Raw genomic sequence first — 144,179 nt, 5'->3', positions numbered from 1 at the left:
AGACTTTTTCTGAGTTCTCATCCTGTCAGTTCCACTTGTTCCTTCTAGTTTCTACATATTCTTAATAAGTCAAAAAAAAAGCAGGAGGACAGGAACCTGATCTGCATTGAAGAGTGAGGCTTTTGGGATGCAAGTGCAATTTAAAAAAATACCTCCAACATTTGCATTTAAAAGAATATGCTGAATTTAACTTACTTTGTATGTTTTAGTAGTAGTGTATAGCTATGAGATCAACAATTATAGTTCCTTGGCATCACCATAAAATATCATATATAAACATTACTATACTTCGGCAGTTCCTTTGTCAGACTTATTCTCAAGGTCTCAGCTTCAGCTAACATAGTCATGCACAGTGCCAGGGGGGAATAGCTGCTGCCTTTATTGCAGGGAAGTATCTTAAAATTCCAAGTGTCTTGGCTTAAAACTAGATAATTGGAGCATAAGTACAGAAGGATAGAAGTGTGTGTGTGTGTGTTTCCATATTTTCACAATGTGCAAATATGTTGGCAGTGATGCTAGCAGCACAGGTGTAGCTGATGGTTTAGCACAACATTAGGGACAAATTCACTTGAAATCAGCAAAGGGAATGAGAAAGCAGATGCTGCACCTGTTAAATGAGCATTGTCTGTAGCTGGGTAAGTTGAGAATTCTTCAGAAATTAGTTGTGTTGCTTGAAGGAGCATCCTTTGAGAATGGGAACAATGAAAATTTATTGTGTTGTAGTATTTAACAATCATGTCTTGTCAATTCACTACCCAAATTATTGCCCTAAGTAGGCAGTCTCCACTTTGGCTGAGGGAATTATCTGGAGACAGAGTGAGATGGGGTAACTAGGATTGATACCCTATGTATTCCAGAATAGTCCTGAGTGAAAACTCTCAAATGAGTGGGCAGTTGTATAATTAAAATTGGTTTTATTAAAGAATTAAATAATAAAAAAGAAGAAATATATCTTAAGCAATGAGCATACACACACAAAGCATACGAGAGCTTATTAAGTGAAAAAAAAGGAAGCTGGGTAGGGTTGCAGAGATGGGAGATAGTTGCCAGTCTTGAAGGGATGTTCAGGGAGAGCAATGCTGAAAAGGAAAACAACCAGTGTTCCCAGAAGCAAAGGAAAGAGCCCACCCCCAAGTGGGGATGCATGCATCGATCCGAGACACAAAGACTGAATGGCCAAAGGAACAGTATTTATACATTGAAATTTGTCTTGAGGTGGTATGAAGTAAGCTGGCAGGAAAGCCAGAGATAAAGAATGTATTGCTTTTCTGCAGTTCCAACAAAAAGATAAGAGAGATTTGATGAGTGGTCAGGAGCCAAGTGAATGCTTGGACTGTTCTCTTGAATACTAATTGATTGCTGGGATAGGTGCAGATAGGAGAAGTAATGGTATGCTTCAAGTCTGTTTGAATCACCTTAGGGTGATACGATGGGGATTAGCTAGCCTCTTTATCCAGTCAGCCACACTTAAGGGCTAGGCGAAAAGTTCAGCCATCAACCACTTTCCTGCCCAGGATCCAAGATGGATCCCAAAACCCTTTGCGAAGCATCCATATTATGGAAAGCAGTGTCTTGCTCTGATGCTCTGATCCCCTGCTTTCATGGTACCTCTTAGTTGAAGGAGGGGTCTGTCTGCTTACAATGTGGGCTGCATTCCAACATAAGACAGTTTGCTTATGGTTTCTTACATAAAATATGGCTGTGCGAAAATTATGGCTGTGCAAATAGAACTATTTTATATGCCAGAAGGTTGTTGCTCTAGTACACAAAGGGCTTTTTGAGAACAGCTATAACTAAATGTGAAACATTTCTTTCTTTCTTTTTTTTGGTTAGCAGAGTGTTGTTCCTTGGTCACAATTCTACTATTGACTTTGAAAATTGTTTCTTCAGTGTGAACTGAAATTGTCTACTGCTTAGTTTGAAAATTTATAAATGGAATATACTAATTAAAAACATGGTTTTACATTCTGTGTGTAATAGAAATTGTATTTATACAAGGATAGTTTTATTGTGCTTGTTTTTGTTTAAGCTAAATTTTCTGTGGCAAAACGTGGTACTTGTGAAATGACCCAGTTTGTCTACTTGTAATGAGAATGTCTTTTTAGCTCATTTTTAAAGAAACATTATTAACCTGTTGCTGCCCCCATATTTTATATGAAGGATGTACTACAGTTTATTTGCTATAAATACTAATTTCTGGAAAATAAGTTCTGCAGAGAAAAAATGTGAAACAGTGTAAAAAATGTGTAAGATTGAAACATATAGTAGCTTTTGTTCCTGGAAACATTATGGAACTAAACACAATGGTTGCATTCTCCTTTTGTACTATGTAAAATGGTGCAAACTAGCTCATCCTTTAAAAGGTAAGAAGAATTGATGAGGAATCCCTTAAATGTAAAGACAAACCAACAAATACAAACAATTAAGAAACAATTTGATATTCTGAATAAGGAACAAATAGCAAGGCAATTAAATTTCATAAAACAAAGAGAATTTGCTCAAGGAAATAAGCCTGGGAAGTGGCTAACAGCCAGAATTAAAAAACAAAACAAAACAGGCTTGTTACAAACATTACAGAACAAGGAAAGATTATAACTGACAGTAAAGGAATTTTTAACAACCTTTTAGGATATTATGCCGGATTATACAAAAAAACCCCTATAAATGATGAAAAATTAATAACATTTAAAAAAACATTAAAAAAATTAAGAGAAATAGACATAGTTGATTTGAATTAAAAAATTCAGATGGATGAAATTTATGAGGCAATTGAAAATTTAAAGACAAATAAAGCTCCTGGACCAGATGGATTTAGTGCCACTTTTTATAAATCTTTCCAACAATTTAAAAAGGTAAAGGCAGTCTCATCCTTTATAAGGATTTATTATGCTTGCAGTATTGAAGTACTGAAATGTATTTAAAATACAAATGAAAACTTTTAAAAAGGCAAGTCCCTCCAAACAGAAACACCTGGTCTGGTGACATTCATCCTCCTCACTATATGTGTGGAAGACATTGGAGGTGGCGGGGAAGAACCTCTCAATCAGGTTCTTCTTCAGTCAGAGGGGGATGAATCCTCTGGTGAAAGTGGCACGCGGCCATGTGGACAGATCCACCCTCTCTGGGGCACTTGTTGGCATGTGGCTGCCATTTTCCCCCTGCCGTCATAGTGAGGGCGGGCTGGCACAGCGATTAGTGGCATTACGCTGGTGACTGGGAATCCAGACATGTCACTTTGTTGGGAGGCATAAGTCTATTAAACCTCAGAGAGGCTTCTTGGTGGCAGGGAGGCTTTTTCACTTTTCCAGTGTCTTATACTGCTGGGAAGACTCTTTGGAGCTGGTGGCCGGCCATGGTCATGGCACTGCAGCTGGGTGCCCAACTCTTGGTTGGAACTGCCTGCCAGATAAGAAGGGGAGTACTTTTTTAGGAGCCGCGTGGCGTAGTGGTTAAGTGCTTGCACTGCCACTCACACGGTCAGGAGTTCGAGCCCCCTGTGGGTCAGATATCCTGGCAGCTGGCTCATGGCCAACTCAGCCATCCATCCATTTCTTGGTTGGTAAATGAGTACCTAGCTCAAAGCTAGGGAATGAAGAATAGCCGGGAAAGCAATGGCAAACTACCCCACAAAAGAGACTTGCCTATAAAATCACTGCTCACAGTGTTACCCCAGGGTCGAACATGACAGAAGGGGAAATTTTATCTTTTTTACATTTTGGCATCTCATTACTTCAGTGAGAAGCTGTTGGTTAGGGCATTTTATTTATAAAACCAAAAAGGAGAAGTACATTAAATAATGAAATCTCTCACTATTTTCATTAAAAAGTTATTTGTGACAAGCAGAACGCTCCTAAATAAAAATATGATATATGCCATTAAAGGTTAAAATGAATGAAAAATGAAATGAATGAATAAAAATATGAATTACTATGAAATGAACAGATTTTATAAGCATACAAGTACGTTTTTGCCATTGGCTGACAGGGTATTGGAGGTGGTGAGGAAAGGGGCATCACTTGGTAACATCATGATGTCACTTCTGGCTGCATGATTGGAAATGATGTCATTAAATTGTGTAGTTTTATAGGATTCCTATGAAGCTGTATGGCTTTTACCACAGTGTTTGAGGACAGTTCTAGAGCATCCTGTGTTGTGGTGATGTCATATTTAGTTATGCGACTGGAAATGTCTTAATGACATCACAGAATGCCATTTGGGTCTCCGCCTACCTCTATTATGTGAGGTGATGGTTGGTATGTCACACTAGAATGAGGAAGCCTAGGTTCATATCCCCACTTAGCCATGAAATGCCCTGTGTGATCAGGGTCATTCACTCTCTCTCAGTTTAACTCATTTCATTGCAGGAGGTATTGTGGTGAAAAGAGACATGTATTCTGGCATGAGGTTCTTGGAAGAAAAATGCCATAAAATTTAATAAAATGTTGGAAATGAATGTAGTTATTTCACACTGACAAGTAATCTTTTTACCTGTTCTAGACATTTTCCCAGGAATTGATTTGGTTTTATATTTTATCTTTCTTAATATTGAAAAATACTGCTTTTGTACTAAAGCCAAGCTTGGTGTTTTTGGAAGTAAGGTATGTTTGATCTTATGTAGGAAATTGGTTGAAGAAATTGCTCACTCAGGGACCTACTATAGTTAAGTAAAATCATTTCTGGTAATATATTGTGTTTGGAGGAATATAAAAGTAATCATAGAGAAGATGAGAATAACCTTCATGTCTGACTATATTCAAGATGTCAGTTTTGTTGAGAACAGATGTGTGAGGGACAAAAGAATAAGTGAACACCTAGTAATTTGTATGCAAATATAATGGCCATTTTAAAAAATGGGCTTCAAGACATGCAAAATGTTGTATGTCATTATTTGTCCTTTGTTTGCTTTTTTTCTTATGTCAACTTCTATGGTTAAAATATACGGTAATCCCCACTCACCTCCTTGTGAAGTAAGATTTTAGAGCTGCGAAGGGAATAATGAGCACTCCATATTTTTGGTTCTTAGCTTTTTTAAAACTGAAGACGAGTAAACATTAGCATTGTCAAAATGATGAATTGAATGAATTCAGTAATGTGTCATGGAAATAATTCATTTATGTTTCTGATGCTGTGTTTAGATATCATGACAAGGCACAATTGAATTTCAGTCAGACATGAACACAGTTTGTTGCTGTGCTTGCATGTGCCCCTCATTCATGGCTCTTCCCCATTCCCTTAGTTCATGGAACCAGATTGAACACTTCTCGATTAAGTTCCAATTTCTCAAGGCTATTTTCTCATGGGTTTTCCATTTCAGGCTCCAGTGGATACTTGGAATTTCACCCCTGCACTGTGGTGTGTTTTTGCACCTCCAGTGGTTTCTTGGCTTTTCTCTGATCCAGTTCAGATTTTCCAAGTTGGGGCCATATGGCAGCCTTTCCTTATGCCCTTCCTTATGCCCCTTCCCTGCAGCAGCCATTTTTACCATAACTCCAAGGCTTTTTATTATTTTAATTGGCAATAGAATATTTTTCATTGTTATAATAATACTAGCGGGGCCCGGCCACGCGTTGCTGTGGCATTTGTCCTTCTCATCACAGTCTGCAACCACACAGATGTCCATGCAGGTCCAATGATCTGCAGCATAGCCTTTTGGAGTGGTCAAATGGAATCCCTCTTCCCCTTTTCAATTCACATTGTTATATGGTGGTGTCTTGTTTTTTTAGTATAAGGTAACCCTTCCCATTCCACAACGGAACTGTCCAGAGTGCGAATCCCGCTGTCCATGAGGCTGGTTGACACGCATAGTCCTGGCTTGGGTAAGGCAGAACTGGGACAAGGAGGCTATCCCAGTCAGGCAGCAGAAGCAGGGTGGTGAGGCGCTCAGATAGAGGTCAGCTCCCTGGGTTCTTAAGGGCCCCGTTCAAAAGAAGCGGAGCCGGTAGTGTTGGTTCGCCCTCACCCCACGGATTTTCTTAGAATAAAAAGACAAGCTGGAAATTACAGCTAGTCCTTAAAGGGACCCCAGTACTATCACACATATTCCCCAGCTGCACTGGTTGCCAGTTGAATTCCTGATCAGGTTCAAAGTGTTGGTGTTGACCTTTAAAGTCCTGAGTGGTCTGGGACCATTGTATCTATGGGACCACATTGCCCAGTACTACCCCAAGAGAGCCTTATGTTTTTCCACTAGCAACCTCCTGGAAGTCCCTGGCCCAAAGATCAGCCAACTGGCCACAGCTAGGATCAGGGCTTTTTTGACCCTGTCCCTGACTTGTGGGACTCTCTACACTTTGTAACCACAACTGCAGTTCCTGCCAAAGGTCTTTATTGCCTGGGACTGCTCCTGCGAAGACTCGGGGTAATGCCCCCTAGCCTGTAACCTTGCTGAGTGGGGCCTTTCCTTTAGGGCCAGTCTCAACTTTCGTCTGCAACACAGGCTTACATCTGGAGACCCAGAGCTACTGGCATTCTCCTTAGTCCTGTTAATTAGCTTTGAGCCAGAAGCCAGTGCTGGTTCAGGGTCTATTGATTCAGCTGGTGTTTCTCTGTGAGGCTCTATTAATTCTTCCTCAGATGAGCTGTCACCTACAGTAGGAGGGGCCATGACATATAGTTTGCTTCTATAGTCCTTTGGAAATTTCTTTGGGAAACCATATTTGCAGTAGAGCTATATAAGGGAAAAGGAATGTGATCCTAGAGGAAATACTTATCCTTCCAATACAGGAGACTACCCTTATGTTTAATGAGATTTGTGTCTTTGGGAGGTTTATTATGAATGAATTTTACTATTACAGTCAAAGACCAGCGCTTAAAAGTTTCTACATCATTTCATCAATAAAATACCTCTATACAATCTGATGTACCTTCTTCTGATACACAAGTCCATACAATAAAATATAAAGATACATAAAAATAACCTCAAGATTCAATTCCTTAGATGGGCAATCCAAAAATACAATCATAATATCCATGTGCTCAATATCATCACATTCCCATCATGTCTTATTCCCTTATTAATTATGTCCTACTAAAAATATATATACTATAAAATTGTTTTAAATTCCTTTAAATTCATCTCCTTTAAACTCATCTCCGTTTATCATGATAGTCTTAACTATCTACATTATATATATGATAGATTTAGGTTTATTATGACTAAATTTGATACACTTCCAGTTAGAGCATATAATGTCACTGTTCACATTACTTTTAGGTGGGTGATTTGAACTAAGCCAAAATTGTTCAATAACTGTTATATTTGGGGATCAGTTTTAAATTAAATTGCCATTTATGTGCAGCTCTTTAAAATGATTATGAATCTGACTTGCTTTTAGTTCCAGATTTCTTTTCGAAATTTCATGTATGAAGATGAAAATCATATTTGAACATTGTGAATATAGTGCTGAAGGTTCAGCATGTGATCTTTTCCCACTTTAAAAAGAATTTTCAAGCAGTGCCACTTGGAGTGAGAGAGGTTGATATTTGTATAATTTAAAAGTCCTGTTCCATTTTCTGGTCCAAAAATAGATGAGGCGATGCAGCCCTGTTTTTTTATTAGTTAATTACATATAAACTCAATTAATAATAACAATAACAGTAACAATAATAATAAATTGCTGACTGTGTGCATTCTAGAATCTCCTTTCTGTGGTTCTTTTGTAAACTTTTGTTCTGAGTGAAAGCTTTCTCATGATGTTAATATAAAATATTTAGCAAATATTCAGTTTAAACTACTACGAATGGGAAAAGGTTGTTTCTTCAAATAGTAGATTTATTTGCTCTAGGGCAACTGGTATCCTTCCTCCTATGTAGTTTTTCAACGTGCTAAGAGTTTATAATAATGATTCCATTTATTCTTGCCCTGTAGGAGGCACTATTAATTTTACATGTGTACATTGAGAAAACTTGGTTTTCCAAGTTCACAGAAAGGGTTCAGTTTTCAACAGGGATTTGGATGTAAGGGCCATTCCAACACTTTGTTCACTGCATTATGTGAACTACAACACAGTCAAAGGCGAAAAAAAATTAAACTAATTTTTAACAGCAACAGGAATGTACTTTGAAGAACATTCTGATGAAGGGAGTTTTGATACTGAAAAATTCATACCCTGAAAATCTTGTTGGTATCTAAGGTGTTACTGGACTCCAGTCTAGGTTTGCTTCCATCAGATCACTAGAAAGACTAAGGAAAAAATGAAAGGCATTTCTGTTAAATACGGTGGAAGCTTACAGCCCCATCCAAGAGCCAGGTGCTCGACTGTGCTGGGCTGCCAACCCCAAAGAGACTTTCTGGCAACATGGGGAGGCTCAAGAAGTGAAAAATCCTCCCCACTGTCGAGAAGCCTCCCTGAGGCTCAGTAGACTTACGCCACCCAAAAAGTTGACTAAAGTTGGCTCCTCCCCAGCCACAGCCCTCAGCCTGCCTCTGCTACACTGGTTGGGGCGCTGGGGTGCTGGCACCATGTCCCTGCACCAGGGGGTGGGGGTAGGCAAAGGCTGCCATGTGCCAGTGGAAGCACCCTTCTGCCACAGTAAGTGCTTCCACCAGCAGAGTCACACTCCCCTCCCCTCTGGATGGGGCTCATTGTTTGCTGCTAGGGCCTTGCATCATGATGAGTTCTAATGGAGAAGTCATACACAGAGATTCTGCACATTGTTTTCATTGGGTTAGCCTGAAACAACTCTGCATAGGATTGTATTGTAAGCAACAATGTAAGGAATTGGCCAATTCTGGCACATTGCCTACAGTTCTGCTGGAACCTTATCCTGGTCAAGTCAGCTGGGATTAGAATTAGGGGATCAGATTCTATACGCTGTTTCATGTGCACTTCTTTATGTCTTGCTGGCTACTGAAACTACTGCTTTGTTTCAAGGAGAGCAGTTCTGAACTACTCTATGTTTAACAAGCTCAATGTTTCTGTTCGGTGAATGTCTGAACAGCCAGATGGCTGTTTCATTGAATTCAAAAGCAGCATTTCTATTTATTTCAGCAGCAAAAGTTGAAAGATGTTGGATCTTAATTTGAGCTTCATTATATTTAACTTAACGAACATTCATGCTGACAAATTAACATATAAATTAAATGCATATTCAAACTGTAGTTTTTCAGCCAAAATTACTATTCATAATAATCAGAATGAAAAATTGATAATCAGACAGGGAATACTTGTGTGAATAGATTCATCAATCTTATGCATATACAGATGATTAAAACTGCTTGAAAGATCATAGAACTGTTATTTTTTGGTTAGCATCACTTTAAATTAAGAAACTTGATATGCCAGCATTATACAAAAATTATTTTACAGAGTGACATGACCGACTTTAATATTGATTAGAGAACACTTTAAAAACTGGGACAAACTGAATAACCTTTCTCCTCATTTAAAGTGTCAACAAAAATCATACATTGTGGAGTATTTCCTATATATTGATCTACAGCATGAAATCATATGATATAGAAAAAGCTTTACTACATTACATAGCTGATTGTATGAAGTAGCCCTGCTTTTGTTTTCTGTAAAGTAAGTTATTGTTTTTCTGTATTTATGCTTGTTTCCTGGATTTGGGCCTGCTTTTAAGGCTTCTTAGGATGGCAAGGAAGCTGAAATAAACTTGAAAAAACCAACCGCCAAGGTGGTCCATGTGTACATGATCAGGTTGAAGGATGCAACTGACTTGAATCCTGCCCTTTTCTATAACATCACTTCCTAGATGCAGCAGTGACTCAAGAGGAGGAATATTCCTTCTCTTAATTTCTGATGTCTTGGATTCATTTAAAATGGGATGCAGAAGAAGGCATTCTACCTTGGATATTGCTGGGGAATGTTTGGCTTGGAAAGGCTTTGATTAGTGTGACTCGCTGGCTTGAGCCAGCCCTTTAGATTCAACACTTTATTTAGCCTTCCAGATTCTCCACCGGGTTTTGCTTGAATTCCAGTTTCTGGCCTCTATATGCTTTATTGTCTTTGTTTGGTATCACTATACTTGGCATATAGATTGCTATGTCTTCTGTAAAAATATTGTAATCTGATTGTATGCACATTTACTTAGAAGTAAACATCATAATGTTCAGTTGAATTTCTATCAAACAGGCATAGAAGTGCCACGACCTTGGAATCAAACCCCAATCAAAACACACTTACTGCAGACAATTTTATTTCTGAGTAAGTATGTAACAGGTCTGCTGTGGAAAAAAAAGGTTTCTGTGTACGTTTGATCACAAATGGATTTCTGCTCAGTGTGGTGGGATTTATTTTCATGTCAGTATACTTAGGTTACTGCCTCCCAAATTTCTTTTATCTTCTCCTCTCCCTTTGCCATCTTTATGAATTGCTTATTCTTGGCCTCAGTAAATGCTTTCTTCCTGCCTTCTCCCACGTAGCATACCAGTCTCTACCCTGCTCTTCAACTATTTTTCCACCAAGCATGCAGCATATGACAAATGGCCAGTCTTGCTGTTTGTCATGTGAAATGATACAAGAGGGTCAACCCCACCCCGCCCCCACCCCCATCGTAGTATGAGAGAAAAGGGGAAGAGTGGTAGTCACTGCTAGTATCCGTGCTGAGATTGTTTTTTAAACACAGAAACAACTTGCCACAGCGCTATGGCTAGTTCTGAGTTAGATAGCAGCAGAGGAAAAAGAACAACCGGCAACAATTAACCCTTTCATCTAAGACTGGATGGATTCTAGTGGGGTAATTAGGAGGAAGTGATACAAGCTGAGGTATGGGAAAGATAAACAGTAGGAATTCTAGTGAGTGCACTGCAGACTATTTCTGTGAAATGCTCAGAGCCTTTTCCAATACCCAGAGCTCCATACTGTCACCTTCCTGGGACTTCTATCTTTTGCTCATAAACTTCAACCCAGGTTCCTCAGCTCCTTCCCTTCCGTGCCTTTCCCTGCCCATCCTGCCCCCTGCCCCCTGCAAGCCTGAGGAAGCCCAGGGGAGATGAACCCATTCCAGACATGCCCACTGCAACTTTTCGGGGAGGGGGGTGAGGAATATTGAGGGCAATCTTGCCAGTGAGGCTCCAGTCTGTTCCGCTTTCAGTAGCACCCGACTAATAGTTTAATAAAATTGATAACAAGCTATGAATTAAGTTTTGCAAATAGAAGGAAGTTTTGAGTTGTGATTTTAAATCAATACCATTTTAATGGTAAATATCAAAGATATAATCTATTTTGTTTGTTTTTCCCCCTAAATTACCCGGACGTCAGATGGAACCTTTCATAACTAACTAAAAAATGATCCATTCATTTTAATTATAAGGGAAATATAAATTGAGTTTTACCTGTTACTTTATTTGTGGTTTTTTTTGGAGGAACTCTGTTGTGATTTTGCAGCCTGTATCATTCTCTGTGATGCTACATATATCACTGCCCTGACACCTATATTGAGCATCTGTACCTCCCACACAAAGCAATAAGAGTATGGCATCTCTGAAATTAGACCATATATCTTGAGACTTTGTTCTTCAACTAGATGAAATAGCTTTTGTATTCTTAACAAATGATCTATTTTCCAATGATCTAGGCAGAATGCATTTCAGGGCATGAGGAAACAAACAATTTAGACAAAGTTTAGATTTTAAGGAATTTGGTTCATAGTACAGCAGAATACTGTTTTGTTTTAATTATCCTATTAGGGGATGCTGGTGATTTCCTCGTTAAAGATGACCTTTGCATTCAGTGAGTGTTTATATATTCATATAGAGATTGTGTGGGGCATGATGGGAGTTATGAAAATGGATGTGAGCAATACAGGTTAGATCTTCAATAAGCTGTGAAGCACCTGAGAGACAGCATTGGGCAGATTGTTAGCTCATGGACTAACTTTACCTTTTGGAGTTATCATGAGAAAAACATTCTGAGGCAATTAAAGATGCCAATGAAAGAAGCACATAAAGATACCGCTGATTATCTGGTGCTTTTATTTGCCATCCAAATATAATTAAGGAGATTGTCAGTGGTGATTAAGGGTTAGTTGTGTGTGTTAAGTGCCATCAAGTCACTTCTGACTTATGATGACTCTAGGAATTAGTGATCTCCAAACATATTTTAACAGCTTTGCTCAGGACTTGCAAACAAAGGGACATGACTTTCTTTAATGGGTTAATCCAGTGACGTAAGTATAGATTTTTTATGGGGTGGGTTTGGGAGGTGGGAGTATGTCCCCACTCACTCCTCGGGGCATGGCCATGCCTCCCCAAGCCCCACACTTAGTGCTTATAAAAGCAGCTCTCTGGGGACGGCAGATTCCCCTGCCCCGCCCTCACCAGCTGGGCTCCCAGCTGGCAGTCCCTTCTGCCCTTCCCTGCGGGCAGAGACGTAGCTAGAGAAAATAGAGCCTGGTGCAAAATCTGAGTTTTGCGGGGGGGGGGGCATGAGCGGCCGCTGTGTTGCTGGAATCCACCCCCAAACAGCATCACTTTCAATGGTGTTTAAACTAGAGAGCCCAGATTCTCCTTTTAAATACACCTTAAAGGGAGAATCTGGGGTCCCCAGTTAAAACAACATTGAAAGTGATGCTGTTTTGAGGTGGATTCTCCCACACTTTGAAACAGCATCACTTTCAATGTTTAAATTGGGTACCTCAGATTCTCCCTTTAAATCCATGCTGAAGAGGGTCTGGAGAAATTTGGGGAGTGCCTTCTGTCAGGGGTACAATTATTAAGCTAGCATCACCAAACTTTCAGGGTATCTTTAGAAGACTCTCCTGATGATATCACCCAGGTTTGGTGAAGTTTGGTTTGGGGGGTCGAAAATTATGGACCCTCAAATGTAGCCCCCATCTTCTATTAGCTCCCATTGGAAACAATGTGTGATGGGGGCACCCACTTTGGGAGTCCATAACTTTGGACTCCCTGAACCAAACTCCCTGAACCAAATGGTATCATCAGGAGAGTCTCACCAAAAATGCCTGAAATGTTGGTGCTGCTAGCCCCCTACAGGCCAAAAACACACACTAAACAATACAAAAAAGACACAAACGGGGTGGAGCTTCGGACATGTAATGGTGGGGTTTAGCCCAGGAACACTCCCCTTACCTACATCCTTGGGTTAATCCTCTCATGTTTATCTTTTCCTGCTGTTTTCAGCTTTTCCTAGCACATCTGTTGAAAACTAGCAGTAGATAATATATCAGTATCCTGGCTTAGATGGTTGAGGCTAGGCCAATCTCATTAGATATTGAAAGTTAAGGACAGTTGATTCTGGTTAGTACTTGGATGGGAAACCACCAAAGAGGTCTAAGGCTACTATGCAGCGTCAGGCAATGGCAAACCACTTCTGAACTTATCTTGTCTTGAAAATCCCACATAAACCAACTGCTTGCATTTTCTTCTGCCAATACACTTATTTATCTTGCTACATGCCACACACTGTCAGTATTCCTTTTGCAATTAGACTTATCCTGCCAGCCACTGTAGCCTCAGGGTACTGTACTTTTCTACTTGTTGCTTCTAGTTTTGTTACTCAGACCATGTGATGCCTCCAGCACCAGTACAGAATAATGCTTCCTTTTCTGAACATCTGCTTCATTCATTCATTTTGATTCTTGTAGCCTGCTTTTCTTGGGGATGTAGAATGACTTGCAGCATTGTTCTCCCTCCTTCCATTTTATCCTAACAACAACCCTGTGAGGTAACTTAGTCTGAGATTGTCTGACTGCCCCATGGTCAGACAGTGAGGATTCTATGTGTAGATCTCCCAGATCCTAGGCTAGTGGTGGCGAACCTTTGGCACTCCAGATGTTATGGACTATTGGCCATACTGGCAGGGGCTGATGGGAATTGTAGTCCATAGCATCTGGAGTGCCAAAGGTTCGCCACCATGGTCCTAGGCTGACTCTGTAACCACTATACCATACAACCACTATACCATGCTGCCTATCTTTTCCTTATGTGTACTCTGTCTTATTCACTGAAAGAGCTATGCATTTTAGTTGTTTCACTTCAGAGTTCCACCAGCCATTGTGTATACTTTTTGTTCTGATTTTCCATACTCTGTTAGTTTGGTGTTTAAGATGTTAGTTCGGTCAGTTGAGGTACAGCAGTTGAGAAAATGTTATGCTTCCACATTAGAATATGTTCTTGAATGAATATGAGAATTATTGTTCATTTTATGCACTGCCTTTGTCAAAATCATTATTTTGTGTATGATTCGACATAGTACTTTGATACAAGAGCATTTATGCCAAAATGTATTTTTACTTTCAAACTTTCAAATGGATGAGGGGAATAGGGCTAGGTATGCGCTAGGATACAGGCAGAGCATTCTACAATAAAGAAGGTCCAGCATTCTTTATTCTGTAGTGGAGGAAAATACAATCTACTAACATATTTATGTGAAACGGAGAATAGTATTTGATCAGTTGATCTGCTCTTGCATTTATGTTGTTCTGTTGGTTCAAAGGCTGCAATGCTCATCTACTCTAGCATTAAAAACAACCCATTACTGGTTTTGGGTGTAAAGAAAGTAAAAACAGGATTGTTTCCACCCTAAATGCAAATAGAGGCAGTTGGTGTTTCCAGTACACATTGGAGCTGTTTAATATCACTCATCTATTTTTACAAAAATGATAACACAGAACAGGAGTTCTGATAACACAGAACAGGAGCCTGATAACATATGACCAGATGTTTCATAAATAACAAACATTTGTTGGCTAAGCACATAATTTGCAGAGTTTCCTATTTTAATATTAAAAACCAAAGTTTCCCATATAAACTAATATGCTTGCAGTACATTGCCTAGTAAATGTTAGCTTTGCTTTGAACTTCTGTTTGGAAAAATCTGAATATGTCCAAAGAATTTGGCTATTTGCATAAGAATTCTTCCTTGTAATTTGTTTGCACCAGTTTATGTTTATGTTGAATCCATTCATTTTACTGAACAGTCATCTCTTCATTCTTTTGTACAACTAAGTGGCTTAAGAATTAAAGTGAATAGGTAGAAATTAGTTGCTCTGTACCTTAACATCACAAAAGCATTTGTGATATTGCAATAGCTTATTTGATGGTAAGAGTGACTTCAATAAAATGAAACCAGAGCTCTGCTCCTACTCTGTGCTGTGCTTAGATCTGTATTACTACTTCCTTGCAGGTATGTTCTTGTGCCAGGTTGCAAGAAAATGCAATTCAATATACTACAAATAACTAATATTATTTTTGTATGTTTTGCAAAGGAACTGGATTAGATGATGTCTGCTAGTATTGATACTTTGTATGTCAGCTCCGTGAGTATACAGGCCCCATGTGAAGGTAGGAAAGGAATAAAATCTATATGAGTACCTAGAGTAGAAGCTGAAAGAAAAGGAGATGTTTCTGCCAGATTTTATTCTTTTTAAAGCCTCCATGGGAGAAAGAAGAGCTAAGGTTCACCTTCACTATCACAGCTACTAATATTGTAGAGCTGTTTCATCCTGTATGGCTTTGTTAGTTTACTGCTTAGTGTACCACAGTGTCAGAACACATTTTCATCCCTCCACAATCTCAGAAAGTGAAGTGGGGAGTTTTTGTACTTTATCCAAAATAAAGTTCAAGGTGTGAACTACCCCTTTAGATTTAATGTGCCTCAGTGAGATGGATGAGAAATGATAATATATGTTGCCAGCTGCGTGTGCTACTGAATATTGTTTACTTTATTTAAGTACTAAAGTTATAATGACAACGTTATATGACAGGTATTGGCACTGTCATTATCTGCAGTTACCAATGGGACACAAAAAGGCTAAAGTTGAAAGGAATATCTTAGAAATCTACTGGAGGGAGAAATGATGCATCGTTTAAAAATAAGGAGGATCAGTAAAGTTGTTCTTATGGAGTGAAGAAATGTTTTTACAATCAGCAGACTAATTTTATATTTATTCCTCCAATTTTTAATACTGTAATTAAGACTTTGCCTTTTGATTTTTTTTCATTTAATCAAGTTACCAGTTATGGTCTGTCTTAAGTATTGGGAAACATTGGCCATTCCAGTTGGAAGTTGACTAGGGAAGATGACATGCAACAAAAAGTTTAAGTAGTGAAGCAAATAACCTAAATGGAAAAGATTAGATGAAAATTATCCATTTTGAAAATATAGTAAGTTGAGTTGTAAACCCTAGATAAAAAGAGTCTGTAATAGAAACACTGATAAAATTAACTTGTCTTAGCATGGATGACAACTTTATTATAAGAAGACATCCAGCATTGATGCTTCTAATGAACTTGCAATTATCTGTAGATGTATAATTAGTTTAAGAATTAGATAATTAATGCTATGAGATGCTATTTCATGAATTTCACATGCTGAGACCAAGGGCATCTAGAAGGCACTCCTTCAATTTAGATCTCCCCTGGTAATTTGCAGCCTGTCATTACCATCCTTCAAAACTTTCATGTCTTTCTTATTTCTTGCTGTTTTTAAAGTTTTTTAAAAATCACTTCAATTCTCAGTGTAATGAGATAAATTAGGTTATAGAATTTACTACCTGACCTAAAAACATAGGCAACCCCTCCCCACAATAATAATTTCATCCATTAAAACCCCCCATCAGTAGTAATTTTTTTTTTGCATTGTCAAAGGCTTTTCACAGCTGGAATCACTAGAATATTGCCAGTGAATATATGTATTTGACTGCATGGAATGTTGATAGTTTCACAGGTAACATAAATACCATCTTCTTTCTCTGTCTTGACTTTCTTCTTCAGTAGGGTAGAGGTAACACTCTCAAGCACTATGTAGGCAAGAATTCGGTGAGAGTCAACAGATACTCATATTTGGTCCATTTAAGGCTAAAGGTATCATACTGTAGGTAGCTTACTTTTTTCCTGTAATGTGCTCTTTTTCTAGCACATAACAATTGTGGCTACAAGTCTGTGTTTATTGTACAAAGAAAATGTTGTTTTGAGCCATAAGACCTCCAGGGAGGAGGGTACTTGGTTAATCCGGAGGTGGATGGGATGTTTGTCACTAGAAGCTCTCCCGGGTGCATTGTTTCTATGGCCAGTTAGTAATGAGGCTATAAAAATGCAAGAGATGTTAAGTTAATACCAAATAGTTATCCTTTTTGGTATGATGCAATATTAGGGAGAAAGGTAGAATATAAATATATTTTTAAAAATAAAACAGATGGAGGTCCCTAGTAGTAGTAGTAGACCAGGGAACAGATTAATCTGCTGAAGGACAGATTAATAGTAGGTGATTAAGGAAATCACTTTTCAGCTCTTTTCAGCACCAGTTCTCCTTCTGCAAAATGGAGGTATAAATTACCCATGTCTCAGATTAGTTATAAAGAATAATAATAAGTTTTTTGATATACTTTTACACCCTAACAATACACAAAATGGTGATGAAAACCAACGTATTGTTCAGTAATGCTGTCTGTCTGTCTGTCTGTCTGTCTGTCACACACACACACACACACACAAACACACGAAAAATAAAATAAACCTGTTCAATGTTAACTAATGTGAAATTCTTATATTTTACGTTGTGGAGTAAAAAAAGTACAAGAGTTCGAGAGTCGTACATTGCGGTGATACTAAACTAACCAGAGTCTGTAACTATTTTGCTCAATTTGATTTGATTTCTGCTTTTTGATGTTTAGCTTCTCAAAAACATTAGCCGTCTGACCCTTTTAAGCAGCTCTTGTTGAGTTCAGTGAGACTTCCTCCCAAGTTCACAGGACTGAAGCTTAAATTTGATTTGTTTGGAAGAAGCTCATGCAGCAGAAATTGAGCTGCAGGGATAAACACATCTGGAGTATCTTGTGATCAAACAGATTCTGTCATTTTTTGGCAACTTCACAGTAATTGGTACATGCTGTATTCCATGCAAATAGCAGTGAAACACAAAGATAGTGTAGTTCTCTCTGCAGATAAATAAGCTGGCAGAATGACATCAATTCCTAGGCATCTATTTCCCCCTACATCCCTTTTTTCCAGGACATTAACACTGTACTTGAAATAGGTCAGTAAAAATGCTGGAAACTAATATTATTCAAATGAAAGGTCTTTCGCTTCAAAATATCAACTCTTTAAACTGTTTGACTCTTTTTGAGCTGATTCCATTCATATCAATTAATTACACAAAATAAATATTGTAGTATTCCAGTATGGGCTAACATTTTATTTCCACAGATAAAATGTTCACCCATACTGGGAAGTTTCAATATTTGTTTTGTATAGTTAATTCATATGAATGAAATCAATTCAATAAGCATTTTAAAGAGTTGATATTATAAAATGAAAGCCTATTCATCTGAATAGCTTGAATAATATTAGTTAATACTACACCGTTGAGAAAATACAAATTTTCCAGTACACACCTTGAAGCAAGAAAGGCAAGGCAGTTTAACACAATTCAATCTGTTCTGAACATTTTTATTAACAGGAAATAGTTCTCTGCCTATGTCTTTGAAAATCTATTTTAATTGCCTAGATGTTTATAAATAGAAACAACACACTTATTACGTGTAAAAGTATATCAAAACACTTATTTTTATAACTAATCTGAGATGTGGGTAATTTATACCTCCATTTTTCAGAAAAAGAACTGGTGCTGAAAAGTGGTTTACTTGATCACCTACTTCTAAACTGACTACCAGCAGACCATGCAAGGCTGAGCCAACAGTTCAGCAAGAACAACAGAAGAGATGTTTCCCAGAAGCATCCAAGCTGGCTTTACTGGAAACAGAAGGGTGAATTAGGTGAACCTTCACTCTGTTCCAGCAGGGTTCCAACTCAAATGGTATCTTACATATGTGAATAAGCCTTCACAGACATAAAACTATATAATTTTCATATCCACCATTACTACAAATGCAGTGCCTTACCAACAGAGTCAATTATCAACCATGACATGTGTAGTTGGAACCTTCGTCTGTTTTCTTTTAAAACATATATTTATATCCTACCTTTCTCCCTAATATTGCATCATACCAAAAAGGATAGCTATTTGGTATTAACTTAACATCTCTTGCACTTTTATAGCCTCATTACTAACTGGCCATAGAAACAATGCACCCGGGAGAGCTTCTAGTGACAAACATCCCATCCACCTCCGGATTAACCAAGTACCCTCCTCCCTGGAGGTCTTATGGCTCAAAACAACATTTTCTTTGTACAATAAACACAGACTTGTAGCCACAATTGTTATGTGCTAGAAAAAGAGCACATTACAGGAAAAAAGTAAGCTACCTACAGTATGATACCTTTAGCCTTAAATGGACCAAATATGAGTATCTGGTTGACTCTCACCGAATTCTTGCCTACATAGTGCTTGAGAGTGTTACCTCTACCCTACTGAAGAAGAAAGTCAAGACAGAGAAAGAAGATGGTATTTATGTTACCTGTGAAACTATCAACATTCTATGTGGTCAGGTACATATATTCACTGGCATATCTGGAAGAAGCTCTTCCTGGAGTTTCCAGTTTCACTTGTCTAGTAGAGTGATTGTCTCAGTTTCACAGCCAGTCCTTTAGATTTTGTGTGGTTCCTTCGGGTGCCATTGGCCAATTAAGTATTCAGTATTGTTGTTGTTGTTTAGTTTTGTATACCACCCTCCCCCGAAGGGCTTTGGGTGGTGCACAACATATTGATATATAAAGTACAGCACAGTTTAAGACATAAAAATACAATTATAATAACATATATATCGTTCTATTTGGATTAAACAATTAAAAACTCTCATTAAAACACAGGGTGTTTCCCCACTTACCTTTGCTGCCCTTTGCTGCATGCTACTCTCAGCGCGCGGCATCTCTGACGCGCGCTCGGGCGTCCCCATCAAAAGGCGCCATTTTCTCCAGCGCCAGGGATGCCGCGCACTGAGGGGGCGCGAGAGCGGCAGCTGTGTTGTCGCTGCCCCTGTAGTGGGGAGTGCCGGGGGACCCCGCGCTACTTGAGGAGAGTAGCGCGGGGCTTAAGGTAAGTGGGGAAAGGGCCACCGTGTTCCAGTATACCATCTCGTGTCCGACCACTAAAACCCTCCCAAGAGGGGAGTGGTAGGTCCCTCAGATGTTATGGGGACCACCAAAAAAAGGGGGGTGCTGATTATGACCCAATCAGAGAGTATCAAAGAATAGTTCACATATTTAAATCACAAGGAGATATAAATGATGTGGAGAAATTCCTTCCATCCAACAATATACACCAATATTTCGATAACTGTGATTACACTCCATAACTCAAGGACCCAGCAGTGAACTCACAGAAAGGAAGGATTTTAAGGAAGGAGCCCTAAAGTTTCTGGCACAGAGCACTCAAGCTCTTGGTTATACAGAAGTGACAGAGAGAGAACCAGCCCAATTGCTAAAATGTAAGCAATTCCTTGGAGACAGGAAAGAATAGCAAGGTAATTCCCAAGAAATGGGGGAGAAAGACACATTATTTTAACCCGAAACATGGAGAAGAAGCACTCTTCTCCCTAGATAGATTCAGAGTATACAAGATCAGTCTCCTTAGATGGGAACAAGCTATGATGGTCTAAGCTTTACCTGGGGTCTCAATCTTGTCCACACAGCAAGCAGTAATACAGAGAAGTCCCAACCATCATAGTTAAAGTAATGATGAACTATAATCTATTGCAACTTTAAGTAAAGCTAGCCTGTCCTATTTAAACATCATTTAGTTCTGAGTGTACGCTGCAGGTTCCCTAGCTCAGCCTCCACACTTAAACATATCCTTTTTCTTATATTTTGAATGCTCTCAGCCTGATCTTGGGGAGGCGAAGAGGGGAACCAAACTTATTTGGATTTATTATCTAAAATATGTAATGAGAAAGAGCAGTGGGTATGTTCACCATCCCTGGAGCATGACAATCCCTTGGAGCTCAATATTAAAAAAAAAACCACCACAAAATATATCTTGTTCAAAACCACTGGAACATGCTGAAACAAAACCACATGCCATTAAGCAACACTCATTTAGTACCTAACTCAAGCAGGGCTAATTTGTTCCTGTGGTTTTTGACAGTTCAGGCACGGCCCCAGGGTTCTGTGACTCTAGTGCAGCTATGTGGACATGCAAACCTCTAAACTTGTAATCACCTACTGCCAGCTAATAGCCAATACTAATTCTACATTCAAAATAACAGATGCAGATAGATAACGCAAAAATCTGTTTAAACATCGTTTGTGAAAATGAGCTACGTGATAATGAAAAACATTTAATCCAAGTTAAATAAGATAATTTGTATCCATGTGATTCATTTTATCTAAAAATATTAGATAACTTTTTATTGTTGCATTTGCATTTCAATGTTTCTTTGTTTCTTAAAATCATTTTACATGGTCTTAAAAGTATGACGAAGTATATTTTGACATTGATAACATAAGATTTTTTTAATCAGGTAGTGATTTAGAAAGATCTCTCTCAATATCCAAGTGCCTCTGGCAGTAGCACAAGTTGCAAAGCCCAAATAACCTTATTTTCATGTCAACAGCTGAAAATAAGCATCTATTTCCCCTCCCCCACCATCGCAGCCTGCTGCCTTCTGCCTTTTGAGAAAATCCTGTGAACTCATAATGAATACTTCCTCCATACAAAACAACGCAGCTGTATTCATTTATAAAACAAAAACAGCACTGTATACAAATATGCTGTTCTCCGTTCTGGTGTGTTATTAGGCCTGGTAATGTTAAAAATGGAAGGCATGCTGTTTAGGCTATCTAGAAAGGTCAAAAACTTCATGCATTCTTCTCTCATGCATCTCTAAAGGAGTTTCCTTTAATTTCGTTTCTGTCTTAGACCCAGAGTCCTACACAGTACATTACCAGGATGGCATTTTACAGCAAACTAATAAAGGGACATCAGCAATGTGCTTTGTGCCTGAGTTAGCCCTGAGGTGGGAACTAGCTAACAGCCAAAACAAACTTTAGTTAGCAGAACTATTAAACATATATAAGCATGCAACAGTCAGTGAAAACCATGTTCAGGAAGAGTAGATTTACACATTTCCCTCATAAAGTGACAGCACATAAATTATAAAACTCACATAACAAGGTTTTCTTCTTTTATCCATTTAAGTCTGTGGTAACATGGATAAAACTTCTTATGAGCTTTCTTGCATTGTATTAAACGGAAATTACAGTTGTTCTTTATCAACGGCTGTTTCCGCACGGGCAGAATACAGCGACCCAGGGACGCTAAAAACAGCGTTTCTGGGGAGGGGTTTGCACGGCTGCTACCGCTTCATCGCAGCAGCGGTGGCCTCACAACCCCCAAGCGGCACGAAGCCGATGTTTCTGAACCTCGCTCCCTGGGCAAAGTTTTTCAGAAACAGCAGCTTCCAATTGCTGCTGTGCGAATGGTAGCGGCTGGAAGGCGCCATTCCTCCCCTTTCTCGAATGCCTTCCCTTCCCTCCGACCTTCCGGCGCATCGCCCAGGCCTGGGGACATGCCCCCCCCGCCCTGTGACTCCAGGGCTGTCGCGCAGGGCAGGGGGGCATGTCCCCTGGCCTGGGCAACGCACCGGAAGGTCAGACGGAAGGTAAGGTGTTTAGGCGACAGCACAGCCTTCGTGTGCACAGTCCCGGGGGGTGCGTCGGCGTCATGTATACCGACGCACCCCCCGATCATGGCCATGCGGAAACGGCCAACGTGGCAGACAGTTTCTAGAGGATATACCCCTCTATTTTGCTTTCCTTCTTCAATCTATTGCAAAGCGTTAGGGCATCCAGTGTGATATTTATTCTAGAATTCTTTCTGCAACATCTATAGCTTCATGTTCAAACTTAGCAACAACTAGTAGGAGAAACCATCACACTACCAAATAAATTTCTAGACTGATAGCTAAATCAAATGCAGGAAACATCATGTAAATTCATTCCCATCATGGCTGCTTCTACACGGCAACAATTCTGTGTGCAGCTCTCATAGCTCAGTGCAGAAGATGCTCAGTGGCGCATCCACATGGTTTCCCATTTTGTTCCTTGACACAGCTGCCATTGCCACCATTCTTCCCACCCATTCCACCAGAGGGCTTTGGAATTAAAAAAATTGTGATAGCATCAAAACATTATAGTGAAAATGTGGGTTTTTTGTCACCGTCTGTTGCTCCCATTTTATGGTGCTTTATCCTGAGTATGGTTTATTCTGGTTTTATCATTTTATGTATTTTAAAGGATTTTCTTGTTTTATTCTGTTGTTCACTACTCTGAGCCCTTTGAGGGAGGGTGGTTTACAAGTTTAATAAATAATAATGATAATGATGATAATAAAACAACTCCTGATTTTTTAAAACTGGAAAAAGTCCTCTCGTAGTGGGTGTACAGGAGAATGGCAGCTGCACGGTGCTACAGAAAAGAAAACGGCACTGATGTGAATGGGACCTGCGAAAACATGATCATTCTCAGACACATGGAATCCAAACGTTCTCTGTCAGCAGCTGGATACTTGAGCTTGCCAACATTTCCTCCAAAGCATGGATTGACATAGTAGCATGAGTCTGTGGTCTGCCCTTCAGGGCAGTGCCAAGATTTAGATCATGGCCTGGGGTTTACTAAGTCCAGGTTTGCAGTTAAACCGGGATAACCTGGTTCCCACAAAATGGCTGAACCAGTTCCTTTTGTTACATAAAGGTCCTGGAATCTGCTCCCTAGTTTGATAGGCTGGAAGTAAAACCACATCCAGGATTCAGAATGAATGCAAACTCTAATTCACTCAAAAATAGAACCTTTCCCTTCTTGATGGATTTGCCAAAAATTCCCTATCGCTTCAACTGCAACCTTTATGTCATAGAAGAAATATATACCATATAGGCATTATAAATGGTTTTTCCATAGCTACTGGGCCAAAAGATATATCAGGACTTGGTTGTTTGCAATGGAGAGGGAGGTTTGCATCAGCATAGCATATTATCACCACAGAGACAATCCTTCTGCTTCATGGTACAACGACAATCATGCAAGTTTTCTTCACAATTTCTTTGTATTATTGTCTTTGAACAAAGCAGTTTTTAATACTTCTAAAAATTTCAATGTCAAGCTTCTTCTGAAGCATTAATGGGTTTAGTAAACTTTCAGCTAAAAATGAATTTATCACATATATACTCTGGAGAGTATTTCTGTAACTGATGACTCTGATACAAAATTAATAGGATACTGTCCCTTTAAATGCCTAGAGTTTAGTAACAGTCGCAGAGTTGCCAGATCCACGGATCACGCTTCCTGCCGCTGGCTTCTCTCCACCGGATGATATCTCCGCGTCTCGCCTCTTCCTTGCGACCCTCGCGGGCCGACTTCATGCAATAGCTTATAAATCATTACAGTTTATGAACCCCTTACAGTTTGATGGACCAATATTCACTATTATCATGAAGAACATATGAGAAATACAAAACAAATTAAGTAAGAATACAAAGCAAAAACAGACAGCTTTCAACACTTTCATCAGCTATTTCAAATTAGCTTTTTTTGTTCAATTAAATATGGCATTAAGCCCAATGAATTTCAAACAGACAATTTTTGTTATTCTTTTGGTATTAATTACCCTGTAGCTTCAACATGATTTTCATCGTTTCTTACTGCTACCCTGTTTCCCCGAAAATAAGACATCCCCTGAAAATAAGATGTAGTAGAGGTTTTGCTGAAGTGCGAAATATAAGGCATCCCCCGAAAGTAGGATGTAGCAAAGTTTTTGTTTGGAAGCATGCCCGACGAACAGAACACAGAAAAATAAGACATCCTCTGAAAATGACATAGCACATCTTTGGGAGCAAAAATTAATATAAGACACTGTCTTATTTTCAGGAAAACACGGTATATCCATCATGTTGCCCCCCTATCTTTCATGTTATATTCCACAAGTGAATCCACAGCATATATTATTCTGGTCAGTGATGTTGAAAAAGAATGAATTCATCTGAGCAAACAAGATCATTGAAATGCTTACAGCGAGAGTTTTCTTTTAGCAGAATAGAAGAGATCGATTTGCTATCTTATCAGAAAAGAGAACGCAGCAAAGATTAATCAAATATATACTACTCCATGTTTGTATGGTGGCATTCCTCATTCCCTAGATATAGGGATATCAAGTATTTCAATTTCATTGTTAAAAGGAACTTACAAAATTTCAGACATAATGATTGCTAGGAAAATGAGAAGACTCATGTAGATAGTCTACAATATGTGGATCATACTTTTGTGGTTCCTAATCTGGGTGCTGAAATCTTTTTTTTAAAAAAACAGTATTGCCTAGTATTTTGCTGAGAAGACATAAACGAATGTCCTTGTACCACACATAACATCGGTACAAGAATGTTCATCCTTTTTCTCTGTAAGTTCCTTCCCTCATTCTTTTGACTAAAATGTAAGCACTTAAGAATACTTTGTATGAAACAGTGAACTGTAGCATTTTGGCATGTTCTCTAGATTTAGGGATGAACAGAGTCCCAAAAGATAATTTTTGTATTTTTCTTTCTTTTCCATAAGTGCCTGGGAGAAAAATGCCCTTTGGTGCAGAGTAAACAGTGAACATAAGAAAATGTAACACTTTTAAAAAGATGGAGCTCTTCTCTTGGACAAAAAACATCAATATCTTAATGGGTCTACAAACAGTTCCCCCCTCCCTTTAAGTCATCATGTGGCACAGTGATTTTTTTTTGGTACGGCCTGTATGGTGGTTGATGAAATTTCAGATGGCCACATGAGTAACTGTTGGTTATAGTTAGCTTCTGGTGACTTACATGTTAACATCAAAAATGGTTGATCTGCTAGCAGTCTCTGTTAAGGTCAGGGGAATATGTGCATTGATGCTTGGCACTTATATATCACTTTAGTCACTGGAAACTCTTCACATACATTTTTTCCAAGAATTGAGGAGCTTTTCTAAGGTCAATTCCCCACTGGTAGAATTGACCTAGGATTGAACTGGGACCATTAAATTACAGTACCTAGATTCCAGAGTCACTCCCCATGGAAGCTGAGGTCTCATGTTGGAATCGTGCTCAGGGGGCGGGATCACCTTGACATCCTTTGCTCCTTGATCCTGATTGGTTGTTGCTTTAGGGCGGGAACATGAACGTGCATTCTTTTTTGTTTTTTTAATGTAACATTATGGTAAGAAAAGCTATGTCAGATCACAAAGCAGTGCCTTTCCCTACATAGCTGTAGAAACCTTAGCGCTTTATAAACGCGGCGCCTCTATTTTGTATGAATTCGTGGCTTCATATGCAAGAGGAAAAAATAAAAAAGATGCATTTCTACCTGCCGTGAGTCTCCCGTTCTGCGCATGCCCAAGACACTTAGCTATGATTGGCTGACGGCACGAATCACGACAGGTTAGGATTCCCCATGATACCAGCTTCGTCCTGTGTTTGCCCTAGTACAACAGAAAAAGATGTACCTCCCTGGTGGTTTTTAAAATATAATGGGAAGAAGGGGCAGAGCTGGAATAGACATGAGTTGAACACAAGAGCCGTGGGGAGTTTGAGGAAAACTGCAGGGACTATCCTAGGTCGATTCCGCCAGTGGGGAATCGACCTGAGGCACCTACTGAGTTTGTGACAGATAGGAAATGTTCATTGAGAAGTTTCATACTTTAATCTCTCAGCAACTGTACTATACCAGCTCTGAGAGTGCTAGATTATATCAGTTTGATATAACCTAGATTATATCAGTTTGATATATATAGTAAGAAAGCTAGAAAATCTTTAGAAAAGATTAATTCCTGTCCTTTTTACACTTCCCCATAAAATTATGGTCCAGATCAATTCTTTTTTATATTTGGGTAGAGAAGTAAGTGATTTTTTAGCTTTTTGAAAGTCCTTATATTGGCATTTAAGAACACACAAGAGGAAAAAGGAATTGCTGCCAGCTAATTAAAGGGGTGTGCTTACACACACATTGTAAATCTTTGATCGTACTAAAGCATTATGGATTCATAATTATCTTTTGGCTGTTAAATAGAATGCCTGACACAGTTGAAATTTAAAATGTCGTGTTATTGAACCATGGTTTAATCAAAAAGCTACTTCAGACTTCAAATTGTTGATTCATTGTAACTGGAACCATTTAGTCATTTATGCATGGTACTTTTGAATTTGATACTTGCAACAAAATGTATTGATACCCATATTTTCTGTTTTTTTCATAATATAATGGTATCCCAACGAATCCTGGCAGCTAATTCATAAGAGCTGCATCCTAACAGTGCACAAACAGGGGCGGACTTGGAGAGGGAAGGGGTCCAGGAAAGGGGTCCACAGACTTGCCCAGACCCTGACTCCACAAAGAAGGGAGGGAGAAGGAGCCAGCCTGTGGTAGCTCTTCTGGGCCTTGCACAAGGTATGCCCTGGGCCCTATTCCTGGCTCGCCTTATGCATACTCTCTAATTTTAACAGTTTGTTACCACTTCTGAACCAAAAGAGTGGTAACAAAAAGTTTTACTGTGGGATGGGAGAATATTAATACTTTTATTATTCAGAAACATTTTAGTGAAGTATTATAATGAACTTAATTATATTTGCAATTGTATTTAGCATGTAGTTTAAAACTCCGTCTCTCTCATATTGCTGTCTTGGTGAACAAAAGCTTTGTTATTTCTTTTACTGGAAAGTGAGGCTACATCATGACTTAGAAAATTATTCTAAAGGTTGCTTTAAATGGTACAGTGACACCTGTGGAGATTATTACATGTAACTATGCTTTAAGTGCCAAGCTGAACCTTTTAAACCAGCTGTCCCTGTATACCAGTGTAAGTGAAAATGACATTTTAATGCCAGTGGGCAGCCTTATAGAATTTTTTTTCCCTTCAGGGCTTGAGCTAGTATTTGAATTGGCTCTGAATGTGACAATGATAAATGGTGTTACTGTGTGGGGAACCAAACAGATTAATATACAGGGCTGTAATCTTGTTTGAGCTAAATAATAGAACTAAGTTGGGAATTAGTTGTCTGCAAAGGCATTCTGTAGGTTCTTGACCACTAGGTTATATGTCATCACTTTTTCTATATAGCTGTATACTATGCTGTAGTGACTCACTGACCATTACCTTTCCAGGAAACATCTGTTAGAAACCGGGAAATTCAGTAATGGTTTCCTTTATTTCTTTCTGTTTTGTGTGGGTGTAAGAGACAGTGATCCTAGACTTTAGAATGGGAATCCTTGGAAGATAATGTACCTAGCACTTTAGGATTATCCACTGCAATGAGAAAAAAAGTTTAAGTTTACTGATAAGAATCTCACTACTGTTTTTGTCTGTTAGCTGTTTGTATATGTGCTGTTTGGGTATATTAAGTTTCAATCAGCTGTAATTGTATGATTGCACCTAAATGGTTGGGGCCTGCATAATTGTCTGCAAAATTGCTTTTGTAATTGTTTACACTGGCAGTTTACACCTCCAAATTGAAGGTCAGTGACTGAGGGATTTGATAAAGCTGTGGGAGGGGGCAGTACTGGGAGTTAGGGGAGCATAGTAGGTAATGAGGGCAGCTATGTCACTGTGCAAAGGAAAAACTAATTAGTTTTATTGAATTCAGTTGGTTAGTGGAAGTATTTGCAACTTGTTAATCTTCATGATGCAGAATGACTATTAAATCAGTGTCAGTTTCCTGGCTTTTGATGTACAACATAATCAACTGAAATGTTTGAATCAGAAGCTGTACAGTGCAACATCCTCCAAGATGGATGAAATCTCACTAGGACAAAATAAGTGGACAGTTTCAAATTATAAAATGACTGTGTTAGTGCCTGGGTTCATAGCTCTATCTCTGCAGTGCTTTGTGACCTAATTTCTTGTTCTATTTTTTGTATTGGCTGCCTGCAAACCAGAACTGACACAATTTGATTTGTTTTTTAAGAGTTATTGCCATGTATATAATACTGTAACTAGAGAAGCAAATATTTTTCCAAGATTGGGGCTTCTCACATTGAAACTGATTGAAATTAATGTAATGGGTTTAACAATGTAAGCAGGAAAGTAATATATTTTTGTTTGACTCTGTTGCATATTGAAAAGATTCAAAGCTGGGCACAGAAGTAAAGGACACCCAAGGAGTAAGGTCCACAAAGTAGAACTAAATCATGCAAATTTCTTATTTCTCCAGATTCAACTTGAACATTTCCATTTTGATTTTACTTCTCTGACTTAAATCATAAGTCTTAATTGTCATGTCATTTTCTATTTCCTAATGCTGAGGTGATTTTCCCATTAAAATGAATACATTTTCAATGTTGCTTTTGTGTTTTGATTGTATGTACCTGAACTATAATGTTAAAAAAGTATCAAGATGGTGTCAAATACCAGCTATGAAAATGAATGAAAAAAGGCTCACTACTAAGTAGTACAAAAAAAATCCAGAAGAAAGGGCATATTGGTATATCCCTACTATGAATAGTCAACACAAACTGAATTAATGGAAAGTGTTTCTAAAGTGGAGTGACACTGTGCTGTATGTTGGAAGAACTCCACAGCATCCATACAATATTTGAAGTGTGTACTTTGTCATTTCTGGCCAGAACATAACTCAAGCCACTGAAAAGCAGTCAGTGGCACATGACCTTTTGCAACTTATCCAGAATTATTGGAAACACATACTTTGAACATGAATGTATATGTTTTATGAGAAACTGTATACGTGAAAAGCTTCTGTACTGGCTTCTGTGAAATAACTTCTAATTACTTTTTGAACTCTACTCAGGAGACAGTGAATAATATTATAAAAGAAGACACTGAATTACTCCTTGATTAATATTAGAAATGCTATCTCTAAGTAGTTGCTAGTTATGAATACAAGTAGTTGCTAGTTATGAATACAACAGATCTCCTACCCAGTTTTCACTTACTGTATATTTACTATTAGTACTACTTTCTATATTGTTGTCCAATATACATGAATACAGTTGTAACAAAATCATGGCTTCTCCTAATCTCTGAATGTTATACATAGGCTGCGTTTACCCAGTGGCAATTTTGGCATTTTTCTTTGTATGTTAGATCCTCATTTGTATCACAAACTACATGTGAAACTATCTATGTTATACAATAGGCTGATCATGCAGCATGGGTGGTTGAGAACATAGTTCCAGTCTGTTGTTGGGAATATGAAACTAGTTTTGGTCCTTAGATTTAGGCTATTCTGTACTCTCGCCTTGAATTGGTCAATATTATATGCATTGGGGAGGTGATGCTGGAATTGGGCTCCCACACTCTTGCTCTACTGTCTCCCCAACTTCTACATAATCAAGATATTTGTATGGTCTATTGCTCTATGGTAAAGATTGCCTGTATAAGTGATGTGGTAAATGTGTAGAGGCAAGGTGTGGGGCCAAGAGTATCCGCCCCCATGTGTTCTCTTTTACTTGGAATAAAAAGCTAGACCAGGATTTCAGGTGAAATACATTCAGATAAATATACTCAAGTTTACTGTCAATTATTGCCTCATACAATAGGAGCAAAAGAACTTAAATTTCTTAACTGGTACCATCTATCTTGGAGGCCTTAAAGCAAAAGGTAGAAGATACTACTTCTTCCACTTTCTTACAAGTACTCCATTTCAGCCTTGACTCCTGTTGTACATGTGCTTATTCCACATCAGAAGCGTAGCTAGGAAAATGGAGCCTGGTGCAAAATCTGAGTTTTGCACACACCCTCATGGGTGGCCGCTGTGATGCTGGAATCCACCCTCAAACAGCATCACTTTCAATGGTGTTCAAACTAGGGAGCCCAGATTCTCCTTTTAAATCCAACTTAAAGGGAGAATCTGGGGTCCTCAGTTAAAACAACATTGAAAGTGATACTGTTTTGGGGTGGATTCTGTCCCACCCTGAAACAGCATCACTTTCAATGTTGTTTTAACTGGGGACTTCAGATTCTCCCTTTAAATCCATGCCAAAGGCGGTGGATTTAAAAGGAGAATCTGGGGAAATTTGGGGGGCGCCTGCTGTCAGGGGTGCAATTGTTAAGCTAGCAGCACCAAAATTTTCGGCTAACTTTAGGAAACTCTCCTGATGATACCCCCCAGGTTTGGTGAAGTTTGGTCCGGGGGGGTCCAAAGTCATGGATCCTCAACGGTGTAGCCTCCATCTCCTATTAGCTCCAATTGGAAACAATGGAGTTCATAATTTTGGACCCCCTAAACCAAACCTCACCTAACTTGGGTGGTATCATCAGGAGAGTCTCCCAAAAAATCTTTGAAATTTTGGTGCTGCAGGCCAAAAACTGTAAAAAAAACACTAAAAAAATACAAATACAAACCTAAATTTTTTGCACGCCCCCCAGGAGCGCACCTGATGCGATGCGCGCACACACACTGCCCCTCGGGTAGCTAACGTCTCTGTTCCACATTGAGCATTCTTTACAAAAATATTTCACCTAAGGCATAAGAGATAAAGATTTGCATGTAAAATATAGGAGATAAGTATAATCAGTGTGAAATGATATTTTTAAAAGTAGAACTAATTTTTTTCTTTTTTCCTTTTCCCCTTACAGCCTATAGCATCTTCTATCACTAGGTGAGTACATTGCATAATTTAACTATTAGTCATCCGCCATTAAAAATATATATATTGCTTGTTTTTAAAGAAACCTTATATGAAGCTAATGGCTTGAGACTGTATTTAGTGTTGCCATCATATATTTAATTTTGTATGTTAGTACTGCAATGATATGTTTAATTTTGTAGGATAGAAGGTGCAGAGATCATTCTGAATTACGTTACACTTTGGTTCCGGTGTGACTGCTCAAATATTTTCATTAACTTAGTCTTGAAAAGAAGGTGTTGGCTTGGCTTCAAAACATGAATTTGATGTCTATTAGGAAGCATGGTGTCAGATAACCATGCTTGATCATAACTGGGCTGCTGGTGGAAGAAATGATGGGAAAGGATTATTGAAAATTATGATATCCACAGAACTGTGCCACTTTTATTGCCATTGCATTTCTTGCATGAATTACTTAAAACTGTACATGGTTCAGAAGGAGACAGAATTGCTAAAATGAAATTTTTAAAGCCTTTCTGTGTTGGTATTTCAGGTAGTACCCAGGCTTCTTAAGGGCAAGTTTATTATTATTATTATTATTATTATTATTATTATTATTATTATTATTATTATTATTATTATTATTATTATTATTATTATTATTATTATTATTATTTTTTAAAATGCATGCAAAAGAAGAGAATTTTTTTCTTGGTGATGCACATATGACTGAAGAAATAAATTGTGGTCAAGGATCTATATGCTGAAGGTATAAATTGCCTTACTCATTTTAAATCAATGCTCTGTATATATTTTCACTTCAGTGATACATTTGGAATCACAGACTTATGGCTCTTTGTTTATAACAAAGCAGAAGCATGATATATATAGTACAGTGATAAAAATATTGATGAAGCTGTTAGAGGCAGCATACAGGAAGTTAGTATATATAGTAAATATAGTATAGTATATATAGTTAGTATATATAGAATAGTTAGTAAATATAATATAGTTAATAAATATAGTATAGATACACTCATTCTAGGATCAGTGGGAAAGGGTGGTGCGTTTTGTGTACATTTCATTCCTTGTAACAAACAAGTGTTGTTTCTTCAATATTCACAGGTCAGTTTTTGTCACCTGAGAGATAGAGAAAAAAACTAAATTGAGAATAAAACACACATGTTGTAAGAACAAAATATTGTATATGTCTGTGGGATACATAATAATTACATGTATTTCATGCTGTAGATTGTCTTACATGAAAACATGTATATTTTGAGTATAAAGCATTTCTCTGATTTCAAGGAAGGAAATGTTTCATAGTTGATTTTTTTCCAGTATTCTGAACAATTTCAATTATTCACCAATTCTCTCTTCTTTCAACTAAGGAAATTTTAGTGTCATACTAAATATGCTGCTAACTCTTTTATTAGGTAACTAGAACAGTATTGGTTCTGGTGGGTTTTCCGGACTGCGTGGCCATGGTCTGGTGGATCTTGTTCCTAACGTTTCGCCTGCATCTGTGGCTGGCATCTTCAGATGCAGGTGAAACGTTAGGAACAAGATCCACAGGCTCTGACGCCAACTCCTGAAAACCCACTATGAAACTCAGTAATCCGGCCATGAAAGCCTTCGACAATACATAAAACAGTATTATTTTTCTGTGAATCTGTTCTCCCCTTGCTATGTGGCAGATAATGTAACACATAGAAAATTACTGCCCATTAATATGGCTCCCTTGTAGAATTGTAGTACCAGGGTTGCCATCCCTTTGAGCAAGGGGAGGGGGGAATCTCCCAGAGTTACAATTGATCTCTACATTATAGAAATCAGTTCTCTTGGAGAAAGTGACTGCCTTGGAAGGTGGATTCTGTGGCATTATATTTTGCTGTGGTATTATATTTTGCTCCTGAGGTTCCACTCCTAAATCTTCAAGAATTTTCCAACCCACACTTACTCCTTCAACCCAACCCAAACTTTACTCCATCAACCTAGTATATTAGGAGTTTGGACACCAAACTTTGATGGCAGATAAGAATGAAAGACCAGAATTTCTATAGTAAGGGACAAAGCTGTCTCATTTTCTAAGGAATACTGTGGTCTGTTCCCACCACAGAAGATTGAAATATAGAAGTTTTATTTGTCTTTTCTGGGTTTTTCATCAACTTTTCTCTTTATAATTTTTAAAAGAACAAGTAGCTTTAGGAAATTCTAGCTAGATAGAACAGATTGTTCCTAGTTGAGGAGGTGATTTGTGTAATGGTAACTTCTTAATCATTGATCAGAATGAATATTTCCTATTCCAACAAGAGTAGGAAACCTTTATACAATTAAATGAAGCAGCCCTTTCTCACAGCATCCCATGACTCTGAGTTCTTGACTGTATATCACATGGCAAAACCACTTGTAAAATGTCCAGAAGTCAAGGTTTCCATTTAGCAGAGTGTGAGTGTGAGGAAGGGAATATAGACAATGTATCTGTCTATTAAAAGGAACTGTACAGCTGCCAGGAATTCCTGAAAAAAGGATTTGCTGTTAAAAAGCTACCTTCATTTGATTGGAAAAATGGATCTCATGTTGCTTGACTGGTTGTTCAGTGGTTCAGTTCTGAATGGAAAAGAGGTAAAGGAGCATATTGGCTTGATTTATTAAATTTGTTTTTTAAATTTGTGATGCAAGGGGGAAATGTCGTATTTATAACTAAATTCGCTGTGTCATCAATATTAGTGTTTTTTTTTCTAGGATTATCTGCTTTTTTGCAGTTATGAAATAACTTTAAGTATAAAATTCCAAGAGAAAATATAAAAATTAAGATCCTTGTATAACTGATTTGTTCCATTATGGCTTCTGAACTGATTCTGTGCATTCTAACTAGGGAAATGTGTCTCATTGATATAATTTATACTTCTCTCATAGTAAATGTGACCAGAACTGGAACTTTAACAGGGAAATATTGTCAAAATGTTGAGTAATTGCAAGAAAAAGCTCAAATAAGTACATTAATCATTCCATCTGCAGGTTGTGCCAACATGTAATGCATATGTGGGAGTGGGTGAATGAATTATGTTTTTGTATGCTATCCCTTCTCCCTAGCTACTTTTAGTTAAATTTGTGAATATTCCCTGTGCATAAAAATGTCCTGTGCATAAGAGCTGTATTCATTTGGTCCCAGCAGTAGTGTACAAAATTCTACATGCTTGCAGTTGCATATGCCAAAGACCTACAATGGAAGGTGGGTGGAGGCCACTGACACAATTTTCATTCCTGCCCCCCAATTTCATGGTTCCCTGAGTATATGAATATTTTCTGTACAGTTCTGATACAGACATCATTCTTATACTGAAGTTTTTAAAGGCAACATTAAAATTAAGGCATGATCACTTTTTCACATTTGGAAGAATCAGAAATATTGTTCCATTCAATTCTTAGTTGTTTAAAACTGGGGAAAACTCAAAAGAGCAACATGTGCACGCTCAAATTGTAATAGGATAATTATGTTCTACTTAATGACCTGAGCAAGGCTTTTAATGATAGGATATTTTGGAGGACATTGATTCATAGGATTGCCATGAGTTGGAAGCCACTTGATGGCACTTAACAAACAAACAAACAATCAAGTGCCACTTGATGGCACTTAACACACTGTCCTGAGTCCTTTGGGGGAAGGCGGTATTGAAATGCGATGAAATAAATGAAATAATAAATATAAGCACATAGCTTATCTCTTACAGCAGGGGTCTCCAGTGTGGTGCTCATGGGCACCATAGCATCCACAGACACCTTTCCTGGCACCCACCAAGTGTTTTTAGAAAGTGGGGGAGACCGGATGGACCTTTTGCCCAATAGTTCTTTATATTGGCCAGTGGAGATCTGATTGGCTGTGTGGATTCTAAAAAAAAAAAAGTCTGCAAGATTGATTGTATGCAAGAATTTTTTAAAAAAACAATGTTCATTTTAAAAGGCATCTTGTAAAAGAGAGCTTCAGCCTGAAATATTTGGCTGCACCTCTTTTGGAAGCCATTTTGTGGTTGACGCCACCATTCTGTGTCAGAATTCCAAAAGTTCCTGTAGGCTGACAAAGGCTGAGGAGTTCTGACTTAAAACAAGTAGGCAGATTTTCCCCTTCTGACCCACAGCTCCCTGTACATTAGTTACAGGCTTTGCATCTGCTGTTGCATGTGAGAAAATGATGAACATTTTTAGCATGTTAAGTAGATGTGGTGGAAATCTTCCTGCCTGCAGAATTAACTGACAGTGCTAAGCATTTGTTAGGAGTGAAAGCAGTACTGTGTTCACTATAGCTTGTTGTCCTTCCTTTGAGTCTTCAGAATGAGGGTCAAAACAGATTTGATGCTAGGAAATCTATAGCTGCAATGATTCACTTCCTTTTTCATTACTGAATTAGCAAGTTAAGAAATTATACACTTTTTGCTTAAAACTGCCTTCATTTTGGACAGTTAGAATAGTTACAGAAAAAGTAAATTGCTTTTTAAGAGTTATGGTTGGCCTTCTTATCTTATTGTATCAGATAATCTCATATGCATGTTGATTGGCTATTGGCACTTAAGTTGCTTATCTCTTATTTAGTGTTACCTAATCAGATATCTAGAAATAACCACATGATTGTGATAAATCAAATTTACAGAAAGATAAGATTGATTTTTTTAAAGTATTCTTGTGACAAGCAAATTAATTTCTTTGGCAAAAAGTTCCAGAAGAATTAAGAGGTAAGATCTCTTGTTGAGATTTTGGGTATCTTGGGCGTGTTGATAATCCCTGAAAGACACACAACAAAAACTGAAAACTGATTTGTTTTAAACTATATTAGCTGTAAAACGATTTAGCAATGCTAGGAGCACTGATAATTTTAACACTTATTTCAACAATATTCGTGGGGTAAATTCTTATTTGCCTTAATTTGTTTTTTGTTTTGTTCCGCAAAAGGAATCTTTTCTTTGTTCAATAAAAGATAGATGTGTATGTAGGTGTCTTGCCTAGTTTGCTAGCAGAACAAGGGAAAAAGAATGGATTCATTCCAAAAATATTTTTGGTACTATCAAAGTTAGAGACAGAAAGTTTAATGTGATAAACCCCAGAGAGTTCTGTGGTTAATCAGTTTTTACACAGGCAAAGCCTTGACACTGTCTAGTGTAGAGTTTCCATTAGGGTGCGTGGGATAATCTCATGCTACAACAATAATACTTCTGTTCCTTTATGGCTACATGAATCAACATTGGGTCACGTTGTTATTGCCATTGGACACAAAAAGAGAGAGGCCATCTTTTTTTTTTTTTTTTTGCTTTTCTTTTCTTAGTTAATTTTGTAGCAGCCTGAATAGGCCAGACTAGCAGGAGCTTGTCAGACCTTGGCTGCTAAGCAGGTTTGGCCTTGGTTAGTAGTTGGATGGTAGACCACCAATGAAGGCTCTACAGAGGAAGGCTCATCTCTTGCCTTGAAAACCCTGTGAGGGGTTGCTATAAGTTTCAAGTTGACAACCATTGTCTTTCCTGGTCTTTATTGCCTCTCTGTGGCTCCAGTTTCAAACTGTAAGTTTCTTGTACTTAAGCTCAATGACATAGCTCTTATTAATGGTATTTTGTAAGTAATAAAATGAATTGTGGTGGTGTTGACTATAATGACACTGTTAATGATCTCTGTGTGTATTATTTTCCTTTAAACCTGAATAGATGTGTCTGTGGAGATAACTGTTCTAGTCTTGCTGTGAACAAAACCATTGAAAGATATGATCTATTTAATAATCTGTTCTGGGGAGTCATTGTTTCAGAGAAACATCTGTTTTAAAAACTCATACTCACAGCCAGTGTGTGTTCTGCAATTAACTAAAATGGGAACTAGAACAGTCTTGCCAAAAGCTGTTTTTCAAAAGAATAAAAATGGAGTGTACATTTTTACAGTTAAAAAAATAGTTGCAGTAGCCAAAAAGATAAGGTTAAAAATGCAAACAAAATATTTCAACATTACTACTATAATTCATTTTAACGAGTATATTTGAGGTTATAGTAAAATCTGGAATTTATCCAGCTTTTTGTTGTTAAAATGGAACCCCAGAAACTTGTTAATGCAAATATTTCTGTGAATGTTGAACTATTATTACATATCACAAGCTAACCACTTATTTTATCACAGCAGGAATTAAAAATACAACTTTGCAGTTTACTCCTAAAAATATTTTAAAAGGGTAAAGTTGCATTTGGATATAAGGACACAGAGATCTCCATTCCAGTTCGCAGCTGACAAAAGGAACTTGAAAGCTTATAACCTGACAATCTTGTCAATCTCCAAGGTGCTACTGAACTTGAATCTAGTGGGGGTTTTTTTAACTGGATGATTGATGCTGACAAAGTTGATCCCATCAAGTGTCCTTTGCAACAGGACCTGTGGATCAGGGCTGGTCAGGATCTGTGGATCAGGGCCTTGAGGTTTAGGAGTTAATGAAATATAAATTACTAACAGTGCAGTCTGGTGGCGGAGAGGGCAACTACCCCACAGCTCAGTCACCCATAAGTGGTTTGCTGTACTGTGGGGCCACCTCCAGGATGGCAGAGCAGAAAGCCAGTCCATGAACCTGGAATGGCAATGCAGCAATGCTGGTGTGGAGTGGACAGGGCAGGGGCTCTGATGGACAGGATGGAATGGGGAAGGACAGAGTTGGGGAAGCCAGGCCAAGGGCAGGCAGGGCTGGTGAAGACAGATGAGCTTCCAGCTGCTGTCTGACTCCACACCCTGTGAAAGGGATGGGAAGGCCAGGAGATAGGCCAAAACCCAATGTGGGAGGGAAGGATACCTCAGACTGAGGCACCCAGAATCTCATAATAACGAAGTCCTCCAGAAAGGAGTTGTGTTGACATGAGGAGCGTGCTCCCAGCAAAAGGTCTGCTAGGCACTCAAAAGCAGCCCTCTCCCCTTGCTACAGTCAGGCTTCTCCCCTCCCAGATGGTGTGGGTATGTCCAAGGCAGGGCAAACACAGAGCGTTCTGGCATTCACATGTGAAGGGGTTCCCCACTGAGGGGAGCACTTTCTGAGTTTCAAACTCCTGCTTCTGGAAAGGATTTTCTGGGTTGCTGTGTGGTTTCCGGGCTGTATGGCCGTGTTCTAGCAGCATTCTCTCCTGACGTTTTGCCTGCATCTGTGGCTGGCATCTTCAGAGGATATTCTGGGTTCATTGTCATTGCCTTATGCCCCTTGGACAACTTTGGAATGGGTGCTGCATGCACCTTTGAGTGGCCTGCTATCCTTTCCCCCACCACCCATAACTCTATCCCTCTAGCCCCTCCCTTTCACTAACAGAGGTAAATAGATGTCACAGTTGGATACATGGAAACTTTATTGAGAAGATGCCAATCTCTAAACCAGTGCCTTATCTTGGCTGATAACCAGCCTCGCTCCATTCCATGGATACATGGCATGGTGCTTGTTGTGTGGTGGCTGCAGGCTCATCCAGCATTGGCTTATGGCAGCTCTATCATGTGCTTTTTCAGTGGATCTGGTCACTTGACTTTGCAAATTGCTGTAAGCACAATACCATTTGGGGAAAGCTGGAACAGCATGTGAGTCATCAGCTGCAACCTGAGTGAGGCTGATGAATGCTTGAATCAGGTGACAGTGTTTTCCGTGGTCCAGTGTGGCTGTCACAGAAGCCAGCTCAGTGGCAATGGCACCACTAGCACAGCCCTTATAGGCTCTGATTTGCCCCTGCTCCTGGCTGTTCTGCTGGCTGTTCTGTTCCATTTGCAGAGCCATGACTTTGTTTCCCTTTTCTCCTTATCTATCAGGGGATGCCCTCCCCTGCAATGAAATGACACAGTGGTTACAGGGGCACATGTTGGGCTGGAGAGGCTAGAGTCCCCCCCCCCCCCGCCACATGAGGGTGGCCCAACCCCAGTCAGGAAAAGATGGAATAGAAGGTCTAATAAATAAATAACCTGCCAGGATGTGTATATGTCCAGAAATGTGTTTAGTCTGTGGCTGTGGAGACAGAGCTGCACCAACTGGGAGGGGAGGGATCTTTTTTTTTGCAGTTCTATGACCTGCATCACCGTTTTTGCTGATGTAACTTTGCACCAGAAAAGTGGGCGCTGTAAGTGTCATACATAGGAAGACACTTGAAAGAGATGCTGTTTTAGTAGAACAACAGTATCATCACAAATCAATAAGTCTTTTATATGGAATCACATTCCAAAGGATCTAGGTGGTTTGAATAATTTTTGATCTAGGCAAGATAGAAGCTTTCTTCAAAGGCAGGTACAGTTCATTTTCGTCTGTAACTAAATTTGAATGGGTTTAATGGAAGAAACACATTAAAATGATACTGTGTTGTTGTATCTCAGTTGGTCAAACTAAGCAGACTTAAAGAATCCTGCATTTGTTAGTGGCTTTTCTATTTATTTCTGTTGCAGTTCAGCCCTGCTAGTGTTCCTTTTGTATTGCTGAAGAAATGTTTCTGATCTCAATGTCAGTGTATGGAAGTCTGTTGAAGCTCTATACTTAAGCTTGCTGAACTTTCAGTATCCAGTTCTCAGCAATACCTCTTTCCTAAACGTTCATGTAAGTCAAGAATCCAAATATATTGCTATTTGTTGAGGAGTTGTGTATGAGTTTGGTAATTATGTTTAGAGAATCTCCTTCTTTGAGTTAGTGAATGACCTAATCTGGCTTCTGTTGTTTCCAAGACTGATACTCTTATCCTAAATTCTTGCTTTGCTCCCTGCTGCTTAACTGGAAAAGAGAAACCTTTGTACCCTGCTGATTAGAAAAGACAGTACATTTTCACAGTACAGTGGGAGATTAGAGATGATGACATTTTGTGTATGGTGCTTTCACTTGCTTTATCAACAGCTGAAGTCACAGAAGTTCATTAATTTATTTGGCAGTTTATTTAGTAGTTCATTCATTGATTTAGATTTATTTCCTGTTTCCCAGAAAAAGGCTTTCAAGGTAGTTTTTCACAGTCAGCAGCTAAAAACAATGTAATAAACAATCAAAATAATAAGAGATAATAAAAGATAAAATAGATCAGTCTATTAAAAACAACTGCACACAAACTACAAAAAGCCCCATCCCGCTGTATACAACCCCACTGTACACACCCAACAAAAGCAACCAAAAGTCATGGTAGACAAAAACAAACAAAAAGACCTAAATAGCTGAATGTTAGCTGTGAGAAGGGAATTTGACAAATAAGCTACTACTGGAAAAAAGATCACAGGCCCAGGCAGCCTCTTCACTCTGTTGGGAACCAACCCAAAGGTGTGTGTAGCGAGGGCTGTGTGTGTGTGAGAGAGAGAGAGCAGGCAGAGAAGTGTTGCAATGTCAGTGATGTTGAAGTGCTGTAGAAATTCCCTGATCTCACTGGGGGATTTCTAAAGCATTGTGACATCCCTTCCAGATACAACTAGAAGCAATTGCGATTGCACACATTACAATTTCACACATTGCTTCCTGCCTCTCATTTTTATTTCTGATGGAGTGAATAGTAGTAGAGGAGCCAAGCTCAGGAGATTGCTGCTTTGGTGGGTAGTTTGGTAAGTCTGGCCATATGTTAGTGATAATGAAGGCCTCACTTGAGGAAGTATTAAGTACCACTGGACGTAGCTGGGCATGCCTTTCTGGCAGGCTAGGTTTAACTACCCATGGTGGGAAAGGGTTAAGTAGGGCTATAGTAGGTTTTCTCTGGGAATCTGCTTGCATTTTCTGGCTGCAGTAACTGAAATTCAACCAAGCAACTGCAATTGAAACAATTAACACTGGATGAGAGAATGAGACTGACTGTGTGAATTCAGATTCAAGCTTGCTGTTTAACTGTGGGCAATGTTTTTGACTCTTCATTTGATATTAATGTCACCAAAATACAGCTGGCTAGAATATGATTTCTCCCTGGCTACCTCAATTACAACAGTAGACCAGATGCTTAAAGTGTGTCTCACATATTGTTGGCATAACAATTCAAAGACTGCTAGCCCAGTGCTTATTTTATTTTATCTCTCATGATTACTGAATAAGAATATGCTATAACAGTGGTGGCGAACCTTTGGCACTCCAGATGTTATGGACTACAATTCCCATCAGCCCCTGCCAGCATGACCAATTGGCCATGCTGGAAGGAGCTCATGGGAATTGTAGTCCATAACATCTGGAGTGCCAAGGGTTCGCCACCATGGTGCTATAAAATGCTTGAAAGAGGAGGGTTTTTTTTTAAAAAAAATAGATGTTAAAATATAATGAAAATTTTCATTTTAGGCCATGGATTCTTCTTACTCTGTACTACATATGCCAGGGCTGAACTATGGTCTGTATCTTGCATAATTGTTTGCCTGCAACCAATCTATCATGATTGGTTAATTTTTTCCAGATGTAATCGAATCCTACCAAAGCAGGAGAATATCCATTAAAACCTAACATTACTAAAAAATATTGAAACCATTCACCATTGATGCTCCGCTTACAGTAATGAGCAAGCAAAACCTTGCTAGGCATACTCATTGAGAATGGCCTGGATCAGACACATTTCATTCAAAAAAGTGAGAAAGATGCTGATTTAATATGTTCCATACTGATGCAGTCTGACACTACTCACGTTGAGCCTGAACTATGGATGTCCTTCCTGAAACCGAAAGTACACATTACATGATTGCCACAGGGACTTGCAACCACATTGCAAATTCCTTATCAAAATCACAACAAAGCCTCTTCAAATAAGTGATAGGGAAGCACCCTTTGTCTGGATCACAATTTGTTCAAAAACAGCCAACAGCACTCTCAGGCTAGATCACACACATTTTCATGCTCTTCATGCTGTTTTCTGGGGACTGTAGTTTAATCCAGTCAGTTCTAAATGTCACACTACAAATACCATGACTAATAAATGACAGCAACTGCACAAAGGGAGCACATACATACTGAGCTAGCTACAGAAGCACAGTTTGGATAGGGATCGTACAGTGTGTGTGAGGGGGAGGGAAGGGACTCTAGCCTCCTCCCTTGTGCTGCTTTCCTGATTCAAAATGGCCTGGGGGGGGGGAGGAGTCATCATTTGTAGAATGCTTGCATGTATAAAGGGCAGATATCATCCCTGACATGTGGTATTTTGGTTTCAGAAAATACTACATGGCACTGGATCTCTATCTTCCCTCATGCTAAAGTCCCCATCTTAAGTAAACTTCTGCCATTTTGTATAGTGAGGTCCCTAGTGAGTTCCTACTAGGGACCTGATTCTGTTTGGAACCACCATGCCACAGATGAAGGAAGGGCTCCTCCCTTATTTCCTGGCCATTTTCTCATCTGAAATGGCACTGAGGCTGTTATTTACGTTTTCCCTTGCACCATTTTGAGTTGGAAAAGCAGAGCAAGGAGGAGCAGGAGCCATTCTGTCCCCACATTGTGATTATTATAACCAGAATTGGGCTCTGGGTGTGCTAGGCTTAACAAATTGCCCACCGTAGCAATTTTCCAGCCTAAGCTTCCAGCTCCAGTGGGAGCAAAATGAGGAGTGTTAAAACATGTTAGAAGGCTCTAGAATTTTTCTCCTGCTAAAGCAAAGAAACCTGCTGGCAACCCTATGCATTGCTGTTGAAATGAATTCCCAGGTGCAAACTCTAGAAACCGGAGGTACAGCCCACCATTTCATCTAGTTTTACTCTTAGTTCACTTATCTGGAACTCTTCAAATGCATCTGTTCCTTCCATCTTGCACCTGGGGCAGGGGTAGGGAACCTGCGGCTCTCCAGATGTTCAGGAACTACAATTCCTATCAGCCTCTGTCAGCATGGCCAATTGGCCATGCTGGTAGGGAACTGATAGGAATAGCAGTTCCTGGCTATCTGGAGAGCACTGAGTTATCCTGACCTGGGAGCAACTGAGCCTTCTTCAGGACCAAAGTGTTAAAGTGTCCTGGAAGAAGCTAGGGTTTATCCTCTTGAATCTCAAAAGAGATCCACATCACAGATCTTTCCCACTTTCACCTCATTCCCCATCAGTATTAGGAAATATAATTCCTGGAGTCATTGGTCCAATGTATACTTCATACTCATGTGAGTATTAAGTGATCTCAGTATTAAGTGAGCAGGAAGTGCAAGGGTGCAAAATTGCCCTCTTCAAATAACATAGTTTTGCTAGCAAAAGATGCAGGAAAGGCAGCTGTGTTGGTTTCCCCTTTGCACTTCAGATCTCCATCCAACCTGAGACTATTAGTCCTTGTGGGTCCTACAACACAGAGAATAAGCTTTTCTAGGTGCAGGGATACTTCAGGGACAAGAGGAACATATGAAAGATATGAATATCTTCTGCTTCGCTCTGTAGAATCGGGCCCCTCTGTTTGTCCTGATTTTCCAGAATCTTCCCTTAACCAATCTAGCATTTTGATACCTTGCAGGTATGGAAAGTATGGATATTTTTGTGTAGAAAACCCTACATATTGAAACTTTGAACTTTTAGTATGCCTTCCAGCTAAGTAATTGCATATCTAAAAATAAAGCTTTCTGAAGCCAAAATTCAGATTCTTGCCAATTCAGCATTTTATATAGCTTAAAATGTATAAAAGATTTGAAACATATAACTCAGTTATTACTCTCTAGTGCAATCTAAAAATTTGTAAACCAACCATAATATTTTCAGCCCAGTTTCTTATTCCACTGTGAATATTTGTGTTCTTTAAGCATCAATTTTCTTCATTTATGAAGCAGTATTTTGCTTAAATTGAACTGATGAGTAATGTTAATGTTTAATTCTCTTTCAAAGTGCCTTCATAACTCTGTCTAGTCCCTGGAGAGTGTGGTTGAAGGCCTTGATTAATAAACAAAAGTTTCTGCACAGAATCAGCACTAAATATCAGCAATATTCTCCCAACAGACGAAAGTGAAAAATGTCTTTTCATTTCATTATTGCCTTTATTAGGTTTGTTGCTCTTTTGTAGCATTTTCTTGTTTTTTCATCATAATCAGAGAGGGGGTGTAGTGGTGTGATTGTAGCAGGCTATCATAAGAAAGACCCAGGTTTGAATACCCACTCTGCCATGGAAGATAGGTGAGTAATGTTGGACCAGTCGCATCCTCTTCCTCTACCCACCTTCTTGGGGTTGTTGTGAGGATAAAATGGAGAGCAATGCAAGATGCTTTGGGTCATCATTGGGGAGAAATGTGGGGTATCACAGCAAGAATGAGGAGGTAACTGTACTACATGGCATTGACTACAGCTGCCCCTAACAATAAGTCGTTCACTCTGTCATGACAATAAGGCCCTCAGAGAACTTCCCACCAAAACTTTTACCTGTCACTGTGAGGGTTTACCAAGCAGTTTCCCACTGTGTTAACAGTGAAGGAGTGTAGTTTGATTTTCCCACTAATGTTTAAAATAAAAGTTAGTAATAATAACTAAAAGAATAAACTGCTCTATAATGACAAAGGAATGCGTTCTGTATATCAGAGACCAATATCCCTTTTCTTTTTCTGTTAGACTCCTGAAATTAAAGCACCAGAGGTGTTGTACTTTAAAAAAAAGATAAACAAGTTTTATTTACAGGAACTAAACAAAAAGTCCTCAAGGAAAAAAGATATATATACAAGTTATCTTATTCAGGCAAGGTCAACTGATATTTTCAACTGCTGTATAGACTGCTGCTTAAGGCTGTGGTAGATAAAGTTTCTTTGCTGGAGTTTAGCCTCTCAAAAGATACATTCACAGATTTCCTAGTAAGGTTGGTGGAAGAATAAATATGTTTCTGAATAAGCACTTAGAAGACTTACACAAGACTTTCTAGTATGCATTTCTTTCACATTCTCATAAGGACTATCCTGTCCTAACCTCAGGTTGAAATATGTTGGGATGGATTTGCTTCCAAATTCTGTCTACTTAACAGAAACTAAAAACCCACTCCTGTTCTTTTCTATTTGGATCACCACTTTCCTAAGTAATCTTAACTAATGTCTCCAGGGTGGTTCTTTCCCTGAGAACCTCAAACTCTCAACCCTGTATCAGCTTTTAAGTGTGTTGGTGTTTTTTGCATGGACCAAGTGGTGTATTTACCTGGGGACGAGGGGTACCCTTTGCCCCGGGCGCCACTAACCTGGTCACGTGGGGGGGCACAAAATCGGCCCCCACATGACCAGGAAGAAGACGGCAAGGCAGCAGGAAGTCCTGCTGCCTTGTCTTCCAGCGCCCTCAACCCCGCCCATGTCATCATCGACATGGGCAGGGTCGATAGTGCCCCCCTGCTGCCCCCTTGCTCCTGGCTCCCAGGGAGCTGGCAGCCAGCAGTCCCTTCTGCCCTCCACTCCAGGGAGGCAGAAAAGACTGCCGCCTATTGGCCTCCTGCACTTGCTTTTATAGCACTGAGGCCGGGGGCGGAGCTTAGGGGATGCGGCCATTCCCCCAAGGTAACATGGGGGTGTGGCCACACTGTCCCCAAACCCTGTCCCTGGCCTCAGTGCTATCAAAGCAAGTGCCAGAGGCAGATAGACAGCAGTCTTTTCTGCCTCCCTGGATGGGAGGGCAGAAGGGACTTCTGACTGCCAGCTCAGTAGGAGCCGAGAGCAAAGGGAGGGCCTCCCAGAGAGGCTGGGATAGGGCTTGAGGAGGTGTGGCCATGCTCCCAGGGTGACATGGGACATAGCCACGCCCCCTAAACCTCACCTCCGATAGATGTTTGTCTCTTCTGCCTCCTCAGAGGGGAGTGTAGAAGGGACTGTGGACCCTGGGAGCCAGGAGCAAAGGGGAGGTAGTGGTAGGGGTGGCAGAGCCCCACCCCCCAAGAGGGGCGTCATTTCCCCTTGGTATATTTCTGCATGGATTATGTATCTTGGAATAAGGAGGTGAAACATCCCAGTTCAGCCATGACTTCCACATGGCTTCCGGGTCTAACTCGAGCCCGCCCCGTGAGATTTCCTTTATCCCGCGGCTTTAAAAAAACAATAAATTGGTGGTTCTTTTGAAAAAAAGCGCGCCACTCCCGCTCCCATGCAGACACCTCAGGAGACGAATTGGTTCATTTTTCCTGCCTCGCAGCCTGCAGCCAATCAGAATGTTGGAAAAATTGGACAACGTTGGTGAGGAAAATGAAAGTTAACAGGGGGCCGGGCGTAATCTCCTGGAGTTCTTTCTCCTGGCCTGAACTCATTGACGGGCTGTTGTGTGGAGGGAGAAACTGAGATAGAAACATCCGGTATGTATGATCCCGGTTTTCCCCTGGGATATTTTGTCCATCCAAAAAATGCCTATGTTAAACCAGAGTACAGAGGCTTAATCTGCCTCTCCCAATCCCTGAGCTTCCTGGACTTAGCCAAAGAACGTTCAGTTTTTACAACTATTCAATTTACTCTAACAGAAAACTGAATTCAAACACTGAGTTCTACACTCAGCCCACTTTGCCTGAATGTGCCTAAGTGTCTGTATTCGTCACATGCGGTATAAAGTAAATTAAAATACCATATGTGGAACACAGGTAATTGCAGAGGTTAAACAAAGGCAGCTTTACTCCTTCCCAGGAAACTCACTCTCCTTTCATAATTGAGTCTTGTGCTTACAAGGCCATAACTTGGGAGATGGGGATAAAAGTGAAGGATCTTTGCAAGCACACTTTTACTGTGCCCTTGCTCAATGTCAGAGTTTCTGTTTCACCACATGCAGACCTCAGCATTATTAGTGAGTGACAATATTCAATATTACAGTAAACATGAGCATTTCAGTGACCTGCGCACAAGCAGCTATTTTTGAAAATGTATGTATGGCTTCATGAGTAGAAATACAAAGAAATATAAGTTTTTTGATCGTTGTAATTAAAACGTTTTAGAATTTGAGCTAACATAGTTTTAAGATACAAAGTTACAATGCTGTCTTCTAGTTAAAAAAAGAAGGAAATAAAATTCATACTGGAATGATTCTGAGAAATTTATGTTAGGCCACATCAGAACACAAAATCCTACTCACTTTTGTGATATTTTGGTTGAGCCTAATAAAAGATACGTATTATATGACTTTTGTTTTTGAAAATTTTCGATCGGTGAGCTTAATTGAAGTTGCTGGGAATCTACTTGGTAGGTTCAGTAGAAAGACCAAGCAGAACAAAACACCAAACATTTCTTATTAGGGTTGCCTGTCCTGATTGGGAAAAAACATGGAGGTCTTGGAGGTGGAGCTTGAGGAGGGCAGGGTTTGGGGAAGAGAGAGACCCTAGCAGACCACAATGCCATAGAGTCTACCCTCCAAGGCAGCCATTCTTTCCTGTCCTGTCCCCAAACATGGGATGGCTATCCCCCCCTCCAGCCCTGCCAGTTTGCCCATACTCCTGATACTTGAAACTCACCTTGGTGAGCCAAGAAACGGTGGTGGGAACTGCGAGGCAGGGGGCCAGCAGCAGAAGATGAAGCCCAACTGAGGACAGCAGCAGAGCGTGGCCTCAAAGCATCTGGGTAGGGCCACAATTTGGTGGCAGCAGCCCACAGTTAACTCTCACCACTGATGTAAGAGATGTGGCTGGATGAAGCCTTAGAGATGGGACAGGTGACCCTTTCTGGGTTGCAGGCAGGCCTTGGCATCTGAGGGTGGGGCTCACGGGAATGGTTTGGGAGGCGGGATGGGGCACGGAGAGATGAGAAGGAGAGCCAATCAAAGTCCTGAGGGAAGGGCTTCGAGCCGACTCTGAGGCATGGGGTGGTTAGGGAGGAGAAGAGGGTGGAACAAACCCCATGAAAAGCTGCAGGGAAGTGTCTGGCCAAGGAGGAGCTAGACAGAAAAGACGCCATGACAGACTGGGGAATCTCCCTGTCAGGGAAAGAAGGACTTTGGTGTAAGCCTCCTTTCCAGCCCAACCTGGATCCTCGAGAGGCTGTTGGAGGGAGCAAGGAAAGAGTGGCCTCAAACACCACACACACCTCACACACACCCTAACCCTAACCTCACAGGAGCTGATCTCTGTCATTTGGAGATTAGTACTAGTAGCAGGAGATTGCTACTTCCAGACTACGCAGATCAGTTCCCATGAAGAAAATGGATACTTTGGAGACTGGACTCTATGACATTGTGCCTCACTGAGGTTCCTGACTTTCCCAGGCTGTTTCTCCAAATCTCCAGGAGTTTCCTAACCAGTGTCTGCCAACCGTACTCCCCATCCCCTGCCTGCTGGCTGGTGGTATTTGGCAACCCTAGTTGGCAACCCTATTTCTTGCAGCAGTTTTAATTACCACATTTAAATAAAAGGTCAAATGTGTAATCTGCCCTGTAAATGTAAAAATATATATGAATATACTACATCATTTGATTAGTCCAGCATACTCATATTATTTTAGAATCAGAGGACTACATTTTCACATTTGCCTTATGTTTGTTTTTAGCAGCCAGTAAACTAAGTGATCAACTAGCTGCCCCTAAGATCATTTTTTTGTTATTTACAAAGACAAATGTGATCATCAGGTGTTCATTGTATGTCCCAAGCAAACAAGTACTACATAAGGAGCTCTTTTATATATGTATACTGTTTCACTGTCTTTTATAGATTAACTTTGGGTACGCATTTGGGTACCCATTTTGTATTGTGAAATTGCATGTTTCACATAAACATTTACCATATGCTGCCTCTGTGTAAGTTTGTAGTATGTGTCTGGGCTAAGATGGGCATGATTTGGTTAAATGATTTATTGGGCATATGTATTTAATAAATAAAGTATATAACACGGAAAATTTGGTTTACTAATGTAACAATGAATAACACTACTTAAAACATTCATGTTTGGGGAAATGCAGAGGGATGCCAAAGACAGCTATGATTACAGTGTGTATCACATTTGACTTAAATAGCATTTTTTGATAATAAGGTTATTCTGATGTTTGTGTTTATATTTTGAAAGGTTTCATTTCCTCTGTTATCACTGTGTCTTTATGTACTTACATAAGAACTGTTTTGACTAATGTTTTGAACTTAAATTCCACTTCAAAATAAAGCATAAAGGAGATTTAGTAAGATTAACAAGAATTTACTGAGCTTGGATGATCACTTATGACTAGGTCAGGTCATATAAATATTTTTGTATGAAAGTATCTTCAATGATCAGACTATTCCTAGTGGAAAGATTTAAGGTTTTCACATAGCAAAATGTCCAAGATGGGAGCATTATTTATTAAAGCCACTTTATTAAGAAACCGGTGTGGGTTTTGGATATGATCAGAAACCCATAGGGTTCAGTGAATAGTTTTGCAGTGCGTTGGAACCAGTGTATTAGGAGACTGAAGATATATTTCTGAGGTACTGAGATGTGACTATGCATATAAAATGGCACATGGGAATTGCAGGATCAAGATCAGTCAGACTATTCTTCAGAAGGTTACTATAATTTTTCAGTTTTTCTATACCTTTTGTGTATAATGTTGATATGTGTAAAAGAATCCCGAACCCCTGGTAAGACATTCACATTGCAAATTATACAGCCTTCTCTGTGTGCGAGGTACTATCAAGTCACAGCTGACATGGCAAGGCAGTAGGGGTTTCAAGGCAAGGGACCAACAGAGGTAGTTTGCCATTGCCTTCCTTTGCATAATGACTTGCATAATGACTTCCCTGGTGGTCTCTCATCCAACCCTGTTTAGCTTCTGATATCTAACAAGATCTGTCTCACCTGGGCCACGTAGGCCAAAACCAACTGTTACAGTGGGAAGGGGGAAATGGTGCCTTTTCTTGTTGGAAAACTCCCTTAGACCAAGGGTTCCCTGGAAAGTACCCTGGTAACCCACCACTACCACTGAAAACCTTTTGAGAACCTGTAGACTGACCCACTGATAAGGTAGAGCAATAACAAAGTAACTTATAATCAACATGGTAGCATCCGTGCAATCTAGCTTGTGGGAAAGAGGTTAAGAGAAATATCCCAGAGAAATAAGTGAAGCAAAAAAAAAAGCTTTATAGAAATGTTTATTATAAATGAGAGAGAAAAATGGAAAGGATGATTGGATTCAAAAAGAGATGATTAAAGGCAAAACAAAATACAGGAAAAAGAACATTACAGCAACACAGATATTCAAATAACAATCAGGACAGTTGCACTAATTGAGCTAAACACGTTATCTGTGATATAGTTAGTTCCTCAAGGCATGTGCTGCGTTTCTGAGATCTCAAGAAGGTGAAAGATTCCTTAACTTCTTCCCAACTTCCTGTGGACCCATTTTCCACTGAAAACTGAACACCCTTCTAAATCTGCTGAAGTCAGTGAGCTTAGAGGGGTGTAACTGTTTAGGATTGCTCTGTACATAATACTATTCCTGGATAAATAGAGCAGTTCTCTAAGTAGGCAAGATTTGTGCAGTACTGGGAGAATGTATTGGAACTTAATATTTCTGTACTTGTTAGAAGATTAATCATATATGACAGATATTTTAATTGTCTAATTGTAAGACAAATGGACATTGAAAGAAGATACTAAGGAAAGGGGAAGCCAAAGATGGAAATTCAGCAATTGAGTGATGTTCATGTTTCTCAGCTAAAAGATTTCACAGATATTTTAGCAAAGTATGTCATGTATTACAGTCTGCCCCAAAAATGAAAATACAGATTGTCTTTTATGTAGGTCAAAATGCAAATCAAACCCCAAACCCTCTTTCTGAAACATAAACTGATGCTTCAGCAAAGCATGCAATGAGATGCTATCTCTGTCTTGTGTAAAAATCTGTCCTGTATAATAAGAGATGCTGTGATAGTCCTCTGAGAAATGCACTTTATTAAAATGAGCGAACATAGTTATTAATATAACCTATCTGAGGAATTCCTAAAACTAATATTTTTTTAACTGGGTTACTAGGCAAGCAGGATTTAACGCTTGGCCAAATTAATTTTGCTGGCTTAACATATAATGTAAGTACAAATTATTTATTTGTATCCTATATTTCAAAAGAACAATCACTGTGACAAACAAATATGAAGCATAATATTATAATACAGGCATAATAAGCTGTTAATTAACAGAACAGTACCCACTTTCATATTGGCCTGTTCCTTTTACAAGAAGACAGCTGGCTTTAGGGCTGGGAAAGGTAGAAACAGAGGGCATACCTTCCCAGGCAAAAAGCAGTGCTTCCAGTTTGCAGCTCCCTCTTTTTAAAGGCATAAACAGTAGTGGGGTGAAGCTGAGCAGGTGGAGAAGCTCAGCCTAAAGTGCAAAAGTTTTCCCAAGTTATGGGGGAAAGGAAATAGAGCAGAAACAGAAAAAGGAACTTTGTGGCATCTGAAGACAAATATTTATCAGGTTTGCAGATTAGATCTTACTGAAATTAGAAGCATGAAGAAAGAATAGTTCACTATGAACAGGGGAGACTATACTATACACTATACTATAGTGTATAATATACTATACTGTACATATGGAAACAAACCTAGTGGTTGAATGCAGGTTGTTCCTCATTGTTGCAGGAGTGGTCCTCCACTGTGGCTTGTTTCTCCAGAGCTGGGACATTCCACTTATATGAAACTTGAGTCTTTTGGTGACTCAGAAAGCACAGCACAAATGTCTGCCTCCGTGATTGTCAAAGAAGAGTGCAAATGGAATCAATTTTAGGATTCAACCTCTAGATTGTAATTCAGGCATTTGAACAGTACGGCTGTCTGACAAAATGATTACATTTGTTTATTAATGAAGTTTTCCTTTGTCATCATACATTGAAAATATTCCCAGTAGAGCCTGTCTCTGATCTTTTGAGGTCATTGTTTATTTTTATTAGACTTGGATTTCAGTCTGTTGTCCTGTTTATTTCCGTTGAGCACAGCCTAGATTTTATATAGCAATCAGAGGGAAGCCTAAAATATTTGAGTGGTTTTTTTAGCTTTAGTTAGAAGATTAGTGATAGCAGATTCTAGTTGCTTCCAAAATGATTTACCCGTGCATAGACCAGGAGGCTTCTGTTGATTGATTATAATATGTTGTGAGCCCTACATGAAGTCTGTTTCAAGTGACTGCAGCTTGATTGCCACGAGATAGTAAATTATTTTGCCATTTACTTTGCCATTTACTACTATAGGCTTCCCTTTAAAACCACCATGGAAATTAAATGAATATATTAAACAAACAGTTATTTCTGAATTTAATCTAGTACCATCTTTAGAAACATTTATTACCTAATAACACAACAGTTGCTAAGCAATGAAAAAGAATTGCATTAGGTGGTACATTTTTCCTTATAAACTTTAACAAGTTTATTTAACTCATTTAATCATAATTAAGTTTAATTTATTTTTCTTTGTAAATTATTTATCCCAGCTGGCTGTAATTGTACTTAGTGATTGTACTTCTCAGCTTGCTCTGAATGAGCAAAAGATTTATCCGTACATATGCAGAGGATATGTAGTCAATTACCTTCCCAGCTGATCAACAACTGAAATGTAAAATAAAAATAAATGTTAAAATAAAAATGGCATGTTTGTTACAGAGATTTATAAGCAAATCTTAATCCATGCACATGAAGTCATAGGAGAGCTTGTTATGGTTTTTAAAATTTGCATATGTATTCCATATTGGAAAGTCTATTTGAATTATTTCTAAAAAGCCCCTATAAATGAAATTTGTATTTTAAACATTGTTTTAGTATTCCCTGAAATTCAAATTGGGATATTTAGCACTGAGGCAGATGATATTTCTAGAGACTTTTCTGCTCCACCTTGGAGAAACATAAGGGCAGATTGCACCAGCTGTTTAGAACTAGCAAGTCAGTAAAGCCATAGTTATGCTGTTCCTTTGTTCCCTTGCTTTGTTAGGAGAACAGCTAGTTAGAAGAGTGAAAGGGGTACTGAGAAGTCATTTTTTCTTCTCACAATTAGCCTCAGTTCTTGATTACATCAGGATGGAATCAGCAGCTTTGTTTGGATTGCTGATTTACAGTGCAATTCTGAGGGCGGGCCAAATCCCTCAGGAGCAGTTTAATTCTGGTGTTGGCATACATGCCACTTGTGCCGGCATTTATCCTGGCACAGAGGCTCTTATGCTGGTAGTGGGAAACTACATGGCAGCATGATGTCCAGGCACCAGTGCAGCCATGGCAACAGTGCTCCTTCAGTTCAGGAACCCATACTAGTGCTGATGTTCTTGTGAGCAGGGCTGGATTAGTTGGTTCCCTGAGCCCTTTTGGCCTGGGGACTCCCCCATTTGCTGGCATGAATTTACACTAGCAAAATCAGTGATTGTGCTGCATGGGCACTTTCATGGAGAAAGGCAACAACACTGTTGTCTGGCTGCAGCACAGCAAGCCTTTTAGGTGATGTCACAGCTGTACCATGGGTATGCCATCCCTGGTTGTGGCACACCACACCCACTTCAGGATTGCAGTTAGTATGCTGTTTGGGGTGCTGTTTGTTCAGTCTGTCATAATCAGACACATAATTGGCTAAGGTTTGGGACTGAAATGGGACACTGGTGGTGAATGTAGTTGAAAGGTATTTAATATTGCTTCTCTGATAAATGTTAGTATTTTAGTAGGTTGAGGTGTTTCAGGATACTGAACTGCTGTTTCTGATGTTCAGCTTCTAGGCTTTAGTACATAACCCAAATAAGAATTCTAATGCATGTTGCAAGTTATTTCAAGTATGTGGAACTATTCTTGTCCTTAATCAGGTCATTGTCTTTGGAAGGCACATTTTTTGTGTCCTCATTTTTCTCAGGGAGAAAGACCAGTTGCATTAATATAGGGCCAGAGTTTGTGAAACTAACTGAGTGCAGTAAAGCCTTTGACAATACATTGAGTGTAGTATCTTTCACTTAGTAAATCTGATAGCTCTTGATGGGTTGATTGAACTGGGAATGATATGCTACTTTGGGTGATTTAGGAGACCAACATGGTGTAGTGGTTAGAATAGCAGTAGCAATTCAACAAGGATAAATACAGAGCTGTACATCTGGGAAACAAAAATGAGAAACACACATACTGATCTAATCTACCGTCTCAAGATCATGATGTCATGCAGCTGAGGAATAACAGACTGAAGCTGAATTCAGACAAGACAGAAATTATATTGGTGAAGAATTCAAATCCAGTGTTTATCTGATATATTTATATTGCAGCATTGCTTTCTTGCTGAGGTTGAGAGGTTGGACTGTGTTGCAAGAACTGCACCAGTTTATAAAATATTTTGGGGTCAATTCAAGGTCCTGTTATTGAATATTAAAGTCCTCTTTGACTTGGGACAATATGAGATGAGGTACTCTGGCATTAAGTCCCTTATCTGGAAGAGTTAGAACAACAGAGCAATGAAATATTATGTCAAAGATAGAAGTTTTTTTTTCCAGGAAGTTACATATTTGTGCATCTTTTTAAGGTTTTGTCGTAAAGTACGTTGTTTTTTCTGGTATGTGAAAACTAATAGCTGCTGTGTTATTACTGTGTTCTGTTGGTCCTTTGCTGACTTCTGTATACTTTTTAGGCATTTGGGGTGTTACTGAGGGTTTTTTCCAACTGTTCTGAATTTTTAACTTCATTGTTATGATCTGGCTTGATGTTTAGATCTATTAAATATCTAAACAGAAATTTATATTATCCCTGAATCCCTGAGAGAATATAGTTCATCTGTGTGAATTTTTTATCAAACCCTGAAACCTGTTTCTTCTCCCTATTCTTGTTTTACTGAATTTCCTAATGAAGAGTTCTTGGGCACTTGAAAATTTGCTTGTTACCTCTTGGTCTTTTTGTCGGTTATAAAACATAAATTAAACATAATGCACTATTGTTGATGCTGGATTTTTTTTTACTAATGGAATTACACAGTGAACTCCAATAATGGTTTACATATTGTGTGAATTTATTTTTGAGCAGTTGTTCTGCATCACATTTTAGATGAAGATGTTGGGGTTAAAATTAGATGCAAGTGTGGATGTTCATTGTCTGTAATGATTACTTCCAAATAGTCTGGAAATACAAGATACTGTATATTCAATAGTAAAACTGTTCATACCGGTGAATAAAACATAGGACACTATCAGATAATCCTGTTTAATTAGGCATATAGTTAGATCTAGCTCAGGGGTAGGGAACCTGCGGCTCTCCAGATGTTCAGGAACTACAATTCCCATCAGCCTCTGTCAGCATGGCCAATTGTAGTTCCTGAACATCTGGAGAGCCGCAGGTTTGGGGGGGGGGGGGTGGGGGGGGGGGGAGGTGGGGGGGGGGGGGGGGGGGGGGGGGGGGGGGTGGGGGGGGGGGGGGGGGGGGGGGGGGGGGGGTTGGGGGGTGGGGGGGTGGTTGGGGGGGGGGGGTGGTGGGGGGGGGGGGTGGGGGGGTGGGGGGGTGGGGTGGGGGGGGGGTGGGGGGGTGGGTGGGTGGGGGGGGGGGGGGGTGGGGGGGGGGGGGGGGGGGGGGAGGGGGGGGTGGGGGGTGGGGTGGTTGGAGGGGTGTTGGGGTGGGGGGGGGGAGGGGTGGGGGGGGGGGGGGGTGGGGGGGGGGGGGGGTGGGGGGGGGGGGGGGTGGGGGGGGGGGGGGGTGGGGGGGGGGGGGGGTGGGGGGGGGGGGGGGTGGGGGGGGGGGGGGGTGGGGGGGGGGGGGGGTGGGGGGGGGGGGGGGTGGGGGGGGGGGGGGGTGGGGGGGGGGGGGGGTGGGGGGGGGGGGGGGTGGGGGGGGGGGGGGGTGGGGGGGGGGGGGGGTGGGGGGGGGGGGGGGTGGGGGGGGGGGGGGGTGGGGGGGGGGGGGGGTGGGGGGGGGGGGGGGTGGGGGGGGGGGGGGGTGGGGGGGGGGGGGGGTGGGGGGGGGGGGGGGTGGGGGGGGGGGGGGGTGGGGGGGGGGGGGGGTGGGGGGGGGGGGGGGTGGGGGGGGGGGGGGGTGGGGGGGGGGGGGGGTGGGGGGGGGGGGGGGTGGGGGGGGGGGGGGGTGGGGGGGGGGGGGGGTGGGGGGGGGGGGGGGTGGGGGGGGGGGGGGGTGGGGGGGGGGGGGGGTGGGGGGGGGGGGGGGTGGGGGGGGGGGGGGGTGGGGGGGGGGGGGGGTGGGGGGGGGGGGGGGTGGGGGGGGGGGGGGGTGGGGGGGGGGGGGGGTGGGGGGGGGGGGGGGTGGGGGGGGGGGGGGGTGGGGGGGGGGGGGGGTGGGGGGGGGGGGGGGTGGGGGGGGGGGGGGGTGGGGGGGGGGGGGGGTGGGGGGGGGGGGGGGTGGGGGGGGGGGGGGGTGGGGGGGGGGGGGGGTGGGGGGGGGGGGGGGTGGGGGGGGGGGGGGGTGGGGGGGGGGGGGGGTGGGGGGGGGGGGGGGTGGGGGGGGGGGGGGGTGGGGGGGGGGGGGGGTGGGGGGGGGGGGGGGTGGGGGGGGGGGGGGGTGGGGGGGGGGGGGGGTGGGGGGGGGGGGGGGTGGGGGGGGGGGGGGGTGGGGGGGGGGGGGGGTGGGGGGGGGGGGGGGTGGGGGGGGGGGGGGGTGGGGGGGGGGGGGGGTGGGGGGGGGGGGGGGTGGGGGGGGGGGGGGGTGGGGGGGGGGGGGGGTGGGGGGGGGGGGGGGTGGGGGGGGGGGGGGGTGGGGGGGGGGGGGGGTGGGGGGGGGGGGGGGTGGGGGGGGGGGGGGGTGGGGGGGGGGGGGGGTGGGGGGGGGGGGGGGTGGGGGGGGGGGGGGGTGGGGGGGGGGGGGGGTGGGGGGGGGGGGGGGTGGGGGGGGGGGGGGGTGGGGGGGGGGGGGGGTGGGGGGGGGGGGGGGTGGGGGGGGGGGGGGGTGGGGGGGGGGGGGGGTGGGGGGGGGGGGGGGTGGGGGGGGGGGGGGGTGGGGGGGGGGGGGGGTGGGGGGGGGGGGGGGTGGGGGGGGGGGGGGGTGGGGGGGGGGGGGGGTGGGGGGGGGGGGGGGTGGGGGGGGGGGGGGGTGGGGGGGGGGGGGGGTGGGGGGGGGGGGGGGTGGGGGGGGGGGGGGGTGGGGGGGGGGGGGGGTGGGGGGGGGGGGGGGTGGGGGGGGGGGGGGGTGGGGGGGGGGGGGGGTGGGGGGGGGGGGGGGTGGGGGGGGGGGGGGGTGGGGGGGGGGGGGGGTGGGGGGGGGGGGGGGTGGGGGGGGGGGGGGGTGGGGGGGGGGGGGGGTGGGGGGGGGGGGGGGTGGGGGGGGGGGGGGGTGGGGGGGGGGGGGGGTGGGGGGGGGGGGGGGTGGGGGGGGGGGGGGGTGGGGGGGGGGGGGGGTGGGGGGGGGGGGGGGTGGGGGGGGGGGGGGGTGGGGGGGGGGGGGGGTGGGGGGGGGGGGGGGTGGGGGGGGGGGGGGGTGGGGGGGGGGGGGGGTGGGGGGGGGGGGGGGTGGGGGGGGGGGGGGGTGGGGGGGGGGGGGGGTGGGGGGGGGGGGGGGTGGGGGGGGGGGGGGGTGGGGGGGGGGGGGGGTGGGGGGGGGGGGGGGTGGGGGGGGGGGGGGGTGGGGGGGGGGGGGGGTGGGGGGGGGGGGGGGTGGGGGGGGGGGGGGGTGGGGGGGGGGGGGGGTGGGGGGGGGGGGGGGTGGGGGGGGGGGGGGGTGGGGGGGGGGGGGGGTGGGGGGGGGGGGGGGTGGGGGGGGGGGGGGGTGGGGGGGGGGGGGGGTGGGGGGGGGGGGGGGTGGGGGGGGGGGGGGGTGGGGGGGGGGGGGGGTGGGGGGGGGGGGGGGTGGGGGGGGGGGGGGGTGGGGGGGGGGGGGGGTGGGGGGGGGGGGGGGTGGGGGGGGGGGGGGGTGGGGGGGGGGGGGGGTGGGGGGGGGGGGGGGTGGGGGGGGGGGGGGGTGGGGGGGGGGGGGGGTGGGGGGGGGGGGGGGTGGGGGGGGGGGGGGGTGGGGGGGGGGGGGGGTGGGGGGGGGGGGGGGTGGGGGGGGGGGGGGGTGGGGGGGGGGGGGGGTGGGGGGGGGGGGGGGTGGGGGGGGGGGGGGGTGGGGGGGGGGGGGGGTGGGGGGGGGGGGGGGTGGGGGGGGGGGGGGGTGGGGGGGGGGGGGGGTGGGGGGGGGGGGGGGTGGGGGGGGGGGGGGGTGGGGGGGGGGGGGGGTGGGGGGGGGGGGGGGTGGGGGGGGGGGGGGGTGGGGGGGGGGGGGGGTGGGGGGGGGGGGGGGTGGGGGGGGGGGGGGGTGGGGGGGGGGGGGGGTGGGGGGGGGGGGGGGTGGGGGGGGGGGGGGGTGGGGGGGGGGGGGGGTGGGGGGGGGGGGGGGTGGGGGGGGGGGGGGGTGGGGGGGGGGGGGGGTGGGGGGGGGGGGGGGTGGGGGGGGGGGGGGGTGGGGGGGGGGGGGGGTGGGGGGGGGGGGGGGTGGGGGGGGGGGGGGGTGGGGGGGGGGGGGGGTGGGGGGGGGGGGGGGTGGGGGGGGGGGGGGGTGGGGGGGGGGGGGGGTGGGGGGGGGGGGGGGTGGGGGGGGGGGGGGGTGGGGGGGGGGGGGGGTGGGGGGGGGGGGGGGTGGGGGGGGGGGGGGGTGGGGGGGGGGGGGGGTGGGGGGGGGGGGGGGTGGGGGGGGGGGGGGGTGGGGGGGGGGGGGGGTGGGGGGGGGGGGGGGTGGGGGGGGGGGGGGGTGGGGGGGGGGGGGGGTGGGGGGGGGGGGGGGTGGGGGGGGGGGGGGGTGGGGGGGGGGGGGGGTGGGGGGGGGGGGGGGTGGGGGGGGGGGGGGGTGGGGGGGGGGGGGGGTGGGGGGGGGGGGGGGTGGGGGGGGGGGGGGGTGGGGGGGGGGGGGGGTGGGGGGGGGGGGGGGTGGGGGGGGGGGGGGGTGGGGGGGGGGGGGGGTGGGGGGGGGGGGGGGTGGGGGGGGGGGGGGGTGGGGGGGGGGGGGGGTGGGGGGGGGGGGGGGTGGGGGGGGGGGGGGGTGGGGGGGGGGGGGGGTGGGGGGGGGGGGGGGTGGGGGGGGGGGGGGGTGGGGGGGGGGGGGGGTGGGGGGGGGGGGGGGTGGGGGGGGGGGGGGGTGGGGGGGGGGGGGGGTGGGGGGGGGGGGGGGTGGGGGGGGGGGGGGGTGGGGGGGGGGGGGGGTGGGGGGGGGGGGGGGTGGGGGGGGGGGGGGGTGGGGGGGGGGGGGGGTGGGGGGGGGGGGGGGTGGGGGGGGGGGGGGGTGGGGGGGGGGGGGGGTGGGGGGGGGGGGGGGTGGGGGGGGGGGGGGGTGGGGGGGGGGGGGGGTGGGGGGGGGGGGGGGTGGGGGGGGGGGGGGGTGGGGGGGGGGGGGGGTGGGGGGGGGGGGGGGTGGGGGGGGGGGGGGGTGGGGGGGGGGGGGGGTGGGGGGGGGGGGGGGTGGGGGGGGGGGGGGGTGGGGGGGGGGGGGGGTGGGGGGGGGGGGGGGTGGGGGGGGGGGGGGGTGGGGGGGGGGGGGGGTGGGGGGGGGGGGGGGTGGGGGGGGGGGGGGGTGGGGGGGGGGGGGGGTGGGGGGGGGGGGGGGTGGGGGGGGGGGGGGGTGGGGGGGGGGGGGGGTGGGGGGGGGGGGGGGTGGGGGGGGGGGGGGGTGGGGGGGGGGGGGGGTGGGGGGGGGGGGGGGTGGGGGGGGGGGGGGGTGGGGGGGGGGGGGGGTGGGGGGGGGGGGGGGTGGGGGGGGGGGGGGGTGGGGGGGGGGGGGGGTGGGGGGGGGGGGGGGTGGGGGGGGGGGGGGGTGGGGGGGGGGGGGGGTGGGGGGGGGGGGGGGTGGGGGGGGGGGGGGGTGGGGGGGGGGGGGGGTGGGGGGGGGGGGGGGTGGGGGGGGGGGGGGGTGGGGGGGGGGGGGGGTGGGGGGGGGGGGGGGTGGGGGGGGGGGGGGGTGGGGGGGGGGGGGGGTGGGGGGGGGGGGGGGTGGGGGGGGGGGGGGGTGGGGGGGGGGGGGGGTGGGGGGGGGGGGGGGTGGGGGGGGGGGGGGGTGGGGGGGGGGGGGGGTGGGGGGGGGGGGGGGTGGGGGGGGGGGGGGGTGGGGGGGGGGGGGGGTGGGGGGGGGGGGGGGTGGGGGGGGGGGGGGGTGGGGGGGGGGGGGGGTGGGGGGGGGGGGGGGTGGGGGGGGGGGGGGGTGGGGGGGGGGGGGGGTGGGGGGGGGGGGGGGTGGGGGGGGGGGGGGGTGGGGGGGGGGGGGGGTGGGGGGGGGGGGGGGTGGGGGGGGGGGGGGGTGGGGGGGGGGGGGGGTGGGGGGGGGGGGGGGCGGGGGGGGGGGGGGGTGGGGTGGGGGTGGGGTGGGCGGGGGGGGGGGTGGCTGGGGGGGGGGGGGGGGGGGGGGGGGGGGGGGGGGGGGGGGGGGTGGGGGGGGGGCTCCTGAGAAGTGTAGTTCCCACCAGGCCGTTTTCAGCCTCAAGTGGACAGATTGCTTTTTCCAGCCTGCACTTTCAGGCTGAACTAAGGTAAGTGTGTGTGGGGGTGGGAGGGGGCGGGGGCGGGGTGTGTGCATGCACAGTGCGCACTGGGTGCAGTATGGCCCAGCTACGCCTCTGTCTACAACTTTTCTTTCTTTGGGTTGAGGTTGCCAGCCAGTTTTCTCTAACACACAACAGTTTGCTGTTGTATCATTTCCTCTTAATATTATTGCATCTGGTTGCTTCTTTTGTGTCCAGTGTGGTTTCAGCTGATCAATAAAATGAAAATAGAATGTTGATGACTCTTACTTTCAGGATTTGACATCACAGCAGTTCAGATCGCGATCAAAAGAAGGCTAAAAGATGAACAGATAACAGCCAGTCTGTACTCCCTTTTTTATTTTCTGAGGCTATTTTGGACAAATTTGACAAAACTACTAAAAGGACACAGTAACAACTGTGTCCTTTTAAGTTGCCATATATTCAAATTCTGCCACCATAAAAAAGCACCCCATAATATTCCATGCAGTTGTGGACAGAATCACAAAAGAGTGTCGCTTCTCAGACACTGTTGATATGTGACTTGTTTCTAAGGTGAAATGAATTCATTCTTGTTCTTTGATGACATCTCCTTGTTTCATTTCTGACTAAGTCTACAGAAAGTGGGGTCCTCAGAATTTTTTTTTTACTGGCACCTGTATTGTACCTCCCTGACATGTGGAATATGAGGAATAATTGAATCTGTGGTGTAGTTAGGGGAATAACATTATCATTAACTACATAATTGCAATGGAAAAGCCCAAAGTTCAGTCGTACTTCTGTAAGATACCTGAAATGTCAGCTTAATTGCAGGGTTAAAAAAAGAGAGACTGTAACAGTATTTTGAAACATACTTTTCATTAAGAAGTACTTCTGTAAAGCTTAATATTATCTATGGAATTATGTTACAAGGCTTTGGAGTTTTTGAGATTCTAAGAAAAAAAATATCCTGACATTACCCATGAGCTGCTTGGTAATACTAAATGCTAGAAGGGCAAGGATCAAACTGCTTTTATTGCTGCCACAAACCCGTGATGGCTTTTAAAGCTTTTAATTCAACTGAATTTAGTCTAATGCATAAAATAATAATAGCTGACTTAATGTTTTCCTCTTTATGAGATGATGTGTGTCTGAATTAAGTTTCCTTCCTTTATCTTGGTCAGAGAAGTACAACACATGGGCAGGGGTCACTCACAACTCCACCCTCTGCTGTCTCATGTGATACAGGATTAGGAAAGAAGAGCTATAAATAGGCAGCATCAATTCATTCATTTCAAAGCCCAGCAAGAAAGGGAAGATCTTTTGGCAATGCTAACTCTAGACAGACTGGCAAACAAGGTAAATCACAGGAGCCTGCAGGAGCCTGTGGGAAAGGGAGGCAAAGCACAAATAAGATAAATGGGTCATGGTGAAGTCAGATATAATGGAGGAAAAGTTCATAGTTAGCTGAGGAGTAAGGTTAAAATGAATGCCAAAGGATTAATTGTAACCTTTGGGGATCGGGCGGTATAGAAATTGAATTAATAATAATAATAACAACAACAACAACAACAACAACAACAACAACAATAATAATAACAATAATAATAACAACCTGTGCCCTTGTCCCTTTTGTTTTGGGCAAGCTGTCTTTTTACTTAAATAAAAATATAAGTGCTATTTGAACCTTTTTGTGCTTAACCATTCATCACTTTATTAAAGTTTTAGGGAGGACGCTTTAAAAACCAAGTGCACATTTTTTTCTCAAGATCAGTCATGGGCAGGAGTTTTTCAGCAACATCACAGCAAATCAGCTATTGGATACCATGTACTACCTGCTTCTACTATAAACGTGCAGGAACAGTGTTTCCCTTGGAAAGCAATAGGTATATTGGGTGGACATTATAGGAACATTATAGGATACAGACCAGGTGCTCAGGAGCAGCAGCAGCAGAAGGCCATTGCTTTCACATCCTACATGTGAGCTCCCAAAGGCACCTGGTGGGCCACTGCGAGTAGCAGAATGCTGGACTAGATGGACTCTGGTCTGATCCAGCAGGCTAGTTCTTATGTTCTTATGTTCTTATGAACTCTTCCAGATTGGCCCACAGGTTATGTTGGTCTTTCTCTCATACATTCTTTGGTGGTCATGTGCTGTCTATATAGTAGAAAGTTGAGAAAAACAGTCAGAAAGTAAAAATTGTCAGAAAAGTCAGAAAGTTGAGAAAAATAAACAGGCACGTGAGACAGATGGAACAGGTTGTTTTTCAGGATTTCCTTGGCTGATTGATGTGTTATGAAGTCCACGTGTGGACTTTCAACAGACATGTTCTTGGAGTTCCCTGTTGGGATCTTTAATTCCCAGGCACATGAGGCCTGATTCTGAATAGGTATGTGGAAAGGAGGCCCAGAGTTTCCTCTGGGGAAGCTTACATGAACTGAAGGCTACATATACCTTTCTCCAACATGGCTAATCCAGGTCAGGAAAGCAGCAAGGGGAGAAGAGGCTTAAGCTCCTCCCTCCTGCACACCAATGTGCCTTGGAACTGAGTGTTAGAACAGAATTCCAGATGCAAGGCTGATCCCAGGTTCTCATGACAGGTGATTGTCTGCAGTGGTGGGATTCAGCAGGTTTGCACCACTGCGGCAGAACCAGTTGTTAAAATGGTGCTTGTTAACAAACAGTTGTTAAATTATTTAAATCCCGCCACCAGAACCGGTTGTTAAATTATTTGAATCCCACCACTGATTGTCTGCCATGTAATGTTAGCAATGTGTGAACTGGTCCCTACATGTCTAAAGGTATTGCAGCAGAGAGGGAAATCAGTATAGATTCATTTACTGAGAATTTTTTTTTTTTGAGTATATTTCACTTCTGTCAGTAGAGAGTACTACACAAATTGGGAATTGGGTATATTGTATTGGGGTTCTTACACCCAAGTTATACTACTTTTCAACCACCTAATTCTCCTTTTACGACCACAGGAGAGGAGAAGGGAGAGAAACCACATTTTGTCTATGTGGCTTCCTTTTCACAAATCTCCTGTATTCCATATTGACTTTGATATTAGGGGTTCTGGAACACTGATCCTTGTGTTCTCCTAAGTGTCTCTGCTTTGTTTGAATTCCTGCAATTACTGGATGATATTTTTAATCAGAGACTTCCTTCTCAGACACTATGCTAATTGATGTATAGTTTGGACAAAACCCATGTGATACTCAAGGGAATCACATATGTGAACTTGTCTATAGTTGAGTTGAAACTAAACAGTGCAGTAGCTGCTTGTGTTGTGTTTAGGCAGATCACATGTGATATTTATGACATACTGGTTTCGTGTTTTCTTTTCCACTATAATAGAAAAAGCAAGCAGTATAATAATAATATAATGTTGAGAAATAATATACCTGACATATAATAATGTTTCGGCACCCAAACAAGGACAATGTGATAGAATTTTCTAGAATTAATAACACGGAAAGGAGGGAGAGAGAATAATGTATGAAGGGTAAGATAAAAAAGTGAAGTGATTGTGTGGACAGAAAAGAAGTTTTACTCTTTTTCTTATTGTACTATTACTGATATCCATCATCCAAAGTATGTTTATTCATTTTGGAGAGAATGATATGGGCAGATTACAGGCTTGTCCTCAAACATACAGCAGGGAATGAGTTCCAGAGATGTTCCAGAAATCCCATTTATGTAAACACTTTTGAGGTTGCTGCTCAGGTGCCCTTTGCTGGTTAAAGGCTTAGCTTCATGTTTACATCTCTTTCCCAATTCACTTGCTACTAAGGGTCACAGAGATAAGGCTGACCACATTAAAAATGAAAAGGATTTCAAAAAGGAAATAAAAAGCACCTGCCACTCTGCCAACACAACAGATTTAACAGATATAAAAAGAGACATGGATGAAACACAGTCCTCCTGACTCTAATGTAGCTGTAAAGATGGTAATAAGACATAGACACTATAATTCTTGGAGTTGCAATCATTTAGAAATCACCCATTTCCTGGTGAGGTCAAGGCCATGTTTTCCACATAGCTACTGCTTGGTCAAGATGGATTCCTTCTCCCTTGAGTATAAAATAGCCAAGAGTCAAAGGAATATAAAAGAACTCAGGGGTTTTATAAGCTACCTTAACCCATTCCCAGCAGACCCTTTTTCCCTTCTTTTTGACCTTCAGAAACAATATAACTTAGGTGTGAGTGGGACTTATCCTGTTTCCCCGAATATAAGACATCCCCGAAAAATAAGACATAGTAGAGGTTTTGCTGAAGTGTGAAATATAAGGCATCCCCCGAAAGTAAGACATAGCAAAGTTTTTGTTTGGAAGCATGCCCAACGAACAGAACACAGAAAAATAAGACATCCCCTGAAAATAAGACATAGCGCATCTTTGGGAGCAAAAGTTAATATAAGACACTGTCTTATATTCGGGGAAACACGGTAGGTGAGACTCTAGCTGCCGATTGTTCTTCTCCTGCATATGTATTTCTATAGCATTGACTTGCTCTGAGGTGACCACTTCCAACTTGTTTCTCCACTTTTATCCTGCTAGTCCGCAATTTCTTCATTGCTTCTGTGCATGTATCAAGTGCAAACCGAAAAGGTGTTCTTTGGTGCATTCACTTTTGCCATTTTTGCCAGGGTGCAAGGCATCTCCGCTCAGGATCTATGGAGACCCATGACATCTGCTGAAAATGTTTCCTTTTTCCAGCTGCCTCACTTAATATAATTATCGTATATTCTGTGGCTTTCCTCTTGGAAGATATTTTTATCTGAACTGTAGTAGGCTGTATGTTAATTTATAGTTGGCAGGTAAAAGTAGAGGTACTAAGCTTAAGGCTAGTGACAATTGCCGTGCAAGTTGGAGGGAAGAGGAGACAGGGAATATCTTGTAAGCATCCCAAGATACCTGGAGGGTAAATTGATGCTTATTTAAACCAGCCTCTTCAGCTTACTGCCTCATGCAGACCTGAGTGGGGACCCAGTCTCTGGAAATCTTTGGTGTCCTGTTTAACAGCAGGTGTGCTGATGATGCCCTGACCTGGATAGATCTGAGAAGCTAACCAGGCTCAACTTTGGCAAGTATTTAGATGGGAGACCTCCAAGGAATACCAGGAAAGTGACGCAAAATGGCAAATCATCTTTGAATGTCTCTTTCCTTGAAAATCCCACCAGAGGGCGCCATAAGATTTGATGGCAGAAAAAAAAGTGCTCATTTTGCTGACAGTTTCCTCCATATCTTAACAGGTATGTGAACTGTGAAGAGTTAAGATCTGTTTCAGCAGTGAACTGAGGCTAGGGGTGGGGGTGGGGAGGTTACTCAAAGTGAGAAGCTGGAAATATTTTTCCAAGATGTGGTTTTAGCGGTAAGGATACCTATGTTGAAAGGTTTGTGGGAAAGTAATGTAGTAGTTTTGCCAGTTCAGATGTATATTAATGAAGTTGCAGATCTTTGTGTCTTCATCCTGTTGGTGTGGGAGCAACAGCAGCCAGTACAACATGCTCATCATAAAGAATAATGCATGCATTCCATCACACATATGAAAACTTTATAGCAGTTTTTAAATTATTAGCCTGAATAGTGGGAAGAGAGAATTATCTATGCCACTCCCAGGCCCTTTCCACACCGCACAGGGAGAGTGGGTTGCAGGCGGGATAAATGAACCTGCTCTCCCTCTTGCCCTGTTCACACACCTCCGTGCAGACAGTGACCGGAGCCTGTGGAGGCAATGCGGATTGCCGTCGCGCCTTCGCACAGAGGCACAGCTTTGTTCAGAATACTTACCTCCCATGCTGCATAGCCTCAAGAGATGGCAGGCATGGCCCGCACAGCCTTGCTGATGTCTTGAGCTGCCACAAGATGTCCCTACAACCCCATGTGGCTTTGCAGCCACTGGGGGGGGGGGCTTTAAAAACCAGGAAGCGTGGCTGAGAAAAGCACTTCCTGGGGCAGCCGTTCACTCACGAGCTTTAAAATGAAAGAATCGTGAATAGTGCAATTCTCAAATAACCTGTTTCAGGAGGGGGAACACAGCCTCACTTTAGGGGTGGGAACCTTGCGAAGTCCCCCCCCCATTTTTTTTTACCAGTATTATTCCGGGTTAATTGGCCCATGCAGAAAGGGCCTCAGCTTCTTGGTTAATCTGATCCAATTCCATCTTACATTAAGTACCTTTCTTTTATCCCTCTAATGTGTCAGAAAACCTGTTTATTGATAAGTAAAAGGTGTTGTTTCCTGTGTCAGACACTTTCAGTGCTTTTGCTAAAGCAGATGAAAACGTCCATATGGTGACTAGATGGGCAACCTTTTATGAGTGCTTAATTTAGATTTCATGATTGGTTATCAACTCTTCCTTGTTAACTGAAAAAAAAGCTAGCCAATATAATGATTTCAATTACCTGTATTGTTTAAATTTGGCATTTTTGTTTGTTTCCTCTTTGGAAAAAAAAGAAGTGGAGGGAGTGGGATGGGTGAGGATGAACACGCTGCTACAACACTAGGAATGGATTTGCAGCCAGTATAACTGAACTTCCTGCTGTTATTTCACTGGACTAGTGTGGTAACGCAGAGCCTGGAATTCTCTCTCCTTTTTGCCCTAACCAGAGTTCTAAAGAGTTTAGTGTTTGCACATCCAGTATGCAAGCACTAAATTATAAAAATAGCAGAACTAATTGTGCTGCTTTCTGCAGATTCATTACCATCTATATTAAATCACAATTTGGGGGTTCCTGTTTACCCACTTGATTGACTTTTTTTTAGCGTACTTCAGTTTAGAACAGGATGTTGTCTGATAATGCACTTGTGAGGGACAATTCTGTCATTTTGAGAAACAAAACAATTTAGAAACGTAGGCAGAATCTCATGTTTCAAATTACGACTAAGCTTAAATGAAAGCCTTTCCTACTTTTTTTTTTCTAATGTGGATTGCCTTAACATTGCAATGACTTTATCAGACCTCTGAAACCTCTGTAGTCTGCTGAATGTCACAGGTTTATCATCATACTCTATTTTGGGCCTGAATTTGAGCAGTTAAAACATTATTTTTGAAAATGACTTAGCAAATCCGTATGTAATGCTTAGTTCATTAATTGTGCTTGGTTTTCACAATTAATTGTGGAGTCTGTTGGTTATAATATGTTATGCAACATCACTTAGGTTGCATTTCAGATGCCTCAGTTTCCTATTGTGCATAAGCCACAGCTCAGCCACATGAATATATTATAGGTTTGGGGATATACGTTCTTGTATTTTTATTTTCAGTTATGGTGATAAACTAAATGCATATTTCTATAAACGAAAAAAATAATAAAGTGGTTTGTTTAAAAAATGAAAAGGCTGCATTTTAGAGGTTGCATTTGTGCCTGCTGCAAAGCAGCCATTAAAATATGAAGAAGTTTGGAGGACAACTGTCTTTAGATGTTGCACCATGTAACGGGGTCCCTTATGTTCCTGGCGAGGGAGAGATATATTATCCCACTGCTGGCCATCAATTGTAACGGGACGGGTGGCCTACAGTCAAGGTTCCCACTACACTAACCAGTGATGTTTCCTTTGCCACCCAAAATATCCCAGGCTAGTGTTCAGGGATCTTCTTTTTACTCTGCTGCCACCATTAAAGAGAAGGAACTAGGAACCCCAAAACTGCTGCTGGCTGTCAAATATACTGGAAACTGTTTTTAGTTTCTTATCTGCAGAGCTCTGCTCTGAGCTTCATTTTCCTCACTTTTTCCTCAAACATCTCCCTTCCACGGAGCCTGTTTGCCTCACGTTTTCCAGCCATTTTAAACTCTCTTTCTTTTCTGGCCCTTTCAGCCCGTAACTTAAGTATTTCAATTTCTACTTTCAATCTTTTCATTTCAAATTTCACTCTAGCCTTTAATTTTGCTTTTTCATCTCCAGAAGCCATCTTAGCTTTCTCAATCCTAGCGTCTATACTGGCCAGTTTCAGTTTCATGCTCTTTAAATCCTGAAAGGGATTTTCTTCAGGTGTTTCCATATCACCTGTCTCTGGGGCTTTTTCCCTCTCCAGCTGCCTTTTGTGTCTGAAAAAATTGTGTGAGAAAAAATTTGTTCTGTTTTCCCCTCACAAAACTTATAAATTAAAGTGGGCTTTCTTCTGCATTTTGGGAACTGGATTTCGTTGTTATACAGAACTCGCCGCTTGCCGCCAATTGTAATGGGGTCGCTTACATTCAAGAGCGAGGGAGAGGTATATTATCCCACCACTAGCCACCAATTGTAACGGGACTGGTGGCCTACAATCAAGGTTCCCACTACACTGACCAGTGATGTTTCCTTTGCCACCCAAAATATCCCAGGCTAGCATTGCGCTACGTCCTAATGCTAATCTTCCCTTTATCTCAGGAGTTACTTCTCCATTACAGTCAATACATCCAATGTATTGCCTGGTAAAAAACAGGAGAGAGGTTCCCATTGACCAAACAAAAAAAGCTATCCATGAAGATCAGGAGACCTGCATGGACACAAGCCGTACAGGTAGTGGCATATTTACCTATGTCCCTGGGCGCCCCCTAGAGGGGGGCACAAAAATTTTAGGTTGATTTGTGTGTTTTTTGTTTTTTCAGTTTAGTGTTTTTTCAGTTTTTGGCCTGCAGGGGGTGTAGTTTTTAGGCTAGCAGCACCAAATTTTCAGGGATTTTTCAGGAGACCCTCCTGATGATATCAACCAAGAGCCCCGTTTCCTTTGGGCCAAAGAAACGGAAATGGACTTGGGAGGCCCGGTAAAAGCAGCAGCCCCAGGAGCCCGCCCGTTCGCTTTGAGGCTTTGTGCTGCTGGAAAGCTTGCCAGCCAAGCGCCAGACCCTGGCTGCCCTTCCCCTCCCACTCAGGAGGGGCAGAGGCGTCCAGGCAGCCCTAAAAAGCCAAAGCCAAACCCCGCTTTAAAGGATTGTTTTTTGAGGGGGACAAGCGTCTTCAGCCCGGTGCAAACAGCACTGCCGGGAACACGCTGTTTCCCCTTCCCTCTCCCACTTCCCTCGTCCCTGTAAAATTAGGTCCTGCGCTGGCCTCCCTAAGGTCCCTCCCTCACTGTCCTCCGACCCCTGGAGGTCGGAGGGCAGCGTGGCGTCTTGAGGGCTTAGGAGGAACCAGCAGGACTGACTTGGCTGAGGGAGCTGGTGGGAGAGAGAGAGAAGAAGCGACTCACCGTCTTGAGCCGCCTCTCCTAGGCTTGACCTCTGCTAGGGCCAGCTTCCCTTGGCACGCTTTAGCGTCTTGGCGAGACGGGCTCTCCACCCTACGCCTTGGCAGGAATTCTTGCCGGCGTGGGGGCGCTTAGAGGCCATGCGGAAACGGCCCAAGTTAGGTGAGGTTTGGTTCAGGGGGTCCAAAGTTATGGACTCCCAGAAGGGGTGCTCCCATCCACTATTGTTTCCAATGGGATCTAATAGGAGATGGGGTCCATAACTTTGAGGGTCCATAACTTTGGACCCCCTGAACCAAATGTCACCAAACCTGGGTGGTATCATCAGGAGAGTCTCTTAAAGATACCCTGAAATTTTGGTGCTGTTAGCTTAACAATTGCATCCCTGACAGCAGGCACCCTCCAAGTTTCCCCAGATTCTCCTTTTAAATCCACCCCCTTTGGCATGGACTTAAAGGGAGAATGTGAGGTCCCCAGTTTAAACATTGAAAATGATTCTGTTTGGGGGTGGATTCCACTGGAGGTGTTTTGTGAGAGATGATGCTGACATTTATTTGGTAAATGTTTTGCTAGGTATGATTTGTGAGAGATTTACATGCTTAATACCCACTTACACTGGCTTGGACCTGTTTCTCAGGCTAATAACCTATCTCATAGGGTTGGTGTGAGGACAAAATTAGGAAAGAGAATTGGTGGGGAGAAAGCCATGTATGTTTTGCTGGGGTTGGGAGGTGTTTTGTGAAATGGTGCAAAAAATCATTGTTTGGTCATTGTGGGGGAGGGTGGCCACCCATATCGGGCGTCACCAAACTCAGGTTTTGTCACCGGGCTCCAGTTTGCCTAGATATGCCTCTGTTGTGGAGACAGTAGAAAGAAGGGTATTTTGTAAGACTGAATGAATAAATTGGCTGGGTCTGACGCAGTGGCCCTTGGCATATATGATAAGGGGATTTAGTCCAAAATGCTGGCACTGTGGGGATAAAGATGTGATTTAGATACATATATAGCTAGAATGTAAGGGTGTAATGCAATTGTGGAACCAGGTAATACTGTATATAGAGAAATTAGTGAAAGTTAAGATAGCAGTAAATAAAGAATTATTATTTATGGGTACATTGGAAAATAGTATAATAGAATAAAAAGAAGATTACTGTATAAAATAATGATAAGAGCTGTTCATGCAGTTATTGCGCTGGGATGGAAAGATAAGAAGATATGGACAGTACAAAAGTGGTTAGAATATGTGTGGGAACAAGTACAGTTAGAAATTTTTGAAATAATGTCTCAAAACCAATTATGGCAAGAAAGACACATCGAAATGATGTAGATATGGACTGAATTTACAGATTGGATGAGAGAAATTGGAGTCAAAGAAGAAAGATGGGAGAAGAGGCTACAAAGGATGACCTTGCTGCTGCTTACTTAAGAAATGGAGAAAGAAAATCCCTAGGGGAGGGAGGGGGAAAAGGGGGGGAAAGGTATAATTTTGGATATAATGTAAAGTATGCAATATGTTTGTAAGAATCTGGTCCAAATATACCAATAATTTTTTTTAAAAAAGAAAGGTCATCATTATTGATTAGAAGCAGATCTAAAATAGCCTTTCCCCTTGTTTCTTCTTCCACCTTCTGGAAATTGTCCTCAAGGCAAATAAGAAATTTGTTGGACCTGATAGTTTCGCAGAGTTTGACTCCCAACAAATATCAGGATAATTGAAATCTCCCATTAGTACTTCTTATTTTCTTTCTGAAAGTTTGGTCATCTGTTCCAGGAAGACTTAATCCAACTCTTCAGTTTGGCTTTGGGGTCTGCTGTTTTTTCTTTCCCTTAATTTTTGCCCAGATGCTCTCAACATAGCTTCCAGGATTTAAGTCATGGACCTGGTCACAACTGTAATCATCCCTGATGTACAACACTACTCCTCCTTTCCTTTTTGATCTGTTTCTCTGAAACAGCTTATACCTTTCAGTTATTACATTCAAGTCATGAGACTTGTCCCACCAGGCTTCAGTGATGCCTATTATATCATATTTGCTTAGCCGTGTTAAGAGTTCAAGTTCATCTTGTTTGGTTGTGGTGGGTTTTCTGTGCTGTGTGACCATCTACCAGACCACGGCTACACAGCCTGGAAAACCCACCACAACCAGTTGAATCTGGCCATTAAAGCCTTCGACAATACATTCATCTTGTTTATTTCCCATGCTCTGTGCATTAGTGTAGAGACATTGAAGGCCACGGTTCATGCCCTCTGGATGCTTATTTAAGGTTTTATCCCTCACACTGATGGGTTCATGAACTATTCATTCAGTTCTCTCCATAACCTTCAGACTATAATCTCCAGCACTTGATGAACTCCTGCCCACTTGAATACTGTCTCCCTCCCCCACATAACTCAGTTTAAAGCCCTTCTGATTATGTTTGTGAGCCTCCTGGCAAAAATGTTCCTACCTATAGGTGTGAAGTTCAACCCATCTCCTGCCAGTAGTCCCTCTTTATGAAACTGCATACCATGATGCAAGAAACCAAAACATTCCTGGTGCCACCACCTGCGAAGCCAGGTGTTCACCTCTACTATTCTTCTTTCCCTCCCTGGGCCATGTCCTTCAATGGGAAGAAGAGCTAAAATGACCACCTGTACATCCAGATCCTTTAACTTATTTCCCAGAGCCTCAAAATCCCTTCTGAATTTCCAAAAGCTACGTCTTACAGTGTAATTTGTTCCCACATGAATCAAAAGGAACGAAGCATCCAGCTTACACTTGCTGCAGGTGTAAATACCCACATTGCCCAGCAAAAAACCCAAACATTCCACAGCTATTGCAGGTGACTGCAGAAACTCCCTGACTGCCATATTTAGTAGTCTTCAATAGTGTTTCCTTCAAAAGGTCTTGCCTATTTAACCAAGGACTTGCTCACTGAATGTCTTAGGGCGATTCCGCACACGAGTAAAATAGGTTCGACCCAGTTCCCTGAGAAGGGTACTAACCTAGGTCGAAGCCATTGTTGTTCTCCATTGCAACCAGCTTGATCCCAGCTCGGAGGGCGGAATCATCTTGTGCCTCTTTGCTGCTCCGTTCCGATTGGCTACTGTTCTACGGCCATGTTCCTTCTATGCCCACACACGTTATAAAAAAACCTGCCACAGAAATGGAGGGACGAAGGTGGCGTTTTTTGATTGGCCAGCTGTATGCATGCCCGAAACACTCAGCTATGATTGGCTGAATGGGGGACTCCTGTCACCAGAGATTCTGCACTTTACTGGAATTGAGCTGAGTTCGAGCGTGGTTCCTTGAAAAAGTAGTAGTTCCCAACTGGAGTCGGAAATTTGACCGTTACATGAGGCGAAGCTGGTACAAAACCATGTCGATCCCGGTGGTTGTGCGGAGCACTTAGGTCGAACACAGCTCGAACTTAGGTCGATAACGCAAGTGTCCTCTACCCTGTGTCCAGACTCTAACTCGCCTTCTATTGACTCCCTCAAGATTGTTGCTTAGTGACAAACAAAAAGACGAACAAAAAATGAGAGCGCTGAAACAGCTGAATGGCAGTTAAATAGAGGTAATGACTCCCCAGAAGCCCCACTTCTGGGAAGCTTGAGGCAAGCACACAGCCAGGACAAATAAAAACCCTCACACACACAAAAGTCTTCCCAAGCCCTCAAAAAGCAAACACACAAGTCCTTCAAAAATGCACACAGTTAAAAATTTAACCTTAAGACTACCCCCCCCCAAAAAGCACAGCTCACCTTTTGCTTTCTTCCTGCTCCTTTTCTGCTTTCTCCCAGATGAATATGTATCAGATATGTATGCATTATCTCAGTATTAGATTGCCTGTCCTCATTCAGTTTCTTTCTATTTCATGTGCACACTGTTTGCTTTTGGTTCTGCCCTTTGAAAACACAGGTACTTTGCACAGAATACACTGGACTTTGTGTTTCTGCTCTTGGATCTTAATCTCTGTTTCCGTCTCTATGATCATTTATACCCTCTCCTTCATCTGAAAACTATCTTCTGACCTGGAATTGTTTCTTGGCCAGAGTCACAAATGTTGCCATAATTGTGATGCAACTCTTTGCCCTTTGTTTAAATATTGGTTTAGGCCAAACGCTATAGTTTTTGTCTGTTGCAGACCACCTAAAACACGCAAGTTGTAGCTATTATGTTCTTATCTTCACAGAAAATAAAAAATGGAGCTTTCTTTGTAGAGGTGTGGATGTGGGAAGCTGTTTGGCAAGCTTGTTTTCTCTTGAAATCAGGAAATGGAACAGTGTCACCCTTTAAGACCTTGTGAGACAGGATATGTATCAACAATAGGGTGTCCCAATATTTTTAGATGTGAGTGCCCTCTAAATGAACAAAAACAATAATTTAAAAAATCTAGCATAATCTTGGGCATTTATTTATATTTTTCCATGTGGTTTCCTATTCTCCATTGGTGCAGGCCAGTGTTGCAATGTGCCAGACAGGTACACCTGTGTTCATCACACATTCACCAACAGATGTAGAAGAGCTGTAATTCGATCTATTAGTTGTTTGATATAAACCTGCAGTAACAAACATCCTCTGTCCTAACCCCAGGTCCTACTTCACCCAGTTCCAGTCACCTCATAATTCTGGCCCTAATCCCATTCTTCCCTTTCCTTTCCACCCTTAGATCCCACGTCCACAAATCCTAACATTAGTGGAAAGCTAAATAAGAGCCATTTTAATATGCAGTGAGTTTTAAGGGGGCTATGTGATATACAACACTTACAGGGCATCCAGAATTTTGGGGCAAGTGGTTTTTTTTAGACATTTGGGATTTTAGATTTAAACCCTTATAAGGCCAAAACCAGTGGTGTGAAAACAGTATAAACTCTTTTACACCATTTTCACACCGTTTTCTCACTGCTGTTTTTGGCCCATGCAGAATCAGCCTATGTCTCAGAAAACATTCTGTGACTATTGAGTACTTGGTGGATAATTATGAACCTTTCGTTTGTGGTGTTGGACTGCAATTGGGAAGATGAAATTTGAAAGATGGATATGACACGCACTGGGTAACTATGGACTAATCACCCTCTCTCAGTTGAGCCTACCACAGAATAATTGTCAAGTTAAAATAGAGAAAGGAGAAATGATTTATGCTGTCCTCGGGAGTGATGGAGATTAAAATGCAATGGATTATTGTAGCATTGTTTAGATTTTCATGCATTTCAAACCTAGGATTATTATGGCCTCAGTGTGGAGTAAGGGGGGGGGGGTGTTTTACCTATCTGTTAGCAGACTATGTCATACCTTATTGGTAGTGTAGCTAAATTGCTTCCTTTCTTCCTTGCCTTCACAGGGAGTGTCATACTGTATCTGCCATTACAGAAATATTTATTGCAAGTAGAAGCCCTGCAAGGACATCTCATTTTCCTGTCATGCAATATTTCCTCTTTTCTTACCCTGAAAGCCCCCACAGTTTGTTTTCCTTTCTGGCTGGCAATATTGTGTAGTTGTCTAGCAATAGCCACTGAGGTCATTCATTTCTTAAAACTACAAGCCCTGCTTCTACTATTGTTGATGGGGGGGGGGGGTTTAACCCCAAAATGTATTTTTTGTCAGACTTGAATATTTGTGGCTCTAGTCTACAATTTAAGTTTCAACAGATTTGGTGATGTTGAGAATTAGATGTAGCAGCAGTGGTGATGGTTAACTGAATTTTTAGCCTGGGGAATTCAGTAGAGACCAGCAAGATTTTTGGGGTATGAACTTTCATAGAATCTGGTATAAACGTGCCAGATTCTTTTATAGCCTGAGACACTAGACAAATTACAAAGTACGAAAAACAATTCAAACACAAATATTCTAATAAACAAATAAATAACAAGCAGAACAGTGTGGCTAGGATCACAGAACTGGAAAATCATGCAAGCAGATACTGTCTAAGAAGGTAACAAAGCTGTCAGTGCAGGAAAGAAAACTTAATTTAAGATGTTGACACCTTAAGGAATAAATTCTGCTTTCCAAGAATAAGGCAACATTCCAGCTAAATAAATCAAATAACCATTCTTTTTGTGTATAACTTTAAGTCATAATTTGGATAGTAGTGGAATACCTTTGCTTTAGATGTGCATTTCAATATGAAGGGGGATATATGACATAAATTACTGGTAAGCAATCTTACTAATTTATCCATAGTTTCATGTGACAAATGAGAAGAACATAGCCAGCAGGAAGGGTTTGATAAAGTGTTGCAGAAAGCTTGAAGTGAAGGACACTTTGTTCTGTAGTTATATTGAGGTGGAACATTTTTGACCTTTTGGCACTGACAGCCCTATGCAGCAAGCAAAATCTTTTTAAAAAATTATTGGGGCAAATTGGGATGGGGAGACTGAAGAGAAAGACATTTTGTTATGCAGAGCAGGCCCTGTGGCCTCTTGTAGGACTGCACGCATATTACAGGACCATTTTGAAAACTGTTCCATACACTTCATCTGAATCATGTGAGGACAAGTTTCCTGGGTGGTTGTATGTGAAGGTAAATATTTGGATCTTGTCTGGCATGTAAATAATCACATGATTGTAGTTATCCTGCATGGTTCCTATTTTGGTACGTTTCTGAAAAGATAAGATCTAGAATGGTATGGAAGTATATCTATGTCTCAAAGGGAGCATCTGAATCAAATGTGAAAGATCAAAAGCCGGTGTAGTGGTTAAATATTGGACTGAGATCTCGGTGACCCAGATTTGAATCCCTGCTCTACCATGGAAGTTTGCTGGATGACCTTGGGCTGGTCATACTCTCAGCCTAACCTAATTCATAGGGTTGTTTTGAGGCTAAAATAGAGGAAAGAAAATTGTAGTAAGCTGTTTTGGATCCTCACTGGGGAAAAAGGCAGGATATAAATAAAGCAAATCAATAAATAAAATGCCAGAAAGGAAAAGTTATGAAAACCAGAGACTAAAAATGCCTCATCAGGATCTGTTTTTCACATGTGCTCCAAATCAGAGGATCAAGAAAGGAACCTACTTTGGAAGGGTGCTTTCGGCTCACTTCTAGCAAAGAACAGTGGCAGTTTTAGAAAAAAAGCTTGTAAGGGCTCCGTGTTCAGTGATAATGTATACTTCAAATGCAAGATCGCAGCTTGCTTTGGGCCCCTGAGCTTCTGTTTAATATTTTGCAAAGTTCTGTTCTGGAAAATCTTTAAATATGTTTCTTTTTGTACTTATCTGCCATCTTTCTGAATATTGTTGTGAAAACTGCATTGAAAATATCTGGTTGTGTTACATCTGTATACTTCTTTATCTCCCATATCTCATGGTCCATCCTTTCTCTCTCCTACATACCAAAGTGATACTTCTCCCTCCCCCCTCCCCCCACATTATTACTCACAATATTTTTGTATGGTCAGTGTCAACACTCATTTGTCTTCTGTACTCATAGATGACCCTCTTAATTTGAATTTTGAGTTTATGACCTTCACCATCATTTGCTTCAAGAAAAATAAAGCATTACTTAGGACTGGGTCATTAGAAAACAATATGTTCATTGTGTTATTGATTTTAAATGTAGACATTCATCAGCCAGATAATGCTTTTATGTTGCTTAGCTATTATGAGGTCCCCAGCACCCTCCTCCATATTACTTGCGAACATGTTAAGGCACTTACTGTGCAGTCTTAAACAGAGTTACACCCTACCAAGGCGATTGACTTCAATTCACTTTAAAGGGTGTGTATGGAAGTTCTGCTGCCTGAAATTGGGCATCTCTCGCCTCTTGTCTTAAACCTCTCATCTCCAAGGACACTGATAAGAGCTTGCCAGTCAGCGTGACCTTCCCCCTCTTGGTCTCCAGCCACTCTGCAGTACAAAGGGCTTACACCTGCCAGCATCCTTAAACAGACATTTATTTGCATCCAGTTTAAAACAACAAACAAGGAAGTCAGCTAAAATCAGTCCCTCAGTATATCGAGAAAACCTTTCTCAGAAACTCCAGCAGAGCAGAAGAGCCCTCCTTACTACTGAAGCATCAACCAGCCTTCTTCCTTCTGACCTCCTCCCCATATACTTTTCTTTGCTTGTACATCATTAACAGCTGCTCCTATACTTGTTAACTGTTGCAGGTATTGTTAACCTGGGTGGAGACTCATGAGCTACAGGCATGGCTTCAACTGGTGATGTTCTTAATAGATTAACAGTAGCTTTTCCATATAGGGTGAAACCCTGTTTTTGGATTGCACCATTCGCCTGAGCTGTGTGAATACAATATTACAAAATTTTTACCTACTCTGAACTGATATGAACTAGGCTGTGAGAGCACATTTCAGAGAACCTTATTAATTGTAACTAAAGGGGGAAATGTGTTGATTGGAGTACAGGATTTGCTGAAGACATCTTGTTAATCATGTTGATAAAATAAATGTTTTGAATAGGGCATTAGTTCATTAAAACACTGTTAAGAGGGAAGTATTTTTGATGTGGTTTTCCTCTCTGAAACAAGATCTCCGAGCTTTCTTTACAGTGCTTACAGCAGTGCTGCAATACTAAGCATTTGAGCAGCAGAAAATGAAAAAAAGAAATGTTGATATGGCACTACTGATCAAACAGAAAAATTGACCTATAAATTAGGCTGACCAGACATCCCGCTTTTGGCGGGACAGTCCCACCTTAAAACAATTTGTCCTGCGTCCTGTGGGCTTTTTCAAGTTTTTGGAAGGCTGCCGCACTGCCTTCTGGGGCGCAAGGCAGTGCGGCAGCCTCCCGCGTGTGCGGCCGCAGGAGCGCACTGCCTTCTGGGGCACTCCTGTTTCCCGCCCTGTCACAGGGTGGGAAACAGGAGTGCCCTAGAAGGTCATGTGCTCCTGCGGCTGCGCGCGGCTGCCCGCCTACCCGCCTGTCCTGGTTCACAAAGGTCACCTTACTATAAATAGAGTTGCCATGGTTGAGCCACAACCTCCAGGAGATTTTTGGGCTGGGCCAGGGGATAGTCTAATTGGACCTGGAATTGATGTGTCTTCCAAACAATGCTCTAGGCCAGGGGTCTGCAACCTGCAGCTCTTCAGATGTTCATGGACTACAAATCCCATCAGCCCCTGCTGATGGGAATTGTAGTCCATGAACATCTGGAGAGCTGCAGGTTGCAGACCCCTGCTCTAGGCCCTTTCTATACTTCTGTGATAAAGCCTGTAGAGAGGGTGGGGGAGGGGGCTCTTAGAGCATATCCTGAAGGTTTCCTTCCTTCCTTCCTTATCAGGCAACCCCCCCTTTTTTTTCTCTCCCACTTAAAAAATGAGTGGTGGTAGCAATGCAAGGACGGCAGCAGGGGATTACGTTATGGAAGCAGGTACTTGGTAAGCTTAAGTACCAGTGGTTCATGAGAGGCACAGATATCTATGACTTGGATTATGCTTTTGGAGCAGTGAGAGGGGAGAAAAGCTGTTTAATTTAATCTTCCAGTCTGTTTCTTTAAAATGGTCATCTTGATCATATTATCTTCTTTCTTAAGATTTGGTGGTGCCAGAAAACTATTAAGGGAATGTTGAAAGTTTCATAAGATTAATTTTGTGTTCTTTTGCTTTTGTATGTATTTGCAGCCCGTTCTGAATTTTATTTAGCAGTTTATTATATATTGTTATATTACAAGATTTAAAATATTTATCTGTAATTCATAGGTCCTCCAGAAGTTACTGATGCATCACAGCACCTATTGACTTCAATGCTGATCCTGATTCTGGTGTTCATAATTTTAATTCTTTTAGCCGGCTATTTCTTTAGGTAAGCATTAATCAAGCTCTCTGCCTAGAACTAGTTGAGTCTTGTTTTCATGTGATCTAATAAGGAAGTGAAAGCATGTATTACACTTCAGTTAGAGCAGCCAGAGGATGTTGCACAGTTTTTCTCTTCACTCAGCGAGTATTTTACGATCAGAACATGTTGAAAAGGAGTTTTTCCAGAATTACATGGTTTGTAAAACGTAATCTGCAGCAATAACATATATAAACTGCAACTGATTTATTCATATGAAATTTACTTTCCTCCCTAAATATATCCCATGTTTGTTTAAGGTTCAGGAAACACAGAAAAGCTGTTGTGAATGCTAGTGATAAAAAAATGCCAAATGGAATCTTAGAAGAACAAGGTAATTATGAACTGCATTTGCTTCATTATAACATTTTCAGATTCTGCTTTTTTACTGTATTTGATAAATGTGTGTTTCTGTCTTAAACTTCTCAATATTTTAGAATAATTTGTTGCTTAGATCTTTATAAGTGGCTACTGGTTTATGATTTTCCAGGGGGAACTGAATATTTGATTTTTGCTGTAAGCAAAGTTTAAAGGTAAGGCTCTGGTTATTTCCCATTTGTTTTTTAGTTAGTATACAGCTAAGATTTTTTAGGCATAGACAAAAACTTTATGTGTGTGACATAACCTGTGTGTGACCTGAACTATGTCTCCTGAAAGTAATTTTATTAGGAAGATAGAATCAGTTACTGTAGTCTATTAAATTGTGGTTAATCTGAATTTTTGTGTATAATGTGTGAAATAGTCTTGTTAAGCAAAGTGTGGTGATATAATACAGCACATATTTTATCTTAAGCACTTCTTATCATACAATAAAATAGTAGTAGTAACATAATAGTAATATTTAGCATTAATGTATTACTTTTTAAATATTCAAGGTGCTTCCCATGCATCATGTCAGTAATCCTTACAAATACCTCTGTAAGGTAGGTGAGGCATGTTGTCCCATTGTATGGTGCAGGGGCTGAGACTAAAAGAAGGTAACATGCCTTGTTATCCAGTGAGCTCATGTCCAAGGTCAACTCACTTTCTGCACTCTTAACCACTAGCACCAACTTTTATGTATGTTTCTATGCATACTTATACAGGTTTGAATCCTGTATCTTGTTTCTACTTGGGTACCTCTTCATCCATTGTGGCAGCAATCCTCTCAGTAGACACTTTTCAGCTCCTTGAAATAATATGGCTCCTGTGTGAGCAGAAGTTCTTAGAACCAGAGGATTTCAGAAACAGACAAAGGTCCATTCTGCACAGCACAAATGAGATGTTTTGAGGATGCAAAAAAAGGTGTATTGGGGAGAAACTCTGCACAGCTTTTTTCCCAAGATGTCCAACATCTTATTTCAGGCCAAGCCACCTTATTTTGAAGATGCTAAAAGGTGGACTCTTTTTCCTCAAGTCGTTTGCAAGATATCTCCTGCCTGGCTGTGCGGAGTTCAGGAACTCTGGAGGCATCTTATGTTTCTGGCCGACAGTCAAGCTCTCTGGTCAGTTTCCTCCTCAGCTTGCACCTGACATTTTGTGTGTTGTTGAAGATATTCTCCCTGCCTTCATTTGCTGAAGGTTGTCCCATAACGTTTACTTCAGGTTCCGATCCTGGACACTTTTTCAGCCCAAAAAGTTCCCGGTTGTACTCAGCTTGTCCTGCCAATTCCAGCAATATATAGCTTTCCTTTAAAAAAAACAAACCAGTGAGGTGTCTGCAAAGCAGCGCAGACACGCTATGTGAATCTTAGCCACTGTGAAGACTGTCTATCCCCCATTGAAAAGCATTGGGAATGTGGAAGGCAGGTCTTCCCAGTACTTCTCAATGGGTGGTAGACCACTCTTCTGACTGGCTAAGATTCTCATAGCATGTCTGCATTGCTTCACAGACACCTCATCAAACATCTTAAAAATTAGAAAAACTATATATTGTCGGAATCATCTTATTTATGCTGTCAGGACAAAATAAAAGTCACCTCTTTTTAAATCATCCCCCAGATATCTTATTTGTGCTGTGCAGAATGGTCCAAAGACAGGCAAGCAGAATGAAGGTACAGGATCCAACTCATCCTGAATACAATAGCGTGTATTAACCAATAACAAGTCACACATACAGTAAAACCGTATAACAGAAGCAGTAATGAAACAAAATTAGGAAACAAGTTGTGAGAAATGAATGCATACATAATCCTTCTGAAAGCTTGGTAATATTTTCATTTTTAAATGAATAGGAGTAGACATGGATATAGTCACACCCCAAACTGCAGCAAATTTTCTATTTTAACACTACATTTGTGAAACCTCTCTGAAGTGCTTAATAGCCAGTCTTGTGCAGGCTTTGCCAGAAATTAGATTTCATTTCAGTGGAATCAGTTAAAAAATGAAGACAGTGTTCATCAATCAAATGCAGCAGAAGAAATGAGGTTGTGCATTTTGGGAAAGGGTTTTCCCTAAAGAAGTTGTGTAAATGAGCTGTCAACTGTGATTTTAAAGTTACTAGCTGAGGTTTTTTTTAAAAAAAATGATCATAAGTAGCTTTGAAAAGAAATTGTTTATTTTTTTGTATTCGAAATGCAGTGTCTCCATGGAACTTAAAGCTGCTTGTTTATTTACTTATTTAATTCAGTGTCATTGTGCCTTTCTTCCCAATGTAACCCAAACTGACTTGCATCATTCTCCTTTCCTCCATTTTATAATCACAACATCTCTCTGTGAGCTAGGTTAGGCTGTATAGGATTCCCAGGAGGAATCCAAGCCAGCTGCTGAACTGTAGCAAAATTGGGGTACTGTGTGGTTTCCGGGCTGCATGACCATGTTCTAGCAGCATTCTCTCCTGATGTTTCGCCTTCATCTGTGGTTGGTATCTTCAGAGGATGATCTGAAGATCCTCTGAAGATCTGTGGCTGGCATCTGTGAAGATCTGAAGATCTGTGGCTGGCATCTTCAGAGGATAATCTGGAGATCCTCTGAAGATGCCATCCACAGATGCATGTGAAACATCAGGAGAGAATGCTGCTAGAACACAGCCATACAGCCTGGAGACCACACAGCACCCCAGTGATTCCGGCTGTGAAAGCCTTCGACAATACATTGTAGCAAAATTGCTGCGTGATGGACTTTCTAACCGGTCATATGTCTTCGACATTTGATTTGATAGACCACAATTTTAAAAATGCAGGCTGGTATCTAAATCCTGCAGCAGTTTTCTCATCCTGGTCCTTCATTACATTCTGAAGATAGTGAATATGCTTTACCTGAAAGTAATGAAAATGAACTGGTCTGTCTCTCTCTCTCTGAGCTTTCTTCTTGCAGCCTTTTAAGCACATCCACCACCACCTCCTACCTTTGGACTCACAATTGTTTACATTCAATATCTCAAACTAACTTTCAAAGCTTAATTTGATAGAAAGGCAAAGGGGACTGGTTGTTCTCAAAGCTGACTTTACTTTTGCTAGTGAAAAGGCATTATGTTCGCTTTGGCCATGTGGTACTTGCTAGAATAGATCAAAGCAGTCAGGCCCCTCCTCCCACTAAAGGGTGCGATGGAGGCTTGTCTGCCAAATACTGGCATAAGAGTGACACACTTCTCCCCACAATATGGATGCCTCTTAGAGGCTTCTGAGATTCATCTTGTGTGTCAAACAAGGGCAGGAAGACAGTTGGCCGCTGAAGCTTTCCCCTGGTCCTAAGGTGTGCCTGGTTAGATAATGGGGCTACCTAATCCTCATTGTGTCATCCTAAAGTGATTTAATCAGGACTTCAAGCAGACCATTACTTGCCCTACCTGCACCCATCCCAGCAATCAGTCAGTATTCTTGGGTCCTGATAACTCATCAAACCTCTCCTATTTTTTTGTTGGAACCCCAGAAAGCAATCAATTCTTTGTCTCTGCCTTTCATGCCAGCTTACTTTATACCATTCAGGACCCATTTGGCCATTCATTGTGTGTGTATTCTGGATCTGTGCATGCAGTTCCACTTGCGACTGGGCTCTTCCTTTTGTTCCTGGAAATGCTGGTTGTTGTCCTTTTCAGCCCTGCTTTCTTTGGATGTCTTTTCAAGACTAGAAACTATCACCCATCCCTGAAACTTTCTCCTTTTTCTCTTAGGTCTTTTATGCTCTATATGTGTATGTTTATTGCTTAAAATATATTACTTGTTTTACTATTTTATTCATTAAAAACCAGACTTTTATGATACAATTCCCTGCTCATTTGAGAGTTTTCACCTAGTACTATCCTGGTAAACACAGATATTGATCCCAGTTACCTCCTCTTCCTCTCTCTGTCTCCAGCTAATTACCCCAACTAAAGTGGAGACTGAGTACTTAGGGTAGCAACCTCTCCAAAGAGCTTCTATAATAGTTCATTTATCCCTAGAGGCAATGGGAAATTGATAAGGAATGCTGCTCTCTTTCATCTATTATAAGATCAGGCATAGTCATTTCATGATATCAGAGGGAAGAAGCAACATCAAAGATGGTCTCGTCCTGCCAATGTCACATTTTTGCTACTTGTAAATGAAACCCAGTCTTGTCTCTAAACATCTAAGCTGTGCAAATGGTTCAATAATGATCCTTGTTCAATAATACCTTGTTTTCCTCTTTGATATTCTTCGTTATTATTTACTTTACATCTGAGTCAGGTGAGGCAATGGGTGCCCTGAACCAGTATTTGGAGCTGGTAATGGACTTTATGAGGGCTAACAAAGTGACGCTCAGTCCCATTAAGAATTGAGGTAGCGTTGGTCAATAATATTGTCAGTCAAGAATTGAGGCATCAGCACCATCTATCATCTGGATAGTTGTGTTTAACTGAAAGAGCAAGTTCTCAGTTTGGGTGTGCTATGAGATTTGTTTCTGCAGATGGAGACCCAAACCTCTGTATTACATGTGGCATCATTGCTCAGCTTCAGTGCATTTTTTTTCACCCTTTCTAATCAGACCATGGCTGGACTAGTCCAATATTATTCTTGCTTGTTACTTTTTCAGATAGGGCTTGCAAATCCAGGCACCATCCTAGAGCCATCAATGTAATTTCAAGTCTTCCTGAGTACAAAACTTAATTATAGGTGGTCCTGATTACTTTTGCTTTGTCTGAATGTCTCCTCCCAATTTGACTCCGGCATGGTGGAGTCTCCACCCTGCCAGCTCTTTTGTTCACTCCGCCTATATGCAGTCATCTTTTTTATACCTTCTGGGAAGCTCCATTCCTGAATCAGTCAAGGTCAGGAAGCCCACTGATTCTCACCCTGGACTCACCCTGAATTCCTAGGACTGTACAATTACTACTTTGATATTCTTTTGTGGGGACTCTATTGCTGTTCTGTCAGCCAAAAGTATTCACTGACTCAGAGACCATCAGCTTTGCTTTTCTTTCTCTGGGACCTTGTGACATTTTATTGCCACACAACAGCTTTTCTCTCCTATACTGAATCTCTGAATTATCTATGTAGACAATGTACTCTACCCAGCTCAGCAGAACGAGGATAGATCCTTTGTCCATTCTTTTTCACTTTAAAACTCTCCTTTTCCCATTTTTAAAATCTCTGTCTCTCACATGTGTTTCCTTTTTACCATTCCAAAAGCGCCACTCAGTTAGAGGCTTGGTTCTCTTATACTTTCTCTTTCACTGCTTTCATGAAACTCTTCATATGCATGTCCTGAATACAGCACTTGGGTTGTTCTTATGCTTGAGTTCCAGGTAAAGATCCCTAAATCACATATTCTGCTTCCTCTAACTGGTGAATGTGCCAGTTTACCAAGTTAGCCTGGGTGAAATGGGAAGTGGTTTCCCCCTGACTCTGAGAATTCTCCCAAACTAGTTAAAGTTCTGGTTGAGTGTCCTGAACCCAAGTTAGAGAGTCCACATGTGAGAGTACATGTGAAAGTGAGCATATATGGTAACAGCAGTTCAAAATGAACTACTCTGGTTGCCAGCAATGGGTACAATTCAGCATTCTATTTATGGACTTTAAAATCCTCAATAATCTGAAATCCAGGTATTTAAACAATCATTTTCTTTTCCTATATGAAAATTGCCTGAAAATTATGCATATGCTTTCTTCTGAGATCTTGTGCTTTCAGGTGTAAGGTCAGTGACCTTCTGATAAGGTCCTTTGTTAAGTGTCAGGAAGAGAGCTAAGACTTTCTATCCATCCAGACATTTTGGTTCTGGCCTAACTTCCTTCCTGGCATCTTTTGTTCTGTGTGGAAGGAATGTGTGTATGTGTGTGTGTGTGTGTGGGGGGGGGGTGGTTCTGGCCTAACTTCCTTCCTGACATCTAGTGTTCTGTGTGGAAGGAATATGTATGTGTTGTAGGAGCATCTAGTTATGTGAACCCCATTTGTAGTTGCAAGTGGTACAGTCAGTGAGAACTAAGCCTTAAAATCATGGATATTATGTCACGGTTGTTAAGGAGATCTACCAGTTTCAATTTATGTCTTTTCTGAATTTATTTGTTACCTCAGTGCTTGACCTATTCATTGTGTCTCTGAGGTCCTCTCAATATCCCCTTAATGAAGAGTCAAGATGTGGATGAAAGTCAAACTAAGTAATGAAGTTGGTTCTCACCATGAAAATATAAATTAGTATATTTATGGTGCTATAAATAAGTTTATAGTCTTATTAATGGAAGAGTGAATGTCAGTGTTAATTGGATTTCTAGTGTGCTGCGCCCATTTGGCCCATGTTGGGTCACAACCCAGAATCTGCAGCTACACTTCCAGTTATTTCACTCTCATGATCTTATTTTGGAAGCTGTTACTTTGGCATATTGTTGCTTTCGCTGGGCTTATTCAATTGACCAACAATGTTTTTGAGCATCCGAAACAAAAATCTGTGTTTGAAATGCTATAAACCATTTGAAATACATTTTGACAAGACATGTAACATTTTTGATGTCCTAATTTGACAGAGCAGCAAAGAGTGATGCTTCTTGGAAGATCCCCCTCTGGCCCAAAAAAGTATTTTCCAATTCCAGTGGAGCACCTGGAAGATGAAATACGGATAAGAGCAGCTGATGATGGGAAGTTATTTCGGGAGGAATATAACGTAAGTCTGGATATTTTTGTTTTTCCAGTGAAAATGAAACAGCAAACATAGATAATGGTGATAGTACACAATACATTTTTAAGGAGTTTTCCAAACCAACATGCTTTCCTTGGAGCTACGCACAAGCTGACAGGAACTTACTTCCCCAATCGTTGCAGGGTCCAATTCAGATTGAGACTGCATCTCTAGGGGAGGAAGTGCCTTTCCCTCCTCCATCCTTTTTCCGAGCCAAGACAATCTGGAGGATAGTGCTTGACCCATTTCAGCGCTGAGCAGGCACTGAATACTACTGTGGTGGTGGTGGGGAACCGAAAAAGGTATCATGTAGCTGTGCCTGAATAAACTGTATATAGTGGCTGTCAATAAAATGGCTGTCAGTAAACTTTTTTATCAATGATGTCTGCATCATTTAGCACTTGTTTTAGCCCACAGTATGGATTTTGTTGTGCCATAAGCTAAATCCATAGATAGAAGACTTCATTTATTGGCAATATACAGTGATAAATAGCAAACATATAAATAGAAATTAAAATAATAAATATGCCAATCAAAGCATTACACTTCATTACCTTTACACCTGCTAACCCCTAGCAGGAGAATGGAAATCAAGCTGTCAACTATAGTATAAACCGAGAAAGCTCCAGTCACCCATACGGGGTATACTTTCCTGCCACCAACTGTTTTTTTCCCCCTGCAGGCTTGGAAGCCCCCTAGGTTTGCAGAAAAATCCACAAAGTCTTTTTAAAAGCATAAGAAAGTGTTTATGTATAGCCACAGAGAACACACTTACTTTGGACTGTTACCAGGGAGCCATGCTGAGTCTGCCAGCAACTCCTTCCACTAGAGGGAAGCTTCTGGCAGGAACTTCAGCATGACTGCCAGCCAAGAGGGGAAGAAGAGGAGAGAGAGAGAAAAGGGACCACAGCTCCTGGCAAAATCTTGGCATGCCTACAGGCTGAGAGGGAAGGAAAAATGGAAGGGGGGGGAGAGGGAGGCTTGTGGCAAGGGACTTGGCATGCCCATTAACCGAGAGCGAGGAAGGGAGGGGGAAGGCAGGTCTGCTGCCAGTGCAGTCTGCGAACATCTGGGAGGCTCATCCAGCTGGGTTGCATGGTGAGCAGGGAGAAGGGGAGATTGGTTTCCACCACCACAACTTTCACGAGCGCCTACTTGTAAGATGCAAATGCTCATTATGTTTCTTCACCAGTTGTTCTTCTTAGGTGGACCACCGTAATACCTTACCTGGTTAGTTATGCTGTACCTGGTTATTTCTAGGAGTTTGCTTTTGATTCCAAACAGCGTAATTTCTGGGGCCCAAGAGTTCGGTCCCAGATCCTTTCCTCGCCCCCCCCCCCCAGATCAGCTGGTTGCTCAAGTATCACTCTGGGTTGCCATGACTCACATCTCTGTGTGGTATCTCCACATTTGGTAACACATTAACAGTGGAAGGACCTCACTCTCCTCTCCTGCAGCAATTCAGAAGAGAGGGGGAAAGCAGCCAAAATTTCAGTGGCCCATTATCTGAAGATGGTAGTTTTCGCATTGTCAGTCCTGAGGAATTTTGTATCCAATGCATGCAGAACGCTGTGATGGTCTGTTCCAAGTGCCAGCACTTGCACACTTGGAGATAAATTGTTTGCCTAACTAAAATTTATGCCCTGTGCCATAATGGCTAGTTTTAGAGGTAGGGGGTGGTGGATTGTCATTAGCAAGAATTCATAGCTAATAAGCTGTATGTAGAGACAAATGATCATCAGCTTAGCACACACCAGCCTACACTGCTTCTTAGTTAATAGGTTAGCATGTGGAAATGTACATCAAGCAGCTGATCTGGCCTGTGGTTGCAATACATACTCTTATGCTGCGCTACTGTGCCTCGCCTGAAGTATATATAGAATGAGAAGTGACCTATCTGGTGTCCTCCCTTCTTGAACTTCCACCTTATGAAGACGCATACTAACAATTTTGAGGAAGAACCATGCTAAAATCTCGAAGGTTGCGCTTAGAATATAGAAGAAGAAGAAGAAGAGTTTGGATTTATATCCCCCCCTTTCTCTCCTGCAGGAGACTCAGAGGGGCTTACAATCTCCTTGCCCTTCCCCCCTCACAACAAACACCCTGTGAGGTAGGTGGGGCTGAGAGAGCTCCGAAAAGCTGTGACTAGCCCAAGGTCACCCAGCTGGCGTGTGTGGGAGTGTACAGGCTAATCTCAATTCCCCAGATAAGCCTCCACAGCTCAGGCAGCAGAGCTGGGAATCAAACCCGGTTCCTCCAGATTAGATACACAAGCTCTTAACCTCCTACGCCATATACTGCTGCTCAGGGTCTTCTCCCAAACAGATTTGCTGTCCCTTGGTAATATTCCCTTGAGTGCTTATTGCCTTTAAAGTTTTCTTATAAATAGCATCTTTACTTTGATCAGAAAGGGGAGCGTGTTCTTTGCTTCCTGCTAATTTGTGGTTGCAGAGATGGTTTTCTTGGTATGTTGCTAGCTGTGCTGCAGAAAGCAACAGGTCATGCTGTGCTCAGTTTCACTTACACAACTGTTCTGTCCACTGCTTGCTCCTGTTGACTTCTCCTGAATGTTCACAGTACAAAAAGTAGTAGAGGAGCTGCTCCATTTTAAATTTGACCTCATCTACATTTTAAAAAGCAAATGACAATTAAACTGTCTCGAATATAGGCTATGTTCTTCCAGGCTATAATATAGTATGAAGTGAGCTCTGTTATTGGCACTACTGCGTGTCAGCAATTTGTACTGTGATTATATGTTTAAAACATGCCATGAATTAAATGTTTATCTTTGCACATCCATAAAAACCCCAGAAATGTAATTAAATTTGATCTGATGACCTGGCGAAGTGTGGCTCTACCAACTAAAATTCAAAATATATTTCAGAGTACTATTTTTCCTTTTGCTTTAGTACTTATATTTCTTGCATTTTAAATTTGTATTGTTTCCCTGCACTCCAGATGATGAGTATGCTTGTCCTGTGTTCACTGTTGTTAAATATGTAGGGCAAAACGTTAAAATCTGAAATCCTGTCCAAGAGGTCTACTTACAAAGGGTTTAGGGCTGTGAATCATACCACTGTGGCCCCTTCCGCACATGCAGAATAATGCACTTTCAATCCACTTTCACAGTTGTTTGCAAGTAGATTTTGTTATTCCGCACAGCTGCAAAGCGCATTGAAAGTGGATTGAAAGTGCATTATTCTGCATGTGCTGACTATAACTAGATAAATAAATGCAGGAGATACACAGAGTTGCCTGTATGGGTGCAGGGTATCTTGGGTAGCTCACTTTTGGATCACATTGCAATGCAGATGTCCTGCAATGCATGAGAATTTATACCCCAAAGTACTGATTATATGTGTTTTTCTCCATTGTAACCTATTAAATTGTGCTCTGGCTTATAATTATTTTCATAGTCAAATAGAAGGTTACGTATGTCTTATGAACTTTTAAGAGGAGTGAGTAGAAGCAACCCCGGCTCTCACGCCTGGCTTCAAGTTAGGAATCTACACTGAAAATTCCAAGCAGCCCAATCCTGGGGGTGTGGGTGTGTGGGGAGGCTCCTGGAACCAGCCCAGAGTTCTGCAGCACCCAACTCAGACAAACCTGCTGCTTGCCAAACTGTGTGGGTCTAAAGATAGACACTGCATACCGGGTCTAAAGATAGGCACTGGTATGCAGGGCTATATAGGGCTCAGGGGTATGACTGCGCCCCTCTGCCCGGCTCCCCACACCCCTCTTACGGGACTCAGCAGGGAGATGGTGTGGGGTTTGGGGGGCAGCTCAGATTGGCGCTGCGGCGGCAGTCCAGCTCCTGCACCACGGCACTGCAGCCTCCCTGCAGGCCAGCTCCTGCCCTCCCCAGACTTGCAGGGAGGGTGGAATGCCATGGTGGGTGGCACAGGTGGGCACCACGGCCACCTGCCACCGAGCTCCACCCCCAGGGCATGGGGAGGACAGGATCAAGCCTGCAGGGAGGCCGGGAGGGGGACGGGACTCAACGGCAGGTGTTCCACATGACAGAACAGTGGGCACTGAGGGACATGGGATACCCCATGTCCCCACTGCCGGTATGGCTGTTGGCAGGCCAGGGGGTTCTCATAGGCAGAGCTGACCTTAGTCAGCTTTCCCTGGTTTTCAGCCCAGGAATTCTCCCAGCGTGGACCTCTGACTTTCGCCACCCAAAAAGATGATGTCTGTTTTGCCCAATTGAAGAATTTCAGACAGCCAGAGTTTTTCTGGTTTTCATTCCCTCCCTGTGCTTCCTGGAAGCTCTCAGGAGGCTGTGCAGCCTCTGGATTGGACTGTAAATCACAGAATTGGGACTTTGTTAAAAAAATCTTCATATAGGTGAGAAAAAGCTGAAAATGCACAATTGTACTCCCAAAGGAGTAGATTTAAAACAATTACAATAATTCTGAAATAAGACAATTACAAAAATAGCAGTAGGCCTCATCTGGAGAAGGGAGTATTGCTAGTGAAGAGCAATTATTGGGTCTATTTTTATTATACACACATTTCTTTCCAATGTTCCAATCAGTCAATAGATATCATTATTATAAAGAGTCATGAATGTGACAGGATCAACTGATGATGGAGGTTGTGGACTTCCACACCAGAGTTTTGACCACTTGACAGAAAAAGCTATCCTTTAAATGTATCTATGTTAATCCTTCATAGGACAGTTCCAGTTTCATTTCAGAGTCAGCTTTTGAGTGGGGGGGATTTCTGAAACAGGAAGAAGTCTAATAATGCAGTCCCAAATAGAGTTGCATCCTTCTAATTCAATTAGCTTTAGTTGATGTAACTCTGTTTAGGATTGCACTGAAAATTCCCTTTCGTCACTTTGTTCTGTTTTTTTTAAACAGGAAGTCCAGTTTTCCAGTTTTACTCAATTAGTTTGACAAATATGCAGAAAGCTGTGTCAAATTATATGGTTGTTAAAATGAAGCTCAAACATTTTTCCATTTTAAAAAATATTTGAAGAGAAATCAGGGTCAGACTAAAAAGATTACTGCAGTAATCTACACTGTTCCTTTAATTTAGAAAAAAAGTTGCTAGTTTGTGACGAACCAGAGGCAAAGCGAGTCTGGACAGTGAAACCACAAACATAAATAACTTAATTGTGTTGTGGCAACAAAAAGCAACATGCAGGATGACTTCCTTTATCACCCCATAAAACCGTATTTAATCCCACGCAACTTGTTTGTAGTGTGGTTGTAATAGGAAATTCCATTCAGTAGCATGGTTGAGTTATGAAAAGAGTGTAGTGGCACCTTAAAAGCTGCCAAGCATTTTGACATAACTTTTTGTCAGCCAAAGTCTACCTCATTGGATAAATGTCCTCTGCCTCATAAAATATTGTTCCACAATACATTCATTAGCCTTTAAGGTGCCACCAGGCTCCTTACTTATTTGAAATAGATTATTATTCTCTTCTTCCTTTAAATAGTCTTACAAGGCATTATTTGGGAAGAAATCTGTATTTTTAGCATGTCTTTCAAAAGAACATGTATAATTTCATAGATTTACATTGTGAACATTGTATATGTGATTTCTCTGTTGCACTAGCGTGGGTTTTTCAAATGATAGTAATCTCAGTTTTGCCCTGGAATTGCATCTTCATTCCTTTGCTCCATCATTATTTTTCATTGTTTCATTGAACATCTATAATTTCTTATTTTGGATTGCACTGGTAGGATTTTTAGGACCATGTTCACAGATCCATCAGTATTTGTCCTTCAGTTTTAATGAGATCATTATATTATCATATGAGTCTTGTTGAGGAAATTTACTGACCAGTTGAAACAAAACTTAATCTTGCTCCAGTGACAGAATTTAGAGCTTTCTTAGTCTGATGCGTTAATTAACCCATCATATTGGGTTTGGTTATACTTTTTTATAGGAAGTTGTTTTGAGTTTTACAAAGCTTACTTTCTCTATAGTCATTACCACCTGGACTCATGCAAGGAACTCTTGAAATGGCAAATAAAGAGGAAAACAGAGAAAAAAACAGATATCCCAACATACTGCCTTGTAAGTCTTAAGTCATTTATTATTTGAAGTATCTGTGATATATTTGGAAATACTACTTCTGGAATTCTTCAGTAACTGGTATTGGTGCTCAATGTATGCTATTACATTTGTTAAATCACCAAAAAACAATGCTTAGAAAAATCTCACTTAACATCAAAGTCATGTACCCTGCAGCGGTTATCTATGGTGAAAGCTACAGCACCATTGAAAACAGTGTGAGTGAAGCAAATGCTTATGTTATTTGCCTTTGGCTTGATATGTGTATTAGTTACAAGAGATACATATACTTGCCATGAATCCCCTCAAGAGCCACGCAAGGTGTTCTTGGGATTTGTCTTGTCTTGAGAAGTCAGCACAGTAAAATATTTGTTATCGGGCACTTGATAGTTGAGAACATTCAGTTAATGGCAATGTCCAGAGGACAACCTCCTCCCCCTCAGCCACCATACCCTGAGTGTCTTTGGGCATGCATGTATCCAACTCATGACGCTCCAGCTGGCCAGTTGGTGGCTCTAGCTAGCAGGGCCGGAGCGAGGGGAAACTGTGCCCGGGGCACGCATACACCCTGCGCCCCCACCACTCCCCCGCACTGGCATTGCTGGTGCATCGCGCACCCCCTGCCCCTTTGGCGCTACACCCCTGCTAGCTAGCAGTTGCTAGTATTCTGACAGCTGGCACTGATAGTTGATACTATCCTTGGGTGCCTCCTTATCGCACAGCCTACATCAAGCTGTGACTGGAGGGTTCCTGAGCAGCAGGCCAGCTTGTTTGCCTGCTGTGTAGAATGGCTTTGTGACTACGGGGAAAGTGTGTTCCCAAGGGCATGCGCTTTGGTCACTGAGGATACCTCTTGGGGCAGTGCAATAAGTTGGAGTATCTAGCACATTTGATTAACCAGGAATCCCGGCTTCTTGGGTTCCCTGCTGAATAACAAAACTTCTGCTGTACAAAATTTCAAACAAATGTCAATAGTGTACCAATATTTTTTGTAAAAATTGTCTATATTATTTCTTCTCAGATGATCATTCCAGAGTAATTTTGCCACAGATAGATGGAGCTCAATGTTCAGATTACATTAATGCATCATATATAGATGTAAGTTAATAGCTGTTTAAAATGACTAATTTTTATGTGAGAAATTTTATGTGAGATGATTTCAAATTGGATTAAATCTATATCCTATGAAGCAAAAAATCTACAAATTTATTTTTCCCTTCCAGGGTTATAAGGAAAAGAATAAATTCATAGCAGCTCAAGGTATTTTCCAGTCTCAATTACCTCTCTGAGGCTGTGAAGGCATTCAAAGGCAGGTACAGTGTACATGTGTCTAATGGAGCAGTTTCAGAACTGCTGACCCCAACTTCCCAATACCTGCACTTCAGCAAAACATCCGTAGAAACCCCATACATGAACAAGAATATGCATACAGACTCTTTCACCACTTGGGACCCTGCTTGTTCGTTGTCACATGGAAGAACAAATTACGTATCTCTTCTCTTTACATGCCTACACTGTAAACACTTTTGAATGTTTTCACAACCCTATCATTTTTGAAGTATCTTTCAAAATATGTGTGTATCTGTATGTGCAGAAGAATTTTAAAATGTATGCTTCCATTGTCTCCTATGTGGAACATAATCAGTACTTGGACACACCAAGTTGGGTTATTTTGACAATTATAACTTACTATACCTTTGCCTAGTGCAGTATAATGTTTCTAGGATTCTTAAATGGCCCATTGTAACTCCGTGGAAGTACATGTGTAAGAAGTACTGCCAATGCTGCCTTTTGTTTTATCTTAATGTGCTTCTTTCCTTTTCTGTATCTGCTTATCCTTCCCTATTCTTGTTTTAACTCTTATGAGGAAAAAGTCTCCCTGTAATATTGCCATAACTGAAGGTAGAATAAAGATATGACCCTATTTCTCCATTTTTTTGGTATGGAGGGTGTCTGGAATATGAAGCTCATATATGCCCATGTGGAAGTGTTAGTGGAAGGTGCTGTCAGATCACAGTCAACTTGTGGTGACCCTATAGGGTCTTTGAATGCAAGAGACTTCAGAAGTGGTTTGCCTTTGCATGCCTCTGTGTAACAACGCTGGGCATCCTTGGTGGTCTTCCATTCAAGCCTTAACCAAAGTCAGTCTTGCTTAGTTTAAATGCACCTACAGCAATAAACAGATCACGGGTAGACCAAAATAAAATTATGCAGGATTCAAAACTTCTCGCTGATCTACAGATCAAGGGAAAATCGTTGAGGAGGAAGGGTTTAAGTGAGTTCCTAAGAGAGTCATTTTTATTCAGGTGAAAAATACAGTCTGAGAATCTTGTTGCAATGTTTAGTGAAAGTATCTGGGTTTTTTAAAAAGTTTTTTTTCCTGTTGCATCTCTTGCCAGTGTCCCAATTGCCAAAAGAATTACCATCTCAAAGCACCTCAGGCCATTAGAAACTTTAAATAGGTTAACATGTTCAGTTAAGAAATCCCAAATGTACTTTGTTTGTGTGATAACATTTATTTCTGTGAATTGTATATAGCTGTGTTTGAAACAGGCATTCATTATTGCATGAACATAGGTTTTTTTTTTAATTAATCCATCTGTTTTCATAAGATGGTAAGTCTAGTACTGTGGACAGAAGTGTGAATTTGCTACTGTATTGCTTGCTTTTTGTATGTATTATTTGCTTTCTGATAACTGTTTATTAAACATATATATTCCATGTGTAGGTCCTAAACAAGACACAGTAAATGATTTCTGGAGGATGGTATGGGAACAGAAGTCTGCAACTATTGTCATGTTGACAAATGTGAAAGAGAGAAAGGAAGTAAGTTCTTTTTTAATTTTATTTTCCCTTGTCCTGCTGTAAGATACCCAGTGCCAAATATGGCATTACTAATATAACCACTTCCTAATCCAGTTTCTTAGGTGTCAGTCTGTGACAAAATTATAAGTGTGGGTAACTGAACAAAAATGTTTGACTGTGGAAATAGTTTCAGATGACTAACCAAGGAAATTAACCTGCAGTTTGTCAGCCTTTAGTCATGTTCACACGGTGCTACTGGATTTGTATAAACAAAATGTACATAATATTTTTGCTCGATTCTTCTATACTAGTGTCTCATCTGGGAATTTATATAGGAAAAAATAATGGCAATGAGTGGTAATAGTAGTAATAGGTGGAGAAACTAATTTTTTCAGAATTATTGTATTTTTTCTTCAAAATTTGCTGGAATTTTTCAACTACTGAAATTTACTGTTTCTTAATTGCCAGAGGCAGAGTGAAGGGGAACTGTGCCCAGAGCGTGCATGAGCCCTGAGCCCTGCCACAGCACCGGCCGCCACACCACGCCCCCTCTGTGGCCTGGCCATGCCTCCTCTACCTGGCCATGCCCCACCCGGCCCCATTGGCGCTATGCCATTGCATCTAGCAAATGTTATTACTTTCTAGAATAAAATTGATAAAATTCAAGGTGAAAGTCAAACTTTCCAGTATGTCTGCAGAAGTAGATAATGATTACTATTGTGTGTGTTTGTTTATCTTTTTTAGGTAGTTAAAACTGAGCATAGTATCTTTGAAAACTGGGAATGTAGTAAGAAAATAAGATGTCCCATTGGTTAAGAAGCATGGGCTTTTTAGTTACTCAAGCATGACCTCTGCTGGTATTTGAAGAGAAATGTTGTCAGAATTATGAGTCATTGTTTATGCAGCATAGAGCTATCCCTTGCCTCTGTTCCCACAAGTAGCTCCAGTCTGAAATTGGCAGGCATCTTCCATCCCATAACAAGTCCAAAAACATGAAAAAAGCCATAGCGAGATGCAGAAAGTAAAAAAAAAACCCACCTCAACAGATTATCAGGGAGAAGGGACTGTAGCTTGTGAGTAGTACACATTCTTTGTATTCTGAAAGCCATCAATCATAGCATCTCTATCCTGAAAGAATCTCACTTAGCAGTTATGGAAAGAATTGCCTTTATCTAAGAGCTGCTACCCTGCAAAGTAGATAATACTGAGCTAAATAGACCCATATTTGCACTTAAAATGTCAGTGTTATGCATTCATGTTTGTGATTATTAGTTTGATTTTACCGTGATAATATTTAACAAGTAGTCAGTTTAAATTTTAGAATTCAAAAATATATACTCTAAATAGTTCTACAAATGTCAGATATGAGTGTTGAAATTATTTTTGTCCAGTTCTGGCTTACTTGTTATGTGTCTGTACTTAATGTTGCCATAGGATAAATGTTTCCAGTATTGGCCTGATCAAGGATGCTGGACTTACGGAAACATCCGAGTTTCTGTGGAGGACTGCATTGTTCTTGTGGACTACACCATTCGGAAGTTTTGTATTCAGTCAGTAAGTAATCTGCTTACTGCTAACTCAGTATTGTAAACAAAAATCGTGGTTGTATTCCTTAAAATGTGGATGTATTCCTTAAAACAAATAATAGCTAGAATTGTACACTGACATTTAGCTTTGCCTTGAATTTACTTATTACATTGTACAAAGCCATAATAAGTTCTTAGATAGAATTTTATACAAAATTCCATGCAGTAAGTTCTTATCTAGAATTTCATACAAAATTTACTTAATACATTGTACAAAGCCACAGTAAATTCTTACCTAGAATTTTATACAAAATTTCATACGAAGAGTTGTTTTTATGCAGCTCTTGTTTTTAGACAGCTATTCCTAGTCTGGGAAAGGTTTAGGGATACAAGTGACTTCAGTTCTGAAGTGATGTGTCAATCATTTTTCAGCCATGTGTATGAAGGAACACAACTGAATATTGCTTTTAAGTTAAGGGTGTCCAACATGGCATTCTTGGGCATCATGGTGTCTACTGGTGATTACAAGTGTTTTTAGAGAGGATTTTGTACAGCAGTTCTTATTGGCTGTAAAGATTTTTTAAAATCTGATTTGACAGCAGCTTCCACCATAATTTTTAGTGGATTTAGTGTTGGTCCTGACCACCCATACCTATCAAGTTCAGCATTCCACTGGGACATTTTCCACTTAGTGAAGTGGTCAGCCCGTGAATGAAAAAAAATGTTTTAAAGTGCATTTTAAACGGCATGCTGTTAAACAGAGATTCTGCTTGAAACGTTGCAGAGTTGCCATTAGAGCATGACATTTGGTATATTCTGCTTCACATAAAGATGTTAGTAGATTGTATATTCCTACCCCACAGAGCAAAGCATGCTGTACCTTCTTTGATGTATAATTCTCTGCGTGGGTCCTAGTGCCTACCTCGCCCTGCTCCCCCCATCCATTTGAAAGTAAAAGTACATTTTGGGATAAATGCTCTTGTATCAAAGTACCATGTTCAATAATACACAAAATAATTGACAAAGACAGTGCATGAAAATGAATGATAATTCTCATATTCAGGACTATATTCTAATGCAAAAGGATACCATTTTCTCAACTCTGGCACCTCAGTTGATCAAACTAACTTCTTTATATTGAACAGAGTACAACTGCTCTCTCCTTGGGACAGCCAGTTTGTAGTTCCACCCATTTCTGTGTCAGGATTCCCAAAGTTGCCCGCAACCTTAACAAATTTGGGAAAATCCTGTTCTAGGTTAAGGGGACCCAAAGTCAGTCTCCGCAGTATGCTGTTGTAAGGAAAATGAAAAAGGGTTTCCAAAAAGGAAATAATAAATCCAAACAAAATAGATAAGCAGAAGTTCTGATTAAAACAGCAAATGCTCTTCATATAGAATACATTATAGAATTCTGTGAGTCAGTCTTTATTGTCAGAATTGTTATGACTGCATTACATCAGACTGTTATTTAGATGCTCCCCTGAGGGAAAAAGAGGTTTCATGTGAGAAAACAGTATTAGTGGAGGAAAGATCAAAGGGATGCAATCTGTAGCTCTTCCTTCCAGGCCTTCTCTGCTTCCATTCTCAGTAATCTCCCTATAAAGGCCATTTATCCACCTTGCAGAAAACTTTCTCTGGGGAGTGGGGGGAGGGAGGAAGAAGGGAAGGAATCATTTCAGCTACTGTTGATAATATATTGAAGGATCATCTGTTTTTCTGGGATTCTAGCAAGTTGCTGATGGCTGCAAAGCCCCAAGGCTTGTAACTCAGCTTCATTTCACCAGCTGGCCTGATTTTGGAGTGCCTTTCACACCTATTGGAATGCTCAAGTTTCTAAAGAAGGTTAAATCATTGAATCCTATGCATGCTGGGCCAATTGTGGTTCACTGCAGGTATGTATATGTATGCATGTGCTCACCAGTCCCTTGGGATCTCTTTTTGAGTGTGGTGTTAACCATTTTGTAAAAAGATTTTAGCATGTCCAGACTAGTAATCTCTATTTAGATTCCTTTGAGCGATTTTCAGTCTCTGTTTTCTGAAAAATTAAAAACTAGCAAAGAGTTGTGGCAGTCTTTGGAACTTCGCTTAGGAAATATTTTTATTCCAAGTTCATAATTACCATTTTTTAAAAAATCTTTGGCATAAGCAAACTCCTTATTTTAATTTTTATTGATTTTAAAAATAAAAACAAAACATAGCAATCACGTTGTAAAATCTGTCAGCAAAAAAGGGTAAGGAATTAATATTAGATTATAATGCATATACATAAAATTAACAAATCATTATTGCTGAAATAGTTACACGTTTTATCATCTTTGATATGAGTCAGTTCAGTTGTTCAGTGATTTTAAGTATCTTCTGTAAGTTTACCCTCAAAAATAGAAAGTAAAATGTTATCTATGTAGATTAAACAACATTTCCTAAAGGACCAAGGATAATAGTGAAAGGAGCCAATTGAACTTGTTGTTGCTAATATTATTATGTTCTATCAGCACATGTACCAAAATAAATCTATATCTGCAAAACAGAATGATACAACCCGAAAAGGTACAAAAACCAGAGGGAACATCTTTCGGTATAGTATAAATCTAGTATAACAATAAATCATTCACTAATCAAAAAGTTAAATATATTCCAAGGCTTTTCTTCTTAATCATATCCAATGAATTATACACATTCCACATTTTATAAAAGGGATGCACTGAGGTCAATATTTCAGGTATAATATTCCCCTAATATTTCTGGAAACTGGGCTTTTTTACCACATATATATTAAAAAGCCCACTTTAATTTCAGTGCTCCTCCAGTGCAGGAGCCCACACTGGCACAAGTGGGGGCACTACTGCACATGGAGCCAACTTTAGTTAACTTCCACAGAGCTTTCAGCCCAGAAATGCCCGGTACGCCTGCTGGCAACTTATGACATGGAAGTAGTAGGCATAAGCAGCTAGGAAAGATTAGTGAACTGTAAAGGTTCTGCTTTTTTCATCTTCTCTGTCTTTCTCTAATCTTATTTGGAGAAGGCATGTCTGCACCTCGACACCATTGTCCCCAGTCACCACAAAACTCCCTCCCCCACCCTCATGGATTGCGCTGTAAGTTATTTTAGCTGCAGCAGACGAACACTGGCTGCCCATTTGGAACAAGGTTTATAACAATCCTCTAACGTTTTATATCGATACTACTTTTTTCTCATTGAAACTGTTTATTGATTTTTATTTCAATGTTACCTTCAAACAAACTAGATTAAAAACTGATAGAGGGTTCCCCTCTATTATACTACATTAATCTAAGTATATTGCAGTATAGAGCACAGTACCAGTTGGACTTTCTTGTTTTTTGTGATTAAACTATTCAAAGGTGATAAAGTACTGGCAACATGGAAGGAAGAATCCAAATACAATTGCAATTGTGATAACCTTGGTCAAAATTAAATGGTCAGAAAGACCTTAATTAAGAGTACAAGGTTATGTAACAATCGTTTCACTGGGCTTCAATACCAAAACTTATCAAATAGAAGATAACATGCAGTAAAAAAAGCCTGCATGCAACACACTGTGTTGGAAGTAAATTACAACTTATGAGAACCCCACACAGAGTTTGGAGCCTTAAGAATGAGTGTATACAAGTTTTTTAGCTGGGGAAACGGGTTCCCTGCAATATACTATTACAATTGAGATAATACTCCCTTGCAATTTTAAAGTACTAACCACAGTTCAAACATTTTCTGCCTGCATGGTAGCATGTTTTTACAAAGAACAATGCATATCATTAACACATAGTCACTCCTACAGATGTGCACATAAGTTTCGCAAAAACAGCTTCTTCAGAGAAGATAAATAAACGTAGGCTTGGCTTCCCTCCCGGGGAAAATTCTCCTGATAGTCCATCCTGTTTTCTGAAATTAAACAACATAATAATTAGCTGTTAAGCAACAGATATTCAAAATAGCATTGGTTTAAATATTCTATGCCAGCTTACTTACCCTCAATGCTTATCATATAAGATATTGTACTCTCAGCATTATGCTGGAATGCATCATCCACAACATGCTGCTATGGTGTCCAGAAAGAGCCATGCAGGTGCTTAGTTATTTACATATGTAGGTTCCAATTACTATATTAGCAGGTGCAAATGTTTAACTAAGCACTTATCCATAGAAATATTCTTTCAAGATTACAAACAGCCCAACTGTTTAATTAAGCTCTTGTACATAGAAGCATTTTACCAGATTACAGAAAGCAACCCAACTCCATTTGTGAATTAAGTCTGTTAGGTTCCAGGAACCAGTATATGAATTTCAGTTCCTGTTGTAGCAGAATTCTTCTTGAGTCATTATAATCATATTTACTAGAATTCAGAGTCCATAACATTAAGAACCAAAAGTCATTCTCAGATTGGCCAACCTGACAGAAAAGTTGAAGTAGAGAGGTGTCCATGATGTGACATTTCACCCTCAATCAGTGTTCACAAATTCTTTGCTTTATTGTTCTCAGACTAGACCCAATATACATCTTGTTGCACGTGCACTGAATTAAATAACGTGTCTTGAATTACGGATGTGGATAGATGTACAAATGTTTTTGTGGTCATACACAGGTCACTGATAGAACATCTGCCACATTTCTGATGTTCCCTTAATGTGGATTGAGTAATAGTTTTAATGTCTGCAAGTCCTCATAGTGGGGTATAGAGAAACCAGGAAGAGATTGTACAATATGCGGTGTTTATATCAGTCATTCTGATGTCCTGAGACAATTGATTTTAAACTAAAGCACAAAAGACTTTAAACTAAAGCACAAAAGAGACCCTCTACTAAACTGCATAGGCTTAAACAGTTATTGTCTAGAGATATTAGCTATTCTAACTTTGGCCATAACGATCACATCTTCTGGATAGCAATTGTTTTTTAGTTGTATAGACAGAGAATGAGCTGTCTTTTTATAATTGCCCATTCTTTTAGCCTAAAAAATTGGCCAAAAGGTAAGTTCTTGTGTAAATGCAAAGGATGGTGAGATTTGAACTGAACAAAAGAGTTACAATCTGTGCTTCTTCTAAACAGTCTCAGCTATAATGTATTGTTTTCAGAGACAAACACTTCAAGGTCTAAAAAATTAACCGTTTATCAACATTACCTGTCAATGGTATATGCTGACAATGTGTATTGATCCAAGAAATGAATCTCAGATTTATATAATGAATAAATACCAGGATATACTCGAAATAGGGGTTATTGTGTCTTTAAAAAATGAATTCATTTACAATCTATAAATGTTTGCAACACAGAGAACAGGCAGCTCCCATTACCACACTGGATTTCTGTATGTAAAATTGGTCCTGGAACTTGAAATAATTAAATTCAAAAACAATGTCTACTAACTGAATAATAAATGATATGAGAAGGTGGAACGAATCTGGAGTTCAATAGCTTAATAATAATAGCTCTGACCTCATCTAAAGGGATATTCATTCAGAGAGGAGAGAAGCCACATCCAAAGTCAGTAAGACTGAGTCTTTTGGTATTGCCATTCCCTCCATGTTCTGAATGAAGCTTTTTGTATCTTTAATAAAAGAAGATGTGTCAGATGCAAAATGATTAATGTGGTGATCCACAAACTTGGAGACATGTTCTAAAATAGAATTACTCCCATGGTTGGTCATCAGGACGGTGAGATCTTTCCTGTGAAAGGAGGAGAGACTTGTTTATTTTGCCCAGGATGTAAAATGAGAAAACAGCTCTCTGGATAAATCAGGGCAGTCAGTGGTCATCTTGGCTCCGAATAGTGGGTTAGGACGTGAGAAGAAGCTGGATTTACTTCTCTTACTGAAACACACTGAATCACATCAACCTCACACTGAATCACATCAACTGTGAGAAGGAAACAGTGGTGGTAATATAATTGTCAAACTCATGAAGATGGCTTATTTCCTGCGAGCAACTACAAAATGAAGAAGGTTAGAGGGACGTCTAGTTAACACTGTGTTTCAGCCAGCAAAAACTTTAAATTCTGCTCAAAGATAACTGCAATTTTCTCTTTGTGCCTGTTATGGAAGTACCTGATTTATGCAGGACCGCCATGTTGGAATTGCTAAGACTATGAAACAGAGGTGTTTTGTTTTTTAAAACTGCTTTAAAATGTGGAAAGAGGAAGTATAAAGGCAATCAATCTAGATGAGAGCTAAATAAATAAAACGTAATCTATAGAGAAAGTTTAAATGGCAATGGTGTAACCTTTGGAGCAAGAAAGGAAGAGAGAAATGAGTTTTGTTGAGAGACTGCTTGAGAAATGAAGAATAGGAAGGACATCTAGTGGTGAAACTGCATTTTGGCCCAAAAGAGAGGTGGAGCTATGTTGGAAGTTAAAAATCCAGATTCATTGGAGAGAACTGAATTAATGTTATTATCCATATAGAAAGTAACGGATATGAAACATAAGGTTGAGCACATTGATGGAGTTATGGCAGCGATAAAAGAAATAAGGAAGGAAATTAAAGACCTCACTACAGACTTGAAATAGTGTCAGGGAACAAAATCTCTTGAAGTTAAAATCGAAGCTCACTAGAAGGAGATACCTTGCTAGACAGATAGAATACTTTGCTTGGAGTTGAAACAGAGGGAATGTGCATTGTGGATCCATGCTATGCCGGAGAAAGATGGGGAAAATTTCAAAAAGGATTTTATTCCAGAGCTGGTGAAATTCATGTCTATATCTGTTGGAGAAACTGAGGCTATGGAGGACAAAATCTATCACATAAAGTCTGTAGCAGCTAAAAAGAAGCAGCTACCCCCCAGAACTGCATGATGTACTTCACACAAAGATCATTTAAGGAGAAGATGCAGGCATTACAAGAAGATCCACTTTTTGGGTCAGGAGCTAATTATCATGAAGGAGCTCCCAAAGGAAATTTTATTGACACAAAAAAACTATGTTCCTTGCAGATGCTCTTAGGATGAAGAATATATTGTTTGTTGGTTCCCAATAGAAGGACTGGGTTTTACCTTCAGTGAAACTTATCAGAAGATCACTGATATCCTGAATGCAAGAAAGTTTTTCAATAAGAACAAAAAGGGTATCCAGACAATTTGAAATTTTTTCCTATTTTCTTTTTCTCATTGTCCTTCTTTCTGATTGCAGAGTATTAATTACCAAAATTTAATTCAAGGAGAGTTGGATAAATATGATAGGCTAAGAAAAGGAATCTATAATAATGTTTAAACAATGAGAAAATGGTTGGATATACTCTAGAGGCACATAACTTATAGAAGGAAAGAAAACATACGTAGAAGCTGGTATAAAAGTAAAGGATTTTGTTTTATATTAGAATGAAATACACAAAGTGAACGAGATGGAGAGTCAAGTAGATTTTATATTTATGTAGGATTTTTCTCAGGTTTCCTCTCTCTTTTTTACTTCTCGGTTCTATTTATTTTACATTGTCACTAGATGGATTATAAACTATGTTATGGGAGGTAAAGGGGGGCGCTGTGTATTTTTCTTATCTTTCTTGTGTTTTCTTGTATATGTAATCTGTCGCAAATCAGATTTAACTTAAAAATAAAAAATAGAACAGAATTACTTCCAGATATGATAGGTCTGCCCGGTAAGGTGGATCCTGGTTTATGCATTTTGGGTAAAATATAAAAAATAGGGATGTGAAGAAATTTATTTTGTAAGAATCCATGGGTGTGATTGTTATTATACCCTGTGCCGGATCTTAATTACACATCGCTCTTATGAGGTTACCTATGTATTTAGTGGGATCATTTTGAATTTTTTGGTAAGTCTGGGGATCAGACAATTGTCTTTGGAATGCCTGAATGTAGTTATATGATCAAGTACGACAATTTCTCCCACTTGGTTTTATTACAATAGATCAATCTTGTAAAATCTCTTCAATGGTCTTCATCTTCTCTAGTGTCAGGTGGAACCCCCTACATTTATTTTTATGCTCTGACATGCTCAATGTTGTATAACGCCACCTTCTAGAAAGTTTAAAAACAGAACCGTTATTTAACAAAACAGAATGCTAGCATTTCTGTCATTGCTAATCTATGCAGATCTGACAATAGTAAACTTGCTTCAAGTGACGTTCATTTTGTAAAAATTGGTCCTGAGGATCCAAAGTGAAGAATATATGGCATTTTTCTCATTCATGGGAATTTGCCACTTTCCCCTTCTTTTATCAGTCTCCTCTGATCCCCCAAAAGGTTAGGAACCCTCCAGAGGAGCACTTCATGAGGAGCTTCATGTCAGAAGTTAAACTCATCCCTCCCTGCAGGAACATGGGCCTGTCTGCTAGTCTCTTCTTTTTAAATCCTCTGTCTTGATCCTAAACACCAACCTTGCTTACCAGGATATGCTAATGCCCAGCCAGAAATAGACAAGTTTTGACATCCTTCATCCCTGAAGCCGATCATCCCCTTTGCCTCCAGTATAGTACTGCATGTGAAGTATGCAGCAATGTTACCCTGCTAGACATCTGTTTTATTTATTTATTTAGTTCAAATGTATATCCCACCCTATCTCCCTAGGGCTCAGGGCAGGTCACAACAACAAATTAATTAAATCATCTTTGTAAGTTTTCACAATTAGCTTGCCATATGAATTCTTTTTTGCGAGCAGTTCCGCAGTCCTCGGTGTAATAGAACATGCCAGAAGCTGTTGGAACCGAGAAAAATGGGAACATGCGAGCTGGTTCATATTGTAGGGGGAAAAAAGATCCATAAATTAAATGATGAGTTCCATATCATAGTCAAAAATAAGGTATGTGTTTCATGGAGCCCAAATATAAGATGCTGTTCAGAAGAAAAGATACCACTGATAAGTGTTAGATGGTAAATCTGATGTAATAGTAATGGGAAAAGAACATATGTTAATGATTTAGACTGGTGGAATAGGGTTCCATAACAAAAACTGAGCTGAAAAAAAATGCTAGAATGCAAAAGAAAAGTTTATGCCTAGCACAGGATGCCATGCCCTTTTCCTGTGAAGGAAGGCTGAAAATCAGATGTAGTAATAATTTTGATTACTAAATCTAGGATCCAGGTTCCCTCTAGTGGCTGTTCCATCTCTCACGTCTAATATTTAATTCAACAATAGTCGTGTAGACCGAACTCTATTGTAGTATGTTATTACCTTCAAGTGTTTGAGCAGCTTGGAAGTGATATAGTACGATAGATTCTACACCCAAGTTCAAAATATTTATCTCTGGTTGTGTCAGTTGCGATAGCCTGCATGCTCCAATGTCAGAAACTCATGTTTCTGTATGTGGTAACTGTGTGAGTCTTTTGGACCAAAAACAAAAAGATGTTTTGTAGCACTGGAAAAAAGAAATTTTATTTTTAAAAGCATAAGCTTTCTTGTATTATTGCTGACACCTTCAAATGCTAAAAGTGAAATCTTAGCAAAGATATATGCAGCAAAGGGAACTGAAGGCACTGAATGAATTTTACAGCTAACTGTGCAATCCGGGAAGGGGGGGGGAGGCGCAAAGCCACATTAGAAGCAGCAATATCCTGTACCAGCATCACTGCCACTTGCGTCGCCCAAATGGGCATGCATGCCAACATGAGTGGATACCTCAGCAGCTGAATGTGGACATTTGCCCCTTTGCTGGTCCTCTACTGTTGAAGCCTGTGCTGATGTGGATGGCAGAGGCATTCCCACAGGGTATTGCTAACTTCCAGAGTCCTTTTGACCCAGAAACACCTCCTGTTCTGGGTACAGAGTTAGCCATCGAAAAGGATGGCATAAGTCATTGCCCTGAATGGAGATTTTCATGGCAGTTGTGCTGCCAAACATCTCTTTGGAGGTACACAGCTGCATTGTCCCCACCTGCTGCACACACATCCTTTGGATTCGGCTATCTGTCACTCATTGAGTGAAGAAGTACTTCCTTTTTTCAATCCTGAATTGACCATAAACTTTGTTGAGTATTCCTGAGTTCTAGTGTAAAAAAACAGACTGGGGCATAATTGGCGATGACAAGTTAATCTACTGTAATGAAGCAAGTTAACACATGTGCAATGAAATCCTAAAAACCCTTTCCTTGAATAGGTCTGCGAAGGATCCTAAGTAGACTTACTGAGGATTGCTCCACTACTTTCTAGGAAAAATTCAAATACCTCAGTGTGAAGTGCAAACTTTGTGATAGGAACTGTACGTGAGTCGTCACTATTATACAGATTGCAGTCTAAATTAGAATAAGAAAGACTGGGGGAGAACAGCGACAGTAAAAAATTCTTTGGCAAAGAATACAACCAAACAGAACCCTTCTGTATGCTTTGACTCAGGCTGCATGTTTCTTTTCTTCTAAAGTGCTGGCGTGGGTCGGACAGGCACGTTCATAGTAATAGATGCCATGATTGACATGATACACTCAGAACAGAAGGTGGATGTTTTTGAGTTTGTAGCAAGAATCCGTAATCAGCGCCCACAAATGGTTCAGACTGATGTAAGTAAATAAATCCATTTCCTATTAGTACAGTTGTCTATTACAACTGCCATATTTATATTCCAGTTAATTTGCCTCCTTTTACCTGACAATAAAAGTACAGGCTGTTTGTTTATTTTTTTATCAAAACAATGTAGGAGGTCATTAAACTGAAAAAAATATGCCAGATGCAGTTATTTGGATTGCCTGTAACTACCGTGTTTCTCCAAAAATAAGACAGTGTCTTATGTTAATTTTTGCTCCCAAAGATGCGCTATGTCTTATTTTCAGGGGATGTCTTATTTTTCCGCTCCACAGCTGCATGCTCTAGTGTTCTGTTCGACAGGCATGCTTCCAAACAAAAACTTTGCTATGTCTTACTTTTGGGGGATGTTTTATATTTAGCACTTCAGCAAAACCTCTACTACGTCTTATTCTTATTTTCGGAGAAACAGGGTAAAAGCAGCTGCAAGTGTCTTGGTTAAAAATATGGTTGCTTTTTCTTTTCAGATGCAGTATTCCTTCATTTATCAAGCCTTACTTGAATACTACCTTTATGGTGATACTGAACTAGATGTGTCCTCTTTGGAAAAGCATTTGCAGCCATCACACAATGCAACACCAAATCTAGTCAAAATTGGTCTAGAAGAAGAGTTTAAAGTAAGCATTAAATATTTTTTTTACAAATGTTTCAAACTAAATCAGTAACAACCAGAAAATATGTTCTTTGAGATTAAAAAGCAAGAACAAAACCTGATTTTGATTATTAGTGATATGGGCAGATTGTCCATATATGAAATCTTGATACTTGGAGTACAATGAAAATCTGTTCTAAAAGTAGTTTAAGTTAAGATTAGGTTAAGATTGACAATGCCTTTGTCTGTCCTCATGGATTTTGTGTGCTGCTGATCCTTCAGTGAGTTTAACGTGAACAGAAGTAATTTTCCCTCACATCGTTGGGAATTTCCAGAAGGGAATGCAGAGATTGCCAATACTCTTTAAGTAGTAGTTCTTTTCTTCCCCAAGAGCACAAGGTTGTATTGATGGTCAGGGACTCTGTGCCACTCTTGTATACCAATACTAACTGATATTTGTGGGGAAAAGTACAAAAAACAGTCCTGTCCGTTTCCTACCTCTTAAGGACATTTTTTTCAGTCATCTCCACTAATCAACCAAAGCACAGGAGATTGGGGTGCGGGGGGGGGGGGAGGTAAACATATGCGGCAAGAATCCAACATCAGTTAATTTATGTATGCATATAATTAGGAGAGCTGGTGTAAAAGTTGAATGGTTTGTGATGAAATGTGATGACTAGAAGTCTTTCAGAAGATTACCATAAAAAGGAATTTGAATCTGTTAGATGTTTTAGCATTCTTGGATATTAATTTTACATATTCACTTTTTGCTGTAGAAATTAACAAATGTTAGAATAATGAAAGAAAACATGAGAACCGGCAATCTGCCAGCTAATATGAAGAAAGCCAGAGTTATCCAAATCATCCCATGTAAGTTGTTAATTTCCCATTTCGCAGTTGTTAATTTTCTGTTTTAGTTATGTAAAATATTTAATAGGGCATAGTGATATGTATATTCAACAGCAGGTGGCACTGCTAGACTGAAATTCAGATGCTTTTTTAATAGATTTGTTTCTGAAAGGCATGGTTTGCATAGTATTATCGACCGTAAAATGTTAAGTATTCCAAGAAATCTAATATGTAGTGGTTTTGTATTTTAGATGACTTTAACAGAGTGATTCTTTCAATGAAACGAGGTCAGGAGTATACAGACTATATCAATGCTTCCTTCATAGATGTAAGTACTTCAGTATGGATGAAATGCACCTAACATTGATTTAGAAGTCTTTTGAACAATGAACTTTGTTTTGAATTAGAAAGAAACATTGTTGCGTTTGTGCATGCCGTGTGTTCTACCATTAATATATGATCTGTTAATTTTTTTAACTAACTTCTTGTTCACAAAAGAAATCAAATTGCCATTGTAAAGAAACTTAGGTTACAGAGTCAAAAGTCAAGCAAACATCCTTGCTGCAAGGAGAGGCATGCCTTGAATTCTTAGGAGATCGGCTTCAAATAGCAAGACTTCCTTTCTCTTTTCCCCACTACTTAAAGGCAAACAGAAATATAGATCCCCACCTAATGTGCTGCTCTTACATTGCAATCAAATAAGAAGTACGCTTCTCTCCACTACCCTGTTTCCCTGAAAATAAGACGTAGTAGAGGTTTTGCTGAAGTGCTAAATATAAAGCATCCCCCAAAAGTAAGACGTAGCAAAGTTTTTGTTTGAAAGCATGCCCATCGAGCAGTATACCAGAGCATGCAGCTGTGAAACGGAAAAAATAAGACATCCCCTGAAAATAAGACATAGCACATTTTTGGGACAAAAATTAATATAAGACACTGTCTTATTTTTGGGGAAACACAGTAATATGCCCCTTTATGGACTCAGCAGTAAAGCTCATTTCCATTTCTCAGATTACCCTTTTGTCTTAATCCTTAATTTTTTGGTTTTTCAATTATTTAACAACAGGCATAATTACACTTAGGGGGGATTTTGACTTAGAGGTGTTGTCATAATCCCACAGATGGTAACTTTGTTCCATGAGCTCCTCAGCCTAGCACATACATATATACCAATTATTTAAGCCAGTTCTGGGGGGGGGGGGGTAATTCCATTATAGCACCCAGTGCCTTGCCATTGCTGCCTCATTTCTTTTTCAGCCACAATAATTAATTGCAGGATTATTATTCTGTTATTTAAAGTCATTGATGGTATCTTTAAAATCTTTGTTTCTAAGAGGTGTGTTCTAAAAGGGTAGTGATTAAGGATTAAGACTTGGTTTGATTCTCCACACTCCCACATGAGTGGCAGACTAATCTGATGGACCAGGTATGTTTCCCTGCTCCTACACATGAAGCCTCGTGGGTGATCTTGGGCTAGTCACGGTTCTCGGAGAACTCTCTTAGCCCCACCGACCTCACAAGGTTTCTGTTGTGGAGAGACGAAGGGGAGGAGTTTATAAGCTGTTTTGAGACTTCTTAAAGGTAGAGAAAAATGGGGTATAAATCTAAACTCGTCTTCAAATATTCTAGGTAATTTAGAATTACTTTGAAGGGAGCTGTAAGAATTTGACTTTGAAGCCTCCAAGGTATCAAATAACGTTTGTGCTTCTTTTTTTTGTCTGAAGGGCTATCGTCAAAAAGATTACTTTATTGCAACTCAAGGACCACTTCCTCACACTGTGGAAGATTTCTGGCGAATGGTGTGGGAGTGGAAATGCCACACAATTGTTATGCTTACGGAAGTTTTGGAAAGAGAGCAAGTATGATTGGTTTTGTCCAATGTTTTTATATACTGCTGTATTAATACTTAAGTTGGCTGAAGGGTAAGAAGTTTCTTTAGCACACTTCAACTACCGTATATACTCATGTATAAGTCGAGTTTTTCAGCACATTTTTTGTGCTGAAAATTCCCCCCCTCGACTTATACACGAGTCAGCTGAATTTTAAAAAATATTTTAGGGTTTTTACTTTGTCAGCTGCCAGGGGGCGCAGTTTTTAAGCTAGCGGCACCAAACTTCCAGGATATCATCAGGTGACACTCCTGATGATACCACCCAAGTTTGGTAAAGTTTGATTCAAGGGGTCCAAAGTTATGGACCCCCAAAGAGGGTGCCCCATTCTCCATTGTTTCCAATGGGAGCTAATAGTAGGGGCTACATTTTGAGGGTCCATAACTTTCGACCCCCTGAACCAAACTTCACCAAACCTGGGTGGTATCAACAGGATGGTCTCCTAAAGATACTCTGAAATGTTGGTACTGCTAACATAAACATTCCTTGTAAAATTTACATTCTTGAGTATATTCTTGATGAAGGTGATAGTGTCATAAAGTGTCGTCATTTGATAATCATGATCATCATCTGCCCTTTCCCACAAAGGTGAGCTCAGGACAGATCATAACAAAAATAAAATACATAACAACCATACAATATCATGTTAAAATTTAATCATAGCCTTTAAAAAACAGCTCCAATTGGCTCCTTAGTCTTGTTTAATGTGGCTTAATTAATATTTGATTATTTAATGTTGTGGCTATTGTATCTATCAACTGGAAGTTCAGGGAGCAATGTCTGTGCCTTTCCTCTCTATGTTACAGGAAAAATGTTTTCAGTATTGGCCATCAGAGGGTTCCATTACATATGGAGCAATTACCATAGAGATAAAGAGTGAAGCACTTGTTGATGGTATCAGCATAAGGGACTTTTTGATTACACACAGTCAGGTATTGTTGATTACTTTTATATTTACTTTGAGTCCAAGCTGTTCTCTTTTTTAATCTTTAGTTTAAATTATGTTGAAACAATATTCCATATAATGTACTTGGAAAGTTTTGTTAAAATGATGTTATGACCCTCTGTCTACTGATGATCAGTAGCATAATTTATTTATTATATGCCCACATGGAAATGGCCCTATATGGGTGTAAGGGCTGGAATCAAAAAAATAAAGAATGTTCATCTTGTCTTTTTCTTGCTTTTGAATAATCAGGAAAAGCAGGGCAGAATTGTCCGACAGTTTCATTTTCATGGATGGCCTGAAATTGGAATTCCCTCTGAAGGTAAAGGAATGATTGACCTCATTTCAGCTGTCCAGAAACAGCAACAGCAGACGGGAAACCATCCTATTACAGTGCACTGCAGGTAAAATATTTGTATTGTATTTTACATGTTACATGTATGTTACATGCTTGTCTCTTGATATTAGGGCAAACATGAACTACAGTCAGCCCTCATTTGGCTGTTCAGAATCCCCTATGCAGTGACTTAATTACCTGCTTTTGATTGTGTATTTAATAGACTGCATTTTTGCAGAGTAATCCTAAACTCTAGATGTCTGGATATTGCCATTGTTAGTGCAGCTCTAGCATAGATAGTTGGTAGAATGGTGCTTTAATAGTATTTCTGTTATCTGAGACATATAAAGATACATGGCTTAAATTGAGATAACTTTCCTTCCAGTTACTGGGATTAAAAAGCCAGGTTTGAAACAGGATTTGTGGGAGGGAAACTAGGTAAGTCGTACAATTACACTCATATAACTAGAATTAGTTGTGAATCGCCATTCCTTTCACTGTGCTCTGCATGATAAAGGGAGGGTGGCACTCAGGTGTACAGTGCAAAGTGGATTCTTACATATTTTATTCAACAGTGGTCAAATTGGATGTCTGAGTGGAGCCTTCCAATCATGGAGAGTAGCTGCCAGAGTAAACAGTATTGAGCTAGATAGTCCAATCACCTGTCTCGTTAAAGCAGTTTCCTGTGTTAAAGTCACTTACATTGACAGTAACTATATTATGAATACAATTCTGGATATATTTTAATGCACTGTTCTGCATAAAGCAATGAAATATATTTGTCTTGTAGTGCTGGAGCTGGAAGAACAGGAACATTCATAGCACTCAGTAATATTTTGGAACGAGTAAAAGCTGAAGGGCTTTTAGATGTTTTTCAAGCTGTGAAGAGTTTACGGCTGCAGAGACCACATATGGTGCAAACACTGGTATGTTATTTACTAGCAGAATCACTGTCAAAAAGGAAGGGGGTCTGGTATCTCAAGTGAGCAAAAAAATTTTCTACTCTTAAGTGAATGTAATGAAGCTTCTTCTAATGAGGTGCTCTTTTAATCAGTACTTCAGTACTTCAGAAATATAATTCTCTGATTGTTGCTTGCCAAACCCAGGGTTTTGTAAACTAGAAAAAAGCAGAATTCTACACTGTTATCCAAATCCCATAGCAAGAAAAAAACCTGCATTACATTGATAAATTATACAAATTAAACATTCTACTGCAGTAGAGCTATGTCATCCATACTGGTTAGGTCACGCCCCTATGCTACACACAAGACTGTGTAATTTTTTCAGGCTCTCCTGGATGCTAGGGGGCTGCCCCTTCCAGTTTGGATAACCCTGTTTCTGCAGTCAGGTGCTAGGCATCTCACTCTGCAGTAGAAAACAAAAGTGAAATGGAAGCTGAACAAAACTCTTCCAAAATGCCCAGTATATAGGATTAGACAAAAAAGAAGTCACCTCCGAGCTCCGAAAAGCTGTGACTAGCCCAAGGTCACCCAGCTGGCTTGCGTGGGAGTGCACAGGCTAATCTGAATTCCCCAGATAAGCCTCCACAGCTCAGAGTACACCTGCTCTTAACCACTGTGCCATTGCTGCTCCTGGATAACTGAAAGGGTGGTTCCCTAGCATCCAGAAGAGCTTGGGAAAATTTACAGAGCCCTGCCTGTAGCTTGGGAGGGTGTGTGTGTGTCGTAATCAGTATTGATGACATAGCCTCACTTCCATAAAAGAAGGCAGCTCAAAATGGTGGAAAGGTTGTGTAATCAGATCAGGCCAAAGTGATTGTAGATTACCCAAAAGCCACTGGATTGTGGTGGACAGCTCTCTAGAGATGCATGGGGAAACTGAACAGCTAGTTAACATGCACTGGAAGAACTGGGATGCTGCTTCTGTTGTGCTCGGTCTTTAAAAGGAGCCAGTGGGGCTTTTGGTTCAAAAGTAAAACTCTGGATGAAATGAACAACGAAAGGAAACAAGGCAAAGAAAACATCTGAGAATTACCTAACTCTCAAACTGAATTGATTCCCAGTTCACTTACAAGTTTTCTGATCCAGTCTTTGGATCCACATGGTCAGGCTCATGCCTTTCGGTTTGAAGGCACAGGTTGAATTGCAGCAGCGCGATGCTGATAAGCAAGTTCTGGAAATATGCACTGAAGCTCCTTGGAAAGGCTGTGTTTATTGATTTATATCAGTGCTGTGTGGAAGACTGGGGTCATTTTGCCACTTGGAAGGTTAAGTAACCAATTCTGAGGATCAAATTTGACCTGGGTGATTAAAGTAAGGAACAAAAGGATTTGATATGTGCCTGCTAAATGTTAGCGACAAACCTGATGCAAAATTGGCAGATAGATCAGCTGTGGAGGCTTATCTGGGGAATTCAGATTAGCCTGTACACTCCCACACACGCCAGCTGGGTGACCTTGGGCTAGTCACAGCTTCTCAGAGCTCTCTCAGCCCCACCTACCTCACAGGGTGTTTGTTGTGAGGGGGGAAGGGCAAGGAGATTTTAAGCCCCTTTGAGTCTCCTACAGAAGAGAAAGGGGGGATATAAATCCAAACTCTTCTTCTTCTTCTAATGGATATTCTACATTTTTTTCTCTCAGCTGTAATAGCATTTGCATAGGTGTCCTTGGCAAAGTGGCAGTTCTGGGGAGGAAGATTTCAATCATGTTTCTCTAGGCCTCAATCATAGACATACTTCTACAGAACTGCTATATGTCCTAAGGGATAAAAATATACATATGAGATATATATGAAGCAATCAAGCAGGTTTTGTAAAAATGTTAATATTACATGATTTACATTTTATGATAAATTAGGTATTAAAGTCAAGTGTACTTCATTGGGTATATTCTAATTTAGAGATAATTATGTCAAAGTAAATGTAATCTGTTTTTGTTCTTTTTTAGGAACAGTATGAATTTTGCTACAAAGTGGTACAAGATTTCATTGATATATTTTCTGATTATGCTAATTTCAAGTGAAAATTCCTGCCTTATTTTTTATTTAATCAACTGTACAGAGATTTGTAAATCATGTTAATTTATATATATATATATACACACACATATTGATTTTTAACTCTTAATGTACATATTATCATGTTTGTTTTGCTCTGAATGTCTCAGATATATTTAAATAGATTTTTGCGCCTTGATTTAAATGAATATGTGTAGATACCTTTCAAAAATATTTAAAACCCTCTACTCAGCTTTTGGTAGATAAGAAGTAGTGGTGGGGGGAGAGAATGAAAAGCTAAGTGAAAGAATTTTAACTTTTTAAGTACATGTTCATTCATGTTGATCAAGATGCTCAGTGGTGAAATGGCACCTTCACCAAAAGTGTTTGCAAAAGTGAACTGTATATCCATGGGGGTGGGGGTGGTATGTGTGGAAAAAAGGTTCAGAATATTTAACAGCGCAAACCTATACAGAATTATTCCAGTCTAAACCCACTGAACTCTGTGGACTTAGACTACAGTAACTCTGAATAACACTGTACCGTAAATAGTTTCACCTAACACATGACCATGTACAACTATCCCAGAGAACATGGGCACAATCAGGGCACAATCTTTTCTTTGTTAGGTACAGTGAAGTCTCACTGACTTCAAGGAGAATGTAAACCTGTCTTGTTGAAATTAATAGGACTTGCTTACCTTTTCGTTGGATCACTATATTTTCCCTAAACACCTGTACCACAGTAGCCTTCATTTCTAAAGCTTAACTCTCACTAACTCATAAAATCACCCCTAAAGTTTATAAAGCAGATGAATTAAAGTAGGTATGCTAAAACCAAAATTCACACTTATTAACAGTTATTTCATTTGAAGCAAGTTCTACTCAGTGGTCACAGTGGTTCATTTCAAATTTTACATGAAATCATGGTTTAATTAAACTAACTATGGTGAATGTTTGGCACCTTGCTCTGTTACTGTATGTTTTACTGAGATAGTGGGGTCTATGTAGGGTGCTTAGCTGTCTAACCCAAAGGTCTGCAACCTTTACCACCCAGAGAGCCATTTGGACCCATTTTCCACGGCCCCAAAGATCTACCGAGCCAGAGAGGCGGCTCTACACGGAACCGCCTCCGGTTCGGCCCCTCCACTCACCTTTCCTTCCAGCGCTGCTCTGGAGGGACACGCCCATGCTACCTTCCGACCTCCAGGCCACGCGGAGCTGCAGTATAAGGCTGAAAGAGCCGCATGCGGCTCCAGAGCCGCAGTTTGCAGACCCCTGGTCTAACCCCTACTTTCCCACCTACCTCTGCTTCCTTTAATGCTGCTACCACTCTGAGTAGCAATATCAGATTTACTCAGACTAAAGTCCTAATTTAAGGCCAAATCATTTTAGCACAGTTCGTTGGTACGTGGGGAATATAGGTGGAGGTTTAGTAAGATGCGCATTATCAGTTTCATTTAAAAGTAGCCACATATGATTTTAAAAATACAATATTTATACTTAAATTACTACTAAAACCTGAGCAAGTAGATGGTTTTTTCACATCTTGAACTGGAGTGCTGGATAACAAAAATGAAAGTATTTTAGGGCCTCCATCACATATTCCTCTCAGTTGACCAAATGAAATGTACCAAATTTTGATAACTAAATATATTAAACTACTGACTGTAACTTTCTATTCAGTACTATTCATTTTTCCAGTTCCCCAGGATTTCATTACTCCTCAGCCAGACATTTTCACTGTCATTTTTTTCCAGTTTTCCTCTCAGTTGACATTCCTTAACCACATCTCCTGCTTTTCCTTCCTCAAAATTCTAAAGGAGCTCTTCATTCCCATCTACCCATATCCCATTTCTTTTGTAATCAATAAACTTCCAACTTATTTCACTAGCAGAACTCTATATTCAAAATATATGATAAAACAAGCTTTTAAAATATATATACAAAACTGTTTGGTAAAGTCAATTCCAGAGTTTCCTCTGATCAGGGACCACTTGGGTACATCAAACCAGTTTCTGAAGTTGCTTTACAAACTACAGATAACCAACGATGGGTTTATGTGGTGTATGAACATGGACAGCTGGGTATAATCCTGGCTTGTTCCCTGGTGCCACCCTTCTCACAATGTAGGCCAAGATGCAAGCCAGGTTTGTGGCGAAATAAGCAAAAGAACAATGACAGTGAAACTAGCATTTATCAAGGCAAACCAAAATTTGAATTATATGCAGGTTGAATCTTTGTTTCACAACCATATATAAAATAAGCCATGATTTCATGTTATGTTTGAACCAGTCCAGTGTATTTAGAAATTCTGTGCAAAGCATGAAATTAAATGATTGTAGACAGCCCGTGTTCATATATGTACTTTAATGAAAGCTAAATTTATTCCCCCTGATGTTTGTACAGGAGATCCTGGTGGGTTGTCCAGTTGTGTTTTGTTTTGATGTCCTTATGTTCAGTAGCACTTTGCCCCATGGATAAACTCTGGTGAGACCAATGGCAATTACCGACTAGGAAAGAGAGTAGATTTGTTTCAAAAACATCCTTCCATACATGCAAAATAATTTAGTTCATGGAAGGGCTCTTTTACATCTTGCACTAGGGTGTTGGGTAACAAAAGTTAAACTAAATCCAAAGATATTTTTCTGCTTGCACAAGAGTTGGGAATAAGATCCTGTGCAAGTGTGGGAACTGCTATAAAGCCTCACTGTTACAGCACTGTGAACACTCTGTTAAACTGTGTGTAAGCTCTTGCCATAAATATTTGCAGAACAGCAGTGACATCTGTTTGTTTTGGGATCCAACCCAGTATGCAGAGAATTGATATTCTGTAGCTATATAACAGCACAATCCTATTGGGGTGGGGGGTGGGGGAGGCAGGTGTTGTGGAGTCAACACAGGGCTGTGCTGACACATTTGCTCCCTCTGCTGGTTCAAGGGGCACCCCCAGAGATGGTGAAGGTGCCAGCAGCTGACCATCCCTCAGCTCTGCATCAGCAGAACCTGGAAATTGGGGCTGCCATAGAGCTGTGCTGGCATCCAATTGGATGCCAGGGGGTGGGGGGGCAGAGGCTAGGGTGTTCCCAGGGTCCCACATTGACTTCCACCCCAACTTGGCTGGCAGGATCACCGTGGCCTGGGACGCCCAATTTATGCCAATCTTTTGGGTGTTGTAAGTCCATTTAGCCCTGTAGAGGGGGGGGTGCCTCCCTGCGCTGCCAGAAAGCCCTCTGGAGGTGGCTGGGCAGCACAGTAGTGGCACCATCCCTGGCCACTTTGGGCTGTGGATTGGGCTGCCAATCTTAATTTTAGGCACATTTGTACTGATTTCTTGTTACTACTAACATGCCCACAGTTGAGCACAACTCCTTGGGGTGGATCAGTGTGTTTAATCCTCCATAAGCAACAACAGAAGTTGTTCAGTTTTTTAAAGTATATTTTTATTGATCTAGGCATCCCTGTTTAATGAGAAACTGTCAGTTGGCCTCACAGTGTAAGTCCAGTTTGCTGAATTTAGTTAAGCAGTTGAAGTCATTAAAAGTTCAAAATTATATTTGTGCAGTGCTTTCAAAGGCATGAACAAAGTATCATATAATTTATGTGCATTTAGAAATATTTTGGCACTGTTTTACATTTTCAAAATATATTTTTCCAGTTTGTTACAGATAAGGTTAAATCATGATACAAAATAATATATATAAAGAAAAATGTGTTCGTTGAGTTTAAACACATTAGTAGCAATCCACCTAAAGTTAATTGTGACAAAGAATTACTGAAAGCAGTGGGACAAGTTAGTGGTGACTTGAGTCACAACTAATTTTAGCAGGATTATGTGGGATTAACATCCTCTGAAATTATATCATATACTTTCCCGCAAATGTGTGCACATGGCTGAACCAGAATTTGCATCAAGGAGAAAGCCCTTGCTTGCAGGAGCTCCAGATGCACATAGGAGCACCTACAGAACTTGGTGTGCAGTGAGTTATATGCACTTTTAGAGCACAAAACTAGCACAGTGGATTGTATTGTGGTTTTTACTCGGATGCCTGCAACAACATAAACCCAAAATTCCTTTATTATTCTAGAAAAATGAATAAAACAAACTCTGGTTAGTATGAAGAAAATGTCATTTAAATATATGTTCTTAAAAAAAGATATTGCAATCCAAATGAGAGGGAGAGAAAAAAAACCCCAACATACTGTACATTTTATAACTATTTTCCCATTTCCAAAGTGCACATTTAAATGAGCACAAAGACAAATGTTTAATTTATATAAATGTTCATTACACAGTAGTTCTGGCTTATCTTTAAAAGACTTACTGAAAACTAAATAGACTTTAACCTGATCATTTTATTTTACATCTTGCACTTTTTTTTCATCTAATACAATGTCTGAAATGGAAAAAAAGTGGATACTTATAATAGCGTAGAAAATTACCATGTTTCTACATTTACTTATTTAATTTAACTGAAAACACTTCGGGTTAGTCTTTAAGCACATTTTTAAAAGCACTGCCATCTACTGCTTTCGTCTTCCCAGTAATGCACTTCTCTAAATGTATATGTATTTGTACAGTTGTTATGCACTTAATGAATAGAATCTATTGTAAAAGGTAATTGATGTTAAATTCTCTAATGCCCAAAGCAAACATTATTATTAAGCCAAGAGCTGAATGTCAAATACACTTTCTAGATTAGTCTTTTGGAACTCTACAATATGTTATGGCGCCCAGCCACTGATCCTCCAAACACATCGAAGCAGGATCACACCCGTACCATAAAACTTTGCAGTTTATTGTCAAACAGTAGTTTTCACACATGCCATTTTGAATGCTGCTTCTGATTGCCACGGATGTGTAAAAAATACACTTTCTAATGTATTGAGCGCCCTGACTCAGATGACCCAAACTAATCCAATCTTATCAGATCTTTGAAACTAAGATGGCTTGACCTTGGTTAGCACTTGGATGGGAGACCAGTTTTGCTATGCAGAAGCCTCCACTGGCACACAACCCCTTTGGTCTCTTGCCTAGAAACCCCTACAGTTCTGCTGTAACTCAGCTGTGATATGACAGCACTTTACACCATCAATGCATTGAGCAAGACAACTATTTAGTAATAAATACCTTGGATTTGGCTAATTAATAAGACCATAGTATTCCTAATGCAAATATTTCTTCTATTCATTTGTCAACACTGCACAAGCTAGTCCAGCAAAAGAGTCACTAGCAGAGATTGTGTAATATCCAGAAATCAGGAATGGCCTTAAACATGTTGGGTACAGATGGAGGTGTGGGGAGGCACCTCATCATTTGTGGTTCCTGGGTTAGGGCCCACTTCTCACTTATTGAGTGATTCTGAGGCTTATCAGTCCAAATGGTTGTTCTGTCTTTTGTTGTCACAGCCTTACAAAAGTTTATAACATTCAGTCTTGGCCACAAAACCAGTAAGAAAACAAGTCAGTCCAAACTGAAATATTTTTGCTTTTCAAAAGTCAGTTAAACTAAACAAGGAGTTAAATCAGTAGATTTCTCTGTGCACGGAATAACATTTTACTGTCACCATTTTTTCAGAAGGATTGTGTTTTCTGAAGCGGTCCAAAGCACACAATTTCCATGGGACCACATGAAGAGCTTAAAGCTGTCATGGCTGTGAATTCTAGATTATCCCATGTGATAACTATAATAGCTATTGCACATGTTGAGAATGTTGGTTTGAATCCAACCAAATTACCCTAAGTTGCAAATCTAGAAAGCCTATTTGTCAGTTCAGATTTTTAACTGAATATATTTCATTCAGCAGTGCAACAAGAGTTTTCTCACAGGTTTTTTTACGCTGCATGGGATTGCATTAATAAATGCCAAATGGTGATTAGAAATTATACATTCTGATCTGTGAAACTAGTCACTGTGTGACTTAATGTATTGTCTCGTGTGATAGTGGACACTGATTGCCAATGCTTTTAAGTATATGCTTATCTTGGAACCAGTGCACAAGCAGTGGTACTAAAGAAGGGTTTTTCAAGTTATGTTGTTGCTAAGCCTGGATTCATTGGCAATTGTTCAGCTATTTAATGACTGATAACTGTGGTTGAACTGCTCAAAAAGACATCTTATTAACCCTGGCCTTCTACTGCAATGTGCAGCAGCAGAGGAATATTGAGTTGACCTGACATCAAAGGTCAGCAAAGTCTGTGTGTAGCATCAGTTCCTGAAGCCCCACAAATTACCACCTCATTTTAATAATTTAATTATTTTGAAATCTGTGTGAACAAGTGAATGATGTAATGCAGATAACTGAGGAATGGGGCAGAAGGAGCTGTACCCAGGCTATTCACAGTTCAGGTTCACGCCTGTGCAGTTTGGACAGCCAACTGCTTCCTTTTTGTATTTTGTATTTCACGGCCAGAATCACTAGGATGTTGTGGGTTTTCTGGGTTGTATGGCCATGTTCCAGTAGTATTATCTTTTCACGTTTCACCTGCATCTTTGGCTGACATACTGGCACAGTTGCTGGCGAAATGTCAGGAGAAAATACCACTGGAACATGGCCATACAATCTAGAAAATCCACAACATCCTAGTACTTCCTTTTTGCTTCTTTACAAATTTGCCTGAACATCCTTGCTGTACAAACTTAGCTTCAGCATGTAGGCTTAGCCTGTGCCCAGCCCATTGACATATCCATGCTTCCCGGTAATAATGAATGTAACAAGCAGCATAGACTTCAAATTCAGTTAGGCTTTGCTGATCTCCTTAGCAGTCTAGTTAAATCGGACAGTCATCCACTGTGTGTTTCACTAGCTTGGTAAGCCCATGCACAGTTAACCAAGAAACTGGGTCCAGTATTTAACATATGAAAGGAAGATAACACAGGAATGCATTGGGTCTTGTCCTTTCTTTGAATGTTTCCATATCCTTTTTGAGTTGTGCTAGATATGTGAGTGTAAGATAGATATGCATCTTTAATGTATGTTGGTGTATATGAAAAGAGGAGTTGTGTTCATTTCCTTTGATGTGTCACATACTAGGGTGTGCTAGAGACTTGAGATTTACAAAGAAATGACTGGCCTGATTCTTGCTTCAGATGGGAGACTTCTAAGATCACCAAGCTTATGGATACACTGCACAGACTGAGACTCCACTCTGAACACAACAATCTTCTGCAATGTTAATTTAATTTCTTGGCAGACCAAAGGACTCTTTGGTGGTAGCATATTTGAAATCCACTCTACTGAAGCATATACTTAATGGCTTGGCTTAATCAAGCCACAAGAAGAATACCTACTGTATTGGATAGTGTTTTTAAAAGGACTTTTATGAATCAGTTTTTATGAGTCAGAACACCTTGGTTTCCAATATTTTGAAGTGTTTTCTTTAAACAGTATCATTTTTAATGTATTGCTACTCAGCCTTTTCTGTATATGCAAAACTGTCTTTAATTTATGTCAAAATCTTTATTATGTATGTATGTATACAGTGATGTTTTCTTTTATTACATTATAATTTGATCTTGCTGTATTTATAATGCCAGTGAATGTTGCTGAATTATTTGTATATGCAAATTGCAAGATCTAATCATTCTGATGCAAGAACAAGTCTTGGATTTTGAACGTTCGGGATGAATTTCTTTTCTGAAATCTTTTAATTTCATTCATCTGCTGCTAACTCATTTAAACAATATTTCGAAGGACACAAAATCCCTTACTTAAATTATTTTCCAGAACTTTGAAACTTGTTTGATAACTGTATTCTAACCAAAAAAGTTTAATAGATGAAATATATTTGCAGTTGCAATTTATTAGCTCTCTAGGTTAGGGGTCCTTAACCTTTTTAAGTCCATGGGTGCATGCAGAATTCTAACATAGGGTGGTGGGTACAACAACTAACTGGCTGCAGAGCTAATCACAGAATAACTACTGCAGGAAATGGAGAGGAGGGGTAATTTTAAAACACACTGGGAAAGAATGGTAATGGTGACATCTGCCACTGACAATATAATATGCCCTTTGGGGGTTGGGCGGTATATAAGTTTTAAAAATAAATAAATAAAATAGCCAACCAGCTCTTCAATGGCAGATCAGAAGCTCTGCTAGACAAGAGTCCCACTTCACCCTGTCCACTTTCTAAAAATGCTTGAGGAGCTCCGAGAAAAGTAGTGTGTATCATGGTGTACAGGGGCACTATGTTGAGGTCCCATGTTCTAAGCAGTCTGAATAAAAGTAATCATTTTAAGTAGAACTAAAAACACAGACGTAATCAATTTTGTTTTTGTTCTACTTAGAACCAGTAGCACACACAGTGGCATACTTTCAGAAAATGGCGCCTGGGGCAAGTTCTAAAATTGTGCCCTCCCCCGGCAGGCAGTGAGTGGGCCAGGCGGGTGGCATGCAGGGGAGGCGAGTAAAGGGTTGTGAGTAGGGTGGGCAAGCAGCGGGAGGGCTGGGTGAGTGGGAAGAGGCTGGTCGGTGGGGGTGCAGGGGGAAGGAGTGACCAAATGTGCCCCCAATGTGACCCTTGCAAGTGGTGCTTGGGGCATCTGTCCCCTGTGCCACCCCACAACCACACACTCCAGTACCAACTGTGGGACTTTATAGAGTAATGCAAAGTATATGGGTTCGTTAGTCACAATTCTGATTACTTGGAACAGTGATGTATGTGATACAAGGACACCTGCTGCTTATCTCACCTAGGTGGTAGAGGTATTCTGTTTATTCACCTGAGAACATAATTTCCAAATATGGAAAACTGAAAACCAGATTGGATTGTTCATATTCCTGGCTTAGTTGGGGCTACTCTTATAATATTCAGTGTTTGAGACCAGCCCTTTCCTATTTTCACTGTGTGTGAGAACCACCTTTTCATTAAGGCAGGGGAGGAGCAGTATGAAAATCTAATAAAATAAATAAATCCTGCCTTGAACTCATCTTATGGTCAAAGAATGAGCTCTGCCAAGTTGGTTACTACTATTTTCCCACCAGGAATCCCTTCAGAAGATAAGGCAAAGCTGTGAAATCTACTCGCCCACTTCCCAGACACAATTTTCTCCTGCCTCTCAGGCATATTTGCTGCTTTCCAAGTCACCATGCCCTTTGGTCTGATGAGGTGTAACTAAGGTAGATTCTGCATGGGCCAAAAATAGTGGTGTGAAAACGGTGTAAACTGGTTTACACTGTTTTCACACCACTGTTTTTGGCTCATGCAGAATCCGACTAAGAGAGAAAGAAGAGAAGGCCAGCTTTCCTGACTTACTCAAGAGAAATCATTCAAAATCCTGGCTTATTGGTAAGTATATTTACATTTGACTAAAATTAACATTTTTGGGCTAATTATGATGGTTTGAACATTCAAAAACAAATGAAAGAAAGCCCCAGGAAGAAGTCACTGCCCATTAGCTCTGCTGTTACCATCAGATATTAGGTTTGGAACTGTTTTAGACAAGCGAATACAATGATTTTCTTGGCTCATCTCTCATCAGCTGATGACATTTTTCTTGCTTATGAAGATGGTGGTTCCCTAGGCCTCCTTCCATCTTGGAATCTCCACTTTGAAATATGTGATCTAGGACACTTTCCAATCACCTCATCCAAAACTGAATGCCCCCTACTAGTGAGGAGTAGGATTGCTGGGACAAGTCATTTCTTACAAAAGATAGCTGTGATTACTAAGAGTCAGCATGGGCTCCTCAAGAATAAGTTATATCAGATTAACCTTATCTCCTTTTTTTGAGAGGTATTACCTTGTTAGATCAGGGGAATGCTGTGGACGGAGTTTATATTGATCTCAGTAATCCTTTCGATAAGGTTCCACATGACAAGTTATTGACACGTTGATAAAATGTATTTTGAATGAAGGAATAGAGGAATGCTAATTAAATTTGCAGATCATACTCAATTGGGAGGAGTAGCAAATAGAAGACAGAGTAGAAGATACAGTAGAAGACAGAGTCAAGATACAGGATGTTCTTGGCATGCTGGAAAGTTGGGCTAAAACTAATCAAAATGAATTTCAGAGATAAATGTAAAGTTCTGCATTTAGCTAGGGAAAAGTAAATGCATAATTATGGTATGGGGGAGACTTGTCTTGGCAAGTGCCATGTAGGAAAAGATCTAGGGCTTTAAAGACTAGGTACTAAATGTGCGTCAGCAGTGTGATTTGGGTAGCTAAAAAAGCAAACATGATTTTGGGCTGGATCAACAGAACTATATTGTCCAAATCACACAACATGCTGATACTACAATCCCACAAACACATGAACATACATTCAGATTAACACAAGATAATTTGTTTGTGTGTTTGTGCAGGATGCAGCAAAACAGGATAGCAAGAAAAGAATGGAGGAGACCTGATTTAAAAGACACTGAGGGTATCTGTTGTTTAAAGCTTTTTACCATTTTTGGGTTTTTGTTTTAAGATTTCACATATTTCTTTAAACCTAGGACCCCCTTCAGGGTTGTAGAAAGATCTGTCTTGCCTGCTGGCTGTGTGATGGCCCTCACAAGGGTAGAAAGGTGGGGTACACATTTGTTTTAAAATATTTTGGCAGCAAGCAGTAGCTTTCGTTCAGAGTCCATTGTTTGAGAGGTTTTTTTGCAGCATCCAGCATGAAGAACACCTTGAGTTAGGCTGCCAAATTTTTAAGTTATATTGGAGAACTTTCTTTAACAAGGGATCTCCCTGTTTGATCAGTGAGATGATAAACTTTATGGTATCTCATAAGATTAAAATCCTCATCTGCCGTCATAGTAGAAATGTGTAATTCCATATAGTTCTTTGTTTTGGCAGATTCTGGATTACTCCAGACTGCTCACTGGTTTGAAGAATAATATATTCCGACTTTAGGTATGCTTAGTACTGATGAATAAAATGTACTAACGGCCCATGCATCACCTGTCTCATATGATGTCAGTGCAGAAACAGCTGTGGATAGAGAAACTATTATCAAATCCCCTTAGGGCAACCTCTAGAATTCAAAAAAGGGTCAGTCTAGTGCAAGCATTTATAAAGTAAATGTGAGAGAAATCCATTACGAGTATTTTAGTCACACCACCTTCATTCATGTTAATCCTTACTGAAGTAATTAGGGGAAGGCTGCATTTGTCTTGGAGGTCAGTGCTATTTTTACAGCTCGCAAATGAAAAACTGAATCATATTATTCAACTTTTAATTATCATAGATTGAATAAAATATTCCGTGCCAGAAGTACTTGCATTTGTTCTTTTTAAAGATTATTCATTATGGCCATACACAAGATGTAGTTTGCACCTAATATGACTCATGACCTGTGGAAATGAGTACAAATTTAATTAAGCAGTTGTTCTTAAAATATTTATTAAAATTAGCAGTGACTATAGTGGTAGGATGTGGAGATGTTAACAGGATTCTCTAAGTGGATATGTATGTCAAATCCAAGTAAAACCTATTTTAATGCAGAAAAACACCAACTCCTGTGGGAATTTCCAAGCAATTAAAGTTCATTTTCACTTTACATATGAGAGGATTATGTTGTAATTCAAGACAATATGTTAGTAAGCATATTCGTTTCATAAATGTTATGCACTGTTGGTACAATTTTGTATAAACGTAATAATTTACACCTGTAATTTCAGGGAAGTCAGACTTTGTAGCAGTTTTCAAGCAAACCTGAAGTAGGTTTAAAAAAATAAAGTTAGTTGTTACTTTGTGAAAACATGCATATTTGCAAAATACAACAAGAAACAAATGATATCAAAAATATTTTGTAGCCCAGCATATCCTAATTGCTATAAAATTTGGGAAAATGTGCTTACTTTAAAATAGGGAACTCCAAAGTATAATGCATAGTGGTTATCAGAATAATCCTATGCAGTTAATTCAGTCCAAATCGATTGACCTTAAAGTGCACTAGCATTTACACAAAACCCAGAAATCTTAAATGAAACACTTTAATTAAGAATGGATGAAAAAGCAACAGAGAGTGCAAAATTCAATAAACGAAACAATGAGATAGAGAGGGGACACTTCTTTCTTTTTAACTTTTATATCAATGGCTGTGTTAAGTTTATGAACTCATGAGCTTTTTCTTCATTGGCTGGCAGGAAAATATCAGTGCTATTGTGTGCTGATGATGTGGCTCATCTATCATTTACTAAAGTGGGCCTTAGAAGGATGCTAGGGAAGTTGGCAGCTTACTTAAAGATGAACAAGTTAATAATCAACCATAGCAAAACTAAAGTAGTAATATTTGGAAACAACAAAACCTGCGGCTTACAATATCACCAACAATATTGCTGCTGATGAAGCAGCTGTTACTCTGCAAAACAGGGAAGACCCAGAACATCCTGTCTTGCTAACTTTCCACTTTGCACAGTTTCTGGAGACAACTGTATTTACCTGTACAACCTTGTTGGTCACTTACCTTTTTTTCCAGTCACTGTGCTTGTTTTTTCCCCTACAGCATTGTGCATTGTTTGCTCTGTGTCAGCTGTGTTTGCGTAGTCCCTTGATTATAGGTGTGAGTGAGTATGTGTGTACTGACATTGACCCATCACTAAATTACATTGCAGCATACTGTGTGGTGGGTCCTTTTGTTGTTTGCTATTTTCAAGAGTAAATACTTGTGAAGTGAGTCTATTTTTTCATTCTTGCCTTATTTTTTACTCTTATCTGTGTGAATATTATGAGTTTTCAAAGAGCATTAAGGACATAAACTGCCTTTAAGGGAACTGAAAGTAACTAAAGTATAAGTGACTCTGATCTGGATATCCCAGACTAACGCAATCTTGTCAGATCTCAGGCGCTAAGCAAGGTCACCCCCTGGTGAGGTCATAGATGGGAGAACACCAAGGAATACCTATCCTCATACATTGGCTACTTGTGGAAGAAGCAGAAGTGGAACCAGGTGAGGCGTGAACCTGAATAAAATTGCCTGTTGCATACTCTGAGGCAATCAGCAACCTGCAGGGGTATTGAGCTATGGAACAATATGTTTTAGCCATTTTAATTTGGGTTCAGTACAAAAGGGAAGCACGAATGCCACCCTAAGGTCCTTGGCAGAAGGGTTGGATAAAAATACATTCGATAGAAGACTTTCTCACAATTTCATCTGTAAGCAGAAAAATGTTTTCTAGTGTTTCTGGAAGGAAGAAGTTCACAATTCATGTTAGCATTCTTCTTGGGATTTCATTCTGGCTATGTCTGAGATGACATTTTCTGTAATAGTTCAAAACTTATTTGTAGATAGAGCCAACTTTATTATCAAATCAGATTATACAGTGGGAGGCAAAGAGCGCTTCTAGTCCCCTTGTTGCTGACTAGGCAATAGGGACCCCCCAAAGTAGCAGGATAGAGGGTCAAAAATGTGGCCTGTGCAACACTCTGGCCAACTGTATTATCAAATCAGATTATACAGTGGGAGGCAAAGAGCGCTTCTAGTCCCCTTGTTGCTGACTAGGCAATAGGGACCCCCAAAGTAGCAGGATAGAGGGTCAAAAATGTGGCCTGTGCAACACTCTGACCAATTTATTTCTGATCAACAATATAATCCTATTACCACTGGAAACTGATCAGCTTCCAGTCAGTTCACTTGATCACAAACAGTTTATGTCCAAGTGTTTTTCATAAGACTTGCAGCTCAAGATCTTTGGTTTCAGAGGAATAGTCTGCCTGTCTAGAACAGCAGCAATGGCATGATAGGAAAAGGTGCACACAGGGTTCAAAATTACAATCAAAATGTTACCCTCAAACCTTGACTTAACTGACATTTTAGGTGGGGTTGAAAAAATCACACCATTAGTAAACTGAAATAATCTCTACCTCCATTTTAAATCTAGCATGGAGTATGTGCTTATGGGTTGTTTCACAGTTATCTTCATTTTAAAGTTGGATCCCAAGAGAATATCAATCCATCTACTTCATGTAGCTATCAGATTTACTGCCAGATTCAATTAGCATAAATGCATTTATTGGTTGATTTCACAGTCAACCACAAGACAGTTTCCATAGTTTTAACACCAAACAATTATTTTAATGTTAATGGTCTATGAGAAATTGACTATGAAATTAGCAAATTCATATTGACTAAGAAATTAGCAAATTGCCTTGGGGGGAAAGGGTGCAAAGTCGTGGTTCCCTTCTGTGGTGAACCCGAATTGATAACCTTTTAAAGTGCTTTTCACCATGTTCATGAATGGAAAAAACACTCTGTGATGCAATTCACATCTCACAAGACTTGGAGCACAATCCAGTAAAATCTGGTCTGACCAAGTTCCATTGAAACCGATGACATAAGTGGTCACAACCAATTCAAGACCCAGTGATTTCAATGAGGTTATACCACAAAAATGGGAAGGGTAAGCATTCATAACCTATCATATTTATTTATGGGTTTATGGGTTTTGTATACCGCCCAAACCCCATAGGGCTCTCTGCTCTGCTGCTATATACATACAAAAAGTGAGCCCTCCAAAGTTCTTGTGACTCAAACTATTTGGTTTTGAGGCTTATGTAGAAGACTTCCTTATGATTTTGTGGCCTGCTTGCTAAATATACTCTGCTGCTTTGATAACAACATACAAACGCGAACACATTTAAAAATAACCTTTGATGATCTTTGATTTAATAAAACACAGAACTCTTGGGATTTGTCTTCTTTAAAAAAGAAAATGGTTTTATTATTAAAATTATTACTATTTTTATATAACTTAGTATTATTATTGTTGTTGCTGCTGTATTTATTTATTTATTTAACTTAGTAGACCACCCTACCCCCGGAGGGCTCAGGGCAGTTCACAAGCCAACCAAGGACAATACAACTAGAAAAAAATCGAACAATCTCAATAAAAACAGTAGCAGCAGTATAGCCTCTTGATGTTTTGCAATTTCTTTTTCCCCAGGTAATTGGCTACAATTCACTATTTAAAGTTAAGACAAATAGATTAATTACTTTAAGAACTTTACATGTGAATGTAAAATGAACCAATGATTGAACATATTCATAAATGTACTCAAATACTGTTATCCACGAGCAAGTGGATAGTGGCATTTTTGTATTCTTTTATGAATAAAAATTACAGATATTTCTGATGTGGTTTTGGAGAGTAGTTCTACACAAACCATATTTTCCTGTTCTATTTACATTTAAATAAACCAGCTGTGTTCTGAGAAGAGGAGAAATTAGTCATATATTACATTACCAATGGTTCTGAATTGCTGGTCAAGGGAGATGTTTCCTTTCAGTATGACAACTTATACTGGTCTGAACTGGTCTTTAGAAAAAACTCCATCAGCAGGGCAAAACTTTACTAGGACTAAATGATTTGCAATATTTTATATGACACTAATCAAAATGTTGTTTGAGAGTCTTTAAAGAATAATAAAACATGTTGAATTGTTGAAGGCTTTCATGGCCAGAATCATTGGGGTGTTGTGTGGTTTCCGGGCTGTACAGCCTAGAAACCACACAACACCCCAATAAAGCATGTTGTTAACAAGAAGTTCCTCTAATCTTTTCTCTATCTAGGTAAATCTAATGTGAGTCTAAAGCACATCAATATCTGTTTATATCTTAAGGCATCGTGCTGTTGTTTATTTATGATATGGACAATTATGAGAATTCTTTATCTCATCATTTTCTGCAGACTAATGTGTCTTTTTAATGCATCACCCCCATGTGGTGACATTTGGTATCTGTCACTTTCTGGAGACCATCTGAACAGCCAAAAGGAGTGTCCAGATTCACTTCTCCCTGTAGTCAAATCAAAACCATATATTCTGTAGCCCTTGAATACTGTGCCATTTATACATCTCTCTAAATCGTGCAAAAGTGCAAAACTGGCAAGAGAATATTCTATGTACACAGGTTTGTTCAGTACAATCACATAATGCTTATTTTGATGTGCTGGGTTGTTTAACTGGGATGTTAGTTTTCACATCAAAGAAATCTTTAGATAAAATGCTTAACTTTTATTTAGGGAGATCTTCTGAACAGAAGGAGAGGGCATAATAAATATTGGAACACACAGGCACTGAGGTACAAATTGCACATTTGTGATATTCCAGATACATGAAAACCCGCTGGTATAAACATAATAGAAACGGGATGAACCAGGGCTAAGAGGAGATCCTAATGCAATGTTGGCCAAAGCATTTTTTTTATGTTGCAACACAGGCGTTGATGCTATCTAGGAAGTAAATATTCCAAAAGGATGAGATTTTTTTTAAAAAAACTGTCCTCTAATAAATACAGTTTTACAAGCTCAAAAAGCCAAGCTTCTAGATGAGAATCCCTGAAAATGGCTTTCATGGTGGATACCTTTTTGTCCTTCGCTTCAGTTATTTCCAGATAACTTCCCCCATAACTCAGGATTAAACCTATAGAATTTGTCGCTGGGAAACCACAAATATACTCCACATAACTGGAAGACCAAGAATACTGGAGTGCCTCTTACACTAATGGCCACATAATGTAATGTACATTCATTGATCAGTAACCTTCTATATAAAACTGCAGCTCCAGAAAGAATCTACTGCTCGGGGCAGAATTAGTCTAGTCATAAAAGGTAGTGCTATCAACAGACATTTTGTTCTAGATCCATACTTTCTGGATAAATGGGTATTGCTATTCCAAGTGTGTTCAGTCATTTCAAAGTGCAACAATAACATTGTGACCAATGAAAATTGCCTCATATTTTGGCAAAGGTAATTATTCTCTATATGCCAGATAGATACCTTTGCCAAAACATCTGGCCATTTTCATGGTCACAATTTCCCATTGATTTCATTTTGTAAAACAGGGGCGTAACGAGGCAGCCCTGGGCAAACTGTAGCCCTGGGCAAAACCTGAGTTGGATGCCCCCCCCATGGGTGCCCACTCCACCACGGCCAAAAAATTGTTTGCACCAGGACATTGGTGCCTACAGGGGGTGACGTTTTTAGACATATCAGCACCAAAATTTCAGCATATCATCAGGAGAATGTCCTTATGCTACTCCCCAAGTTTGGTGAGGTTTGGTTCAGGGAGCCCAAAGTTATGGACTCCCAATGGGAGCTAATAGGAGATGGGGGCTACAGTTTTGAGGGTCCATAACTTTGAACTCCCTGAACCAAACTTCACCAAACCTGGGGGGTATCATCAGGGCAGTCTCCTGATGAGACCCTGAAAGTTTTGAGACTGTGCCTTCAGAAATGTGCCCCCCCAGCCTGCAACCCCCATGGACAGCAATACAGAAAACTCAATGCAGAACAAAGATTCTTGGGCAAATTTCTGGGATGTTCCTGCAGAGGGTGCATTTTTGGATGTATCAGCACCAAAATTTCAGGGTATCATCTGGGAACTTGTCCTTATGGGTACTAAAGAGTTTCTCTGTGCAGTTTGTGTAAGTTTAGGGGGTCCAAAGTTATGGACCCTCAAAGGGGGGACCCCATCCCACATTCTTTGCTAAGGAGATAGGGGCTACCCTTTTGAGGGTCCATAACTTTGGACCCCCTGAACCAAACCCCACCAAACTTGGGGGGGTAGCATAAGGACAGTCTCCTGATGATACGCTGAAATTTTGGTGCCACTAGCCTAAAAACTGCGCCCCCTGCAGGCCAAAAATGGAAAACCACTAAAAATACCCAAAAACGAACCCAGCATTTTGATGCCCCTCACAAGGTGATGCCCTGGGCAGCTGCCCACCTTGCCCAATGGGCATTACGCCAGTGTTGTAAAATAATATTGGAGCTAAGTTGACAATCCCAACACACTTTGCATATGGTAATTAGTTTAACTTACTAGCCCAAACTAAATTGGCTCATGTCAATGCTTTATCACTTCAGAGTAGTTTAATTCCGAAGTGAAATCAACATTAACAAAGCTGTCTACATTTTACTGTATCATATCTGAAGCATCTTAATATCATAGCCACCCAACAATGGCAAATGACAAACACAAAAAAGATTTAAAAGCATTGCAGTAATATCAGGAGATTTTGCTTCCTGAAAGCTCTAAATATTATAAATATATGCCCTGCAGCAGAAAAGAACGTATGACCTTGCTGAAGTTTACTTCCTTTGTGCATATATTCCACTAACCCCCCCCCCCCTTTATTAACTTTGTGTTAGAGTGTATATTCTACAATGCTAGTAAAAATGCAGGCCATATAAATGCATGTGCCTGGTTCATTTTCAGCTTAAACTACTTTTGGCACAGATAATGTATATATTGCCACCACCTTCTAAATAATCAAATATACAAATTGAACACCAGTAATGAAGTTTCATCACATTGTAGTTTTGTATTCCCACAAATTTCTATCTTATCTTCTATATATTAGCTGCATTTAATTTCCTTGCTTGTGTTTGGAATTTGTTACTTTGAAGTTTCTATAGTGTAGGCCTTATGATTAGGTAACAAAACCTGCACAGGAACAAGTCACAAAATAATCAGTCTACAGCACCTAACTGGAATTTAATTTCCAGAAGCCAAAAATTAATCACAAATCAAACAGCAAAAGCTGACCATAAGCACAACAATTAATTTTCCTATTGTCCTAATCTATCTCCTACAACCATTGTTATCTTCTCTGTCACAAGCATATGTGGCTCTCATATACATACAGTCACCTTAATAGTCATTCCATAAACACCTTATCATGCCTATATTTATATACTTCCCATTTCCCAAGGATGAAAAATCAAAAGGTAATTCTTACAGGTTTGACTGTGGAAGGCAGAAGCAACAGAAAGTCTCCGTCCTCAGCTACTTTCCTTTTATAAGAATGGGGGTGGGGCTCCAGCTTTCGGGGGGCTGGGAGTGGAGGGCGAGGCCTGGAGCGGGGAGCGGGGGTGAGCCCCCCGAGCCCTGCCCCCTGGTAGAGCGGGGGGCGCCTGGAGAACGGCTGTCTCCAGGCGCCATTTTCCCACCATACCCCTCTGATTACAATACTACCATGTAAAATCTCAGTGCAGCTTATCCGCAATTACTAGTCTTCTCTTTAAGAAATCCCTCATTAAAGTTGAAAGTTTTCCGCACAATTGATTTAAAATGTTTTCAGCTGCCAAATGCTGTTTTTTTCCCTTAGATTTCCACACGTTTTAAGTTGGAAATGTTTCCAAGTACTTTTTCTTTTGGGTTTTTAATGAACCCTTTTATCACAATGGTTTGGCCAGAAATATTTCTGAGCTAGCTTCTCTTACTAGTATGATCACACTGATTTAATCTTTCTTTCCCACCAAAAAGCCTGGCCATTATCCACACCCCTTCTGCAGTTGCCCAACCTCCCCTTTAGCCCTTGATCTACCATTTTCCCCATCCCTCACTTCACTCATCCTCCCCGCCCTTCTCTTAATTGTTATCATTTCATACATTCTCATGCCTCCCTTTTGGGGGGTACTACTGTAAGGATGGCAATTCTGCCTGGTTCTCTCCCAGCCAGCTGGCCTTGACGGAATGCCTCCAGCCGGGCGACGGGCCAGATTCGGCAGCAACAACCTTGGTGGACGGCTTATCTTGCTGTCCAGGATGAGCATTCCGTTCTCATGAGATGGGCCCGGATGGCCCAGGGAGGGGGGAGGACTCGGGTACGTTATAACCTGTAGTTTGGGCGGGAGGTCTCATTCCTGTCATATCGTGTGTGTGTGCTTTCTAAGATGTCTGAATAAACGGACTTATATTCAAAAGCCTTTTATTTCTGCTCTTTGGAATTCCTTACACTACTGAATCAGCAAAGTTATCATTATCACTAGATCATATGCTTGGAAATAGCTAAAAAATTATGGTGGCCAAAAAGCAACATTCAGAGGAGGTGAGTGCAGACAAAACTCATGGTAAATGATGGGATTGGGAACACTTTCAATTTGGGGTAAATGCAGTGTGCAGGAAAGGTTTTTGACTTTTAGGAAACTTTTCTGCCTGTATGAACTACTGCCTGTATGAACTAGCTGCTCTTCACCTTAGCTTTCTCTGCCTCAAGTAGACAGAGGGCAATTCAATTTGCTTAAAAGGTCACAAGCTCAACTTCCCTCTTGAGTGCCCCTCTCTTGTGTCCATTTCTGGGTCATTGCACTCATAAGCGCTGAGTCTAACACCAGTGCCACAGAGTAGTCAAATTTTATTTCATTTTATTCAAGGAAATTCAGCAAACTTCTTTGTTCAATAGAAACAACAATTAAAAACATACCAGACAACACTAATGGCAAAAATAGTTGAAAATGAAGCAAAGGGAGCAGAGAAGAAACCAAACTCAGGGTAAACATTACTTGCCTTGCTTCTCCTGTTTAACAAAACCCAGCTGTTCTTAAGGTTTCCATCTAATGCCAAGCAACAGCCACACCAATCAGTGTTAGCAGCTAATTAACATTCGCAGCTGTAGTTGTTAAAGGGGAAAAGAATGATGAGTCGACACTCATGGGCTCGCAGGTGTTAATTCAATAGATAAAGACAACAAGTTACTTCATAACAGTGCTTCAAAAAAGCCTCCTAACTAGCATGAATTTAAGACTGACTGGATAATTACCTACCAGCACTGGGGCACGCAGTGGGACCAGAACTGCTTTGGGGCAAGAAATCTTGTACCGATGCGCTTCCTCTTTGCAGCAAGAGGAGGCATGTTGGGGTAACCCTCCCCGCCCCCCTCTCCCGAGCTTGAATACCATATAATTAACTAATGTTTCAAAGCACTGGGATAGTCTTATTTTAACTGGGCATTCAAATCTGGATTGCCAAGATCCTAGTTTGACTGTCTTTTAAAAACATACACAGACACAGGGGCATAACTACAGAAAATGGTGCCTTGGGCAAGCTCACATTGTGCCCCCCCCCCAACATCTGACACCCATTTTTAGATAATTGTATCATAATATCAGCTCAAAATACAAGGAAGTCACGGTAGCATACCCAGTTCTCCCTGTCCCATTTCTACCCTCACACCAATCCTTCACGGCAAAGTGGACATTTGAAATTGAATCTCCTAGATACCGGTCCAACCTACTTTCCTTTTCTACAACAACAACAACAACAAAAGCTGTATCTCTTAAATAATGATTAGCAACATTATCATCTACAAAAACACAACAAAAGCAATGAGAAATGTATAAATCTCAGATCTAGCAAACAACACATTATGCCTCCACATGCTCTCCTTGCCTGGATTTCCTGATTCAAGCCACATCTCTCACCATTGGAAGATGTAAAGGCTTCTGTTACTTGAATACTTGGGTAGCCCTGCCATGCCAACTATCCTCTCTAAGATGCCATCCTGGCCTTTAATCCATGGCCTCTTCTTACCCTGTCTCTTCCCAATTATGGACAGTTCTGTTCTCAGACCACCTAATCTGAGTACCATGACAAAGACAGTACACAGAAGACTTTGTCGAAGCAGCGGCTTACACGCGAGTAGGACACCTTGAAGGGTGCAATGCAAACAAGAACCGAAAGACACACAGTCACCGTGCAGTTCTGTTTATTTGCTAACTACCATCAAAGTGCTCCGCCAGACACAGGTGTTTCCGAGCTCTTTTTACTCAGTGGTCTGTGCCAACTAATATACAAAACAGGTGCCAATCCGATGCCCATGCCTTATCAGTGTTTGCACACGTTACCCAGTTATGCACACAGCCCTGATATGCACACGGCACTTGCAGGAGGGAGTGTCCACCATCATTTTAGATCGTAATCCCATCTAAACACATGTTCGGACACCCCTTCCATGATCGGTATGACAGACATTAAATACTTACACTTTATACATTCGATACAGACAGCACATACACCTGTTTACACAAAAGCATATATTTTTCTTTAGCAGTAGGCTTGGTTTGAAGCGTCCAGCTACATTTGACTTAGAATCCGCATGTTGCAGCTTAATGAACCCACTTTGTACAAGTTCTCGTTACCTGTTCATATTTCACGCCTATGTATTTGGTTCTAGCCTTTGGGTTACTCTGTTTCTGCTAGATGAATGGCTATCTGTGAATCTTCTTCCAACACGGGGATTGGTTGGTGAACTGTTTCAACCTAGCTCTGACAGCAATGCTTTCCAACCAGATCAGTTAAGATTTGCATGTCTCCAGAGATGGCACAGAACTCAGCCTCAGCAGTTGAGAGGCTAACTGAGGTCTTATGGGACTGCCAGGATACCAGTACATTGGCATAAGTCACTACAAACCCTGTGCATGACTTTTGGTTCTCACCGTCAGCAAAAGAGCTATCTGTTGTAGCACATAGCATATTACTCTGTTTCTCTGCTTTGACCAGTAATCCTAGTTCAGCAGTGCCATTCAGATATCGTCATTATTACGCGGGGTCAGACCTATCCAGTCGTACTGCGTTGAAACGCTTGGCAGCCAATGTCGTATATGCGGCTTCTACGGCCAAAGCCAGGTCTGAGGTAGAAAGCGTCCAGTTCGCTGATAATGGAGTAAACTTCCTAACAGAGACCTGTATAGTTCTGGATCGCTACACAGTTCTGTATCAAGATTCCTTACAAAACTCCACAGTTATCGGTGTTACAGCAGTTTTTCTGCGATCTAACTCAGCTTTCCTAACTATGGCTTCAATTTTCTTCTTCTGACACATGAAGAAGCCTTGATCCTTTACTTGTTTAATATCTATGCCTAGGTAGTGGGTTATTTCACCTAGGTCTTTAACCACAAAGGTTTCACTTAGTTCTTTATAGATGTTGTCAGCCTGCTGGTCAGTCTTAGTACATACACAAATGTCATCAACATACACCAGTATGATCTCTCTGTCTGATGCTTGACCTCTTACATACACACATGCATCCAGCAGGAGTGCGATGAAACCCACACTCTTTTAGTTTTGCGTCTAAACCTTAATACCAGTTCCTCCCACTTTAGATAAGCCCGATACAGGGGCAGCTGCAACCTCGAAACCATGTTTGGGTCATACATTCATAACCAGCAGGGGAAGCCATATAGGCGTTTTGCCTTAGCCCAGACATTAAAGGTAAACACATTGAAAATCAAAATGGCGTAACCTCATGTTATATTTTGCTTCGCTAGAGCAAGGACGAACCGATAAAGACTCTGGTCTGGCTGTGGGGGAATACCCTTTTCTCTTCCTCCGGTTTTTCCTGTGCAAAGCCCCGAGCAACAATTCTAGCCTTATAAATCAGTCTATTGTCGGGCAACAGTTTCCTTTTAAATACCCATTTAGAACCGATTACTTTCTGCTTCGGGGGTGCAGTTACCTTCACAAACACATTTTGTTTTACAAGGGTACTATGTTCCGCTTCCATAGCTTCCTCCCACCTCTCTCTCTTTCTTCTGTGGGAAGAGATAAAATCTCCCTTGGGAGGACGGTTTAAAGGCAGAAGTCTGACACACATAGACATTTTGACTGTGACCCATTACCCGGTCCAGATTGGGTACCACCCTTGTTTACCCTTTTGGATGTGCGGGGGATGGTTCGTTCCACCTCCTCCCCTTCTGACTCTTCATCAGTGGAGTCAGTTTGTTTATTTCTAGGACGTTTCACACTTCTCTGCTCCGAGCTCTGACCTTGAACAGCAGCTGGCAAAGCCTGCTGTCCATTAACTGTTTCAGGCTCAGTAAATGGGAGTAACACCTCAGTGTTTGAGTGTATCTTCTCCCAGTTAAGCATGCTTAACAAAATTAGCACTCGGGGAGATGACAAACCCGTCCAAAGCGATGAAAGAAAGCGAAATCCTTTTAGTCAGTGGCTCATAGCCAACAAAGGGTCAGAGTTTGCCACTTGGGGTCACCTGTTTTCTCTCTGCTGGTGGGTAGCGCCAACACACCGAACCATACTGCCAAAAATCCTCATATTTGACAAGTCTGGATTTTTTTTTCATACAACTTGGAAAAGCGGGGTTTGTTCTACTGCTGAAGACGCATTCTATTCAGCACATATGTGGCTGTATTTATTGCTTCAGCCCAGAAGTACTCTGGCAAACCAGCATCTAACAACATGCTTAGTTTCATGGTCTTTAGAACAGCTATTTTCCTTTCCGCCACCCCGTTCTCATGAGACCGAAACGGGTTTGTTTTGCGATGCTGGATTCCCCTTCTTTTCCGAACCATGACTGAAATTTATAGCTTGTCCATACTCCCCCCCTGTCCGTTTGTAGCAGAAGTCGCATTATGACCTAGCTCCCCTTCTCTACCATTTCCACCCCGGTTCTTGAGCGTGAGGAAATACCTCCCAGCCTGCTCGAACTTTAGGAAAAAGGAGTATGTGTACCTACTAAAGTGGGTCACACAGAACCATGAGGTACTTAGCCTTTCCCTGACTGAGGTTGGAATGGCCTATACAGAATCCATATGGACTAGTTGGAGTGGACGGACAGAATATATGGTGCTTCTGGCAGTTGAAGGATACACCTTCACTGCGTTCTGCCACACACAGAGCACTCCAGAAACTTTTTGCAGGGTTTCACCTTCAGACCGCTTTTTTACCTTTATTAGGTTGGCTGGTGCTCCTGAAGTTCATATATTAACACACGATGGTAATAATGTATGCATTGGTCGCGAGGAGGAGCATTTGATACTGACACATTTGCTACGCTTCTCAGACATACAGACGAGTACTCTTATCACTGTATGTTCTAAGTAATACAAGCCATTTAACCGGTTTCCCTTGCGCGCACACAACACCATTCTTGGATATGGTACATGCTTGTTCAGCAAAAGTAACAACATACCCATCTTCGTAGTCATTTTAAGCGACGCTAAACAAACAATTATTCAAACAGAGGCGCATAGAGGACGTTTTTAATATGTCCATGCGAAAGCAGATGCATTAAGCTGTTCCTTACTTCTCCACAGAGGCTGGAGTCCCGTTTGCCAAACACACATGTTTTGATGTCTAGGGTGCGATTGATCCTCTGTCAACAAATGCTCACGGTTCACAATGTGCATAGAACAGGCAGAGTCAATGAGCCAAGTTCCATCTATGTCCTTGTCGTTGCATTGACCAAAAAAGCAGACGAAGAAGAGGCAGAGTCCCCTCTCCCAGGACCCTTCTTCTGTCTCTGTTTGGGCTTACGTCGGTCCAGCACTTTCACGCATGCTCTTGCCAGGTGGCCAGGAGCTCCACACCGGTAGCAACGCCTGGTCACACAAACAGCAGGCAAGACGGACGAACTCTCAGGAGTTGGTTCCCTCTGAGGCTCGGCAACGCTCTTCTGGAATTCCCTCTGTCGCTCGCAATCCAGCAGCTTCGAGGTGACGTAGTCCAGAGTTAAGACGGCATCCGCAACCGTCTGTTTGGGACAGGAGGAAATCAGTGAAAGTACAGTATTCGGAATTGCGTTACATCAGGAGTACCTTAGAAAGTACGACCTAGTTCACACATGCATCCCTTAAACCCATGGCACAGGTGAATGTGTGAACTGACTGCAATGAAAAGCACAGAGTCTAAGGAGATGCATTTGCCTGCCAAGGAGCAGCAAAAGTAAGGTACTGCTTCATGTTTCACAAAAGGTCAGTTTACACATGAACAAAAACTTCTTGCTTTCTCCACAATATTTTGAATTGTGTGATGGAACAAATGTGGAGAGGTTTTGCTGGGAAAGTACATTCAGTTCCAGAGGGGCTTTCTTCCACTTTTATTGCCTTTCATGCCACCCAAAAGGCATACAAACAAGAGAGAAATTGCATTAACATATGACAGCAAATGCACATACAACTTGCATATGAATGCCTGTCATAAGAAAAAGCCAACACATGTTAACTTTATAAATGAAACCAGTGACCAGTGCCAGGATAAATCTGAGGTTTACATGACATGTTCAGCTGTATATGCTTTGAATGTAAGTAACATAAAAATTACTCAACACCAGTGACATAGGTATAGATTTTTTATGGGGGGGATCAGGGGGCACGCCCCCCCACTCCTGGGGGCATGACCACGCCTCCCCAAGCCCGGCCCCAGTGCTTATAAAAGCAGCTCTCCAAGGCGAGGGATGGCAGACTCCCCTGCCACACATCCCCCCCCCGGCTGGGCTCCCAGCCAGCAGTCCCTTCTGCCCTTCCCTCTGGGCACAGGCGTAGCTAGGGGAAATGGACCCCAGTGCAAAAACGCACACACATAGACAGCCACTGTGATGCTGGAATCCACCCCCAAACAGCATCATTTTCAATGGTGTTCAAATTAGGGAGCCCAGATTCTCCTTTAAGATCCACCTTAAAGGGAGAATCTGGGGTCCCTAGTTAAAACAACATTGAAAGTGATGCTTTTTGGGGGTGGATTCTCCCCCACCCTGAAACAGCATCACTTTCAGTGTTTAAAATGGGGACCTCAGATTCTCCCTTTAAATCCATGCCGAAGGGGATGGATTTCAAAAGAGAATCTGGGGAAATTTGGGGTGCCTGCTGTTAAGCTAGCAGCACCAAAAATTCAGGGTATCTTTAGGAGACTCTCCTGATGATACCACCCAGGTTTGGTGAAGTTTGGTTCAGGAGGTCCAAAGTTATGGACCCTCAAAGATGTAGCCCCCATCTCCTATTAGCTCCCATTGGAAACAATGGAGGATGGGACACCCCCTTTGGGAGCCCATAATTTTGGACCTCCTGAACCAAACCTCACCAAATTATCTGGGTGGTATCATCAGGAGAGTCTCCAAAAAAAATCCTTGAAATGTTGGTGTTGCTAGCTTAAAAACTGCGCCCCCTGCAGGCCGAAAACCGAAAAAACACTTAAAATTACAAAAAAGCACAAAGTGGGGGGGGAGAGATTCAGACATGTAATGGGGGGGTTGAACCCAAGAACCCTCCCCCCTTATCTACGTCCTTGCTCAACATAGATATAAAGAAAAATCAAATGTGCATTGTATATGGATTAAACATGCATTCAAAGTAACTTGCGAATATGGCTTGAAAGAGAAACAAAGTGCATTCATGAAGACCATTTCAGACATCACAGGGCAGCCAATTCCACGTAAGGTTCTGTGCTTACCTTTAGAATGGAATAAGCCTCATTAAATGGGGACTTGGACAGTGGAAAAGGAGAAAGTGAAACTGCCATACATACTATGCGCTATTCTTATGATTTTTTATCACCACGTAATGTTTCTGGATCTATCTTTCAAATCTTCCCCAGCTTTTGGATCTGCCTTTTCCTCCCTAACTTTTGGATCTGCCTGTCATCTTCCCTGCAACTTCTAGATCTGTCTGTCACCCCACCCCACCCCAAAAAATTCTGCCTGTCAAACCCCCAACTTCTGGGTCTGCCTATCATCCCTCCAACTTCTGAATCTGCATCTCACACCTTCAACTTCTGAATCTGCCTCTCCTAACTTTTAGATCTGTCTCTCATTCTCCCTCCAACTTCTGACTGGATCTGCCTCTCCCCACCCCCAATTCCCAGGGCAGCAGGAGGCAGAGTGGGTGGGCCTGGGGCTAATGAAGGGAGGCACAGCAGCTGCCATTGTTGGTGGTGAGGCCAGGCAATACCCTGACTGGCTTCTGTGCCTAGCCCCCAATGGGGTGCCTCTGAATCCAGGGGAGAGGCTGGCAGACCAGGGGCGTACCTAGGCAAACTTGAGCCCTGGGCAAAACCTGAGTTTGATGCCCCCCGCCACGGGTGGCCCCCACCATGACCAAACAATGATTTTTTCCACCAGGTCATTTCAAAGTCACCATCACATTATAGAACATCCCCCAACTCACAAATCTGAACATAGCAATGGGCCATGCCACACAGCCGAAATAATATTTGGAAAACATTTTCAAAATGCTTTCAAAATGTTTTATTACTGCTATGAAAACATTTTATGGTGTTGTATCCAGCCCCCCCAATGGGGGGAAACAGCATCACTTTCAATCTTCTTCAAACTGGGCGGCGGGGGCAGCCTCTCCCTTTAAGGTGGATTTAAAAGGAGAATCTGGAGGCTCCCTGGTTTAAACAAGTGATGCTGGAATCCACTAAGCAACATCATTTTAAATGAATTGTTTAAAACTAGGGACCCTCAGATTCTCCCTTAAGGAAATCCATGCCGAAGGGGGTAGATTTAACAACAACAACAACAACAACAACAACCTTTATTAGGCACTGTAGAGGAGATAAAGAAAGAAAGAAAACAAGCATTGGCAGGAAGGGAGTGGATTTAAAAAGATAATCTAGGGAAATTTAGGGGGTGCTTGTTGTCAGGGGTGCAATTATTAAGATGGAAGCACCAAAATTTCAGAGTATCTTCGTGAGACCCTGCTGATACCACCCAGGTTTGGTGAAGTTTGGTTCAGGGGGGTCCAAAGTTATGGACTCTCAAAGGTGTAGCCCCCATCTCCTATTAGCTCCCATTGGAAACAATGGGGGTTGGGGCACTCCCTTTGGGAGTCCATAACTTTGGACTCCCTAAAATGGCTCCTCCGCAAACCTGGGTGACATCATCAGGAGAGTCTCCCAAAAAATCCCTGAAATTTTGGTGCTGCTAGCCTAAAATCTGCGCCCCCTGCAGGCCAAAAACGGAAAAACGCTGAAAATACAAAATCCCTCACAAACCTGCTGTAAAGATCTCAGCAATGCTGATTCTCTTCACAGTCGTTTGGCCTTGACTGCATTCCTTGACTCGGGCGGCGGGCCAGAATCTGCGGCAACCACACTGTTAGAGGGCTTATCTCATAGAGCAAGATGAGAATTCCGTTCCCATGAGAATGGGGCTGGAGACAATTGGAGGCTGATGGGACAGGGTATGATCCAGCATCTGGAGACAAAAAATTCCCATCCCTGTCAACCAAAATCTAAGCCCTACGGGCCTGAATAAGCGGTCTTTCAACCAAAAACCTTTAAGAAATACAAAATCCCTCACAAACCTGCAATTTTGTCGCCCACCACAAGGTGGCGCCCAGGGCAGCTGCCCACTTTGCCCAATGGGAGGTACGCCTCTGTGGCAGACCCAGGGCACAAAAAGAGGAGGCATGCCAGCTGCCATTGTTCACTGTGGTGCTGACAGCAAGATCAGACTAGTTCAGCCAGGATAAGCACTCTTCCTGCACTTCCACAGGGAGCGCTTGGTGCCCAAGCCACCCCCACCCCCATTATGCATCTGCAGACACTATTTTTTCAAAAATATCTAATTAATAAAAATATAACTGGACCTGCAACAAAAATGTTGTTGTGTTAAAAAAAATAAAATCTTTTACCCAGTTCAAAACTTTACAAATAATATCACACTCTCAATGCCCTCCTCTAACAGCCTCTCAAACATGCATACCCACAGCCTTCTCTTCTGAACGTTCCCAAGCCCAGCCCCTCAGCCTTTCAAGGAGAT

The 144,179-nt window shown here is 41.6% G+C and overlaps 1 protein-coding gene across 2 annotated transcripts; it reads left to right on the top strand.

Moving 5' to 3' along the window:
• Positions 1-79,387: 79,387 nt before the first annotated feature.
• On the top strand, positions 79,388-116,108 carry PTPRE (protein tyrosine phosphatase receptor type E). 2 transcript variants are annotated; one of them, XM_048507027.1, is made up of 18 exons: positions 79,388-79,484; positions 79,775-79,848; positions 86,411-86,547; positions 92,508-92,598; positions 93,617-93,693; positions 93,819-93,855; positions 95,324-95,421; positions 96,835-96,954; positions 98,655-98,818; positions 107,246-107,381; positions 107,871-108,020; positions 108,772-108,865; positions 109,096-109,172; positions 110,566-110,700; positions 111,537-111,662; positions 111,929-112,080; positions 112,804-112,939; positions 114,919-116,108. In XM_048507027.1, exons 1-18 carry the CDS (start codon positions 79,426-79,428, stop codon positions 114,991-114,993), a joined length of 1,938 nt encoding a protein of 645 aa, XP_048362984.1. In that variant the 5' UTR covers positions 79,388-79,425; the 3' UTR covers positions 114,994-116,108. The 2 variants fall into 2 exon arrangements, with proteins under 2 accessions (XP_048362984.1, XP_048362985.1); XM_048507028.1 differs by lacking the exon at positions 79,388-79,484 and adding an exon at positions 79,593-79,672.
• Positions 116,109-144,179: the final 28,071 nt, after the last annotated feature.

The sequence above is a fragment of the Sphaerodactylus townsendi genome, linkage group LG08 (genome assembly GCF_021028975.2).
Source record: "Sphaerodactylus townsendi isolate TG3544 linkage group LG08, MPM_Stown_v2.3, whole genome shotgun sequence".
NCBI classification, from domain to species: Eukaryota; Metazoa; Chordata; class Lepidosauria; order Squamata; family Sphaerodactylidae; genus Sphaerodactylus; species Sphaerodactylus townsendi.
This window is presented reverse-complemented; position numbering and strand designations above follow the sequence as displayed.

Bases quoted from the DNA above. Each gene is read 5' to 3' on its own strand.
- PTPRE (XM_048507027.1), top strand. From the start codon at position 79,426: ATGCTGATCCTGATTCTGGTGTTCATAATTTTAATTCTTTTAGCCGGC. The intron at 86,548-92,507 runs GTAAGTCTGGAT...CTTTCTCTATAG, and splicing joins TATTTCGGGAGGAATATAAC to TCATTACCACCTGGACTCAT. The intron at 111,663-111,928 runs GTATTGTTGATT...TTGAATAATCAG, and splicing joins TTTTGATTACACACAGTCAG to GAAAAGCAGGGCAGAATTGT.